Source organism: Urocitellus parryii, chromosome Y (assembly GCF_045843805.1).
Source record: "Urocitellus parryii isolate mUroPar1 chromosome Y, mUroPar1.hap1, whole genome shotgun sequence".
Taxonomy (NCBI): domain Eukaryota; kingdom Metazoa; phylum Chordata; class Mammalia; order Rodentia; family Sciuridae; genus Urocitellus; species Urocitellus parryii.
Window position 1 is genome coordinate 18,492,093 of NC_135548.1, and position 144,179 is coordinate 18,636,271.

General features: G+C 38.6%; 1 protein-coding gene and 1 non-coding gene across 2 annotated transcripts; both read right to left on the reverse strand.

Annotated features, from left to right (window-relative positions):
- Positions 1–12,016: 12,016 nt before the first annotated feature.
- LOC144250958 (DNA polymerase alpha catalytic subunit-like) lies at positions 12,017–106,942 on the reverse strand. Its single transcript, XM_077794117.1, is given in 28 exon segments — positions 12,017–12,106; positions 13,166–13,288; positions 13,715–13,864; positions 16,202–16,326; positions 18,120–18,219; positions 20,298–20,417; positions 20,902–21,031; positions 23,842–24,017; positions 25,268–25,384; positions 28,417–28,506; positions 29,827–29,888; positions 30,806–30,890; positions 33,784–33,938; positions 34,810–34,957; positions 35,825–35,899; positions 37,514–37,630; positions 38,379–38,491; positions 42,881–43,057; positions 43,601–43,798; positions 44,054–44,141; positions 44,574–44,666; positions 45,498–45,560; positions 46,024–46,139; positions 52,123–52,203; positions 53,244–53,340; positions 57,391–57,506; positions 62,516–62,555; positions 106,844–106,942. Coding segments are annotated over 28 exon segments (3,144 nt in total).
- On the reverse strand, positions 17,044–17,176 carry LOC144251212 (small Cajal body-specific RNA 24). The gene has a single exon (XR_013342644.1).
- Positions 106,943–144,179: the final 37,237 nt, after the last annotated feature.

A 144,179-nucleotide genomic window follows, 5' to 3' on the forward strand; every position in this document is an offset into this window, starting at 1 on the left:
TCAGCAGTGATCAGTGGCATCAACACAAAGTCTAATAGTAGTTATATTCTCAGCCTTCGCCACATTTCCAATTGTTTCAGTAATTAAAAGGACAAAATGCCTCTGCCTTCTCAAATAAGAATGCCTAAGTCAAATGTTTAACTATCCTTTTCCTTATTCTGAGTATCCTGTCCATTCTTATAAACTAAAAATAGGTTTCCATACCAAGATTCTGTTAAAAATATTCATCACCTCACATACACCCATCTATAACTGCAAAAACATGTAGGTGAGTATCATCCCAGAGGTAAGGCAAATAAACATCTGTTGCATGGTGCACAGGCCAAGATCAAATACAAACATTTAAAGCATGATCCCTGAACCATTAAACAGAAGTGGAGATTAGAAAATATAGAAATAATTTGAAGTATAGGCTTTCCTTTTATTTTTATGTTTGTTAATTAAAAAAAGCAATTTAATTACTGATACTAATTTTGTGCAGATCCATTTTAAATATAATAATAAAAAAATCAACGTATAGGTGAAAAAAGAAGCCAAACTCCATTAGCACATAGTAGGTACTAAGTTTTGTTTGTTTTAATGAACAGTTGACTATTACATGTTCTCAGTATACCATATGCTATGTGAGATTGCTTTTGTTGATGGAATTACTAATTATAAACAATATGACTTTGTAATGTCTAGTCGCTGGACAAAACTGGGACTGTCTTCATCTTTGCACTGCCAGCAGCAATTACAGCATGGAGGGCATGCTGGAGACTTTCATTGAAGATTACTGAATCCATGGAAGAATGAAGTTTCTGATAATTAGTGTTTGGCTAAGTTCAATCATTTACTAACCTGAAGGGAAGGAAATCAGGAAAAAGACCCAAAGACAATCACAAAAGTAAGATATTTTACATATAAATGTTTGGTTAAGAACTGTCAAGAAGGTTACTACATTGATGGAGCAGCATACTTCCTAGCACTCAGCAGGTACATAAAGCTGATACATTATGTCCTCCAAAGCAATCCCAGGATAACTGATCACTCTATTTTACAATTCTAAAGAAATTTTATATTTATTATCCAACTGAAATACGTCTTAAAAAAGAGCATAAAAAGTACATTATGCTAATTGGAAAGTGGCATTATGAGAGCAATTGTATGGATCATATGCACACATTATAGGCATTGGAATGATTAACTTACATCTGTGTTTTAGGGGTAACAAGCCTCCACAGGGGTTCACTACTACTTAGTTGACTGACTTCAAAAAGCAGACAAACTGAATTATGTACACTCTATAGTTAACGCTTGTCAGTCTTTGAACAGCATCAATGAAAATCAATTTTCCACTTTCCTGCTCCACCAAAAAAATTTCCAACTTCTAAGATTAAAAATTCAGCTTCTAAGATTAATAGCCTGTGATGAAAAAGTACCTGTGTGGTCCAACATGGCATTCAAGCCACAAGACGACTGCCAGCTGGCCTGGTTACCTTCACAGCACATGCCAGAAAGCTGGTTGACAATGGATATATTTGATCGGAACAGGGCTTTGGTTGTAAATTTGTGCAGTGCTTACCCTCCACATTATGCCATGCAAATGTGCAAGTAATTGCCCTGGCTCTAAAATTCCATTAAGGCTCAAAAAAGCTCCTTTGGAGGAAAATAAGAATTAAAAATAGTTCAAGGAGGGACAAGAAGACTGAAGAAAGGGAAAGCAAGCCACAAGTACAGACTCTGACATTTACAACTTCACAAAAGCAAGTAAAACATTAAGCAGGGAATTAGATTATGTGTCTTTCTTGAAAGCTTTCCCCAAGTAAACAGACTTTCAGAAAATTGTTGCTACTACAAGGGTCCCCATTAATGAAAACACAGCCTGGGAAAGAAACAATCTGTCTCCAACACTTCTGATTGAAATGTTTAAATGAAGAGAACTAAACCCTCTACAGAGTCTGGAACAAAATCCTCAAATTTAAAATTAAATTTTGACATGGGTACTGCTATAGTTTAGATATGAGGTGTCACCCGAAAGTTGCTGTTAATGCAAGGATATTCAGAGCTGAAATGACTGGATTGAGAAAGTTCTAACCTAATCAGTCCATCCTACTTTGAAGGGATTGGCTAGATGCTAATTGCAGGCACATGGGGCATGACTGGAGAAGGTGAGTCACTGAAGATGTTCCACAAGGCTGCATCTTCCCTGTTATCATCCTTCCCTGCTTCCTGATACCACCATAAACTGAGCAGCTTTCCTCTGCTGGGCCCTTCCCTTGCGATGTGCTGCCTCATCTTGGGCCCAGAACAAAGGAGTTGGATATCTGTGGGTTGAGACCTCTAAAACCATCAGCACCAAATAAGCTTTTCTTCAGTTACTCTTTTCGGGTATTTTGGTTAAAGTGATTAAAAAACAAACAAACACTAAAACAGGTGCTCAGACAAAGGGGGTTGGGGGGATTAGAGAGACAGTCTTTTAAACCAAGGATGCTGGAACAATTTGATATCAAGAATGAAATCGGATGTGTACCTCATGCCCTATGTAAGAATTATTCAAAGAGGATCTAAATTTAAGAACTAAAACTAAAGACTTTTATAAGAAAATACAGGAGTAGAAATCAGGGATGTAATTAAAAAAATACTTAGAGGTAAATGAGAAAACTGATGCAACATATCAAAACCTCTCGGACAATATAAGGTAGCGCTAGGAGGAAAGTTCAATGCACTGAGCTCATTCATTAAAAGAACAGAAAGTCAACAAATAAATAACCTAATATTATACCTCAAAGCCCTAGAAAAAGAAGAACAAATCAACACCAAAAGCAAGAAAGACAGGAAAATAATTAAAATCATATCTGAAATCAATGAAACTAAAACAACAACAAAAAATCCAAAAAAATTGACAAAATAGTTGGTTTTTTGAAAAAATAAATTGATAAACCCTTAGCCAAGCTAACAAAGAGAAAGAAAGAAAACTCAAATTACTAAAATTTGTGATGAAAAAGAAAACACAGCAGTACATCTTGACCTTAGATTAAGAAATGGTTCCTTAGATATAATGAAAAGAAAAGGCACCAAAATAAAAATAGATAAACTTAAGTTCATCAAAATAAAAACTTTTGTGCTTCAAAGGACACTATCAAGATAGAGAAAGACAGCTTAAAGAAACAGTGAAAATATTTGCAAATCATATCTGATAAGAGTCTATAATCCAGAATACTTGAATATTGAGAAGTGACATCATAACAACATATATCCATGCGATGGAATGTTATTTGGCCAAAAAAACGGAATGAAATATTGATACATGCTACAATATGAATGAACTCTGAAAACTTGTAAAGTCAAAGAAGCCAGTCACAAAAGATCACACACTCTGATTCAATATAAAAATCCAGAACAACAACAACAACAAAAATCCAGAACAAACATATCTGCAGAGAAAAAAGGTAGTTTGGTCATTATCTAGGATTGGTGAGGCTCGGAGTAAGAAATGGAAAGTGACTGCTATTAATAATAGTGCTTCTTTTGAAAATGTTCTAAAATGGACTTTGGTAAAGATTGTAAAATTAATTATACTCAAAAGTGGTGAATGTCATACTTTATGAGAATTGTATGGCATACTTTATGTGAATCATATCTCAATAAAATTATTATATAATGTTTAAAAATTTTAAAAAAGATTTCACAGAAGTAATCTCAATTCCTTTAACATATAGCACTTCTGCATAGATGAGTAAAATAAAGCCCAGTAAAAGGTCCAGCATTAGCACTTCTTTCAATCATTCACTTGTTCATTTATTCATTCAGTAAATATTTAATAAATATTTCAGTAAACACTTAATCTCAGTAAATATTTAATAAGCACATATTATGATTCAGTTAATATTTAGTATTTATTAAGCCATGTATTATGACCAGGTGTTTTTCTAGGCATTAGAGAGAAAGACAAAAATCCCTGAGCATAGGAAGTATACCTCCAGCGGGAATATGGTGGAGAAAATACGCAATATTAGAAAGAAAAATATAGTGTGGTAGAAGAAGATAAGTATTTAAGGAAAATAAGGAGAGTGAGGAAATTAGGAGATGTTAAGAACTTACAATTTTAAGACTAGTGTTCAGGCTAGGCCTCATTTGAAAAGATGACGTCTGAATAAAACAAGAAAATAGGTGAGGAAGTGAGGTATGAGATACATGGAAGTGAAAATAAGTAGTGGATATCACAAAGGCCCAGGTGGAAGCATGCCCAGAAAGACCAGAGTGAAGATGGAGAAGACAAGAAAGAGACAAAGTCAGACAAGTAACAGGAAGCCAAATCTTATAAGGTCTTGGTATTAAAGACATTTTGCAGAAGGAGATGGGACTTTTCATTTTAATGAGATCACTCTAAACAGCGAATTGAGAGTAGACTGAAGGGAAAAGAGCAAAAACAAAGGTCACTAAGGATTTTACTGACATAATTGAGGCAAGAGTTGATGATACCTTGAACTAGAGAGACAGTAGTAGAGCTGTCCAGGTGAAGTTAGATTCTGATATACAGACACATTCATCTAGAGAGGCAGATGGCTATGAATTTGAGACAAACAGAAAAGTCAAAGAAAAATGGTAAGGTTTCTGAACTGAGCAACTTATAAGATGACTTTACACATTAAGTACTAAACACGTATAAAGCACCCAATTATGCCAAATCTACTTTACTGTGTCCTGTAATACTAGAAAATCAGTGATATATCTGTTCAAGATGTAGGTCAGCATGTAATTTACTACAGTTTTAACTATGAGCCTCTAGTAGAATTTTTTTGGGGGGAGGTCATTTTAGTCCAATACTTAATAAATACAAAAGACTGAGGCACATCTGTAATTACATAAAATACTAATATGGTACATTTCACTAGGGTCCTCTGGACAAAGAGATGCAGCAATATTAAGCAGAACGTCTGAAGCAGACAGGCACTCACTCTCTCCCTTGTTCAACCTAAAGGAAAATTAGCATCTGTAGAGTCCATTCCAGTCTTGACTGTAATCTAACCCAAAGGGAGAGTAGCCTATAAAAAGAACTTCTGACCTTCCCCTTCATCTGCTTTCCTTAACCATGCAAGAGGAAGCAAGTCTCAGATGTGACTGTGAAGGGAGGGTGGTGTGACTATGAGGAAGAGCACGAGAGAATTTAGATTGAGAGTGAGGAAATCCCATCTTCCTTAATGAAAGGAGGCCCTAGAACTTTGAAGGTTAGTACTGACAAAAGATTCTGAAAGATTGGAGAAGACAACCCATAACCCCAGGACCATCTCCTACTACCTCTGACATCTAGTGGTATAATGTGGGAGGGAGGGTTGCTCCTTTTCTGACAGAGACATGTATCACCATTGCAAATGGGCCCATGCCTGAATTTCCCCAAGCTCAGATGAGATAAATATATTCAAAAACTTCAGTAAATACAAGGGAAATAAGTCTAAATGGTCTTTGATGAAGCTTTCTTCTCTTATGCACACAGATCCCAGCCCATTTCACAGAGATCTAAGATAAGAATTGAGCCTATCTTTCTCTTCCCAGCTGTCTCTAACATCAACTGTTTTATGTCCACCTAAACTTAGACCTTTCAAAGTCCAAAACCCTAAAGGACACACAGAGGTCAATGTTACAGATATCTTGGAGGTGCTAGTTTCCAACTATTAAGACACGAGGATAAGGTCATGCTAAATTTGTCTCAAGTCTAAAGTTTTGGCTATTTTGAAAGAAATTGTTTCAAGTATAAAGAGTACTTCAAATCAGGTCTAAGTGTAATTCATTTACTTCTATAAATGTAATACAGTGTTATAATAAAAGACTATATGTTTATATAATAGACTATTATATATATATATATATATATATTATATGATTATGCATTATGACAATAAGTATATATAAAAATAAATATGTATGCATTATTTAATTTTTGGTCACTGCATTTCTCTCAAATTATTTAAAGTCTAAGTTATCATAACCTGGACTGGACTTCCATGGGGTGTTTCCCAAGTGGAGCTTCTTCTTCTCATCTTGATATTTAGCAACATCACTCTCATCAATTTTTAGAGAGGATAGAGACAAATGGACAAGAAAATGGAGATGTTCCTTAGTACAAGTTCATCAATATAAATGATCTGCAGTTAAAATGCCACTTACTTGACTGCAGAAGTTGCTTCTATAGAATTTAATGACATATGACAAGAACCAAGCCTCTAAAATAACTATTAATTTGTACTAAGTACTTCAACTTATTCCATCTGAATCACCACAAATTCTGAGCTATTAGAATACAAATTAATAAAACTGAATACTACTGCATTATCAGATCTGAAGAAATGCAAAGAATTGAGAATCTAAATGTTCCTGAAATATGACAATAAAAAGGGAATAGAGCTGGGGTTGTAGCTTAGTGGTAGAGCATTTGCCTAGCATGTCTGGGGCACTAGGTTCAGTTCTCAGCACCGCATATAAATAAATAAAGGTCCATTGACAAGTAAAAAAAAAAAAAATTAAAGGGAATAGAAGTTTCCTTGGTCTTGAATTTTATACTATAAACAACTTCAAAAGTGGTAAATTAAAAAAAATGATAAGTAATCTATGACCACTGAAAAAGGATATTACTTTTTCTTTTATAAAATATGTCTGCTAAAATATATTAAGCCCTCATTATATTCTTTAAAAAAAATCTCACATTAATCTTGTATTTAAAAAATCAAAATGTTAATAGGCCAGTTGAAATAAAAAATGGTCTTAATGGTGACTATTACAATTCTAGAAACAGAATGAGAACTTGCTTTCCTACCACTCATGTGGTTTCCATGGGTCCGGTCTGTGAATTCTTTATTTTAGGTGACAAAAGCATACATTTTTAAGGCATATATATATATATATATATATATATATATATATATATATATATATATATAAAGCAACAGTTCTTTACCAGTTTCACATCAAGTATGTGAGAATCTCTTAAATGCTTTGCACTTTCTTCCCCAAAAATGCACACATAGGCACGACATACAAAATGTTACATAAAATTTTCAGTATTCGCAGGTCTCCCCTTAGTGCTGTACTTGATTGATAAGATGTTCACATACAACAATCAAAGAATGAGTAAATTTCAAAATTTGTATTTTTTATGTCCAAAAGATGTTTTCATTCCTTCTTCCTACCTTTAATTTCCTCAATTTCACCAACTATGCCTGGCAATATTCAAAACCAGAGTTATTCTTCTGTTACACATGATTATCTTTTAGACCAGGACCAGCAAACTTTTTCTGAAGGGGTAGACAATATGCGTTTCAGGCCTTTCAGGTCACTCAATCTCTGTGGCAACTAAACTGCACACATACTCCTACCTTACAAAAAGGAAAAAAATAAGAAAAGAAAAACATAGGGAAGAACAACAAAATCAACCCTGAGAATGTAGTTACCTTAGAGGAAGACAAAAAATAAATGATAGAAGGTACGGAGAAAATGGTCTTTAGTTGTCTCTATAATATTTTACTACTTTTAATTTTAAAGGAAAAAGGCTAATTTTAAGAAAAAAAGATTGGAAAAGTAAAATCTCCACCTACATTCTAGGTTAAAATGGAGGACTCCCTTAACAATTATAAGATTCTATTTTACCACTGACATCAACAAAGGCTAGAGCCTTCTGTCCCAGTTCCATTCCCAAGGCTCCTGATAAGTACTCCCATATCACCAAGAGGATCCCAGAAAGCCTTAGTCAAGATTGTAATGTTTGCATGTAAGGATTTGGACACATTTTCTAGATGAACAAATTTCATTTCTGAGCACAACTGTAAGCTATAGTCAGTTGGCAAACAGGCTGGCAAGGACTCATTTCAGCTTACTGGGTGGGAAAATGAAAATGCATGGACTCTACGCCCAAATATTAGAGTACACACTCACTTGAAAATGCAATGAGAAATCCAAATCAAAAATAATTTTCTCAAGAGTGCAGAAATAACAGAATGCAGAAATAAAACAATACCAATGTCAGTAAGTACTAATTATTCCATAAAGACAAATACAACCATTATGCTAAGGATTATGCAATGAGTATGCTTATAAATATATAATAAGTTTTAAATCCCTTAATAAAAAAAAACAAATTCAAAGAAGCAAAATTATATATCAAAATCATTTCTTATTTTCTCTAGATCAGCTTCTAGTACTGTGACTGAGGGAATAGTATATTGTGCCTCCATGGTCAGAGACATATTAGTTACTTGGTAGAAGCATTAGCTTACTATAATAAGTTAAATAATTAGTCTCATGAATAAAACTTGCAATTCAAATATCATCATTATTTTAAACACTAAATAGACTAGACGATTATAATCTTTTGGACAATTTTAACCTTTTATTAATAGTTTCATGAATAATAAAAGTCTAAAATGTGGACAGATTTAAGTCACTAAATGGCCTTCGCTATTGTTCACAGAATAAAATACTTAATTGATTAATGATCTTAGGGTGTCTATAGCCATCTAGTGAACAATCACTTCAATTACCACACCAGACACTTGACAACTGATAAGTTTTCATTATAGTTTAAATATACATGCCCACTTAGTGCTGTAGGCTGACCCAATTTCTTTTTTATGTTCTACTCAATACACTGAGAACAAATACAGATACAGATGGCATTTGTAGTGATTCACTTTTGAGTGTCTATAAACAATGTTTCCATATTCTCTGGAAACACAAACTTCCGTTATTCTTAAATAACTTTTCACACTGTAAGGTCTATCATACAATTTCTTAATCATTAATCCTCTACCACTGAGCAATTAAAAATCATGGGAGAGTTTCAGGATGAAAGATCACACCTGTGAAAAGACAATATTGATACCCATTTGACACAACTATTAGCACTTTTATTATAAACCTATTTTTAAAGTACAATTTGCAATTACTGAGTACTCAAGTAGCCATAATATATTTGATTACAGAAATTATTAGTTCATCAGAGCCAAACATGCATGATTCCAACAAAACTGAACACACAAAAAATAGGCTTAAAAAATTAAAGGAAGGGGGAACTTCAAGGACTCCCAGACTATGCATTAATCCATCTCCAAATGCAAATTTTTATTTTTGCAAAGGTATGCCATCAGGTTTCCTTCTAATTAATTTCTGCTCTAACCTTAATTTAAGGAATTTAAAAGCAAACTACTAATAAGTTCTTCAAGTTATTATTTTTTGTCCATTTCATCTTATCACCAAAAAAAAAACATTTAATAAGTTATGAAAGTATTCCAAAATCTCCTTAAAAGGACTCTCATTTTACACTTTATCCTACCTATTGTTATCCCTTTAATAACTAAGAGATGCTTGAAAATCACAGCCTTAACAGTACATATGAAAAATTCTAGCAAACACAAAGAGAGATTATCACATAGACTATTTCCATCTGCTATTGCTAATAATTACCACCAATACTTTAACAATCATTTTTATCTTAGCAAATAATTTGTGTACAGGACTTTGAATCTTCTAGAATATTTCCAGGGAGGAGTTGTATAATTATTATTTCTCATTAACCTCATATTAAAGACCTACTTCCCATAGGTGCAATATTCATCATGATTTACTGAAAGGAATAAGGGCGGAAGGGACAGAAACAAAGAATTCAAATCACATGATTATTTATACATTTGTCTGAAATTCTTTGTTTTTTAGTGAGTCGAGTAGGGGTTTTTAAATGATTTATTTAGTAAAAATTTGTTGTTGGGGCTGGAGATATGGCTCAAGCGGTAGCGCGCTCGCCTGGCATGCGTGCGGCCCGGGTTCGATCCTCAGCACCACATACAAACAAAGATGTTGTGTCCGCCAAAAAAAAACTAAAAAATAAATAAAATTTAAAAAAAATTTGTTGTTATATTTTTGTATAACAGAAAAACAAAAATTGAGCTTAAGCTCCCTATTAAAAATCTAGCTAAACCAAAATATTGCCCTTAAAATACAATGGATTAGGGGAGTGGGGGAGATTATTGGACAAATTTGGGGCTTATCATTATCAACAGTGCCCTTTTAAGCTTGTGGATTTCTGAGCCAATGCAGAAAATGTAACAACAGGGATTTCCCAACAGCAAGAGGCACTCTCCAAGGGAGTAAATTGTCAACTATTGCCTCTCATGAGAAACTTAAGAGTAACCTGATCCAATCTCCATAGTCAACCCATGTATTATCACCCAGTTGGGGCATAGTGAGTGCATTTCCAAATATAAAAATAAGATGGTATTCTATCAGAAGCCACTGGATACATATACAGAAATAAAATTTAAATAATTTTGAAGTAAACTTAGCCTAAGAAACTGAAAACATCCTTCTCTCACTTCAACTAGTCCCTAAAACATCTATATCTTTCTAATGTAAAAAAAGGTCTATGTCTTATGATGAATATCAAAAACGATGACCTTCTAGAACTAAGAGGCAGAATATAAAGCAGAACCACAGTCATGAAAGATGTTCTGATATGGAGGAGATAGACCTAATTCCATAAAAGATAATCAGAAAGACATGATTCAAATTCAAAATAGCTACTTGTTATCCTTTACCTCTTTGGGGTTTTAGCTTCCTCTGCAAAAGGGGACATTAATACCCATGTCAAAAGACTCTTAGTGGTTTTTATAAAACAATGCAAATAGGTTCTAACATATCACTGGCATTCAATAAAAGCTTTGCCCTTCCTTGCTGTGCCCTAAGCCAAGACAGTGCTGCCAACAAAAGAATGACTCTAAACATCCTGATGTTTGTTTCATAATAATTAGATATGCACTATCCAATAAAGTAGTACTAGTCACATGCAGCTATTTAAGTTCATTTTAATTATAATTAAATAAATCTAAAAATTCCAGTTCTTCAGTCAGTTAGTGCTACAGGTTTCATGGCTAGAGACAATTGTATTGGATAGTACAGATAGACAACGTTTCATTACCTTCAAATCCTACTGGATAGAGCTGATATAGACTCTAAAGCAGGGGTCAGAAAACTTTTTTTTTTTTTCTGAAAGTGCCAAACAGCAAATTATTTAGGCTTTGCTGACCATGCAAGATTCTATCTTTTTTTTAATTGGTTGTTCAAAACATTACAAAGCTCTTGATGTATCATATTTCATACATTAGATTCAAGTGGGTTATGAAATCCCATTTTTACCCCAAATACAGATTGCAGAATCACATCGGTTACACATCCACATTTTTACATAATGTCATATTAGTGACTGTTGTATTCTGCTACCTTTCCTATCCTCAACTACCCCCCTCCCCTCCCCTCCCATCTTCTCTCTCTACGCCATCTTCTGTAATTCATTTCTCTCCTTGTTTATTTTTCCATTCCCCTCACAACCTCTTATATGTAATTTTGTATAACAATGAGGGTCTCCTTCCATTTCCATGCAATATCCCTTTTCTCTCTCTTTCCCTCCCACCTCATGTCTCTGTTTAATGTTAATCTTTTCCTCCTGCTCTCCCTCCCTACTCTGTTCTTAGTTGCTCTCATTATATCAAAGAAGACATTTGGCATTTGTTTTTTAGGGATTGGCTAGCTTCACTTAGCATAATCTGCTCTAGTGCCATCCATTTCCCTGCAAATTCCATGATTTTGTCATTTTTTAGTGCTGCATAATACTCCATGGTGTATGCAGAAAAAGCATTTGACAAAGTACAGCATCTCTTTATGTTCAAAACATTAGAAAAACTAGGGATAACAGGAACTTACCTCAACATTGTAAAAGCTGTCTATGCTAAGCCTCAAGATTCTATCTTAACTACTCAACTCTGCTATTACCACATAAAAGCAGTCACCGATGATACATAAATGAATGATCTTGGCTCTGTTTCAATAAAATCTCATTTACAAAAATAGACGGCAGGCTAGATTTGGCCCAGCAGGGCATAGTTTGCCAAACCCTGCTCTAGAGTATTCCATGCCCAGACCCCAATACAAGCATTCTACCCAGAACCACTATCTACCACCTTTAAGAATGAGTGGTCTTGGCTGGGGACTTTGCTCAAGCGGTAGTGCGCTTGTCTGGCATGCGTGCGGCCCGGGTTCGATCCTCAGCACCACATACCAACAAAGATGTTGTGTCTGCCGAGAACTAAAAAAATAAAAAAATAAATATTAAAAATTCTCTCTCTCTCTCTCTCTCTCTCTCTCTCTCTCTCTCTCTCTCTCTCTCTCTTTCTCTCTCTCTCTCCTCTCTCACTCTCTCTTTAAAAAAAAAAAAGAATGAGTAGTCTTACATTCACTGACAGGAAATAGCAGTTTAATGGAGTCAAATGAATTTAATATTTACCATAACTATTCTTTTACAAATCAAAAATAATCATGTACATATTACTAAACAGATGAAGTTTATAGTGTTCATAAAGTCATAGTACCTAAAATGTGTTTGGTATCTGGTCTATCATTGTAAAGCAGATACTCTCCATCCACATAAAGCCAGCCTGACATACTCCTGGAATTCTGAATTTACACACCCAATTAACTGCCTACTTAATATGCCTGGAGATCTATTACTCATCTCAAAGGCAACACATACAAGATGGAACTCTTAATCATTTAGTAAAAGGCTACATTGGCTTTCCTCCTGACTCCCACCTTTCCCTCACAAATACCGATAGTTAAACTCGGTACCAAAAACTAGCTCCCTTATGTTTCCTCTTCAAAAAAGGCCTAACCTGACCAATCTAAACTAGTCATATAAACATTCTCTAGGCCACTGCCCTGTTTTAATTATCTGCAGAGCATTTACTTCTGTCCTAATATCTTAGTTTTTTAATGTTTGTGTATTCATTTAATTACTGTTTGTTTAACCAAAGTATCTTCTTCATAATCGCCCAGGCCTCAAAAACATGTCTCCCTGCCCCCATCATCCTAGGAAGAATACAAGCTTTGCAATAACAGAGACCTATATTCTTGCTTAATTCTCTATCCCCAGTGACTAGAACAAAGTTTGGCACATAGATGTTCAATAATTACCCCCCACCCATGAATGAATAAATTTTTATTTAAATGCCTATGTCTTAAACTTTTTCTAAAAAGTGGGTATTTAAATCTAGATAACTAGGGAGCAAACTTGTCTCTCCCACACTACAAAATATATAGTTAAAAATACTCTAATATTTAGAGATGTGAATATGATTACGTGATTTACCTCTCTTCCTTTGTATGTCACCAAGGCAGCCAGTGGTTTGGCGTAAAATCTGCTGTAGGAAAATCCCAGGCAACCGTACATACTGTTCGCTGTGAGCTTCAAAGCCTTCTGTTGAATGTCATACTGCAGGCCACACAAGGACGAAAGACAAACAACAATATTTGCAGATGCTTAAGAATTACATTAGGTATCTTTCTAGATCACCAATGAGAAAAAGAACCCCTCAATATCCCTGAAATAAAAAGAGCCCTTAAAATACTCTGTCTTCCAAGGTCTATGATGCCCTAACCTCCTGGAAGCAAGCATATATAGACTCCAAAGTTTCCAGAATTCAGAAAGATCTTGCACAGATACATCCATTGCAGATAGAAGTACCTCCTATTCTGAGGCAGTCTAGTGTTTTTGAATGGCAACTTACCCACAAATAAAATAAGCACATGTGCTTGCCCATAGCATCTTGAGTGTTTGTACTATTATATACTATTCCTAAATAATCAAATTGTAAAAGCTGAAATTTTCATTCATACGTCTCTTAGTGAAAAAATATACCTGAAGAACAAGATCTGGGTTTAAATCTTGCTGTTTCATTAGCTGTTTGACTTGTTTTCTCCGTTCTACCAGTTTCCGGATTTCTCTGGGCAAAATGCCCATTTCTAAGCTTGGATCTGGCAACTCAGGGATCTGTTCTTGTTCTCCATCCTGATAAACACACAACAGAAATTTTCAGAGAGTAAAACTTCAGTAAAATAAAATTCTAAAATAATATTTGGTAGGCACTTTACCCCATGATCACATCTTTAAAAGCTTCTTTCTTATATGAGTAAAGATTAACGTTCCCTAAGAAAGAGTTGAACAGATTGCAGACCATGGCCCTTCCCACTACCACCTTCCTCCCACCCGTGTTCTATCAGCCTGTCATTCCCAATATCTCCCACCCCTGTAGTTACTCACAAATTTTGATTTCATTTAAAGGGATGGGTTTTTACACATGCTACCATCCTCTTCAACAAGATTGAGGAGCAACATGTTTGGGGAAATTGCTTTTAAAATACAAACGCTCAGACAGACTTCTAGGATTTTAAAAAAATAATCAGCAGCTAAACTACCATTTTAAAGCATTTGTACGACCAAACAAAATGCTATAGAAATTTAAAACTATGGAGAATCATAACAATTATTGTAAATGTTTTAGACTAAAAATAAAAAGCTAAATACTAAACTAGCAAATTTCTTTTAAGAATTTGAAGCACATTTAAATAGGCCATGACATTTCTAAAAATTAATACAAATATATTCCTTAGCACTGATGTTATACTTTTTACCTATAAATTGCTTTACAATTGGCAGAAGAATAGCAACATTTTCAAAAAGCAACCAGCAGTCTTCTTATATTAAAATTTACAGCAGGAAAAAGCAGGGAAAGAATTAGACCATTTTTCTCAAGTCTCCATTAATTCTATTAACAGGCTACAAAGAAAAGCCAGATGCATTTGCCCTTTCAAAGGTACAAAATTTAAAATAAACCTCTTAGCTTAAAGTATGTCAAGTCAATGCCATTTGATAAGCCAGCCTTTACAAAGTATCTAATTTTATAAAGATCAATATCTGTAAATGAACACTCTTAGAAAAGTAACAGGGACCTATTGTTTTCCAATATAGCACATGATGATAGCAGACCTATTAAAAAGATCTTGCTACACATTCCAATTTATTTACAGCAACTATGAAAGTCAAATGAAAAGTAAACTTGAAACAATCTGGAGTCAAAAAATTTGCAATCCACTCCCAGCTTCACCATCACTACCTATGTGACACTAACTGATCTGAAGATAAAATATAGTACATGAAAATGATACAGAATCCATTAATAGCTACATGTATACTTCTTAGGTGACTTCTAAAGTCCTTCTACTCTGAAAGGATTCTGTTATATATCCAAAATCCAAATTCAAAAGCTCAAATAAACAAAACACTGCTGGTCAGCAGTTGGGGAAAAGGGCTGGATAATGATAATTACCACGTGCTGGTACAGTAGTAGGACAAAGCCCAAAGAACATTAATCAAAGTCAGTCACTATTTGGGAGGTTGTCTACCCAATACCACCTCTGTAAGATTATCCTCTAGTTCCATAGAAAGATTCATCTTTAACAGCCAGATTTGTACTCTGTGAACCCACTCCTGCGGTCACAAGTGATAGGACCAGAGGTGCTCACTGACCTAGGCAAGCCTATTAGATTCTCTTTTTTGGGAATATGGAATTGGAAATGAAAAAACAGCTCCTGGGCAGGTGGCTGGAACTAAAAAACATGTAAATTAAGAAGCTAGAGGGCAAATAGGCATCTTCTGCTATGAAAAAAGAGAAGGAAGGAAGGAAAGGAGGACAAAGGAAAGAAGGAAGGAAAGCAAACAGGAGGTATAAAAGAAAAAATAGAAGTATCAATACATGTTACAACACAGATGGACCTTGAAAATAATGTGCAAAGTAAGATACAAAAGACCACATGTTGTATGATTCCATTCATATGAAATGTCCAGAATACACAAATCTATATAGGCAGGAAGATTAGTGATTCCCTAGAGCTGGGAGGAATGGGGGGAGGGATATGATAGTAAAATGTTTCCTTGGGAAATAATAAAAATGTCCTAAAGATGAACATAGTAATGATTACAAACTGAATAATCTAAACGCCAGGACTGCTATGTGGATTGTAATGTGTGTGAATTATACCTCAATAACACTACTTTTAAAAAGATACTGAACCAGTTTATCTCTTTCTGGACAACCTCTCTTTTTGATAACTAAGGACATAATTAATATATCCTTTAAGAAGAAATACTACAGGGACTGGGGTTGTGGCTCAGTGGTAGAGTGCTTGCCTAGCATGCGTGAGGCACTGGGTTTGATCCCTGGCACCACATAAAAATAAAGGCATAAAGAAGAAAAAGAAAAACTACAACACTAACTCCTTTGGTTCTCCTCCTCCTTTAAGCAATACTTTTAATCCTAATTTCAAGAGACCCCAGTTAAATACAAACCTCTGTAACTTTCTGTGTCTCTGAAGCAACGCTTTGCACTGTTGTAAAACAAATGTTAAATTCCTGAATGATGGAAGGGTATAAACTGTTGAAGTCCAGCAGCAAAATAAACTTATCATAAAAACCTGAAATAAAAAGGTCACATAATGTCAAAAAAGTCTAAAGAAAAACACTGTCAAAACATATTAGAAGTACTCTATTAAAAAGTGTAATAGAAACCATTTACTCTCCAGCACTATAAAGCAGACAAAAGAGACAGAAGTGGACTATCACACCATAAAATGATTGGATTAGAGTGAAAGCCCAGATCACAAAAGATTGATGAAAACATTCTGTCTCCCCATGAAACCAGCTTGAACCAGTCCTTCCCCAACAGTCCCCAAATATACCATTATTATGGGAAAACACCACTCAGGGCCAATTATTTTGGAGAGAGATCATATCTACTTCCAAAAGAATGTTGCTAAATTCTCCCTCAAGCAAGCATTCCTTCCCACCCAACACCAGGGGCTGGAGATGTGGCTCAAGCGGTAGTGCACTCGCCTGGCATGCACAGGGCGCTGGGTTGGATCCTCAGCACCACATAAAAATAAAAGATGTTGTGTCCACCGAAAACTAAAAAATAAATATTAAAAATTCTCTCTCTTAAAAAAAAAAAAACCACCAGAAAGTGTGTGGATATCCACTCCCAGCTTCACCATCATTATATATATATATATATATATATATATATATATATATATATATATATATATTTACAAACACACCTTCAAACAATAAAATGGGTAGCCCATTTACCTGTACATGAACTGTGCTGAAAACCAGATAAGAAATATTTATATGAATGTCAGTAGTGGAACGATCCACCCTTTTTGCTTACAAAAGGTGAACAGAAAGCTACTATATTTCTCTAGGACATTTACAAAGAGTTTCCTTCACTTTGAGAAGAAACTGAATAAAAATAATAAATGTCCAGTATTAAGACAATAACCATAAACATATATTATTGACAGCTTACCCTGTGTCAAACAATTCTATTTATTCCTTAAATCCCTCTATAGTAGATTATTCTTATATCCATTTTACAGAAGAAGAAAACGAGTCTTATAGATGTTCAACAGGCAACACAAGATCACATAGTCAGCATTCAAGTCCAAATGTAACACCAAAGTATTACTGTTCCATGTGACTCCAACCAATAATACATCCAATTTTGTCAAAAATGTCTCCTACTCAAGAGTGAATTACTTGATAAAATTCACATTATGTCCAACAATGTGAATATGTGTAACACTGCTATTGAACTGTACACTTAAAAATGGTCAAAACGGCTTAAAAATAAGATCCTTTCTAGCTCTACCACAAAACACTATCTTTGCCACTCTTGACAAGGAAAAGTTATTCTCCTGTTAAAATTCGATTTTGTGGCTATTATCTGTATTTAACTCTGTTGGCCAAATGAATTGGTCCTAGCATACTGGCAGAGGCAGAACCTACCCTCACAGAATGGAGGGAAGAAGGGAGAGGTACTCCCATTGCAGGACACATAGCTTCTACACCTGACCAGGGGTTGGCAAAGCATGCAGAAACCAAACACAGCTAACTGCCTATTTCTGTATCATTAATAAGCTAAGAAACATTTTTAAGTGGTTAGAAAAAGTTAAAAAAAAAAAAACAGTATTTCAAGATATGTAAAAATTATATAAATAAAAATTATATTAGAATAGCAGAAAAATCCACATTAATTCCATATTAGCTGACTGGCAAACAAGATTTGCACAACATACAAGATAAAAATAAGATCATTATGATCTTATTTTTATCTACTTGCTGACTTCTAAGATCCAATACAGGTCTAGCTATACCTGAAAAAAAACCCTTAACGCCCAGAGTAAACCAATCCAAGGTCTCATCTTACCAACTTTGGGGTCCAAAACCAAGCCTCCAGCATAAGCTGCTTTCTTCCGCCCTTTCTTGTATTTATTGGTATCTCCATCAATTTCTTCATCTTCATCTCTCTAATGTCAAATGAAAGATAACTTAATCAGCCAGCAATTAATTACTTAATTAGGAAGTCTTACCATTCTCTCTTTTTCAATAATAGTACTTAGTTTTAACCAACATTATTTTTAGTTAGTGGTCCTACCTATGGGAAAATGCAATTATTGTAATATGTTCATGAATCAAAATGAATGCCAAGCATGGTAGTTTCCTAAGCAATGCTATATCTCAGAATCTATGCAAGTTCTATTTTAAATATTTCTGAACTCATAGAAAGTTCATATTTTTAATTCATGATTATTAAAAATACAACTTTTCATATTATACAGAATTTGTAATTGTAAACGGGTCCTATTAAATTCATCACTCTAATATTCATGATGTAAAAAAAAAACTACAGTATTTCACATAGGTATTATTGTTCTCTCTCTCTTTTTTTTTTTGGAGGAGGGTAGGTGGTACCAGGGATTGAACTCAGGAGCACTCAACCACTGAGCCACACCCCCAGCCCTATTTTGTATTTTATTTAGAGACAGGGTCTCACTGAGTTGCTTAGTGCCTTGCCAATGCTGTCAAAGGCTGTCTTTGAATTCATGATTCTCCTGTCTCAGCCTCCTGAGCCACTGGGATTATAGGCATGCACCAATACACCCCAGCTTTTTTTTTAGATGGGATTTTGCTACGCTGCCTAGGGTGACTTCAAATGCCTAAGTTCAAGTGAATTCTCCTGTGTCCTCCCAAGTAGCACAGGGACTATAGGCACATGCCACGATGCCTGGCTCACTCTCATTGTTAATATGGACACTTTAAAATAACTATGTCCACATAATGAAAATCCATTCCTGTGTAGTTTACTAATGGCCCACATTTAATGCTTCTGGATAAATTAAATAGTTCTAAATTAATATTCACTATTAATTTTGGTAAGGTTCATAAAACAAGCAAATACAAGAACTTTAATCACACTTTTTTTTAAAGAGAGAGTGAGAGTGAGAGAGGATTTTAATATTTATTTTTTAGTTTTCGGCGGACACAACATTTCTGTTTGTATGTGGTACTGAGGATCGAACCCGGGCTGCATGCATGCCAGGCAAGCGTGCTATCACTTGAGCCACATCCCCAGCCACCTTAATCACACTTTCAACATTAAATTTCCATTCTGTATCATTTACCATCAATAGATAGAACAGTAGCTAAAGTTTTAGCCCCAATATGATGGAGGCCACTTCAGAAACCTGATTGTAGTGTTCATAATCATACTAGTTCAAACCGAGTATCCCCAATCTGAAAATCTAAAATCTGAAGTGCTCAAAAATATGAAACAGGGGCTGGGGTTGTGGCTCAGTGGTGGAGCGCTTGCCTCGCACGTGAGAGATCCTGGGTTCGATCATCAGCACCATATAAAAATAAACAAAATAAAGATATTGTGTCAATGTATAACTAAAATATATATTTAAAAAAATATGAAGCATTTTGAGTACCAACATGATGCCTTATTCAAGTACAAAATCCCCACTTCATGTAACAGGGTACAGTCAAAACACAGGTACACTAAAAATCTGGTATAAAATTACTACAGGATGTTATATAAGGCATAAAACAATTTTGTGTTTAGACTTCAATCACATCCCCAAGATACCTCATTACAAAAATGCAAATATTCCAAAATCTGGAAAAAAATCAAAATATGAAACGCTTCCCGTTTCAAACATTTTAGATTACAGATATTAAACCTGTACAGAAAAAATGCAACATAAAAATAAAAGCTCACTGGTTTAAGGAAATTAAAGGTTTAATTGACATTAAGCTTTGGATAGTGGTTAAGTGACAAAACATTTTCCATGTGTAGGTATCTACCAAAAAGGTCTAATTCCACCTTTAAGAATTTCATATTTCACAAATAATTTTTTCTGTACAGAAAAAAAGTAGAGAAGGAAACCACACAAACCCACTGGAACAAACTTGACATGATTTCCAGTACACAGGGGATTATTCTAGAGGCAGATGTTATTGCAGCAATTTTTTTAAAAAAGCTATCTAGGTAATTAAAAAGGAGGAATAAGAAAAGCAAAATACTACGTAATTTTGGACCCACCATTTTTTGCTGAGGCTTTCTGAAAATATGCTTGTCAGGCACGATATAGTTGTTTTTGTAAAATGCATGAAGCAACAAGAACTCATTACGCTCAGATCGTCCACCCATCAGTGTCCTGGACTATTAAATAGAAATTCTTTTTACAATTTGAGCTCCAAATCACAACAAACAAAAACAACTTTGAGTTAGTTAATTTTAATTTTATCAAGATACCTCCTTCAAAACTACTACTAAAATAAAGGCTGCTTTTTTGTGGGGGAAAGTAGTAAATTATTTCTAACATTTTCTTTAAGTATTATAAAAGAGACAGCTTAAATTATTAACAACTTGGCTATTTCCTTACTCCCAAAAGGACCATTCCACCAGACACATCCAGATGTTAGAGAGATGATCCTTATGTTCACCCAAATTTCAGCACACTACACCTGGCATTCCTCCCCTTCTCCCAACCAGTTTTTCCTTTTACAAAAGATGCCCAGCTTTCAGAATCCAAGTTACTCATTTTATAAGCATGCATTTAGACTCATAATCATATAACAACTACCCCAAGCAAGCACTGAATCCAACAGGAAATGCTCTTTCCCCCTTTCTAAGTTAGGTTTACCATAATGTTTCCAGCGATGTTAGTGATCTGCAGTGCTAATGGAAGAACATTTAGCTCACACATGATCTGCAAAATGAACCTGGCATCTTTCCAGGTGTGTTCCAACAGGTACAACAGATGAGAAGATTCACTGTACAGAAAAGTAAGAATGAAACAGAATCAAGTAATTAAAAGAAACAATAACTATAATCAGAACTTCATAAAATCTTCCAAGGAATTTTTGGTGTAAGTAACTTCAGAGCAACAGCACCTTGCCTTTGGAAACAATTTAAAAGAAGGTCGGTATATAATTAGGAATTCATTTATACCACTGATCCCAGTGCCCTTCTCTAAGCACAAAAAAATTCCACAAAAAAATTCATATGTGTTAATAACTGCATACCTGAAAATCACTGAATCCTTTCATTCATTCTATGAAACAAGCATATATTGCATGTTTACTATGCACTAGGCACTGGCTATACCCAAAATGGACAGGAAGTCCTATCCTCGTGGAGTTTAAATCCTCATGGGGAAGACAAGAGTTTAAAAAATAAAAATAAATTAAATATGTAGTATATTATATAATGCAAAGTGTTAAAGAGAAAAAGTTAAGCCCCAAAGACAGTATAAAATATCAAGAACAGAGATTGAACTTTTAGTTAGAGAACCAGAGAAAACTTCATTGAAAATAAAGACCTGGAAGTGGTGAACAAGTGTTATGATTTAGACCTGAAATGACCCCCAAAAGCTCATGTGTTGAAAGCTTAGTCCCCAGTACAGTACTGTTCAGAGGTGGGGCCTTTGGGAGGTAGCTGGATTATAACGATAATAGCATGATTCATCCATGATGGGTTTGGGAGGTGGCAGAAACATTTTAAGAAGTGGTCCTAGTGGGGGGATGCCCTTGAGGGTATACTTCTCTTTCTCTTTCACTCTCTCCTCCCCATGTGTTCCCCACCATGTTCTGCATTTAGACTCATTATCATATAACAACTACCCCAAGCAAGCACTGAATCCAACAGTGCTTAAACGCACAAGCCTAAATGCAACAACAGAGTCAACCAACTACAGATGAAACCTCTAAAATTGTGAGCCAAAATAAATCTTCCCTTGAGTTGCTCTTCTCAGGAAATTTTGTTACAGCATAGAAAGCTGACTAACACAGGAGCAAGCCTTATGGAAAGGTATCTGAGGGAAGAGCAATCCAGGTAGTCAGAAGAGCATTCCAATGCTCTGAGCTGGTTATAGACAGTGCCTAGTGCACAGTAAACATGCAATATATGCTTACTTCATATATGGTAGTTTCAGGACCTGGAAGTACATAAATATGGCTGAATGAGAGAGAATGATAGTGAGAGCAGAAGACAGTCAACAGCATAGAGATACAGTGCATAGGACCTCATAAGCCAAAATAAAATCCAGTTTTACTCCAAATGAACAGTCAATGGGAGATTTTGAGCTGACTTTAATTTCAGCAGGATAACCTTGATCCTGGATTAAAAATAAACCACGAAGGAGCAAGAGCAAAACCAAGGAGACTGGCAATATAAGACCCAGTGCTACAGTTTGAATATGGTTTATCGCTCTGAAACTCATGTTGGAATTTAATCCCCACTGTGAAATATTATGAAGGTAGAAACTTAAATACTAAAGTATTTAAAGTGGGGGCTTTGAGCCCCAGTGATTGAATGCAGGTAGCTTTATAAGAAGAGAAAAAAGAAAGCTAAGGATACACACATTCACTCTCTGCCTCTCACCAGGTGATACACTGTACCACCTCAGGTCTCTGACAATAAGAGGATCATCATTAGATGCAGCTCCTCAAGCTTAGACCTTCAGAACCATAAGTCAAAATAAATCTCCTTTCTTTATAATTTTCCCAGTCTGTGGTACTGCATTATAAACAACAGAAAACAGACTAAGACAGCTTCAATTCAGGGGGAAGGGGATGGTGGCCTAAACCAGGGTAGGGTCAATGGAGGTGAAAAGATGTTGTCAGATCTAGATATATTTAGAAGAGCTGATAGAATTACCTAATGGATCTACTGTAGGATATCAGAGAGAGGAACCAAGGAAGCCTCAGAGGTTTAGGGGAGAAGATGACTGAAGGCTTACAATGGTAATGAAAAAATACAGGTATCATTAATTTAGTAAGGGAAGACTACAGATAGACAATGGGAGAAGATCAGAGCTCAGTTCTGAACAAACTAAAGGTTCATATTAAACATCAAGTGAATACATGAATCTGAAATGTAGGGGAAAATTCAAAACTGAATAAACACAGAGAGGAGCATCAGCCCCCATATGGTATTTAAATTTTCAAGACAATGAGATTACTTGGAGAGGATACAAAGTCAAAAGAGAGCAGTAGTCCAAGAACTCTGGAGAAACAGGTAGGAAAACATGAAAAAATAGCTAGAGAAGTAGCAGAAACCTTACTTTAAAAACAAGCAAGTAATATCTCTAAATGGCTTAGTGATTGCTCAGTTTTTTTGTATTTACAAAATATCTCATTAATTATGTGAAAGAATGGGGCTGGGGTTGTGGCTCAGTGGCAGAGCACTTGCCTAGCATGTGTGAGGCACTGGGTTCGATCCTCAGCACCACATGTAAATAAATAAATAAATAATAAAGGTACATCAACAACTAAAAAATATTTAAAAATTAAGTGAAAGAAGTGTCAAACTCTAAATTCATATCAATTTCCAAATTACCAATAGGAAACATCAAGGTAGTGTTAAAAAATGTGAAGGAGATGGACATAAACAGATCAAATTAGAATAATTCAAGAAGTAAACTAGTTCAAATTATGAAGTAATGGACACGGTGGTGATGACATAAAGACAATGTTCTGTTCCATGGTACCATGGCACAGGTCCCTATAGCTTAAGGATAGTAGTGGCATCCTTCTATTGCTAATTTCAAGATAGACAGATTCTAAAGAATCTGGGATCATACCTGTACATATTTTGTACATTTTCCATTGGAATTGCAACCCTTTCCATTTTCAGAATCTGTTGAACAAGTTCAGACAAATGGTAGCTTTTGAAATGAATCAATTCCTTTGCTGAAATTTCCACATCACAGATCATTCGGCCACAGGTAGCATTTCTTTCAGCAAATCCACTCCGGCCCTACAAAGATGAGGACAAAAAGCAAGTCCCATGAATATTCCATGCTATCCTACTTTGAGGTTGACCTCAAAATTTGCAAAAATAAAATTCTCATTCTTCCATTTATCAATGAAAATTTTTGAACATTTACCATGTATCTGATTGACACTATTCTAAGGATATGGCAGTGAACAAAGTAAAAAAAAAAAAAAAAACAAACAAAAAACTAAGAATCCTGAGTTTATTTTTATTGTATATATTAAATGAATAACATAAATAAGAAAGTATATAGTTTTAGGAGTTAATAAGTTTCTGGCAAAGGGGAAAAGTAGAGTTGGGTAGGAGGGATAAGGAATTTGGGGGGACTATACCTACAGGTATAGACTGGTTGGGGTATACCTCACTGAGAAGATTCCATATTCAGAAAAGTCTGAAGGGAGTATGAAGGGAAAAAGGGGTGAGATAAGCAAATGTTTACAATAAGTAATAATAACTTCTTCACCTTAAAGATATGAACAGAAAAAGAAGAGTAAGAGTCCCAACTCTGATAGCAGAGAGCAGCAGCAGAATCCTCAAGAGATCATTATAAAAGGGACAGATTCCTAAGTTCTCTGATGAGATAGCATGCTGATTTTATTTGTAAGCTTTAGGTAAAATAAGACTTCAATCTCTGAACAGTATCAGGGTTAGGAAGAAGGTGCTTCATACAAAGACGACCAAAACCTCTCCACATGTGAAGCAAGCAAGCAGAATAAAAAGTACATAGGCTTTAAAAGAGTCAGACTGATCTGGGTTCAAATCTCAGTTCTTCCCCTACTAGACCTGTGTGAATGTCTACAAAATGAAATTGAAGTTGCTATGAGAGGCTAACTACATGAGAAAGCACATAGCTCACTGCTTTCTTATATTTCACATTAGCTCCCTTCCATTCATTCTTCCCATCTTCCTGAATGATAATACTCAATGAATTCTGAACCCTGCAACCCTACCCTAAGGCTTATCACTTTAGGAATGCTGAAGTAAAAGTAATATGTATGTGCTGTCTTTCTTTACTATTTCTAGATTCCAATCATTGATTTAAAAAATGACCAGTGGCTTTTTCAAGTAAAATGCTGGATTCCAAGGAAAAGACATTTGGTACCAAAGTTAAAATGTATTGAAGTTCCTATAAGACAATCAATTCCTATTCAAAAAAGTATAGTACTTTCTTGGTAAGTACCCAATAAAAAAATGGCAAATAAAAGAAATAAGATTTTCAAAACTACCATTACCCCAAGCTTCGGCATGGTGGATCGCTTCAGACGACCTATCTTGGACCAGTGAGGAACTTTGCACACATTAATTCGCTGCAGTAGCACTTCCAGTTCAATCCCATAAATATTATGACCCTAGGCAGAAAAAGGAGGCAGCCAATAACATTATAACAAATGCAAATTAGATGATTTACCTTCAAACACACAGAATTTCTTTGCCCTTTCTTTTTCTGGTCTCTAATTGAAGACATCACATCGTGAGCTTACCTCCGATTGGGGGTCCTTTCTTCTTCAGGAATTTATTCATCAGCAGCATTCATTAGCCTTGACATTAACAAGGCTGCTAAGCAGATTGCTTGAATTAAACTTTATTTCATACTAATTGATGCAAGGTTCATATGATCTCTTTTAATTTGCAGCGCATGCCTCACAATCTCAAAAGCAAATGTAAATTTTAACATCCCATACTTTTACATGATCACTAAAAGCTGTATTCGAACAATTCAATTTTGCTTCCTTAAAAACAGAAAACCTGCTTGTGTTGTAGGAGTTTGCAAAAAACTTCTTAGAAAATTCAGGAACTGCATTTGGCTTCTTTAAAACCTGAGTTCAACCCCTACTGATTTAGATACTTAATAAATATGCAACAAAATAAATATATAATACCAATGAATAGTTCAAGTAAAAAACTTAAAAAGAAGTAAACAAAATTGTATAGAATAGAAAATAACTCAAAATGCAACTAGATTTTTTCATTTCTATAATTCCCAATTTCTGTCACGTGAATAACATTACTCACTTAATTAAAAATTAGACGAGGTTCAAAATAATTGTTATCAATAAATAGATTTACTTGATACTAATTTTAATTAAAAACATATACTACCACTTGGAGTATACAAAATCATTGAGACAGAAGGCAGAATGATGGTTGCCAGGGGCTAGGGGAACGAGGAGGTAATTAGTACCATTTCAGTTTCAGAAGATGAAGAATTACAGAGATGGATGGTGTTAATGGCTGCACATTATGTATGTAGCTAATATCCCTGAATTGTAAACTTAAAAGCAGTCAAAATTGTTAATTTTATGTTATGTGTACTTTACCACCACATAAAAACAATATACCCCATTATATATTTATGGCAGTTTTGTCTATTAAATTAAAGTCCCAAAGGATTATAAGAATGTATCATTTTCAAATTATCATGCCTGGGATCAGGGACCCAAACTCATGTCAGGACTCTATCTTACATTCGAATTTCTCACTCAGACTTGGCTCTAACATCCTAAGTCAGGCCAGGTATCATAGTGCTCCAAGACATCACTCTGGGGACCAAATTACTGTTAGTCGAGACTAGGTGTGGGCCCAGTGCTAAGCCAGAGCATCAGAGGACTATGGACAGATTTTTTCACACTTTGAATATGGGTCCTGAAATAACAAAGGGATGTGGGTGCAGAGACATTTTTAACAATCCGCAGGCTTTCAGGACAGTAGCTATGCCACTACAAGATAAGATATCTGAGAATAAAAATGAACCTGAAGGATATGGCAAACATTTTTGCAAGGCCTCAATATAACCAGATTACTTTATGACTTTTGGCAGTAAATAGATGGATCTAGAGACTATCATACTAAGTTAAATAAGCCAATCCCAAAAAAACATGTTGAATGTTCTTTCTGATATGTGGATACTAACACACAACAAGGGGAGGAAAGAATAGAAATTAAGTGTATTAGACAAAGGGGATGAAGGGAAGGGAGAAGACTGGGAATAGATCGTAGAACAAATAGGACATAACTTTCTTATGTTCATATATGAATACATCACCAGTGAAACTCCACATCACGTACAACCACAAGAATGGGATCCCAATTAGACTAAGTTATACTACATGTACGTATAATATGTCAAAATACACTCTACTGCCAGATGCAGTGGCATATGCCTGTAATCCCAGCAGCTCAAAAGGCTGAGGCAGGAGGATTGTGAGTTCAAAGCCAGCCTCAACAACTTTGTGAGGCCCTAAGCAACTTAGCAAGACCCTATCTTAAAAAACAAACAAACAAAAATACCCTACACATGTATATCTAAAAAGAACACATTTTTAAAAGATCTTTTAAAAAGAAGCTGTAATATAAGAACAGTTTTTTATTAATTTTTCTAACACTAAAAAAAATATATATATATATAGGGGCGGGGGTGTGGCTCATTGGTAGAGCACTTGCCTGGCATGTGTGAGGCACAGGGTTTGATCCTCAGCACCACATATAAATAAACAAAATAAAGGTATTGTGTCCATCTACCACTAATATATATTATAACCATATTACTAATATCATATTTAAAATATAGGTGTTTATTATACTTTCTGTCAAAAAATAAAACAATAGAGTTTGACTGATCAATTGACCCAGAAAAAAAGACAAAAGGAAAAATTCCTATCAAGAAGCATATAAAGGAAGGCCAAAAAACACACAAAAGTAAATATCTTGCTTTATAACTTCTACGAACTGGGGCAAAACAATGAATTATTAGCTCTCACTATCTAGTCAGAACATGGGAAGTTGTCAAGAGAAAAAAAAATTGCTAGTATGAGCTCTCAAAGGTATGTCATAGAGATCCACTAGGCTCATAAAACTAAAATACTCAGTTTTCTGATTTGCACCCAATCAAGGGAATTAATTAACTCCTGTTGACACTATACATCTGGGTCACTAAGCAAAAATTTTAAAGATACTAATAGCTTATATACATTTACTAACTGATATGCTGGTCTCGTCAACTGTAAATAACTAGAGTATTTTAAACTTCAATAATAATTCAAGGGTTGCTTTAATATTAGAAAAAAAAAAGCCTAGGGGGCTGGGGATATAGCTCAGTTGGTAAAGTGCTTGCCTTGCATGCACAAAGCCCTGGATTCAATCCCGAGCAACACACACACCACACACACACACACACACACACACACACACACACAAAGCCTATCTTATAGTAGGCTAGGGTTTTTCCCCTTTCTATTTGTAATTAGTATAGCAATTCATTTCACTCTGAAAAGATTCTTTGGAGCTCAAAAGTAAATAAACAATAAAAATAACCAATAAAGTCACACTGAAAAGAACTAAGAAATGAAGAGTTTCCCCGCAACATGATCAAAAAGCTACTTACCACAATGATATCAGGATCAATTTTGTGAACTTTTGCAAGGAAAAAACCTAGCAGTGTTCTTTCTGTTGTAGCAACCTCAACCTTCACATTCTGTTAATAAAAACATACCAGTCACAAACTCTTTAAAGTATTATACCTTGGCTTCTTGTTTAACCAGGATTAAGATTTCTTAGGGTTAAAAGAAACTCCCCATTTCAAAACTAAATGCAGAAATGAAATTTTAGATTCTAGGTTTTGCAATAATAATTGCACAAAGTCTCTGAGGAGCTCATTCTAGTAATATGCATGAGAATAAAGCAAAATTTTAAGTGCTAAGCAACAGCAAGAGCAGAAATGTCCTTCCATAGAGACATGTTTGTACATTGGACACATTTCAAAGCATATAAATCAGAGTACCTTTCAAAAGCATTACTTAATTTCCTATATAATCCCTGGTAGACTTCACTGTTGATGTATTTATCAGGAAAAGAAATTCCAAGGGTTGTATAAACTATTCTCAAATAATGGTATAAGAACAGATAAATAAGAAACTAGACTAAAAACAAATATAAAAATTGTGAGTATTTTAAATATAAATAAAATCTATCTTTACACAAAAGCCTTCCACTTGGATTGCTGAATATAAATCAAGTATTCAATCTGCTCTTATTAAAAATCTCTTAAAATAGAAATTGAAAACTATATGTATTCCACAACTACATCACAAAAATGTCAGTTTGACTCTACAAGAATTCCTAGGTCACTGTACTTGGATAGGTAATTCAGGACATGTCACAAATGATAGCCTAACCTAAAAGTACCCTCAAACTGTTGGACTTCTCAAGTCAATTTAAAATAATATACATGAAACCTGACAAGGTTGCAGCATTTGATTTTGTCACGTGAAGACATTAACAAGTGAACTTTTAATCAAACATTATTACCCTATGTGTATATATGATTACACAACTAGTGTGATTCTACATCATGTACAACCAGAAGAATGAGAAGTTATACTCCATTTATGTATGATGTGTCAAAATGCATTCTGTCAGGCTGAGGTTGTGGCTCAGTGGCAGAACACTTGCCTAGCATGTATGAGGCACTGGGTTTGATTCTCAGCATCACGTATCAATAAATAAAGGTCCATTGACAACTAAAAAAATTCTTTAAAAAAACACATTCTGTCATGTATAACTAATTAGAACAAATTTTTAAAAAGGAGATGAAAGAAAAAAAATAAAAAATGTACACTCCAAAAAAATTATTTATATTGAATACATTTAGCTTTGTGAAAAGCTCACTACATTTTATTATTCCCCTGCCATTTTATTAAGGGCCCAGAAAAAAATTCATGGAGCATACTATCCTCCTATTTTCTTTCCAAACAAATAAATACTTCATATTTAAAAGGAATAATTAGCTATTTACCTTTTCCTTAATGACTTCAAGGAAAGCACATGGAAAAATACAGTCCTTCGGTTTAGACACAACTATAAGAAGGGGGAAAAAATTCCAAAACCCATTTTATTTTAATTTCAGGTAGACATCAATGCATGTTTCCAAATAGAAATTTGGAAATTAGATATAAATATTCCCCCATCCCTAAATGTTAAAAGGTTCAAGTATTTTCATTGATCATGTTGTGATTCAAATGACTCACCAAGCAAGAACTCTATCCCTACAATTGTTAAAACTTTGATCAAATTTTGCTATCCATCAAAGTCAAAATGAATGATTATAACATTCTCTCCCAGAGGAAATCCCACCACCACCAAAGCCTCAACCAGTTTACAATGAAGTAACTCAGTTCAAACTTCTCAAACTTGGAAAAGAGTTTCTCCTCTACAACATAAAAATAGCTGTTCTCACAGTAACATAGAGAGGAGGTGAACAAAGGCTTGTTGAAATGAGCTAATGACTAGTTTCATCCACATTTTCACCAAGCTATTACCAGGGTTTTCTTCTATGTATTCCCCCTACTTAAGTAATAAACTTCACAGTAATCATAAATTTTGTTTTATGTTTAGCAAAACTAATGTGTTGCTAAAACAAAATAAATTTGCTAAAACAAAATTTATTTAACTGGCTTTCAACATGGACTATATGAGTATCCTCCTTGGAGACTGACTCATTAAACACACAGAATTCTGTGGATGTTTCACACATTGAATTGTAGTACAACTCAATTTCAATTTGATATTACTATAACCTCTCCCGAATAGGTTAACATTAATTTATTCCTTGGCACCTGCCTCATTGCACAGAAAACTCTGGACAATAAAACTTAGTTTCCATAGCTAAAAACAACCTTAACAGTATGCACTATTTATTCTTGAACATAATTTTTGAAAGTCTAAGAAAAAACTCAAATCAAGTCTTTAACAAAGTATCTTTAAAAAATATATACCACAGAAGTGTGACTGAAAGGGAGGTTGTGGGGGTGCTTTATCTAATGCAAAATTGTGATGAACCAAAGCTGCTATAGCAATAACCTGCAAAGAAAGGAAGGAGGAAATCACTTATCAGACACCTAATATATATTCTGCATTCTTACTGATATGTAAAACTACAGGTACAACCCTACCCCACTTATCATCTCCCTGCAATTTACATTAGTTGAAGAAACTGAGTTGTTTATCCTATAGAATGCTCCGTAGTATGGATTCTGTTGCTTATATCCTAATAGGGTCACTTTCATTTAACACATTCTGTTTCTGTACTGCCTATAAATTCACAGTTAGATCAAATGACTTTATCAAAACCAGGTTCAACTATTTGGCAAAAATACTTTAGAGGTGCTACTGATTACTTCTATCAGAAAGCACAGACACATAATGTCTGTTTTTCTATATTTCAGTGAAATTAGCAGCCACTGTCAATTATTGCCTAGAGCCATTATTTCACTGGAGATTAGAAAGTGGTATTATTCCATTTTTCCTTCATTATTTATTAGCTGAAAACCTTCTAAGAACAGAAACTTCACTTCATCAATTATTTGGTTGCCTGAGGTACAGTATGTTTTCCAGAAAAGTCAGGATAATGCTTGATTTGATTCCCTCATTTATCAGTTTTAAGAATGAGTTAGTTCCCGAGTATCCTTCATAAATGAGCAATGTGGCAGTGGTATTGTTGTTAGTATCATCATGAACTGAGTGTTTCCATCTATTGCAATTATTCTTATCGTGCTCACATTGTCCCACCTTTGGTCAGTAGGATACTCTGCAAGTTGTTTCCTAGGTCCTTCTGACATATCTTCAGTAGATTTTAATATCATCCTTACTTTCTGATATAACACGATGTTCAAGATTTATCTTAAACATTCCCTGCCTTCATTAAGCCATTTCTCCACAGAGCCCTATTTACTTTATTAGGAAACAGTCTGTGAAAACCTAACTCTGGGCACAAGAGAATGGACACTTCTTTTTTAATTTTAACTAAGGACTTATTGAACCTTTCCCAAACACTTAACTATTAACTCCAATCATCTACAGAAATGATTATTTAAAGATCAGGGCTTGGGTTGTAGCTCAGTGGTAGAGCATGCACTCAGCATGCACAAGCGCTTGCATTCATTCAGTCTCCAGCACTACCAAAAATAAAGATGAAATCACATACTAAAAGAATGCAAATATTGTCCAAAATCCCCTTTTAAAAATACCCCCATTTATGTCAAAATGAAGCAAACATAAAGAAACTCCCATTGATCAGAGTAGGAAAACCATAAGGATCAAATGTAACAAGCTGACCACACTGGTGCTCGCCTATGGTTCCAGCTACTTGAGAGACTGAGGCAGGGGGCTCACTTGAGCCCAGAAGTTCAAGGCCAGCCTGGGCAACATAGTGAGACCCCATTTCAAAATAATAATGTCAAAAATAAAATAATAATGAATTCAACAGATAGGGAATACACATACGTGTGTGTGTGTGTGTGTGTGTGTGTGTGTGTGTAAAAACCACCATTTTAAAACTCTTAATGAAATAACTAATTGAGGTAAAATGACTAATTCATGGAGGCATTAGAACAGTAGTTCTCAACTGGGGATAACTGTACCCTCACATTTTCCTCTAAGGAATATTTGGCAATTGCTGGAGGCATTTTTAGACTGTTACACCTAGCAGGGAGAGGGGGTACACACATCTAGCAGGTAGAGGCCACGGACACTGCTCAACATCTCACAACGCAATAGACCACAACAGCACTCCACAACAGCCCAAAACACATGTAGTGGCAAGGTTAGATGAAAAGCTGATGGAGAAATATACAGTGGTTATCACCATTTGAGCCCACTGACCAATCTTAGCTTCAATAATAGCAGCTTAACCTGACATTATGTGTCTTCCAATATGAAGTACACTCTACTACCTATAAAGTATTTTGGCTAAGAAAGTTGAACTTGAATCTAATTCATCCTTTAGAGATAACTTATAGCATATGGATGTATGAAGGATGGAGTAAGAGTAGGCACTCTGTTTCTATAAAGGACCAAAAATAAGTATTTTAGTCTTTGCAGGCCTCATGGTCTCTGTCATGACTAACTGACTCTGCTGTTGTAGAGCAAAAACAGTTGAAGATATGCTGTGTTTCAAGGAAACTTTATTTACAAAAACAGGTAGTGGGATGAATTTGGCTCACAGACCACTGTTTGCCAACCACTGGTAGAGAGGAAGAAGTCCAATGATACCACAACAGAGCAAACAAATACAGACAGAAAATGGGACATTATATGAGACAACTATCAGTGATTCTTGTAATCATTCAATGTCATTGAAAAGAAAGTGGGGGGAATGGGTGGGAGTTATACCATTTAAAAAGAGAAGAAAGTGGCACAAAAATTAAACACCATCTGTGAATCTTGTGTAAATCCTGATTCAAACCATCTGTTAAAAGACATTGTGAGAAACAAAGTCATTTAAGTATGTGCTGGGGATTTCAGACTAAATCAAGGAATCACTGTTACTGTTATTGGGCTTGCTAATGATGGTATATAAGAAAATGTGCATATTTTAAGAGATGTATACAAAGGCACACAGGGTTAAAATGACATGCTGTTTGAAACTGACTTTAAAATACTTCAAGAGAAAAAAGAGAAGGGAGAAAAACAGGTGTCACAAAATTTGCTAACTGCTGAATATGTGATTGATATAGAGAGTTCATTGTATTATTCTCTGTGTACATTAAAAAAATATTTTCAGCAATTTAACTCCTTGAAAAAATCCACAACACCAGACAAAGAAACAAATTCAATTCCTTCTCCAAAATGAAGTTTTGTACTAAATTAGTATGCTTTCCCCTCCAAGAACAACTTTGTTGCAGTAAAGCTATACAAGTTCAGGCCAAGTATTACACCTAAGGAACAAATACAAAATATGTCCTTTTTTTTTTACCTCATGTTGATGGTTCTTTGCATTCTGCAATGTTTTCATGCTGAAAGACATCACCACAAGTGGAAGAGGACCAATATCCTTAATTACATTCACCAGGTCAGGTTTCAAAGCCATGGCCTCAAATTTACACCAACTGATTGGCTGGTTCAAGAGCTCTGAAAAAAATAGAAATAACACATCAATTGCTTTTGTTAACTTAAAAAGAAAAAAGTACCATAATTATGACAACTGTGATTAACTGAGATATTCTTCAGTCCTATCTTCTATTAAAAATGACATAATATCTAACTAAAAATAAGCCACATTACTGGATGTGTGTGTACCTATGTTCATTTTCTTGAGAAAAAAAAGTCCAAACAGTGGCTGAGGCTATGGCTCAGTGGCAGAGCACTTGCCTAGCATGTGTGAGGCACAGCATTTGATCCTTAGCACCACATACAAAAAATAAGCAAATAAAATAAAGGTATGCTGTCCATCTACAGTTACAATTTTTTTTTTAAAATCCAAACAAAGCTTTTTGTAAAATGATCTAAAGAATCCAGAACCCAAGATAGGTTTAAAAAACCCAAAGCACTACCATGGAGGAATCATAAAACATTTTTAAGAGATTCATGAAGATAAAAGAGTATCTCAGATACAAGTGCTAGAAAATATCAAGTAACAGGCAAAACAAGTACTATCCACATTAGGATGTGATTCTTCTCCCCTCCAAAGGTCAGCAGTTTACTATGGAGAACAGCTGGGCATTATCTGCCAGGTGGGAAGTACATGTAAACAACAGCATAATGGGACGCACCCTGAACGGCTGCCTGTGCTAAGGCCCCCTTCTAAACTAAACTGCCAGGCATTACAGAGATAAAGTGATTCCAAATATACCTACAATCATCCAAGGAAAATCTTGATGAAAAAACACAAAAGGAAATAAACACACTAAAATATATAAACCAATTCCTTAACTTCCCTTTAGGGGAAAAAAAGCACATTTATCAGCAACCTACTTAGCATTATGACTAAATTTTTCCTTACTTGGATTTTTTACTTCAAGCCAACAAGGTACTTTGATCTTTCTGTTCATCAAGAACAGTTCCAAGCTGGATGTGTTGGTTCCAAATACATGAGAAAATGTTTCTCCTTTTAAATACTGAGGAAGCTTCTGCCTAAAAGGAAAAAAAATCTTTTTTGTTTAAAACTATTACTTCACATTTTCCAAGTCTATATTTGAAATAAACAAAAGCCTCTCTATGAAGCAGCAGAAGAAACCCCTTTGATACTTGTGAAATGTAATTTGCTACAAATGAAATCCAAAACAATTCACAGTAGGAAACAAAAACAATTCACAATGACAAAATAATGCATCTTCATGACACCCATTAGAAGAAAATAGGCCAAGAAGCTCCCCCAAGAGAGAATTTGTGTCCAAAGCTGTACATGCCTCACTGATAAAGAATAGCCAAGTAAGTACCACTCCATTAGAAGAATGAAAGCAACAGAGTGGGACTCATTGAAAAAGCTTCCATGGTACTTTTCATCACCACTGCCAAAAACATTTTTTAAAAGTTTCCCTTTTCCAACATTGTGGGATCAAAACACTAGAACAAAGGTAAAAAGAGGTTAAGGTCTAGTTAATTAACACCCTACAGCAACGACCTTGCCTGTCACAGGAGCAAGAGCAAGAGCAGCACTATAATGATGCTACCGACACTCCTCTCTCACCTTTCCACTGCTTACAAGAGACACTTAACAGACTAATGATGTCCAACTCCATCATGTGGCATTCATTCCACTTGACAAACAATTGTGCTGTTTCAAGTTATTTGTTTAAAGATGCATACTTGAAAGCAGAGAAAGACAGTATAACCTGTAGACTATGTACTTAAAATTAATTTTATCCATTTCAGTTATTCATTACTATATGTCCACCTCAATGAACTGTGGGCTTGAGGAGTTCTGTCAGTACTACTAATTGAAAGCTAGTTGAAAGTTCAAAAGTAGAAAAAAATGCCATTCACCAAAACCAGGTAATTTTCTTTGTTTAACTTACCAAGTATCTAACTTCCAAGTACTGAGATTTTTCGGGAACATCAGGTATCTCAAAAGCATAATTCTTTTCCACTGTCTGGATAAGTAGATGTTTTAAAAAATCATTAAGACAAAAAAGTTTTCAAAACTCAAATTATCCAGCATTACATAAATAATACATTTTCCTATATTAAATCATCAGGAATCTAGCATCCTTGTGGGACACAAGAGTAATTAAAGCCAAAAAGGTATCCTTTCACCTTTCAACTAGGACTAAGACTCATAGTGACAATGTTAAAAAGACTTCTCTTAGACACTACAGAAATCAAAATATTTGCATTCAAATAGGAGCAATAAGAGATTTATTTTTACAATGTTAATGCATTAAATCATTTGTCAAGAGACAGGTTGTGGCACATGCCTATAATCCCAGCTACTCTCAGAAATCTGGGTAGGAGAATCGTGAGTTTAAGTCCAGAGCTATACATGCCTCACTGATAAACCATAGCAAAATATTGTCTCAAAAAATAAAAATTATTTGTTACTAAATGACATTAAGCAACTCCATCTTGCTAGAATAATCAACATTATAATTATAGTTCATATGTAGTAAGCATTGGCTATGTGTCAAGTACTATTCTAATCATTCAATATGAACCAAGAGATTTAACCCTTTTGACAATGCTTGCAATAGGGCCTCATTTGTCAAATAAAGAAACAGGCACAGGGAAGTCACTTGACACTTGTTCACAATCAGATACTAGTAAGCAGCAGGGCTAAGACTTAAATCACAAGCAACCTGACTCTAACATTCATATGCTTCACCATTACAACACATTGTCTCTGGAATTTTATGTTTTTAGTTTTTGTTTGCAGTGCTAGGAATCAAACCCAAGGCCTTGTGCATTATTACTTGTGGAAATTTAAAGAAGTGACTCAGCCACAATCCAAAACTTAAGTAGTTAAGACTGTTTGCTGTATCTTTTGCAACTCAATCCTCCCTTTCTTTCCATCACTACTAACTTCCCATATTTTTAGTGGGCTACAGACCCCACAATTATGGCCAAAGGCATCAATATCAATATCACTAAAATCAAAATATTGTTTCTTTTTTTAGGGGCATTCTCCACTGAGCTATATCCCCAGCTATTTTTATTTTTTGAGACAGGGTCTCACTAAGTTACTATGGTTGGTCTCAAACTTGTAACCCTTCTGCTTCAGCCTCCCAAGTCACTGGAATCAGAGGCATGTGCCACCAACACCAGTTTGGACAATTTGTCATACATATCATGAATATAAGACTTTCATTCTATCAGAAGTAACATCATAGTCCCTGATTTTTAAAACTAAAACTTACTTAACCTTCTAATCAAAATGCATTGGCAATAACTAATTATAAAATCAAAATGTTTTCTTTGCCATTTCAGAATAAAAACATGAAATGTAAGCATTTAAAGTAATTTGCTTTGAGTTATCTATATATTCAAATTCATGACCATTATTTTATAATCAGTTTAAAAAGAAAGCAAACTATTTTTAAAAATCTAACACAGTTTTTATATTCATGCCTATGAGATTGCCATTCTATGAATTAGAGATATGCAGAAGGAACTTTGTATGAAGTAGATATGCAATACCTATTTACAAAATCAAGACATTAACAAACAACAAATTAAGAAAGCTGGTCAAAAATTTACAACCAAATACAAACCTTGGACTTGAACTTCATAATTTTATATTTTGCTGCTATTCTTTCAACAAATTCATCGTAAACACCCTTCATTGTAACTGGAATTTCTGTTTCCTTCCCTGTATTTAGATCAATTTTCTGTTCTCCCGTGGGAAGGAGAAAAGGCAGAAAAAGTATCTGTACATAAGATCTTCTTAACCACCAGAAACCCAAGTTTAAAACAGTTTTCATCCTCCCCCATTTAAACACTTAATAGCACAGTCTCAACAATGAGTTCAAAGGCAAAACAATCCCTAAAAAATACTAAACCCAATGGCCAATTCCTCCCAAAGCACCATAAAGCAAGGCAAAGATGATCAATGCTAAGAAACAATGGGAAAATAAGTATTATATATCCTAACCAAGATGCTCCACAATTCAACAGAAATGGGGAGGGGCTGACACTGGGAGGGAGCTGGAGATATTAAAAGTCCTAATAAAGAAGAAGCAAATGGAACTGATCTTGTTAAATGGCCACAGGGGAAATATTACAGCTGCCTATGCAACAAGAGCAGGAAAACTGGGCCAAATGCCATGTCACGTTTTAGAGCCTTAGAGTCCCAAGCCCAATTATTATGGAAATGAAGAGTAAGGGAAATATAACATTCTGTATTAAAACTCAGACACTTTTACTCTAACAAGTTGAAAAACTGAGTTCAACTTCATTTCTCTAATTTTCCCAACGTCTTTTGGAATTACTGACAATCAGCGGTCATGAAGCAAGGAGTAAGAAAGAATTGGGGTTGTGAAGAACTGCTACCCTACTGAAGGACAGGGTTGACCTTGGAATAGAGAATGGGTGCCATATATAATTACTGAAATCTCAAAGCTAATCACTAATGCTTACCATTTCACGGGGAAGGAAGTACAGCATTCGCTCAATGTTTTTCACCATGACACAACAGCTCACATGGGTCTTGGCTGATTCAATAAAAACTTTTCCAAACAGAAATACCACACCTGAAAGAATAAGGGAAAACTTAATTGAAATTGAAAAGAAAACATTTCAATTACACCAAATCATAGGAACAACGTAAATGTTTACTGAACATGTCCACACATTTATACCTTTGTGATAACATTCTGACAGCAAACATATATAAAACCAGTTCTTTGTTTTTAAAATATTTATTTTTAGTTGTAGTTGTACACAATACCTTCATTTTATTTATTTACTTTTATGTGCTGAGGATCCAACCCAGGGCTGCACACGTGTAAGGCAAGCACTCTACTGCTGAGCCACAACTCCAGCCCCAAAACCAGTTCTTAACTCAGTACTTATGCCATAGTACACTATCACAGTGGTACAACCCCTGGGAGAAAGGGGATAGAATAATTCTCTAATTTAGTATAAACAGTTTCCCTATAACCAGTATTATCCAGATTAAGAAAAACAAAACAACTATTGTCCAACAAGTCTGCTATTACAACCTCTCATGAAAACATGCAAATATGAGAATATCATTCTAAATTTATTTTTTATTTACACTTACTGATAAAAAACAACCTTCATGTATTGGGATACATACATCAGTATTTTTCTGTATGTAAAGTTGTATTTGGGAAAAACAATTCATCTTGTATCTTATGGTTTGGAAATGAGGTACCCCTCAAAAGCTCCTGTTGATGCCAAAATATTCAGGAGTAAAATGATTTGATTATAAGAGCTGTAACCTTAACCTAACAGTCCATTCTAGCTTGAATGGACTAACTAAATGGTAACTATAGGGAGGTATAGCATGGTTGGAGGAATTGGGTCACTAGGAGCATGCCTTTGAGGTTTGTATTTTGTCCCTTGCACCTCAACTCCTCTCTCTGCTTCCTGCCTACCATATGCTAAGCAGCTTTCCTCACTGTACCCTTCTGCCATGTTCTGCCACACCTTGGGCCCAGAGCAGTAGTCAGTCAGTCGTTCATGGACTGAACCTCTGAAACCATAAGCCCCAAATGAACTTTTCCTCCTCTAAGTTGTTCTTGTCAGGTATTTGATCATAGTGATAAAAAGCTGCCTAACACATCTCTTATTCTATATAAACATATATATCTCATAACAGGGTTCTATTATAATCTATTTCACCCTTTCTATATGCATGCCTATAATCCCAGAGGTTTGGGAGGCTAAGGCAAGAGGATCACGAGTTCAAAGCCAGCCTCAGCAAAAAAGCAGGGCGCAAGAAACTCAGTGAGACCCTGTCTGTAATAAAATATCAAACAGGGGTGGGGATGTGGCTCAGTGGTCAAGTGCCCCCCAGTTCAATCCCCAGTACAAAAAAAAAAAAAAAAAAAAAAAAAAAAAAAAAAAACAAAAAAACCTATCCATGACACTGGCCTGATATCAGAAATTAATTACTTTGAAAATTTAGTTGTGCCTCCATGTTTCAATCTTAGCCTCCAATATCCCTTACTACAAACCATCACTAATTAAGAAAAATGTCTGTGATGATATATATTTGTTTGGTAACTGACCCATCCAATATAGTAGCTACTTTTCACATGTGGCCATTAAGCACTTAAAAGGTGGCTACTGGTTGAGAAACTGAATTTTAAATTTTACTTCCTTTTAAACAGTATAAATTAAAAGAACTACAAATGGCCATTATATTGGACATTATGGTACCTTAGTAGATCCCTGCCCTGTGAAACAATGGTATTTACTAATAAGAGTATAAACCAAAAAACAAATGATAAAAATAACAAACTCTCTTTCACAAAGAGTTTAGTTGTGGATGGACACAATATCTTATTTTTATGTGGTGCTGAAGATCAAACTCGGTGCCCCATACATAATAGGCCAACACTTTTCCACTAAGCAATGGCAATGATGCTTTATAGGCACTTACTTGGGAGGTGATCACCATCCACTTTTGTTTTAATCATTCTTATTTCACACTGCTACAAGAATTTAGGAAGAAAAATAAATAATGGCAGCAAATTCAACTCTGGTGCTCTGTAACTCTCCATGTGCATCCACCAGACTGTCAATCACTATGTAGTTTATTTCAGAGACCATTCACTGAATGCCTACTATGGACCTGGCATTATACTGAATACTGGAAATGAAAGATTTGTAGCAGCTTAAAGGCTTTGGAATAGAGAAAAAAACTGATTCAGATCATTTCAAAATCAGATGACAAAACTACAATGAGAAAGGGTATGATGGGGTCATAGGACTCTAAGGTCCATCTAGAGGTTTAGGAAAACTTTCAGGAAATGACATCTGAGCTGAATCTTGAAGAATGTGTCAGATAAGGGCATCCCAGTCAGACAAATACTATGAGTAAAGGGACACGCAGCAGCAATTTCTAGGGCAAAAATTCATAGATAGCAGGCATCAGAAACCTTGCTAAGGAGCTTGGACTCTGTGTTATAAGCAATAGCTACTGAGGATTTTTTTAAAATGAGGAAATGATATAGTCAATGTTACTCTTCTGATCAATCACTCTGGCAGTAATGTGGAAGACAACAGTTTAGAGATCAATTAGGAGGCTGGTACAATGAATTCAGTAGGCAAGAAGGGTTCAGGGCACCAGTTATGAGGAGATAGATTATCTACTTTAGAAGGAGTAAACTAACAAGTGAGGAAAAGGAGGGAATCAAAGATGGCTTCCAGGTTTCTGGTTTTGATGGAACCATTAACCTATGGGTTAATAATTAATCAAATCTATAAGGTCCCTTTTACCATGCAAGGAAACATCACAAGCTCCAAATGTTAGTACATAGACATCTTTAGGGAGAGGGGTCATTATGCTACCTATTACACCTCTCAGTTCCATGAAGTTGAGAAGTTCTCTCAGAGGTCTTAGAAAACAGGAAGAAGGTTAAAAAAAAAAAGGACTTAAAAAAAATCCCAGAATTAACAGGCAGCTACTCAAATTCAGAGATGAGAAACAAATGAGATATGTCAAAATTATTTTGCCTCCTATCTTTTAGGCAAAGGGTAAAGATTAAAAACAGAGAATCTCCACTATTTCTGTTTAATGAAAAAACATTCATTTGGAGGTGATTTTTAAATTTTTTAAAAAAGTTATCCTGAAGAACTGAAATAATACATATTCAATTTGGTTAAAAAGAAACAGGCCCAGAAGCACCACCAGAAACATATTTGTTCAATTTGAGGAGGGTCTTTTCTAACAGTTACTGTTATTAAAAATGGAATGACCCTCCTCTGTCATCTTAAGGGCATTCTTGGCTCCTGTAAGATGATTTTTTTTCCTCTACAAAGAGGGAGTTAGTAAGGCCCCCCTCATCAGAAGGTCAGGCCTGTGAATTCTAAAAGAGAATAAACTTTTTGTTTCATTTGTTGTGTGGCCCTCTTCTTCAATTTATCCCTAGCATTTTGTGAATCAAGAATTCACAATACTAGTTCATTAGGATGACCTGGGAATCAGTCTTGATTTCTTCTTTCCATCAATGCTCAGATTCAATCCATCAACAAGTTTGTATCAAAATACTTGTTAAATGCGTTCATTTCTCTCCTTCCCAGCCTCCAGGGTCCAAGTAACTAGTACCTCTGCCCTGGAATGACTGATCTCCAGGGCTTCTATAATTTCCTACCACCCCACTCTAGCTCACCCTTCTACAGCTATATATACAAGCATGCACACACAGAATAACATGTCTGTTATTCTCTTCACAGACAAGAGAATTCCTGTTGAAATGCAAAGTCAATTATGGGACCATCCATCATTATATGGCCTTTTACCTTTATCTCCAACTTCACTGCATACCAATCTTATCACTTAATAACTATGCTACTATCACACAGGCCACCTTCTTCGTGTCAGTCCTTCCCACTTACTGGATGCTTAAGCTGAAATGTCCTTTCCTCGACTCTGTATGTGCCTCACATCTTAGCCCAGGGATCATCACTTAAGACAGGCCTTCACTGAGCATCCTACAACAAACTCCCTTTTACATCAGTTTCTTTTATTTATAGCCAATTTCTCCCCACCCACTCCCACCCTATTAAAATATAAGCAACATTATAGCATAGGGAATTTGTGCAGTTTGTTCACCCCCTCTCAGTGCCTTAAACATAACATGTGTCCAATTTGCTAAATAAAGAGACAAATTACTGACTGATTCCATTTGCAGAATAATCCTGCAACTTCAGATACATCGATGGCAACGTACAAGCTCATTCAAAAATCACAAAAAACTGATTTTTGGAATAAGCATTTTAAGGACTATTCACACCACACGGTGGCTCACGAACTTTACAATGAACAAGTCCTACTCTCCTATAACACACTTACATGAGGGCAGAGCCTGTGCCAATGTTCATCACTAAATATTCAAGAGAAAACTTGCTACTCCATCAAGACATATGGTTACTTTATCTTTGATTACCTGGTTGGTTGTACTGATCTTCATAAGCATCCAACCAATAAAACTGGAACACTTGTTCTTCATCTGTCCCTTTTACCAATGGGAGTTGACTGGAATCCACTTGAATTTCTTGTGCTGAGAAACTATCATCTTCCTGATCAATGCCCCAACAAGAGTCATCTGGGAGAAAACTTCCCCCTGCAGAAATCAAATTTTCCAAAACTTTTCAAAATCTAACAGAGTAGGGCTGGTGCTACTGCTCAGTGGCAGAGCACTTGCCTAACGTGTGAGGCACTGGGTTCAATCCTTAACACTGCATAAAGACCTAAACAAATAAAGGCATGCTGTCCATCTATAACTATGAAAACTTTTTTTTTTTTTTTTTAAATCTTGGCTGGGACTGTAGCTCAGTGGTAGAGCACTTGCCTAGCACATGTGAGGCACTGGGTTCAATCCTCAGCACCACATAAAAATAAATAAATAAAATAAAGGTATTGTGTCCATCTACAATGAAAAATTTTTTTTTTTAAATCTAACAGAGGGGCTGGGGATGTGGCTTAAGCGGTAGCATGCTCGCCTGGCATGCGTGCGGCCTGGGTTCAATCCTCAGCACCACATACAAAGATGTTATGTCCACCAAAAACTAAAAAATAAATATTAAAAAAATTCAAAAAAAATCTAACAGATTGATTAGAGTGCTATCTGCCAGGAAAAAAAATACCAGAAAATGCTCTTACAAGCAAGACGTGGTCTCTTTCCTAGGATCCGCCTTATGTTTCATCCTCTCTGCTGGCTCACTCTCTTGGTCCCAAGTCTTGGCAGTCACAGGCTTCATATCCACCTCCTCAGCTTCCATGGGCTCATCAAAGTCACCATCTTCAAACTCCATTTCCCCTGACTCATACTCATCTTCCGGACACTCTGGCTGCACCAGCTCTCCTATAGACATCAGCATATATTCCTGTCACATGCTAGTACCTGGGGCACAATGGATTACCCAACACTGAACATCAGCACATCCCTTTTCCTACACTTGTATTTCTCTTTAGTCTCCAAATTGGATGTTTTTAACTTTTAGTGCTACAAATCCAAATCTTTCACACTTAGACTTGCCATCACAATACCTCCACTTCTTCTACTGCTGTAAAAACAACTGCTCAACACCCTTGCACTTCTGCCTGACATCAGACTTACCAGCAAATTCAGCTCGTTTAAGAGGAACAGGAGTTAATGAAAGCTCCTTCCTGGTGACAGGGGAAGCAGTTTTTCCTGAAGGAATTGCCTGTAAACATTTTTAAATGTTTAGTCACTTAGACTTGCATACTAAAAATATGTAACTGCCCTACCCTGACCAAAGATAATGACAGTTCCCATTTATAAAAAGATTTTATGTATTATTAATGTAATAGCTTCAATTATTTTACTGTTACCTAGATTTACAGAAAAAAAAATACTTGTTTCCAGGAGGAAAATTATTGCATTTAGCACAGTTGTAATAGCTATAATAAACACATATTAGTTACTACAAAATTTACTATGAAAAAAGCAGGCACATGCTATTTTTGAAATACACAAAACTATATATTGAATGGCAGTCCTAATTTAAAAAAAATCAAAAATAAATTCAAAGGCATTTCCTTCACATAGAAAAGCAAACATACATAAATTTAAAACAATATCATAAATCAAGACAGGGTATCTCTATACACTTTACCTTGGGGGTGTACACAGCAAAAGGATTCAGAGAAGCTCCAGTAGATCTTTTCTTCTTAGGTATTATTATAGGTGGAAGAGTTATTTGAGGTTTCTAAAAGGAAGGGTAAGACAGATATTCACTGCCATGCTTGGTTTACCACGTAACAGATAAAGTGCATTTCGCTCACTGAAACTCAATAAGCATTTTTCCTTCCCTGCCCACCCCCCCCCCGCAGGATCTATGTTCATACACTGTGGTTACTATAGCAACAATACTACAGAAATCACTAGAAAACCTGAATAGATACGGGATCCACCCCTCACCAATTCTTTTCTTTTTAAAATTTAACGCAGTCTTTCACTTATCCTTCCAGAATATTACATTTAAAAACAATCAAGATACATATGACTGCATAGTGTTGATGCTAGATTATTTTGATGTATGGCCATTTAGAAAGAAATACACTTCTAAATAAGCATTTAGAATTTATGAGAAATGGCCAAATTTCAAATTCACAGTGTAGGTGAGCCTATTTGAGTTCTATCAGGAATAGGACACTAACTCTTTCTTCACTCCCACTCAGAATTAAAGACTGACAGGCTTCAATCTATTTAGGGAACATATGCTATAGCAACTGAACACAAGCAGTGAGCATTCACAGAACTGATTCCTGGGTGTATTCTTACTACTTCCAACATACATCCACACAGCCCCATCTACATAATCGCATAGCTGTAACAGCTAGAAACTACTCACCTAAAATGGTGAGAAGAAACTAACTGGAAGATTTTATTTTTCTTTTTATTTTTGTGGGATATTTCTTTTGGTGGTACTGTCCTTGCATTTTTTAAATTCTAGCAAAAGTCTATTCCATACAACTTCTGAATTATTTCTAGAACCTATGTTCCCTGCACATTTTATAACTCCCAAAGAATCACTTACCTCAGTGTTCAGATCTTGTAGAATGTCACCTAGCAGTTCATCCTTAGACAAATCTACAGCTTTCTAGAGATTATAAAGGAAGGCAAAATGAGACAGCCCTGCACATTAAATTTTCACCCAGACCACACACATGACTATGAAAGGAAGAACCTAACCAATCAGTCCTTACATCTTCATTTCAAATGAAGTGGTCAAATCTATTCAGATTTTAACTACCACCTGTGTATACGTAAATTCTAAATTTATAGCTCCCATCCTCTATTTTAATTCTCATTACATGATATTCCTTCTAGTCACTGAAATTAAACACACTTTCAATTCAGTTTTCCTGTTCAATCTTTCTTTTCTGTGTCCCAAATTCTAATCATTGAGGTGCTTAAATCATTTGAAAACTAAAGTCAACTTAGTGAGTGAAGCTGGGAAAATGTTATTTAAATATGTATTAAGTTTCTAATACCTGTATAATCATATTCTAAATTCATTTCACAAAGGAAAAGACAAAATATACAGAAACCATGAAACTCACATCTGTGGTTTTCTTTCCAGCACTGGCAATGAACATTGACTTGATATTGTTTGGTTTTGTCACTGCAAGTTTCTTTACATTCTTCTTGTCTCTGTTGCGTGCTTTAGCATCATTTCCTATTGGAACATATATTATTTAGAAACACAAAAGGTCCCAGTTCAAATTGGAAAACAAAAAGCCTAGTAGTCACTTGTTCTCCATATATGGGAATTTGGGAAGAAAATATTAAAACTTCAAAATACAAATATATAAGATTTTACATGAGGTACATAAAGAAGAAACTTTAAAATAAGCTAAATTCAAAAACCCGGGCTAAACGTTATTACAAAAACTGATAAAACACAAGTTAAATATCAGGATGAGTTAAGTGTGACTATTTAATTGCTAATGTTAGTGTTAATAAAAAGTCTTTTTTTTTTTTTTGAGTGAGACAGGAGGGCTGGGGTTGTAGCTCAATGGTAGAGCACTTGCCTGGCACGTGTGAGGCACTGGGTTCAATCGTCAGCATCACATAAAAATAAATAAAAGTATTGTGTAAAAAAAAGTGATATAGGAAAGATAAAGCCAAGCTGGAACCAAGATATTATCCTAGTAACCTTCATGAGATCATATCTTTGATTTTATATGTAATTTGACAGAACAACTTAACTGCAAAGAAATGGAATTACCAGTTATGATACTGTACCATCCTGATTTCCATTTTTATGAGAACAGCAACTAGACACATGCAAATATGTCACATTAACACTAAACAGCACAGAGGCATTTGCTCATTAAAAGAAAACTTTTGCCATTTAATCTCTTCTGACCATGTGTAAATCAACTTTCCTAATACTGTCGATTTTAATCTCACTTTCTGATTCATCCCCAAATAGTCTCAATCTCAAAAAAACTAAATGAATAATTAAAATAGTGTGGTAGTGGCATATACACAGAGAGACCAGAGGAGTAAAAAATACAATCTAGAAAAAAAGACCCCATCACATATGGAAATTTAGCATATAATAAAGGTGACAACTTACATCATTTGGGGAAAAATAGATTTATAAATAAATAGTGTCGGCTAGCCATTTGTAAGATCCATATAAACATCAAAAGGAAATTTTAAAAATAAAACTATGCAAGTACTTTAGAAAAGCAAATTCCTTTGTAACCTGGGTATAGTAAAAATCTAACACTAATTCAAAATCCACTTTCAAGGAAAAAACAGATTGATAAATTCAATTACACCAGAAAAGGAATTTAAAGAAAAACCTGGAGAAAATATTTACAATATGTATCACAGATAAAGTATCCATTACCCTGACAAACATTTCCCTGATATAAAGACCTAAAACAACCAATTGAAACTCAAAAGGAATGTGAGCAATAAATACAAAGTTTTATGAGAAGATCCACAACTTTCTGTATAAAAGAAATGCAAATGAACACCACACTGAGATGCCATTTCTCGAATATCAGACTCGCAAAAATTCAGCTTAACAACATACTATCAGCAGGGCTTTGGGGAAACACACACCCAGACACTGTTCATAGGAGGGTACAAAAGAAAAACTCCTAGAAGAACTTGAGAACTTGGCAATATCTTGTCAACGCCTAAAAAAAATTTTGTGAGCATTTACTCTCTGAGCCAACAATTTCACTTCTAGGAATTTTCCAAGGAAAACATAATATGCACAAGAGATACTGGATGTGTGGCACTATTTGTAATAATAAATTATTGAAAATAAATGTCTACCCGAAATAATTATTTTAATAAATGACAGCATATCAATATAATGGAGTACTATGCAGCCATAAAGACATAAATAAGAAAAATCTGTTAAGTACTAATATGAAGTGATTTTCAGAATATCTTAAATGAAAAAAGCAAACTACAAAACTATCTATAGATGATATCTTTTGTCTAAGAAAGAAAATAGAAATACGTACACACAATTCCATTCCTAGGTATATATCCAAAAGAATTGAAATCAGGTATTCAAACAAAAGCTTCAACATACATGTTCATAGCAGCATTAAAAAAGGTAGATAACTCAGTGCCCATCAACTGATTAATGGGTAAACAAAATGGGCAACACATATCCAGATAATATTATTCAGCCACAAAAAAGAATAAAGCACTAATACATGCTATAGCATGGAAGGAACTTTAAAACATTATGCTAAGTGAAAGATGCCAGACAAAAATGTTACATATTGTATGATCCCAGTTATATAAAACATCCACAACAGGCAAAACCATAGAAACAGAAAGCAGATTAATGGTTGCCAGGTGCTGAGGGAAGGAAGACTAGAGAGTTACTGTTTAATGAGTATGGGGTTTCCATCTGGGGCAATGAAAATATTCTGAAATTAGATAATGGTGATGGCTGCAAACACTGCAAATGTACTAAATGTCATGGTAAATTCTGTGATATGTATTCTACCATAATAAAAACAGGCATTTTTCACATGGCAAGGCTATGAAAAGGTTTACAGGACATTTGTAAAATATGTGAGACCAGAGAATTGCATTAAGGAACTTGTATCTTTATTGAGACCAACTGGAGCAGTTTGAAGACAGAATATACTTAATGGTTAAAATGTTTAGTATGCAAGGGGGATGGGGATATGGGGATATAGGTCAGTTGGTAGAGTGCTTGCCTTGCATGCACAAGGCCCTGGGTTCAATCCCCAGCAACCGCCCCCCCACACACAGTTTAGTATGCAGAAATCCACAATTAGTGTTTGTTTTATTGTACTTTTCCAGTTATTTTTCTTCATTTGGACTTGACCAATATTTTTCTCTATTTGAAAACAGCATGCCAGGGACTGGATTCACACCATAAGGAGCTGACTTTATACTCAAAACTACAATTTCTTGTAAATTTTTAAAATGGATTTCAGAATTCTGTTTGCCTTCATAATATCTTGTGACCTTACGTGGGCTCTTAGTGAGGTTCACTGAAACAATGGGGATTTGTGGGTGAATGACATTGGCAAAGCATGAAATAAAAATTTCTAAGACTAGCTGTCTTCCAGAATATCAACTCATTCTCTTTACTAATGTATTGCCAAAACAGATAACAATATGAAAAGAAACAGTGGTGGCTCATTTATTCAACAAATACTGCATACTTCTTTCATGTCTGCTGCTGTGATCAGCCCTGGAGTGAGTGGGACATGGGTCCTTTCTTTGAGAAGCTCCTTAACCAGTCCAACATCCTAATTTGCAGCTGACCAAAACTAAAATCTACATAGGTGTTCGGGACTATGTCAAGTTGATATAATTAACAATATAGCCATAACACAGGTCTCCTTGATTCTGGGACATAATACAGTAAATGGGTTCATTCTATCTTCCAGGACGCATATAAACTACAAATACACAATTCGCAACAATTCTACAAAAGGGTCCCAGTGTATAGAGTTTCTACACTACAGTTTGGCAGAAATTAGTCCATTCATACTCTAATGGATGGATGAATGAATAAATAACATCCCCTCTGAGGGAAAACCAAACATATGTTTTTTTTTTAATAACTGTGAATAAAGGAAAGATAAACAAGAAATTAATTAAAATGGTTATTTATAGAGATGGGTAGAAATAAGTCAGAAGGCATAGGAATAAGAGCAAGACTTTTCTGCATATATCTCTTGATATCATTTTGATTTTGACATTATGTAGTTATTTTATTATATTGTAAAAAGTTAAAGACTTTTAAAAATTTGAATACAAAAACAAATGAACCTATAAACTCTCACAATAAATCTTTAGAGGGATATACGCCAAGAACAAGTAAAATTGCAAAGAAATCATAAACTTTACTTAGAAAGGTTGTTAATAGAGGGCTGGGGTTGTGGCTCAGAGGTAGAGTGCTTGCCTAGCATGCATAAGGCACTGGGTTCGATCCTCAAAATAAAATATATTGTGTCCACCTATAACTAAAAAAAAATGTACCTTAAAATAAACAGAAAGGTTGTTGGTTTAGTAATTCTAAATCAACTGTGTATATTTCAGAAAACAAAGATTTTCATTGAAAGTGTAAAAATATGAATTGGAAGATGAATTCAGTAGTATTGGACTGGGATAAAATTTATCAGTATGAATTCAAAACATACATAATGTCCTAGTTCTGTTCACCAAAAGGGCCTAGAAGCTAGAAACCACCATACCCCAAGAGCAATAAACACATCCTTCTCCCAGATCTGAATAATATTCCCCATGAAAGGAACCAGATAGTGGCTAGAAACAGTTGATTCCAAGTCTGGTATAGGAGGAGTACAAGGTAAACTTTGAACATCTTCTCAGCCCTGATAGCTAGGAAATGCTCAGACTGATTGGATAACATCAAAACGATGCAGGCACCAACTAAAAGGGGTTTCACTCCTACCAGCTAAATCTGGGATAATTTGAACACTGAAAGGAGAAATGGTAGCACTGAATTATAACAGTAAATTTTCTAGAAACCCATGAGTTTGAATTGATAATTTTAAAAAGGAAAGAAGCTGAGTGCAGTGGCATGCACCTGTAGACCCAGCCACTAAGGAGGCTTAAGCACGAAGATCACCTGACCCTAGAAGTTCAAGGCCAGCCTGGGCAACGTAGCAAGACTCTATCTCAAAAATAATAGAAAAAATTTAAAAGGAGAGAATCATCAACAGATGCTGAAAGCACTGGGTGAAAATTCATGGGAAAATGGGATATACACATGGTCTCAAATTATCACCACTTATTTGCATTAATCATAAAGGGGGAAAGGTAGCTTTAGAAGGAATCTGACATATCATCTTAACCAGGAGATCAAATTTATTATCAACACTAAGGGAATGGTATGCTCTTTACAGAGGGCATGAATTCAGGGCCTTGTGTATGCGAAGCAAGCCCAGGGTCAATTTCCAATACTGCAAAAAAAAAAAAAAAAAAAAAAAAAAAGATGCAAAACACCTTACTCAGCAAACTGGACACATATTACTATAGACAATGATAAATGATAATGTTACTGTGGTTAAGCAGATGAGAGCCTTTATTCTTAGAAAGGGACTTCTGAAGTTCAAAAATTTCACCAACAACTAGTCTGTGTCAGTGGTTGGAAAGGGGAGAGGAAACAAATGTTGCAAAACATTAATGTGCAAATGAGAGTCCACTCCCTCTGTAAGAGCATGATAGCAGAGACGTAAGGCTTTGTGGCCAAATAGGATTCTGTAACATGATTATGTATTCTTTATATTTATCGTTTTTTCAAAAACCACACTTTGGGAGCTGGGGATATAGTTCAGTTAGTAGAGTGTATGCCTCCCATGCACAAGGCCCTGGGTTCAATCTCCAGCACCAAACACACACACGCACTTTGGAAACATAAAAACCTTTCCTTAGCTCAATGGCTGTATAAAAACCGATATGATTTGATGATATGGGGGGGGCTGTTAATGGAGAATGTTCTAAAATAACCTATGGTGATAGTTGCACAATTCTGTGATGAATTTTATACTTTAAATGAGTGAATTACACAGCATGTGAGTTATATCTCAATGAAGTGTTTTTTTTCCCAAAAAAATTAAGCCATAGTTTGCTGACCCCTTATCTATCACTTGGTGGTAGAAGACCAATTAACAAACTAAACAAACAAAAAAAAAACAAGGAGTATTTCCCATTCTCATTTTACAGAACTAAATCTGGCTTGTTTACCTGAAAAAAAAATGCCAAGATTGTACAGTTAAGAAAATTTAACACATTCATTCATTTCATTTTAAATTTCAATTAAACAAAGCAAGCTGATTACACTAGTTCTAAACTTTATTATTGTACTGTACAATTACTGAAGAGTTCATCATTTCAGTAGGAATTAAAACACATCACTTACTATGGCAGTCCTCAATATCAACAACTCTAAATTGACGATAGGACTAAAAATTTCATACTTTCTGGTACTGTTTTTGTTTCTTACATTTAATTTTCTACACAACTGTGATTCTCTCACTGTCAGAACATATACTCTATCTAAAAATAATTGTGTAGGTTCTTCTCCCTCAAAAGGAGACTGTTTCAGAATACCAAGTCATCTTAAAAGTTTAGACAATTCTTCAAATCTCAAAATGACATTCTCTTGTAGGTACCTTTCTCACTGGTATCAAGAGCATTATCTTCAAGATCATCATCAAAAATCTCTCGGCCGTCTTCCACATAACCAATACCATCTGCAGGAACAAAATTTAATATTGGGATCAAGTTTTCACAAGTCACCAACAATATTTTAGCCTTGGCAAAAAGAATACTTTTGTACCCACTCAGATGTTCTCCTAGTCTGTTCCATTTATAAGTGCATCAGAATCCTATTCAAACAGGTCTCAGACAAGGCAGGTCATCCACACAGCAGATGTGGCATCAAAACCAAATATATACTATACCTAGCTAGGTGAAACAGGGAATTGATCTGGTCCCACAGGATCAAAAACTTAGCCACAAAAGCTTGCTTCACAGGTATTTTACTCTACCAGAAGAATTTTTTAAAAGCCTAGAAAGGCACCCTAGTCTGCATGGGAAAATTAGAATATAGCTGAGCTCTATTACAGAAATAGAAACATAATCACAGACACAGTCTATATCTCCTTCCTGTGGTCAGCAATCACATAAGCAGGAAACTTTATACAAGGGACAGAAGAACAGTAGAAAAGAACCAGCTTTTACAGTACTTTCCATTGCTCATATTACCTCTCATACCTAAAACTTCATGTGCTCCTTGCAGCAATCAGGGAGATAGTTTTCTTATCTCCATTTATAGAATAAAAACTTGTGGCTCAATGCATTAAGTAACTTGGCCACAGTCACACAGTTGCAAAGGAGAAAAGAGAACCTCAATCTCTGTCCCTTAATTCAGATGCTGTGTTTTGGCCCCACAGAAACAATTCACTCCAATTCACCCTCCTCCCAATTCACCCTTTCCCACTTTGGTATTGGGGGTTGAATGCAGGGTCGCATGCATCTTCACAATTCCCACAGAGTCGTTTCCTGGATGATTTTTACTATATCTTGAGGTATGTGCCTTGATTCTCCAAAATGTTGCCAAATCAACTTCTTATTGTTCTGCTTCCTCATCCTCAAATAACTAAAAATGATCCAAACCAAAGGTATGATTCTAACAATGCCTTCCCTCCACCCAGGCAAAGTAGAAACTCCACATGAAAACCTACAAAAAGCAACAAACACAGTGCCTGGCAGGTAATTTCCTCCTACATACCATCATCCACAATCCAGTCATCATCCTTCCGTGCCTGAACCAGCTTCGAATACTGATCTTCATCAACTTCTTCATAAACACTTGTGAAGTCCTCGATCTGCCATTATACAAGTTTGAGAAAAAGCTTCAAATGGAGTGAAAGTGTTAAACAGTTCTTATGAAAAAAAAAATTGTCAAATTGAAACTGGAATGGCAGCCTGATGGAGAAGCTGCAACCAAATCATGAGTTCTGACATTCAATATCACTACAGGGTTTTCCTTAAATAGACATCAATTAACTTAGTATTCCTTTTAGGTGGGTGTTAACATAAGATATTAAATGATTCCATTAGCATAATATACTTGTCACACCATCAATTACTCATCTACTTCATAAAAAACAAACTGAATTATAGCCAATTCTTCATTAGCTGCTTTGGGGATTATTCACTTGTAATTTCTAGACTGGTTGCTCCTATACTTAGCAAACCTGTAAGGCATACCACCTCTTTCTCCACTACTGATGGATGCTCTACAAATAGACAGCAATTTTAATGCCTGTTTGACTAAATAAAATGCAAAAGGAAAATCTAACTCATCCAGCCCCCTACAAAAATTTGGCAAAACAAGCATATTCTTCTATAAGCCAACAAGAAAAGGCTTTTGAGTGTTCGCTCTTTGCTTCACCACTGATCCTCCACCACTCTCAGGTTTTGAAACTGCACAGGGATTTATATGCTGAGCTGTTTGAAAGGCAAGTCCAGAGAAAGTAGCCACACTAGCTGCCTGTCAAAGGGTCATAGTACCATGAGCTACTGGTACAACTAAAGCAGAATGCCTCTGCACAAAATAACAGAAGTGCACCATTGCTGCCACTGCCCATGGTAATGGGCCACATACACCCCAAATGAGAATCTGGTGAGCTGGTTAGGAAGATTTCATAGATATCTCATGAAAAATATCCACCTTCTCTCAAGAGTTCTGCATTTTTCAAATAGGATATCAGGGGAGATGACTAACTCTACCTGAAGAGCTAAGACTCTAGGAAAAACCTGGGACACAGAGATTTGAGAGCTTGATGAACAGAGCTGACTGATTTCTGCCACACCTATAAAGCATATAATGATTACAGGTCTAGGCTTTGTTTCACCTCTTTTTTAACTTACTCTCTAGGGATCACTGGCAGGTACTGATTTGGCCTTTTACCATTTGATAAAAAACGACCTACTCTACCAAACTTATTAACAAGCCAAATGTAAACTAGTCCAATTAATATTATCATATTAACCAATTTTCTTTTTCGGGAGGGGAGGCTGGCATAATTATTATTGTTGGTTGAAGGCATACTGTTGTTTTTTATTTAAATAGTTGATTTATATGCTATTTTGGGGGGGTACCGGGGATTGAACTGAGGGGCACTTGACCACTGAGCCATATCCCCAACCCTTTTTTATATTTTATTTAGAGACAGGGTCTCACTGGATTGATTTGCACCTTGCCATTGTTGAGGTTGGCTTTGAACTCGTGATCCTACTGCCTCAGCCTCCCAAGCCACTGGGATTATAGGCATGTGCCATCAAGTCCAACTGATTTATCTACTATTTTTGAGGGGATGGTACTGGGGATTGAACCCAGGGGCACTTTACCACTGAGCTACATCCCCAAACCCTTTTACTTTTTATATTGAGATAGAGTCTTGCTAAGTTTCTGAGGTTGGCCTTGAATTTGTGATCCTCCTACCTCAGCCTCCTGAGCCATTGAGACCATAGGCAGGTGCCACTGTGCCCAGTTGATTTATATAATATTAAGAAGATCCTAGAAAACTTTCTCTTTTTGATACTGAGGATTGAATTCACGGGTGCTTTACCATTGAGCTAAATCCCCAGTCCTTTTTGTTTTTCTTTGTGGTTGTAGATGGACAGCATGACTTTATTTTATTTTTGTATGCAGTGCTAAGGATAAAATCTAGTGCCTCACACATGCTAGGCAAGTGCTCTGCCACTGAGCCCCAGCCCCAGCCTTTTTATTTTTTGAGATAGTGTCTCACTAAGTTGCTTAGGCTGGCCTCAACCTTGTGATCCTCCTGCCTCAACCTCCCAAGTTGCTGGGATTATAGGCATGCACCACTGCACCTGGCTAAGAAAACTATTTTTAAAAATCATTTTGGGGGCTGGGGTGTGGCTCAGAGGTATAGCACTCTCCTGGCATGTGTGGAGCACTGGGTTTGATCCTCAGCACCACATAAAAATAAAATAAAGATATGGTGTCCACCTACAACTAAGAAATAAATATTTAAAAAAATCATTTTGAATAAAAAGTTCTTTTGACTCTTTATTTTTTCAATATTTTTTAGTTGCAGTGGACACAATACCTTTGTTTTATTTATTATTTATTTATTTTATAAGTGGTGCTAAGGGTCAAACCCAGGGCCCCACACGCACTAAGCAAGCGCTCTACCACTGAGCCACAATCCCAGGCCCTGACTCTTTATTTATTAGTGCTGGGGAGCCATACAATTAATATCACAGAGTTTAAAGAGAAATCAGCCAAATTGTGCCAACATCAGAAAAGCCCCACAAAACCTACATTAAAAATGCTTTACTTTTGCTTCACTCTAATTCTTTTAGCAACCTTTTTATTATCTGATTGCCTCCCTTAACTGAACAAATGGTGCCAGCCACATGGCAAAAAATCCTCTTCTATTTGCTTAATTGCCCAGTACAGTAAAGGCCATAGTGAAATGTGCATATTCCAAACCCAGACTGCCTGGGTCTAAATAAAGGATCTGCCATGTGATCTCACTGAATTTCTGTGCCCTCACCTCAAACTGTTGTTAGTCATAATATCTAATTTATATATGGTTACTAGATGGATTAAATGAATAAATATATTAGTAAAATCACTTATAATAGTGTCAGCTGAAAAATAAAGTTAGGTATTATTATTTTCTAGCATTAATCACTTTCTAGCCTTGGCAGTTAAGATACTCAGAAAGAGTGCTGAAGGTAAAGCTAAACCATGATATATAGATGGTAATCACTTTACTTTTTGCATACAGGGCAAAAATAATGAGCAGAGGAAAACCACCAAAAGTGTATTACATTCAATCTTACAAGCAGGACATTGCAGAAGTAAGGTCCAAGTCTCCATTCCCTTGCAAATTAAAACAATACTGTCCAAGGAGAAGGTACTTAACTAGGCTGCTAAAGACTTTAAAGTTAAAGCATCACTCAGTTCCCCCAGCGAAGCCAAGGGACCTAGCAGAGACACAGCACACCAAATAAGGAAAGTATAGATATAGCTACTTTAATTTTGGAATTTTAAACTCATCTGTAAAGTGCCTTACAGGAACTTTTAAGGAATGAGTACTCTCCATAATCTATAAATCTACCTCATAATTACTATTAAATTAAGTTAGTATTTAGAAATACACAAATATTTCTAAATCCATGTGATTTCTTCTTTGGTGGCTCAAATATGTGTGAAAATACTTTGTAAACCCTAAAACAACTTTATAAAAGTCAAAGGGTGTTTTGTAGTTTTGCTTTGTTACTAATGACTTGTATTCAGTCCTCAACTGAAGCTATTCTGGGAAAGTATTATTTCAAGCAGGTTACAGTTTAGGTATACAGTATGCCCCAAAAGCTCATGTGTGAGACAATGCAAGAATGTTCAGAGGTGAAATGATTAGGTTATAAAAGCCTTAACCTGATCGGTGGATCGATTTACTGGGCATTAACTATAGGCAGATAAGGTGTGGCTATAGGAGGTAGGTCACTGGGGTGTGCCTTTGGGGTTTATATTTTGTCCTTGGTGAGCAGAAATCAATCAATCAATCTCTCTCTCTCTCTCTCTCTCTCTCTCTCTCTCTCTCTCTCTCTCTCTCCCTCCTTCCCCCCATTGCCATATTCTGAGCTGCTTTTTCTCTGCCATGCCTTTATGCCACAATGTTCTGCCTCTCTCCATAGCCCAAGAGCTATGGAATTGGCCAACTATGAATTCAATCTCTGAAACAGAGAGCCAAAGCAAACTTTTCCTCCTCTATGTTGTTCCTGTCAGGTCTTTTGATCACTGGGACAAAAAGATGACTAATACAGTTACAGAGGTGACACACACTACCAGCAGGCTATAAATTAGATAAAGTACAGGAAGAAAAATGGTTACTTACTTCTTATTTATACTTCTCACCGGCTTTAGCCTTTTTCAGTCTTTCTAGAGCTTCTTGGCGACCTTTCTTTGACTTTTTTTCTCGACGAGCCCGAGAAGTTACAAAACTTCCTGAATCTGACACAGGTGATAAAAACAGAAAGGTATAGGAGATGTTACAAAATCACAGCCAGGCATGGTGGTGCATGCCTGTAATCCCAGTGACTAGAGAGGCTGAGACAGAAAAATTGCAAGCTCAAGGCCAGCCTCAGCAACTTAGTAAGGCTCTAAGCAACTTCATGAGACTCTGTCTCAAAATCAAAAGGGCTGGGGGATGTAGCTCAGTGGTAAAGTGCCCCTGAGTTCAATCCCCAGTACCCCCCCAAAAAAAATGAAGAACACTTCTAGTCAACAATAATATGCAATTTTATTATATGTAATATTAAATTAAATATTATAATGTAAAATAATTCACAAAGCTCATGGCCAAATATGCAGATCCTGTAGTTCTTCAAAAATCTTCTCTAAGATCCTGTTACAACTGAAGCCAATGTTAATTTTTTCCAGAAAAAAAAGGAAAGTCTCAAAGCCAACTGATACCCTACAGAAATATTAGCTGTTAGCTAGTCTACAGCCTTTCCATTGGAAATGACAGGCCACAAATAATCCAGTAGGTCATAAAAGAACAATTCATTTTGCTTCCTATTAATCAACATTTGAAAGTCTTTAAGAAGGATCTGTTCTTTGCAAAATACTAGGTGCTATGATGGACTAAAAGATCAAAAAATATGGTCTTTGTGTTTACCCTACCTACAATCTAATGTAGGAGATAAGTAGCAATTGGATCTTAAAGAATATGTAGAACACATGCCCTAATAGAAGTTCAGGTAAAGTACCTGGAATTTCAAAGAGAAATACATTAGAGACTGGGGGTATTTAACAAAGATGGTACCATAATTCTAATACAAGATGATACTATATAAAGATGCAAAAGTAAAAACATTAAAAGTGGAATTATTCTTGGGCTGGGGCTGTAGCTCAGTGGTAGAGCACTTGCCTAGCACGTGTGAAGCACTGGGTTTGATCCTCAGCACCACATAAAAAATAAATAAAGTGTCCATCTAAAACCAAAAAAAAAAAGTGGAATTATTTTTTTTTTTCAAGTTCATAGTGGTGAGCTGAGGTCATGGCTCAGTGGTAAAGCACTTGCCTAGCATGTGTCAGGTACAGGGTTGATTCTCAGCTCCACATATAAATAAAGAGCCATTGACAACTAAAAAAAAATATTTTAAAAAAAAGTTCATAGTGGTATTGAAAGATCATGACAGGATTAGAGGACAACAAAACAACAACAAAACAAAGATGGTTCTAAGGAACCATCTTATTAATTCTATCACTGACTTCAAGACCTCAGTGGACCATGATATTACAGGTTAATAATAACACATTACCAAGGTTAAAATATATTTTGTCAAAACTGATTGAAATACCAGAGGGCCTCAGCATTCACTCATTCAACTTTTTAACTCTTCATGCTTTTGGTCATTACAAACTGACCACCCCACACACATACTGAAATGAATTCATCCACAGATACCAGCTGATGAATAATCAAATCAAGATGACAGTGCTGCCTGCCAGCCATAAGTTTAGGCTCAGCAGCCATCTACTATATTCCATTCTAATTTATTAAAATGAGTAGGCACAAAAAGGGAGATGTATTGATAAAGAGGCATCTTAAAAGCTCCAACCCCAATGGCATATTCATAACAACACTAAGTTGTTTGACTGTTTGAAGTATAAGAAACAATCTAAAGAACATGTACCAAATACTGGCAATAAACTGTTGAAAATTATATCTTAAAGGTCAAGTATAATTAGAGAATCTTATTTTTTAGCTTCCTGTAAATGGAATCTCTATAACATCTTAGCCTATTGTTTGACTTTCACATTTGACTTTTAAATCCATTTTTGGAAAGGCATTAAGTAAAAATTAAGTAATGTGGGTACTTAATGATGACAGTCACAAAATCTTGGGTATAATTCAAATGATTTAAAAGTTTTGAGTAGGCTTACATGAAAAGGTTTCAGAGATTATTAAACACAATCAATAAGAGTGAAAAGCTAGCTGCAGTATATTCCCTTTAAGACTCCCTTGACATCTGACAAAATCTAAAGGTCTTCAAATGGACTTACTCCACAGGAAACACTGCTCCACTACACAGGGTTTGTGGTACAATTACAAATAAGACAGAGCTGCCTGTAGCCTCAAGACGTTCACAGTCAAGTAAAGCAAAAGACCCTGAGACTACCATCATAATATAAATATAGTGCCATAGAAGAGGTAAGAACAGCAGACAGGAAATGTAGAGAAGAGAACCATTAATTTTCCGTGAGAAATCAGGTCAGTTTTCATAGGGGAGGTCTCCAATACAAGCCTAGAAAGAATTTCACCAGCACAGAACAGGGTAAAAAGTGGAACAAACAGAGGAAGAGGTGTGAGACAAACTACAAAGGTATTCAAATCCAAGGTGTACTCAGGAATCAAGAGAAAATCAGTGCAGAAGGTAAGTTTGACATGAGTGTAAAGTGAGCAGTACAACTGAGAAATTAAGATGTAGCACATCCCAGCTCTGCCATTTAGTAGGTAATATGAGACTACAAGTTAACCAGTTCAGCAGTGGACAGCTGTTTTATTTGAAGCTGCCCAGCATCTGAAACAATCTGTGGAACCCCCCCCATGCCACACATACACACACACACACACACACACACACACACACACACACACACACTTTAAGTCCCATGGGTTCACAGAGCCTATGCCTATACAAGCTGAAAGTTCCCTTTCCCAAACACTCTTGCAGCTGGAGCTAGGGCATTAAAATAGGCTCTAATGATTAGAAAAACCTGTCCAGTGGCTAATGTCCCAATAAGAGATATATGGACTTAAAGAAGATTCTAGAAGTAGCAAGAGTTGCAGGAAGATTGAGAATGTGAAGCAACAGTGCCAGCAATGTCCCAAGGTACAAGATCTAGCATCAAGTATTTAGTCATGGTTGGTAATGACCTCCTCAGTGGCCCAGTTTTGTGGCACAATTTTAATCACTGTTTCTGGCTAAGCAACCTGCAGACCAGATTTCCAGTCCTTCAGGATTTGTGCAAATGCTATGGAATTCTAATAAATTCCTTTTCAGTTTAAATTAGCTAGAGTTGGTTCCTTCAGCTTATACCAAAGCACTCTGACTAATGCAGAACCTGAGGGTCCTGTGAAATGGAAATAAACCACATCTGTCTACTTCATAAAGCTGCAAGGATTACATGAGGATGGCTATCTTCATTTGTACTTAGCAACATAAACTAATTTAATGTTTATATTTGTTTCTCTTTGTGTAGATGCAGGGCAGTCAAATACACATATATATACTCCCACATACATAGTCTAGTTTCAGAGAGCAAAAATAAAGCAAAGCAGTTTCCTCAGGGAAGATTCAACACAGCACTGCATATAACTGGAAATTCATCTCAACTCATGAGGACAAAAACCATGCCTAGTCTACCCATCATCAGAGCCTGGCAGAATACCTATGCCTGGTATGTACATAACTTTTTGATCACTAAACTCCCCTTGATCTCTTTTCATCCATAAAAATAGTTATAGATATTTCAAATTTTCACTGCTATTGTCAAGGTGCTCCACCTGCTAACATTTAAAAGAAACAAAATCCAGATTTCCCTTTTTGGAACATGTCTCTAATGCTTCATGTAAGTAACTAGTAAATAAAGGAATAAGCATGAAAAAAATCCATTTACAAAGACTTAAATATTTGTTTTAAAATTACTATCTGGAGTACCTGCATCCTCCCCAAAAGCAGGCCAAGACACTAGCTTGCAAAAGAAGTCTTTCAGGTAACAATCTTTCAGTCTGCTCTAAAGGAAAAATTCCAGTCACAAGTTCTCAGCAAGTACTTAATCAACATCATGACTTAAGAGGGGTCTCAAGATTGCACAGTATCCTCCAGAGAGTGATTTCTTGATGTTCATGGATGGCATACAGTTTTTAGGGTGAAGAAAGGGCTTAGTGGCAAATCACTGATAGAAGGCTGCAAAGACTGTTCAGATACTCACATCCCATATCCCATTTGTAATCCAGGCTAGTCGACTCTCCAAAATAAATTGTCTTAAAAAACGAAAGGCTAAAGAACAAATTGAAATCTGTGATTTACAACTAGCTGAATGCAAAGGAAGCTGATTAGGAAGCAAGTTCTCATTAATGGTGATGTATTTGAGTGACAGGAGATGCTTGGGCTAAAAAAGTGAAGCATCTGATTTTATGTTAGAAGTTCACGGAAGTTAAGTCACAGTTTAGTTGAACACTGTTCAAAAATCAGAAATCAGATGAATCTATTTGCATTTTTGTATTCTATTTTTGGAAGTAAAAGATTACCACTGACAAACTGAGTGATATACAATGTACCCGAAATGCTGAATTGATGTATTTTTTAGGAACTTCGCCAAAATGATTAGATTTGAACGCTAAAAAATACCAGCACTTGAAGAACTTTCCATAGAATAATTTGAAAGAAAAAGTGTTAATGCATAAAATAGAAATCCATTACTAAAAAGACAAAACGCATCTGTATATGGTGTCAGCACTTGCAGCTTTCTCTCCTGCCTAGTTAGAAAGTGTAACAATTTTCTGGGAGTTTCTAGCAAGGGAGGGGCAAATATCTTCTGTCGTAGTCCTCAAGCAGGTGGGAGAAATGAAATACCCTTGATCAGGCCAGTGCCCCACGGACCCCAGTCTCGCTGAAGTTGTTCCCACACGTGGGTATGACTTACCAAAGGAATTTTTAAAAGGGGTCACTTGCTGACAGAGATGTGACAGTCTCCCAAACAGAAAACCCTGCAACGGGTGGCTCGGATTTACAAGCCGCCCTACTAGAATGCTGGTTCTGAACCCGAAAGGCCCCCGCCCTGAACCACAAGGTCTGAGCCAAAGCAGACCCGCACAGCGAACCCTGCGCACGCCTCCTTCGGAAGAAATATAGCAAAGACCCCACCACCACCACCACCACCACCACACGCAATCACGCTGCTGTCCCCACACTCCCAACCTGTGCTCTGAGTGTGGAGTCGTCCCTCACCGCTTGCCCCCAGTTCGCAGTCGTCGGCCTTGCACAGGCGCTATAGTCCTGCAGTCTCCAGATTCCGCGCCAACCAGCCCGAAACTGGCGCGGGGGCCGAGATAGGCGCCAGCCTGAAAGCCAAACAGAGGCTTGGGAGGTGGAGGACTTCCTCCAGGAAGGCCACTGACGTGCCACACCACGCCGCGCCCCGCCACGGGCCTTCCCGGGGGCGCGCATTTGTGATGACTCCTCAGGGAAAAACTGGAGCTGAGAAGAGACTGGAAGAGAGCTGGAGAAAGAAGCGGTCGGGCTCTGTAAAGGAGCTTGGCGGAGGATCTGCACAGTCGCACGCAAGCTACTGGGAAAAGATTTGGGCGTGTGGGAGTAGGGGCTCTCTGGTTCTGAGAAATGATTTTCTAAGCAAAGAGGAGCGGGCGGGCAGGAAGGTGGGCGTGGTAGGGCTGGCCCCCTTGTCCCCCTCCCCCAAACCCGGAAAACGACAGCCTCATGGTGTGCACTCTGAGTTTTGTCTGATCCTTTGCCTCAAGGAATGTGAACACTGTGTGTGTGTGTGTGTGTGTGTGTGTGTGTGTGTGTCCTAACTTAAAGGAATATGCACCGCTCAGAGCGGTGGCTCACACCTGTAATCCCAGCAACTTGGGAAACTGAGGCTGGAGAATCATGAGTTCAAAGCGACCCTCAGCAACTTAGCAAGGCCCCGAACAACTTAGCGAGACTCTATCTCAAAATTAATAATAAATTAAAAAAAAAAAAAACATGGAAAGGGCTTTGATGTGGCTCTGTGGTTAAGCACCCTTGGGTTCAATCCCTGGTACAAAAGAAAAAAAAAAGTATATGCATCATCTTAACCAAATGACCAAAAGAAGCATCACTAATAAGTGGCAGTCTAACCTCATCACATTTGACCTGATGTGATGCACTTGAGAAAAGAACAACATCGCCTACATGCTCTTCTTGCAAATACAACACACACTAGCCTGAATCTAAACATGAAGAAACAATCAGACTTTTTCAAAGTATAGGACCACTTATAGATGCACAGTGCAGGATGACTTACAAAGCATCTTGCCTGGACTCCTCCAAAATGTTAATGTTTTGAAAGACAAAAGGGCATTAGATTCTTGTGTATGGTACAATGCATGCAATGTAAGCATCTCATTTTTTCCTTTTTCCAAATAGGTATATTTTATTGAATAATGCTTACTGTACATTGGTAATATTTTCTCTACATTTTTGCCCACATGCTTGTTGACCCCTTCTTCGTGTGATGACCATTTTGTTTAAATAATGATTAGTAATATTACTTAATACCCAATAAACCTATGTTTACTCCCTGTTTCTCCTTCTGACACATATTCAGTCCATAACATAACCTACAATATATTTTTGAATGCCATTCAAAATTCTTATGTGCCTGGTCTTGATATTTTTCTACATTTTTTATTGTGCATTAGAGTTGTACATAGGAATGGGATTTTTTGTTACATATTCATACATGCATAACAATATAATTTTGCCTTTTTAACTCTCTATAGCTCTTTATATAAACACTATCCACTGCTGGTAACATGAAGTGTGCACTGCTCCTGTGTTAATGGTGGCAGTGTAAATTGGTACAATCTTTTGGAACATAACATTGCAATGTGAGTACAATAAGCATGGTTATATATTTTAAGCCATTATTTCCCTATGTAAAATTTTTCAGTAATGAGGATTGAATCCAAGTCTTATGCATGCTAGGCAAGCACTCTACCACTGAGCAACATTCCCAGCCCTTTTTATTTTATTTTGAAACCAGGTCTTTCTAAATTGCCCAGGCTGGCCTCCAATTTGCAATCCTCCTGTCTCAGCCTTCTGCAGAGCTGGGATTATAGGCATGTATCACCATGCCCAACTCACATATAAAAGTTTTGTAAGAATAAAGATGAAAAGAAATGCAAAGATGTTAATGTGTGCCATTTCTGTTAGCAAAAATTTGGGATCTAAATGTCCACTCCAGAGCAGCAGATTAATGATGTGATATCAAAAGGAAAATAATTAGGAAAATGCAAAACCTGGAAAGTGTTTATGATATTTCATAAAGTGAAAACAGCAGAGGGCAAAATGATGTATGCTCATTTAATTGCAACAATATATTGAATAGTTATGTGAATGCAATATGCAAAATGGACTGTATCTTCTGAGATGGTAGAATTATTGTTTTAAAATATTGTTTATAATTTGTTCTCTTTAATATTATATTGGAAGGATTAAAGCATCATGTAGGGTCAGATTTGGGAGTAGATTCTTAGAATTCTATTTCTGTTTAAACTTGTGCTGATTATTGAGATCTCAGGCTCTTCTTTTATAAAATGTTTATACTTACCTAAGAAGCTATTGTGAAATTTAATTGAAATAATACATGTATAGTGCCATTATGAAGTCCACACCTAAAAAGCATTTAATAAACAGCTATTCTTATCACTTTGTCAGTGTGTTGGTATCAACATAATCAAAGGGATATGATAGTTAAACTAATTATGTGTATCAACTGGCAGAAATTTCTTTCAGTCAACATATTTGGTTATGATCATTTTTTGGAGCATGTTGGTGCTTTTCCTATTATATTAAATTTCTATTCAAGAATTTTCAAGTTATTTATCCACACAGGCATTTCTCCCCATTTTTTTCTAGTAATAGAATGTGGATTTTCAACTGGGCTCATTGGCAGAAGGATGAAAAGACCACATTTCCCAGCCTTCTTTGCAACAAGGTTTAGCTATATGACAGATTTCTGGCCCACAAAATATAAGTGGTAGTGTTGTGAGGGGATTTGAGGGAAGGCTATTTAAAGAAATCTGGCATGTCTGAAAGGGGATTCTGTTTTGCCATTTTGCGTTTTCCATGTTTTTCTTCTTGCAATGCAGATGTGATGGCTGAAGCTCAGAAACCATCTTGGGTCATGATATAACTGTAAAAATGAAAGTCACACACTGAGATGGTGGAATAGAGTGGTAACAATGTGAGTCCATAAACATTGTGTAGCCTTTACACCATCCCTGAGCTGCCCTCCTCCAGTCTTTTCCATGATGGAGAACTAAACATTGAACATATTCAAAGAAGCTGTTTGGGGGGGTTATATATAATCAAACCTAATTATATAAATTATACTTATTTTACTTTCACTTTACTTACTTTACTAATTGAAACAGTAAAGTAAGTTTCAGATGGGGGAATCTAGCCTCTTATTTGTCTAACACCAAAACTGACCCATTTTTTACATTGTGTAACTTCTCTGTTTCTGGTGAACTGGTGTCTATCTCATCTCAATGGCAGTAGCAGTTAAGACCCTATGAACAACCTTCATAGCACTCATTCATTCATCAAATGTTGATTGAGTGCCTGTTCTCTTTCTGGCACTACTCAAGACCCTAGGGATAAGATGGTAAGCAAAATCAAATATTTTCTTTCTTTTTTAAAAATATTTAATTTTTAGTTGTAGTTGGACACAATACCTTTATTTGATTTATTTTTATTGGTACTGAGGATGGAACCCAGGGCCTCCCACATACTAGATGAGTGCTGTACTGCTGAACCATAACCTCAGCCCCCAAATCAAATATTTTCTACTCCTCAAGCAATCTTTCTTTTGTAAACTAGATTTTTTTTTCTTCAGAGGGAAACAAAAATCCAGGCATGGTGGCACATATCTGTAATCCCAGTGGCCTGGGAGGCTGAGGCAGGAGGATGGCAACCTCAAAGCCAGCCTCAGCAACTTAGTAAGACCCAGTCTCAAAATTAATAAAAAAACAGAAAGGACTGGGGATGTGGCTCAGTGGTTAAGCACCCTGAGTTCAATCCCTACTACCAAAAAAAAAAAAAAAAAAAAAAAGCAGGGAAAGAAACAGTCAACCAGATTATACTCTGTCAGGTTTATTTCTCATTGTAAATTAATAAATTAGCACTCTGGTGTCAATCAATATCTGTGTGAGTTGGTTAGTATGAGTCTGGGCCCCGAGTCTGATTTTCTTTGTATTGTCAAAACCAGCTTTGTGGATATACAAAGATTCTTAGTTCAATTAGGATATTCTTTTTAAAAAATTTTTATTTTTTATTAGTTGTTCAAGACAATACAATGATCTTGACATATCATACATTTGATTCAAATAGGGTATGAATTCTCATTTTTCCACGTGTACAGATTGCAGAATCACATTGGTTATACATCCATGTGTGTACATACAGCAATCCTAGTGTCAGTTGTATTCTGCTGCCCTCCCTATCTCCCCTCCCTCCCCTCCTCTCCCATCCCTATTGTCTACCCATACTACTGTGACACTTATCTATTTTTTTTCCTTCCCTTCCCCCTCACACCATCGTATATGTATTTTGTGAACCCATGAGGGTCTCCTTCCGTCTTCCATGCATTTTCCCTTCTCCCTCCCTTTCCCTCCCTCCTCTTTTCCTTATTTCGTGGTAATCTTCTTCTCATGCTCTTCCTTCCCACTCTGTTTTGAGTCACCTCCCTTATATCAGTGAAGACATTGGGCATTTGTTTTTTAGGGATTAGCTAATTTCGCTTAGCATAATTTGATCTAGTGCCATCCATTTCCCTGCAAATGCCATGATTTTGTTATTTTTTACTGGTAATATTCCATTGTGTACAAATGCCACATTTTTTAATCCATTCATCTGTTGAAGGGCATCTGGGTTGGTTCCACAGTCTAGCTATTGTGAATTGTGCTGCTATGAACATTGATGTAGCTGTGTCCCTGTAGTATGCTCTTTTTAGGTCTTTTGGGTACAGTCCGAGAAGGGCAATAGCTGGGTCAAATGGTGGTTCCATTCCTAGATTTCCAAGGAATCTCCATACTGTTCTCCAAATTGGCTGCACCAGTTTGCAGTCCCACCAGCAATGTACGTGTGTACCTTTTTCTCCACATCCTCACCAGCACTTGTTATTGTTTGACTTCATAATGGCTGCCTTTCTCACTGGAGTGAGATGGTATCTTAGAGTGGTTTAATTTGCATTTCTCTGATAGCTAGAGATGGTGAGCATTTTTTTGTGTGTATTTGTTGATTGCTTGTATATCTTCCTCTGTGAAGTGTCTGTTTAGATATTTGGCCCATTTGTTGATTGGGTTATTTTGTTGTTGTTGTTGTTTAACTTTTTGAGTTCTTTGTATACTCTGGAGATTAGCACTCTATCTGAAGTGTGAGGGATAAAACTTTGTTCCCAGGATGTAGGCTCCCTATTTACCTCACTTATTATTTCTCTTGCTGAGAAAAAAGCTTTAGTTTGAATATGTCCCATTTGTTGATTCCTGATTTTAACTCTCATGCTATAGGTGTCCTATTAAGGAATTTGGAGCCCTATCCCACGAGATGGAGATTAGGGACAACTTTTTCTTCTATTAGATGCAAAGTCTCTGGTTTGATTCCTAGTTCTTTTATCCATTTTGAGTTAATTTTTGTGCATGGTGAGAGAGAGGGATTCAATTTCATTTTGTTGCATATGGAAATAGAAAAGGCAATCATGAAATTCATCTGGAGAAACAAGTCCCAGAATAGCTAAAGTAATCCTAAGCAGGAAGAGTGAAACAGGTGGTATAACCATACCAGATTTCAAACTATACTATAGAGCAATAGTAACAAAACAGCATGGTACTGGTACCAAAACAGGCTGGTAGACCAGTGGTACAGATTAGAGGACAGAGAGATCAATCCACAAAATTACAACTAGGATGTTCTTTACATAGATATGGTGAGAGAATTGTCTACCAGCTGGAAATAGGCAAGCAGTGACAGGGGCTACATATGCTCTCAACATCCCACAAAGAGTCCTATTGATAGGAAAATGTATACAGCTCCCCTGGACAGCTAGCAGTGCCCAAGCTCAAACAATTTCCCCTTCCACCTAAGTTGCAAGTTCCCTTTTCTTACCTTACTTTACTATTAAAAAAAGTGTAATGACAGTGTGTAGGCCCCCTCACTAGCACAACCCTTGACGCATCCCACTGTTCATAGATAAAACACACCTCTCTGGATGGTATTTGCCATCCTGTATCCATGTGGTCATGTGGTGCCTATGCTGTGTAATCTTCAAGGTGGTTGTTTAAGTCATTTGCTTAAAACAACAATGATTCTGAGGCTGATACTAAGTGAATCAACACACAATTGAAGAGAAACTTTGACTTAAGAATGGACTTTATATAATCACCTGTAAAGTAAAACAGGATAACTTCCTGAAAATCAAATGGATCTAACATTGCACAAGTGAAAGAGACACTGGGGAAGAAAAGCAAACTACTTGTTCCTTAGATATGATCTCTAAATAGATATAAATACATAAATACACACATTAGGTTTTCCTGATGTTGATAACAACCCCTTAATTAATTCATGATGGACACCTGTCATTGTTTTAGCTACCTAATACCTAATGCCCCTTTTCTGTGTCTGGGGAATTTTCCACATTCTAAGTTTTGAGGGAAGCCAACCTAACTATAACTACACATTGAAAATGTTTTTGTCCCAGCAACCCTGCCAGTTACAGCATAAGCATGTCTATTGGCCATTTCCACAAGAGATTTTAATTTTGGAGCTACTGGCACAAAAATAAGAAAAATTCTTTGTGTTGGCAGTAGCAGTTTTTTGCTTCCTTCTGGGCAGCAAACTCTTCAGAGTCACTGCAAAGGTCAGCCAGCATCTAGGCCACCTTCAATGGCAGAAATGGTCAGGATGCTATTTGTCAAGTGCCTCAGAAACGTGATTTTTATCCATGATTTCAACTTAGAGTCTCCCTTTGTGTCTGTCCACTTGAGCCTGGTTCTTCTGGATGCTTAGTGATTGTGTGAATTACCTGCTATTCTCTCACAAACTTCTTTTCATCCTCCTCTACACACTCCTTTTCCTCTCTCTCTTCCTCTTCTCTTCCTCCTCTTTTCTCAAATAAGCCAGAAGTTAATTTCTGTTGCTTGCAAATAATATCCCTGGCTGATACACCATTCTATTCATCTGCTTTATTCTCATGCCAGGCTCATCAAGAAATCTTCTGGTTAGTATTTCAAAAGCTTAAAACTAGGGCAGAAGAATGATAAAAAAAGGGTGGATAAAAATATTGCAGTTTCAGCATTTAGAACATGATGGTCCCCACAATCAATCGATAGGTGCCTATTCTAGTTAAAATGTCTATTATGGCTGGGCACAGTGATGAACACCTGTAATCCCAGCAGCTCAGGAGGTTGAGACAGGAGTATTGAAAGTTCAAGGCCAGCCTCAGCAACTTAGCAAGGTTCTCAGCAACTCAGCTAGACCCTGTCTCAAAATATAAAATAAAAAGGGCTGGAAATGTCACTCAGTTGTTAAGCACCCCTGCATTCAATCTCCAGTATAAAAAATAAAAATAAAATAACCTGTTATGAGTTTAATTCAAGTGTCGAGTAGAAATGTCCCTAAAAGACCATATATAGGTGCTCTAAAGGAATCTGGTCAATACCCACAACACTAAGGACAGGACCCTGGAGACTGTGAAGACCAAGAAAGGTGACCCTAAGAAGGCTTTCCTACAACAATGAGAACTTGGCACTTCCAGACCACAATCCTCTCTAACCAGGGAACCTTCTTACGGGGCTTCACCTTCATGAGTACATCTCTGTCTTGTCTCTCACAGTATTAATTCATTGAAAAATGACTTTGACATTTGTATTCATTCATCCTTTTCAGACAAAAAATCATTTTGTAAGGTGTGGTTTTCTAGATCTATAAAATTGAGAGAAGTGAGAAGACTTACTAGAATTATCCATTAATTATTCCACTTCATATCCATTCCATCTCATATCTGCTAGTAATAATTTACCTATTACCTGATTCCAGAAAAACCAGCAGCAATTTACTGTTTCCTGGTCATGTAGATGTGTGCTGCATATTATACCCTCTGATATTTAATCCTAGAGACTAGAATACAAAACATTGAATCTAGAAACTATATTCTTGAATGACTTGAATCCTAACCCCCACAGCCCTAGTGGCTTCTGGACAGAAAATTTCATTTTCTTAGGACAGCCATGAAAATAAATTAATTAGAAAACAATAAAAAACAAAGACATCTACATGTATATCTTAACTTAAGAGTATCAATTAAGCCAAGAACTCAGTGAGAATTAACCATCTTTGAGTCCCACATTTATATAGCTAATTTTAGCCATCCAGATCAATACATCTGTATCCTTTCCTCAGACCCACTAGTGCATAATGTCTTTAGTCCTTCCCTCCTAGAGAGCAATGTTAGATCCCTGCTCTCAAGTGATCTAACATGAATTATTGACCTGGCAGATTCTTTGTGACAACTTAGGCATGACTCACAGTATAAACATGCATTGTCATTGTACTAAAACCTGCTATATACTTCAGAACCCTCTAAACTAGCATTTTTAATTAATAGGAATAGAAAACTAGAACTCGTCTAGGAGGTATTAAATTTATTAGAAGAATTGTTGTTAAAGTATGAATCATATAAATTGGTCAATAGTGAATTTCAGCAGAGGATGGCAGCATGAGGATTTTGTGATTTATATCTAGCCAATGTTCTATAAAGCAGTGTTTCTCAGCACTTGGATGTAAATTAGAATCATCTGAGTAATTCTTTAAAGTTCTAATTCCCAGTAGTTCCCCAGACCTATTAAATGAGAATTTTTGAGGATGAGATTTCAATTTGCAAACAAAGTTAAAAACATGTAGTCTAGATGAGGCATTGCTAAACTTTCAACATGATGGCTAACTTGGACAGACATATTAAATTATATATTGTCAAAATTGCCTGGACACACCTCTTCCCATGAGGAATGAGGGCTCGTCTCCTACCTCTACCTTATAGGATTTGGTATTGTGGCTTTGTGTGAATTGAATGCTATCTGGGTTATCTAAAAGTTTTTATTTCAGGTCAGCACTAGCTTTACAAGAAATAATGCAAAAGATTCCACTCTTCTTGTTAAGCATCATTCACCAGTAGAAATCATAGTCTGACAGCATCTCTGTGGTTTGGGTTTGGGAAATTTGAAAATTATATTTAATTCAAGCAGTCATTACTTGTTGCTTTATCATATTATCCCCTGTTCCTTCAACAGCAAAGACAACTTATATTTCATTTTCCTTAGTTTTAACTACATATTAAATAATTTCACCAGTGAAACAAATTTGCCCAAACACTCATTAATAGTTCAGGAATAGCCAAGTGAGAGAGAGGGGTGAATGACCCCTCAGTCAAAAGTTCTTAGTAAGGTAAATCTGCTGAAAAGTTATGCTTGTATGTGTGAATCTGATGCCCTCCAGAGACATGAATAAATTATCCTTAGAGCTACAATAACATTCTATCTTGATTGATCTTTCATTTTCCTCCACTGGCATCAATAATCAATGGTTAAGCTATACTTGATAACTTACTTTTATAAATGTACCTTTTTTTATACAATGGGCCCATTCTTAAGCATTTTTGTCCAAATTATATTTTATATGTATACTTTGTATCTTACATTTTAAAATGTTATTTTTAGATAATTGTAAATTTGTATACAGTTCCAGGATATAATACAGAAAAACCCCATGTATCCTTTACTTGGTACATAAATATTCAGTCACAAAATGTGTGGTCACAAATATGTATACTCTTTACCCAGGGTCTTCCAATGGTTGCATCTTGCACAACTATAGTATTGCATCACAACTAGGATATTTATGTTGGTAATAGTCAAGATATAGGACATTTTTATCACTAAGGATTCCTCATGTTGCCTTTATTCAGGCCTGCTTACTTCCCTCTTGTTTCTTATCCCTATCCTTAGCCACTGAAAACCACTTACATTATTTTCCACCCCCCCCTTTTTTGTACTGGGTATTGAACCCAGGGATGCTTTACTACTAAGCCACATCCACAGCCCTTTTTATTTTTTATTTTGAGATATGGTCTCCCTAAATTTCTAGGGCTGGTCTCAAGCTTGCAATCCTCCTGCCTCAGCCTATTGAATTGCTGTGAAAACAGGGTGTGCCACTGCATCAGGCTTAACCTGTTTTCCATTTCTATAATTTTGTGCACATATCTTCAGAAAAACAGGTTCCAGTTCTCCTGGGTAAATAAGACTGAAATTGCTGAGTCATATAATAAGTGTATGTTTCATTTTAAAATAAACTGTGAAACGTTACATTTCCACCAGCAATCCTCATAGATTTCTCAGCAGAACTGTCAAATTATATTTTATTTGTTTGCTTTGTTTATTTGCAGTACTAAGGATTAAGGATCTCACCAATGCTAGGTGACCACTCTACCACTGAGGTACATCCCCAGGCAATCAGTTTTTATTTTAATTTTCATCTTAGAGGGTATATAGTAGTGTCTCATTGTGAGTATTAACTTGCCCTTCTCTGATGACTAATGATGTTGAGGATCTTTTAGTGTGATTTTTGACCATGTGCAACTGTTTTCTATTTGGTGGATTTATTCTTTTTTCTTCTTTTTGGCTTCAGTGGAACAGTTCATATGGTTCCATTTTATCTCCTCTCTTGACATATCACTTATATATATTTTTTAAATTTTTTAGTGTTTGCCATAGGGTTTACAATATACATTTAAAAACAATCTAAGTCCACTGCCAAATAACACTGTAGTGCAGGTACCTTTGAAGTGAATACTCCCCATTCCTCCCACCCTTCCCTATTTACACAGCTGTCATTCATTTCACTTTTCCATTTGCTATTATCAACCAATACGTAGTTACTATTTTGCTTTAAACAATTATATTTTAGAGCAACAAAAATAGTAATAGAGTTAGTTTTACCTTCAGTTATTCTTTCTCTAATATGCTTTTTAAAATGTAGACCTCAAATTCTGACGTATCTAATTTTCCTTCTGCTTGAACAACTGCTTTTAACATTTCTTACAGGGGAAGTCTGTTGATGATGAATCTCCCAGGTTTTATCTAAGAAAGTCTGTATTCCTCCTTCACTTTTTTTTTTGGTGCTTCAGCAGCATTATTTTTTTAAGACCATGCATGTAATGAGAAAATTTCAAAGCAGCATTTTAAAAGAAAACAACCATGAATTCACTGTGAACAGCATTTAATTTCCTAAGGGAGGATAATCACTCAAACATGATAATTACCTAAAACATTGAAAAAAAAAATTAGCAATCACTAAAGGTCTCAAATAGATGGACAGGATCTAAATAGCATTAGAAATAATGAAAAACTTTCATAGTTGACATAACATTTTTATTATATAAATATTTCAAAATTCCACAAAAGTTTATAAAAATCAAAATGACAAATTATAAATAAATAAACCTTAAAAGCATAAAAATACTTATCCATAATAATGATAATGGGAATGAAAAAATTTACACAATTTTTCACTCAATATTTTTTTTTGTTTTCTGGTCTATGTATATTATCAAAATCAGAATAAATGAAGTCAAAAGCATTTCTGACCATTACCAAGAATCACATTAGGATTTCCACTTATTGCTTTCATTTCAAGTAAAAAGAATCTTGTATTTCTTCAATTCTACAGATCATTCTCAATCACATATTCTTTCTTCCCTTTGGAAGTTTAATTTCACTGGATGTAGAACTCAAGGATGATGGGTTTTGTTTTTTTCCAACACTTTAGAGATTTCACTTGGCACTCTCTTGCTTGCATGGTTTCTAATAAATCCACTATAATTCTTTTTAAAATTAGTTTTTAGATGTTGATGGACCATTATTTTATTCATTTTATTTTTATGTGGTGCTGAGAATTAAACCCAGTGCCTCATACATGCTAGGCAAGCGCTCTACCTATCACTGAGGCACAACCACAGCCCCAAGTCCAATAATATTCTTATTTTTGTTCTTCTATAAAGTTTTTCTCCCACCACCCCTGGGCTTCCTTCAAGATCTTCACTTTGTCTTTGATTTTCTTCAGTTGGAATATGGCATTACTAGGTGTATTTTTGTTTTGTTTTGTTTTGGTTTGTTTGGGTTAGGTATTTATCTTGCTTGGTATTGTTGGAGATTCCTGGATCTGTGGTTTTGTGACTGTTATATCAATGATAAAATATTTGAAAAATTCATGACCATTATTACTTAAATATTTCTTCTGCCTATAACAGGTATGTAGAGAAGCTGTCTTTGCCCAAAGCAGTGTCTCTTTACTTAGGCCTGCAGATTCCCCTTGGGTAACAAACTATAGGATAAAGCTTTGCATCTCTGCCTTCATTTTGTATCTGTCTCCTCTATTACCTCAAACTCTGTGACCTGCTCAGCCCTGCATATACACATGTTAGTCATTTAAGGAGTATTCATCTAAAAGTGGGTAATACGAGGTTTATTAGCCCAAAATTTACCTAACCTATCTTGGCCCTCTTCAAGTCTGAGGCAAAATTTGCAGGGATATTTACAACATCCTGTTTCAGCCCCCTGAAGTGGTACTTAGAAATTTCTAGTCATTGCTCTACTCCTTCAAGGAACAGCAAAGCCTTGCAGGCACATTACCACATACTGAGACTGCCCCTTTAAGCAGGAGCATATAGATTGTTCTTGCATCACTATTTTCTTTTTATATTTAGTTCTGGTAAAGTATACATTAAAAATTACCATTATGTCCATTTTTTATTTTATTTTGAGACAGGTCTTGCTAAGTTGCTTAGGTACTCACTAAATTGCTGAGGTTGGCCTTGAACTTGCAATCTTTCTGCCTCAGTCTCCCAAGTTGTTGGGATTACAGGTCTGCAACACTGTGCCAGGCTCCTCATGACCAATTTTAAGTGCAAAGTTCAATGGCATTAAGTAAGTTCACATTGTTATGCAACCAATCTCCAGAACTCTTTTCCTCTTACAAAACAGAAATTGTATACCCATTAAACCACAATTCCCCATTCCTCCTCTTCCCAAACCCTGGCAATTACCAGTCTACCTTCTATGTATAAATGTGGTTATTCTAGGAACCCTATGTATTTATCTTTTCAGTTAGCCTTATATTCTGAAGGTTGATTCATGTTGTAGCATATGTCAGAATTTTCTATCCTTTTTAAGGTTGAATAATATTCCATTGAATGTATACACCACATTGTTTATCCATTAATCCATCAATAGACACTTCAGTTGCTCTTGGTTAATATGAATAATGCTGCTATTAATAGCACCATTCTTCAAAAAGGCAATATTTTTACCCTGGAATTACTTTGACACTTTAGTTGAAAATGACAACACCACATACACATATGAGTCTATGTCTGGATTTTCTATTTTATTCAACTTATCTCTGTTTATACTAATGGCAATACCACACTGTCTACTGAAGCTTTACATAAGTTTTAAAATCAGAGAGTCTGAGTTTTCAACACTGTTCTTCTTGTCAAAATTATTTTGGCTAATCTAGGGTTTTACATTTTCATATAATTATTGGAATAAGCCCATTTATCCCAAAACGCTTTCAGGGATTTTGACTGGGATTATATTAAATTTGTAGACTAATTTGGGGATGCCTCAGTCAATTGGGGCTGCTTATGACAAAATTCCTTAGACTGAGTAATCAATTTATAAACAGAATTTTATGTCTCATAGTACCAGAGACTGGGAAGTCTAAGATCAAGGCACATGTAGATTTGATATCTGGTAAGGGTCTGTCCCTCATAGATGGCATAGGACATCTGAGTGTGTTCCTCTTATCACAAATGGATGCAGTTGCATTGTCCGGAGACAGGGACATTCAGAGGTAGAGAAGTTCTTAGAAATTCTTTAATTGGTAGCCTCTCCCACAAAACAACTTCGGGAATTACAATTAAAGTTAAAGACTCTCTTTTGCCTTGGCAAGTCAGAGAATGGAGAAAAGGGGAGGAAGGGGAGAAAGATATGAGCCAGCCTCTTGGATAAAGCACAGAAACCTTGCATCACACAAGAGCTAACTGAAAAATAGCAAAAAGCCATGAGAAAGATGTGGAGGCCATCCCAAAATGTATCATGTCCAGTTTTTCTCCAAATAAGTCCCACATTAAGTAGACAACTTTTCTAATGGTGAAAAATGTCTGCAAAACCTAAGTGATCCATTAAAATAATTGTTATTATGTGAGGAAAGGGGAAAAAATTCTGAATTACTTTGATTATCCCTCTAACAGCTAGAGAAATATTGTTAATGGCCTAATGGATCAACAAACTTGGAAAACATCCATTTGCTTGGAGTTGAGTTGTTTTACCTAGTTGCTATACTGAAACTACTGTGTCCCTAAAATGAAAGTTAATAAATTTCACAGGTCTTTTAACTGTACAATTTCTCAATATTTATGTTTTTCTTTGACATCAATGATTTTCCAGAACCTAACACCATTCCTCAGCATTATTAATATACCTCCAGTTCTTTCAGGAGAAGAAATGACTGACACTGTCAAATCAGATTGCTTTTCCCTTGCCCTGTTCTCCTATCCACCTAAAGCCATATTGAACCAGAGGAAAATAATATCAACACCAAATTATGTTCATTAAAAAATGATTATTGAGCACTTAATACATATAAGAAACTGGTCTAGGCCCAGGAGATGTCATCATTGAAGCAAAGTTTCTGTGCTTCAATTCTGCTGGAAAATAAAAAAAAAAAAAACAATAAACATAATATATGCCTTGATGGTGGGTATTATGAAGTAAACCAAAGCAGGGTAAAGGGAAACAGAGTGATGACTTGAGGGTTATAAAATTGATTGTTTAAGTCAGGGGACTATTATTAGTATTATTACTATTATTAGTAGCATTCATATACTAATTAATAATTCCATGAAAGCTGGTACTGTCACAATTATCTTCATTTTCATAAATATAGAGAGAAGATCAGTGAAGTAGAAGTAGGAGAACAAGAGGGATGGAGGGAAGGAAAGGGAAAGAAATATGGAATGACTCTAACAAAATCATGTTATATATGCATATAAATGTACCAAAGTAAAGTTCACCTTTTTGTATATGTAGAAAGTACCAATCAAAAATGAAAAGTAAAGGAGTGAAAGGAAGATCAGCAGAGGAGGGAGAAAATGGGGAAGGGAGAAAAGGGGAAGGAAGAAGGGAAGAAAGCAGGGGATGGGGATCCAAATCAGATTCCTTGTATATATAAATTTATCAAAAGGAACCCAAATATTATGTATGATTATAATGCTCTAATTAAAAAATAAATTGAAAAATAGTTGTCTTCAATTTTCACCTTGTTTCTGGCTTAGCACAAGATTCACAATGAATTCAACAGAAACAGTAATATGCAAATATACTTACCTTCTACTCTTAAAAAAATTGTAGTTGTAAATAGACAGAATGCCTTTATTTTATTTGTTTATTTTTATGTGGTGCTAAGGATCAAACCCAGTGCCTCACACATGCTAGGCAAGTGCTCTGCCACTGAGCTCCAGTTCCAGCCATTACCTTCTACTCTTGAATTTGGACATATGTTGACATCATGAGGATAGATTATGATTCTAGTCCAGATTTTGGAAGTGCAAAGTCCATACTTCACATTCCTTATTCAGAACTATTGATAGCTAATTATACATCAGGTAAAGCAAAGAGTTAGGGGTGATGATCACAGGCAATCACTTTTCTTTAGGACCAAGCAGGCTACCATCTCCTCATCTGTTCCCTGGATTCATCTCAGGATTACATCAATCCAAAGCAACCCTGGATGTAGTCATCAATCACAGGGTTTCCACACCCAAGTTAACCAACAAATGCATGGCAAATGATGAGGGGCACGTACAAAATATTGCAGGGGCTCATGTATTTTTAATTATCATTTTAAAGCAACTACTATTGTACCAAGAACTATTCAAGGGGTGGATTATTTCCCCTCAGTTCAAAATTCCTCAGCTATTTAAGATTTGGACAATCATATTGCTTACATATTTAGAGATAATCAGACTTTCGATGACAAACCACTTCACTACAGCAGAATCACACATCCCTAGGCACAAGGGGTCGTTGAGCAGGGACTTTTAGCAGAGGGATTGAACAACAACAACAAAAATCCTGGCTATCCAGGCTGGCGCTATCCTGTGGTATAGGATAGATAAAGGGTTCTGTCTCCTCCCATCCCTACTTTTCCAGCAAGGAATTCCAAGTCACTTGCCCTCCTAAGTCAATTACAAGGTATATTTGCTGAGTTATGAAGATGGAATACACATACACACACATGTACAATCTGTTAGCATGATTTTGAAGTTTTAAATATCTAGACCCAGGATATATCAGCCTCCATTTATATTTTGCTTTGACCTCACAAATGTCAGATGTAGGCCCAGATAGAGACATTCTGAATCATTGTAGAAATGAATGAATTGGCATTTTTCTGCCCGCATTCCATTTTCTTTATAGTCATAATTAATCAGAATCTATCTCCTCACCTCTCTCATGCTCCCAAGGAAAAAAAAATCACCTACTATAACCAGGAATTAACCAAGAGAATAGATTGGCCAGGATTCTTCTTTTGGATGTGAGACAAGAAACTTGGAAATATGATCAAACACACTGTGATTTTAAGAGATGACAACAGGAGGCAATTTCAAAACAAGCCTCTGTTGTTGAACCTTTGGGCCTCGATGACACAAGAGTGTTTTCAATTACTGAGAAGAGAAAACCAATGCAAATACAGTTGGCTCCCTATATTCACTTGTTCTGCATTCATGGATTCAACCAGCTGTGGATGGAAAATGTAATTATACCTACAAGGCTTGTGTCTGTACTCAACATGTACAGATATTTTAGTTGTCATTATTCCCTAAACAATACAATAGTTGTTATAACAACTATTTATATATCATTTACATTGTATTAGAAATTATAAGTCATCTAGAGATGGTTTAAAGTGAATTGGAGATTGTACATAGGTCATGTGCAAATACTACACCATTTTACTTGAAGGACTTGAGCATCTGTAGATTTTGGAATCTGAGGAGGTCCCGGAACAATCCCCCATAGACACTGAAGGACAACTTAAAGGTGGATGATTTTTCCTGATGACTGAACCAGGCTTCGGTTAGTTTTGGAGAAACTTAATTTGAGTTGATTTATCTTTGCTGTGTGGAGCTGGTTTATCATTTGAATGGATCCAGTAGATCACTCTGGAGAAAATAATGTACCTAGGAGTTAGGCCTTTTTAGTTGACTATCTAGGATCCACCCTGGTATGTGGCTTACCTCTAATCCTACCTCTCTAGGGGATAAGAATGAGGATGAAAAGCCACAGGAGGGAAGAAGGAAAAAATTATCTGCTTATATCTGAAAATGGGGAAGAGCTATAGAGAACTGTGAGGAGAGATTTCATTCAAATAGAACATCCATTTCCTTGGACTACTCCATGTTTTTAAATTCAAGTTCCATCAGGTTTCCTTCCTATTGCTCTCTCTACTCTCCGTCCTAGCCCCTGCTTAAGGATTATCTCCTAATAGTCCTTGTATTATTTGGAAGACTATGCGTATCAGTCCAAGTTCCAACATGGAAGCACAATGAACTGTGGAAGAAGGGATTTACCATAGGAATTAGTCCTGGAAAGAGGGGTGGGGGAATGGAGGCCCAGAAGGGAGTTGGAGGATAGGAGAGGCCACCCACCATTGGAAGCTCACAGCATCCAGCTACCCAAGTGGAAGAGGAAACCTGTAGGGAGACCTGTGGAGAGTTGCTCCTACTTCTAAGCCTGCAGTTAACTGTACAGTGGTGGGCCTATGGCTGCTATTGGTCAAGAGGATCAGCAACTGGAAAGAAAACATCTGGACACAGAATAAGAATGAGGACAAGCTGGGACTCAGTGTCACTTAGACCTCTGTTTGTCACCACACCTTACTACATAAACCTTGGGGAAGTAAGGACTCCTGCTTTCCCCTTCAGTACATGCAACTAACACAGGGCTTTAAGGTAAGGGGAGCCTGGGAAATGTGATTCCAGCTTACCAAGTTGGCACACTATGTTCTACCACACTAGGAAACTCACAATATATCTGCTAACAGAACTACCCTAGCAACTGGCATGGCACCTAGACAAAGATGGCACATGATGAATGGATAGACAGAAAGCCTAAAAAGTATCCATCAACTGATCAGAGCATATTTTATTATCCTGGATATTAGAATATAGGAGATAATTACTAATAGTTTTCCCACTGGGATGAGGCCAAGGAAATCTTCACTTAGCTAAGATGAAATTAGATAGGTAGATGTCTTCATTCTCAGCTGAGGTAACAGTCAGCAACCAAAGTTCCCATAGCACTTTGGTGCAGCTAGATTTTTTTTTTAACCATCTTCATTTGGCTTTATTTTATAACTCTAGAACCAGGCAACACTTCATTTCATCAAATAGAATATGTGTTCTATGGGTTGAGCAGTGGAGGTTGGTTTTATAGACAAGGAACTAGTATGCACAAAGTCCTCAGCACTGAAAAAAGAATAACCAAACTGGGTTGGGTGGCATGTAATCCAAACTACTCTGGAATCTGTGGTAGGAGAATCACAAGTTCAAGGCCAGCCTGAGCAATACAGGGAGGTCGGGTTCAGAGGTCGACAGAGGGCTCCATTCCTTTGGGCTCGAGGTGAGGCAGGATATCATGGCTGGACAGTGTGGCAGAGGAAAGTAGATCATATCATGGTGAATAGGAGGCAGAGAGTGGTAGAGCTAGATTTTAAAAGAATCTTTTTCTCAGAAAGGCTGCAGCACATGCATATTTAAAGAGTTCTTTTTCACATACCCAGAGTTATCTGAGGGGACATTACCTTAACAGAAATTATGAAGATTCCACATTGTTAAAATGCACAAATTCATTATCAATGGTGCTTAGAATAACTCCTTGGAAGGAATAAAAATGTTTATTAGAATCAAAGTACATTTGAGTGATTTATTTTCTCCATCTTTATTTTCCTATTTAAAGAAAGTGCTGATTTGTATATTAACACTTCAAGGTTTTGACTACTTTCTTATCTTGGAAAAAAAAGCAAATGTTTGTCATTCCGAGAGCATAATCAGTTGAGCCGGCACACAATGACATAGTTAATTCACCAACGAAATTTGTTGCCACAGCTCCAGCGAGGGACAGGGTAGATTAAACAATGGCCTTTTTCACAACTGCAGCTTTCACCACAACCTGCCTGTCCCCACACAACAGGCCATCATAGCGCCAGTCCAGAGCACAGCAATTGTCAATGAACAACAGTCCAGAGAGGACAAGAGGAGGCTTTTGGTAAATAAAGCAAGAGTGTCGGGCAACTTGAATCTCTGCTTATTCAATAACTGGACACTCCTAGTTCCTCCGAGCTCATCTTTAAGCACTGGGCATAGAGAGCTGGCTTGACCTTTGGTCAAGTGTTCCGGTCTAGAACAACAAAAATTTCACTCAGGGATTCATAAGAACTTGAAAGGGAAGAGGATCCTAGTGAAAAAGGAGAGAGACCAGAGGTAGACATGGTGGGCCACCAGGAATGCACCATGGAGGAGGACACCAAGAACAATTGCACTCCCAAACTCTGGAGCAAGGTAATATGTAACCAATTTCTTATTGATTTTTGCCTTTGACATCAAAGTTAGTTCAAAGAGTAAAGTCTTCTGTATCTGCTAATATAACAGACCTGTACTAATTAATAGAGTCCTACTAAACATGGAAATATATCCATCTTATTAAGGTGATAAAAAAGAAAAACAAAATGTGGCTAATATTTCTTTATCCCCTTACGGAATGTGTAAGCTCCTTGTATAGAGTTAGGCAACAGGAGCTGACTCACTGTCTTAAAAAAATCAGGGGCTGGGAGTGTAGCTCAGTGGTAGAGTGCATGCTTAGCATATATGAGACCCTGGGTTTAATCCCAGCGCCAAAGCCAAAAGTAAAGTTAATTTATCAATTAAATATGAAGAAATATAGGTAGCCCAAGGCAAATAATGATGATGTGGGAGCCTGAGGACATTGGAGAAAAGTTTTAACAAAATGTCCATTGTCTTATAAAATGAGGAATTCTCCTAATAAAAATGTTCCAATTTTTTTTAAATTTTATTTATTCTTTTTAATTATACATGACAGTTCCATGCTGTGTGACTATCACATAAATGAGTTTATCTTATGTGGTCTTTAATTTTGGGGATTGTCCAGAGGAATGCGGGTTTGAAGGGTAGCTTTGTTAAATGAAATAAGTTCTAGATGGAGAAAGTTTGGGCAGTGGGACAGAGTTTTAAGGAGAATCTAGATAATGTGAAGAAGAAATTTAAGATCAGAGGCAATCTTCCCAAAAACAGCATGATTTCTCTGGTGTTATAATGGTGAAACGACTTTTACTCCATTAACCTGAAAGGGGTTTCTCAGGCCTTAGGACATGGTCCTATCTTTTCTGTCCCAGAACTCCTTCAAAATCTTCCTGTGTACCTTGGAATGGATATGAATAGCTGCGTTAAGCACCATAGGCTTCAGAAAGTAATCTGGGTCCACATCCACTGGACACCTAAGCTGATGACTGGTAGACCATTTTCCCTAGTTGGTCCCTTTTCAGATAGCCATCATGTTATCTTGGCTTTAGAGAAATTTGCATATTGAAGGTATATGGGTTTATTTTTAATGTTTTTATTAGTGCATTATAGTTATAATATTGGAGTTCATTTTGACATAATCATACATGCATGGAATATAATCTGCTTCATTTCAGTCCCCAGGACTTCCTCTTTCCCTAATCTCTTCCCTTCTCCTCTTCCCTTTCCTCCACTCTCCTGGTCTTCCTTCTAGTTATTGTTATTTTAATTAGTGATATATAAATACACATAAAGGTGAAATTCACTATGGTATACTCATATATGTATACAGCATAATTTGGTCAATTTTATCCCACCATTTTATCATTTGTTTTATTCAGTTAATGGGATAATCAGGAGGCATTTAACCATTGATTCATTCTTCATTTAAAAAATAGATTTGAAATGGTATCAAAACAACTAAATTCAGTTCTTGACTAGTGCAGATATAATCAATATGCTCTTTCCATGTTGGAGTCATGTAGAATCAAATCTGTGCAAATACCACTTTGTACTCTCATACTGTTTATGAACTCAAAAATAGACAAAGGCCTCCAATTTCATGGTCACCCAATAGCATCACGTATCATAATAATGACTGGCATTTTTGGTCCTTAGGTGGCATACCCTGTTCTAAGTACATTCTATGCCTTGCTTCATGTGATTACGTTCACTGAAAGGGCTCAAGCTCCTAGCCACTAGTCTATTTTGCTAATTTGTGCCTGAGTTCCTCCCTGATAAATGGAATGGGTTTATTTATCCTCCATGGGCAATCAAAATGGATTACATTGTTAATTGTAACAATATTAAAGAAGGGATTATATTAGCATTTTTATCATGTTTCTCAGTTCTCAATGTACTGCACTTTTCTCACACAGGTGATATCAACTTTTATAAAGTTAACTTTCTGTCAGGGTTTCTGTACACCATGCACTGTTATCCCACACTAACACATGACCATTTCTGGTTATTGCTAACGGTGCGGCTTATCAGCCAATAGTTACAAGCATCATTAAATATTATATCTGAAAAGTGAGGATAACTATGAATTTAATAGTATTTTAGAGCTTTCTGAGAATGGAAACTCCCTTTAAGTGATAAAGTTGGTTATTTACTTTCCACATATTTAAATTTGGTTAGCACTTATTTGGAAATAGGAGAATGCCCAAACATTATTCCAATTCCTCTTGCCCCAAATCCTGTGAAGTTGATATTATTCATAATCTCATTTTCAAGTGACAAAATTGGAGCTCGTAGAAGTTAATTGTCCAAGGTAGTGCTGAAATTCAGGTTCCTCAAATTCAATTTCAATTTTTCTTTAAACCTGTGTTGTCAAATAAGGTGGGCACTACCACATATGGCTATTGGGCACTACCACATATGGCAATTGGGCACTAGGCACATATGGCTATTTAAATTTAAATTTAAACAAAATTTGAAATTCTTTTCCTGAGTCACACTAGCCACATTTCAAGTGCTCAACAGCTACACATGACTAGTAACTACCTCATTTGGACAGTGCAATTACAGAATATTCCATAATCGTGGAAATTTCTTTTAAACAATATTGCTCAAAATCATAATGTCTCTTTTAGATATGTTGACAAATGTCCTCAAAATATATTTAAGTTTTGTAACAAATAATATAGATTTAAAATCTTACATTAAAATCTCATTCATTTAAAATCTCTTAATTTGCATAGTACAAGTTAACTTTGGTCTGCAAATTAATAATAAACATAAGAGTCAAGGAGACTGTTAAATGCACTTCAGAGACCAAAGATTTTTAAGCACCATCAAATAACTCCAGAAGCACTCACTTAGATGCAAGCAATTGATATGATAATTACACATCATTTTTATTTATTCATTAAAACAGGGATCCCCTAAGGTGCCCTTGTAGGAAATAATGTGGCTAGCCTACTTATTTCTAGTAACCCTTTTGCTATTTCTAAATTCTCTGTAAGATCACTTTATGCTTTATGCTATGACTTACCTTCCTCTCTTCCTTTGGATCATACAGTAAATTGGTAGCACAACATACTTCCACACTGAAATTTTGACTAGCTCAAGATCTAATTCCAAAACCCTCACTTCTCCCCCTATATTCTGTGATTCCTTGGAAGAGGTGCTCCTGTGGACCCAGGATAGTGCCTGGAACATAGTAGGAATTGGCTAAATATCTGTTGATTGACAGTTCTTCCAAGATACCATTTACTGAAGTGGACTTGGATTTTCTACAGAGAATACATGAATCAAATGGAAAAATATCTTCTGTTTTTTTTTTCTTCCTCCTTTACCAGTCTTTGTTCCCAAGTATTCATGGTAAGATAAGGACTTCCTATCTGTGAGAAAGAGATGACTTCTGGGCATTCAGGTGGGAAGGGAGGGGCATGTGATCTGGCCTATGGATTTGGAAACTACATCTGCCAGCTTTTTCAGAGGGGAGAGCTGGGCATCAAATATGTTGCTTTCCCAAGGCACCAGTCATCAGTTAGCTCCATTAGTCCTAAAACACCATGTTGAGTGCATTTGCTGGTACTGTGCTGGTTCTAGGTAATGAACATGATAGAAGAGAGAATTTAGACTTGTTTAGAGAAGAATGAAAGTGGGGCATGTAGCTCAGTTGGTAGAGTGCTTGCCTCAAGTGTACAAGGCCCTGGATTCAATCCCCAGCACCAAAATCAAAAAAAAAAGATAGGAATGATACTTGTGATTTTATTTGTTTGCAGTGCTGGGATCAAACCCAGGATCTTGGGTATCGTAGGTAAGCACTTTACCACTGAGCTACACCTCCAGACTGAAACTTACTTGTATGTCTAAATCCTTAGCTGAGGTGATTTCTTACAGCCTATTGAGATCCATCATACCAAACATTAATGCATTTTTAGCAAAAGTATAACCCAATTCCTCAGTTTAGTTGTAAGTTTCAAAGAACATGATTTGTTGCTTTCTTGTCTTCCATAAGGAAAATTTCTAGCCTACAGGCCATAATCAGAGAAAGAAAAATTCTTAGAAACAATGTAAATACACATTAGATATTTAAGATTTTATTTGAACAACTTAGAATGCTCAGATTTATGAAGCTGAGCATTTTTAAGCCACCTAAAGGAAAAGTAGTTGCATTTTTACTTTTTGTTCCAAAACATCATTAAACCTTCTTTCCTCTCATCTCTAATTCCTGACCATGAACCCTAATATTACAGGAGCAGGCTTCTATTTGTACAGCCTTCACCTAACTCAACATAGTCTTTGTGTCCTTCTAAAGGGTCACAAATCCTCTTAATTCAATTAGCAAATATATGATCACTGCCAGAGGTTTCTCTTCTGACACTTCTCCCCTCTGAATATGGACAGGTGGAACACAACCTGCCCCAGGTTTTAGAACATTTTAAAATTCTGTGTCTTTCCATGAATGACAAATCACCCCACCCCCATATACCTGAGAGAGAAAGAGATAAAGAATTTTAAAAATTGGAAAGTATGGTCCAGGACCAAGAGAAACATAATATCTGTTTCAAATATGTTTTCCTTAGTTCCATTGATTCAAGTCATAAATAAAAGCACAGAGTAATTTACATGATAATTTCTTTTGAAAACAATGACCAACATACCTCGCATATATTTTTTATTTAATTTTTTTTCATTGGTGTATACTTTGTTTTTGTTTTGAGGATGGAACTCAAGCCTTCCTGGATGCTAAACATGTGTTGTACCACTGAGCTACATCTGCTACCCTAAAGCAATCTTTTAAAAGTTTGTTCTACATATATATTCTTGTTCTAGATGTTCTTTTTTGAGAGAGAGAGAGAGAGAGAGAGAGAGAGAGAGAGAGAGAGAGAGAGAATATGAATCTTTTTTGTAGATGGACACAACACAATGCCTTTATTTTTATGTGGTGCTGAGAATTGAACCCAGGTCCCGCCCGTCCTAGGGGAGCACTATACCTCTGAGCCACAATTCCAGGCCCTCTAGATGTTCTTAAGAGTGGAAACTATCTCATTCATCTTGGATGCATGGCTCCTGGGGACGCTTAGTAAATGTTTTTTGAGTGAGTGAAAGGAATTTAAATCACTATTTATTCTGTATCTTTCTTGTCCAGGGAATCCTGATTTTGTCCATCTAGGATTACCTCCACGTCATCTAGGAGAATGAATGAGTTTCAGTCTAGTGTTTGAAGCATGATTCAATGTTAGGTGGACCAACTTCAACTTGACTCCAGACTCTAAATTGATTAACATTGCCATTAGCACTATAACAAAGATGTTATGGTCACCATTTACAAGGCTGTCTTATTCAATCCCTGCCAGTCTTCTAGGATTGCTATAGGTTTGTGATATTTAATGACTGGGAAGGACTGGCTCAGAGATACAATAGATGGCAGGTTCACCTTTTACAACTCTTTCTCAGCTTATCCAGAGGGGCAGGAGCTGGACCCATCAAAGAGAGATGGTAAGGACTTATACATATTATCTAAATTCTTTCTCATGTGGCTACTACACCTTTATCTAAGGGTAAATTTAAGTACTAAGAGTGTCAATTTAATTACTTTCTTAAATATTACAAATAATTCAAGATAAAAAATGGAGAACTGGGCACAATAGTGCACACCTGTGATCCCAACAGCCTGGAAGGCTGAGTCAGGAGGATCACAAGTTCAAAGTCAGCCTCAGCAATTTAGTGAGACTTCATCTTAAAATAATAAATAAAAAAGGGCTGATGATGTGGCTCAGTGGTTGAGTGCCTGTAGGTTCAATCCCTAATACCAAAAATGGAGAATTAATAAAAGCTTTGTAATATTTTCTCTGTTATTCATTGAAAAATAGAATGATTATAATAGAGATTCATTTAAAAATGATAAATACTACATTAAACATCTTATTTAAATATAAAATATATTACTAATTTGACAGTCCTTTGATTGGGGGCTGCTGATTAGAGCTCTGTGTTATCTCTTTTCCTTTTCTTTTTTTTTTTTCTAGTACTGGGGATTGAACCCCGGACCTTGTGCATGATAGGCAAACATTCTACCACTGAGCTACACCCCTAACTTTATTCATTAGGCATACAGAAACATATTGCCTATTAGTTCTGGTTTTATTCTAATTGGAATGAAAACTTAAGATACTTTCAAAACACTCTGCCTATAGAAGCCTAGATTTTTTTTCCAGTTTAGTCTCCTAGCTTTTACAGTTGTCTTGACCTCAAAAAGCAATTCAACAGCAATTTTAAAGGTCACATAATTACATATTCTCTTTCTAAAACAATTTAGCTTCATAAAACAAAACACATTTGAAAGACACGATTCACATTTAAGGTATACAAGTCAATATTTTTAGTATATTCATGGGGTTATACAAATATCACCATGATTTTAGAATAGACTACTGTCATCATCCCATAGAAGAAACCTCATACCCACTACCAGTCACTCCCCACATACCTCCTCCTATGCTCCCAGCAGTAGGTAAACCACTAATCTACTTTCTGTTATAGGTATTTACCCATTCTGGATGTTTTGAAATCAAGGGAAAACCAGAATAAACCCTCTAGGCTAAACTTATTTGACCTGCTCTTTGTTAACTTCCAGTCACCTTTCATCATGCCTCAGAATATAAATATCCAAATCTTGGTGGGTAGATTTGAGACTTGGGTCTCTTGTCTCCTCACAATTAGTTGCCTTGTGAATTAACTTTCTTTTTTGCAAATCTCTTTTTTTCATAGATTGGTATATTTCATGGTGAGTAAAATGACCTGGTTCAGTAACAGTTTCATATAAGTATAATTATATAACATGTAGTCTTTTGTATTTGTCTTCTTTGACTTAGCATATGATTTTAAGATTCATACATGTTGAGGCATGTATCAGTACTTGGTTCCCATTTATGGCCAAATAACATTCCATTGTGTGGATATATCACAATTTGTTTCCCCATTCATTAGCTGATGGACATTTTCCACTATTTACTTATCGTGAATAATGCTTCTTACGATATTCACATACAAGTCTTGTTTGTGAACATATGTTCTTAATTCAATTGGTGTAAAGCTAGGAATGAAATTAGTAGGTCTAATGGTAAGTCTATTTTTTAACTTTTTGAGGAAGTGCCAAACTGCTTTCCAAAAAGGCTGCACTATTTTACATTCCCCTCCAGCAATCCATGAGAGTTCCAACTTTTCAATTCTCACCAATACTTGTTATTTTCCAGGGTTTGTTTGTTTTTGTACAGGGAATTGTACATAAGGGGTACTCTGCCACTGAGCTACATCTCCAGCCCTTTTTATTTTTTGAAACAGGATCTTTACAAGTTGCTTAGGGCCTTGCTAAATTGCTGAGGCTGACCTCGAACTTGTGATCCTCCTGCCTTAGCCTCATGAGTTGCTAGGATTGTGGGCATAAGCCATGGTGCCCAGCTACTTTCCAGATTTTAAAAATGTCCTAGTGGGGGCTGAGGTTGTAGCTCAGTGGTAAAGCACTTAAGCATGTATAAGGCATTGGGTTCAATCCTCTTCAATGCATAAAATTAAATTTAAAAATAAAGGTATGTGTCCACCTACAACTAATAAAATATTTTTTTAAATGTCCTAGTGGGTGTGAAGTGATGTGTTATTGTGGTTTTGATTTGCATTTCCCTAATGGCTAATGATGAGCATTTTCATGCGGTTGCTGGCCATTTGTACATCTTCTTTGGAGAAATGTCTACTTAAATCCTTTGCCTAGAGGGGTGCAATGGTACATGCCTGTAATCCCAGTCGCTCAGGAGGCAGATGAGTGCAGTGGTACATGCCTGTAATCTGAGTGGCTCAGGAGGCTGAGGCAGGGGGATCGCAAGTTCAAAGCCAGCCTCAGTAATGGCGAGGTGCTAAGCAATTCAGTGAGACCCTATCTCTAAATAGAAAGCAAAATAAAGCTATGGATGTGGCTCAGTGGCTGAGTGCCTCTGAGTTCAATCCCTGGTACCCCCTGCAAAAAAAAAAAAAATCCTTTAACTATTTTGACTTGTGTCATTTATGCCAAAGATCCATCTTGGTCCTAAAGCAGGATTTTTAAACCTCATCATGATTGATAATTTTTAGTTGGACAATTCCTTGTGGAGGCTGGCTTGAGCAATGTAGGATGTTAAGTAGCATCCCTGGCCTCTATTCACCAGATGCTAGTAGCAATACCCACATAGTAATCAAATTATCTCCAGACATTGCAAAATAACTCTTGTGGTGTTTGTAGGGAAAATCTCCTGTAATCAAGAACCACTGCTATAAATGATCCTTTTGAAAAACTTAGAAACATAACTCAGTTTTAGTGGAATAGTAGAGACAGAAGCCAGTCTGAGTGAGTTGGAGATGATTTAAAATGTAAAAAAGTGAATAGATCCTATGAATATGAACTGCCCTTCCCAAATCTGATTGCTCATGAGTTAACTAACCATATAAGAGATAAATATCAAGGCAAAAATGAGAATAAGTTGATATTATAAAATAAACAATAGTTTAACACAACAAAATAAAGGAGTTATAACACAATATATGAAACAATCTAGAATGATACGGTTTCTAAGAAGGAAAATTCACTGTGAGCTGGTCTTTGGGGGAGAACTTAACCCTCCCATGCATGAAGTACAAATAACTGTTAGGCAAGCTCTTGGTTTCATTTATCATGCTAGTCTCATCTCTTATTGGACACATCTGTATATCTATCTTAGACACAGATTTCATAGTTTCAAGGAATGGCACTCACTAAGTTAGCTCTTTCAGAAGGGTGATATCCAGGGTAGAGAATGCAAAGGATTATCTTATAAAATCCACAGAAAGCTGAAAAGCATGCCTCAGCAAAAACAAGAATCAGGGCAGCTTTGAGAAGCCCTCAGAAGGGACATTCACTCCATTTATTCTAATACTCTGCCTACAGCTCAGCTCTTGACCCATTTAGCGTCCATCTGTTCTTCTTATTCTTTTTGTGTGTATGTGTTACTGGGGACTAAACCCAGGAACATTCCACCTCCAAGCTATATCCCAGTCCATTTTTTTTAAAAAATTTATTTTGACATAGAGTCTTACTAAGTTGCCCAAGCTGGCCTCAAACTTGAGATCCTCTTGCTTCAGCTCCCTGAGTTGCTGGTATGCACCACTGCACCCCACTCTCATTCTTATTCATGAATGAAGAAATATGAAGATATGAGAAACCACTGAAAAAGCAATGACTTGGTGCTCTCCCTCTTTTGAGACCAGGTTTCACTATGTTGCCCAGGCTGGTCTTAAACTCCTAGACTCAAGCAATCTTTTGACCTCAACCTCCCAAGTAGCTGGGACTACAGGGACATGCCACAATGTCCAGGTTGACTCTTAATAAGGTGTCCCAACACAATTTTCCTGGGCTGTGGGGCAAAGCAGTTTTCATAAAAGGGGTAGGGTTTGATGACAGAGAAATAAAGAAATAGGGCCATATCATAGATCCTTAAGAAATTCTAATTCCATAGAGATTTTCTCCATTCCCCACCCCCACCACTATCTTCTAAAATATTTATTTTACTGCCCCCCAAAACACACAAAACACCTCACAAAACACCTATGGTTTGCCATCTGAATACACAGTTATCACCATCAATCTCTTTCCTTCAGTCCACGTAGCACTGTGGGTTTTTATGTTTGTTTTCTTTTGTTTTTGGATACTGGGAATTGAATCCAGGACTCTACACATCCTAGGTAGGTGTTCTGTCACTGAACTATATCCCAAGCCCAACAGCACTGTGTTTTTGACTTCAAGTTCCCTGACTTCAGAAACAGGATGGAGGACAAATTGCACATAGTTGTTTCTATTTAATACTGATAGTAGGCAGACATCATCTAAATGGAGATGGGCTATTTTAATAAGAGAAATATAATCCATATGGGGAGTAGTGTCTGAATCTGCTTTATCCTAATCATCCCCATAGTTGGGAACAAAGACTATATAGAGTTGTCAGGAGATGATACTTTTCACTAGTTAATAAAGAGATGCCCTGCCTTCGCAGTCTATTAATTAAGAAGATAATCAGTGCAAGCTTGGAGTTTTGTATTTGAAACTCAAAGGCAATAAGATCAGAACACTACTCAGATTTTTTTTTCTTCATAAAGAAATGAATAACAAATTAGGGCCTCAGAATTAGAGTAATCACATTTTTGAATGATTTCTCCTGAGCATGCTTTTAATAACCTGTATGTGTTGGGTAAGAAGAACAAAGAAGGGCAAAGTTAATTACTCAGAAAAAACTTCATCAAGGAATTTTGGTCACCTTACCCTAGGGTTTCTCAACCTTGCTACTACTGATATTTTGGATTAGACAATTTTTTGTTGTAGGATTGTCCTGTGCATGGTAGGATGCTTAACAGCATTCTGGTCTCTAACCATTAGATACCAGTAGTGCCCCTCCAAGTTGTGACAAGCAAAAATGTCTCCAGACACTTAAAAATGTCCCCTGTGGGGAAAAAAATCACCATTATTGTAAACTACTGAATTAAATTCTACCTTCCTTCTCACTCCCTAGCCTCTAGGGCCTTCTAGGTTTTGGTGTTTGAAACCCTCAGAACAAACCAGGTGAGATGGCACACACCTATAATCCCAGTAACTTGGGAGGCTGAGACAGGACAATTGCAAGTTTGAGACCAGCCTCAGCAAATTAGCAAGGCCCTCAGCATCTTAGTGAGACCCTGTCTCAACATTTAAAAAAAAAAAATAAAAAGGTGGCCGGGATGTAGCTCAGTGGCAAAGTGCCCCATGTTTAATCCCAGTACCTAAAATAAAATAAAATAAAATAAATCCTCAGAACAAAACATCTCATACTAAGCCCCCTATATTTTTCAGGGAATTATTTGAAAACAAATTGAGTGGATCAAAATGATTTATCTGGATAACAGAAGGGTCTCACTGCCTTTCTGTATTGAAAAGTAGTAGACAACAAAAACAAAGGAAGATCTAATGAAAGTATTTATTTGAGGCAAACCTTTGACTTATATTTAATGTCCACAAAATCCTTAGGTGCATTATTAGCCTTATTTTATTGTGGAGAAAACTGAGGCTAAAAGAGGTCAAAACATTTGCTCAAGAACACGTTTTTTTAATTTTGTGGTGGAGGTAGAAGCCTGACATCATGCATTTACACATATTGCCTGAGTTTAGGTACTTAAAGTGCCAGATGCCAAATAAACCAAGGTGACCACTTTTTAAAAAAAATATAATTTTGGGGGCTGGGGATGTAGCTCAGTGGCAGAGCATTTGCCTAACATGTGTGAGGCACTGGGTTCAATCCTTAGCACCACATAAAAACAAAACAAATAAAGTAAAAGCATGCTGTCCATCTACAACCACAAAGAATTATATATATGTGTGTGTGTGTGTGTGTGTGTGTATATATATATATATATATATATATATATATATATATATATATATATTTTTTTTTTTTTTCCCCAGGTGTTGGGGTTGTGGCTCAGTGGTAGAGCACCTGCCTGGCATGTGTGAAGCATTGGGTTCAATCCTCAGCACTACACAAAAATAAATAAAGGTATTGTGATTATATACAACTAAAATAAATTTTTTTAAATATATAATTTTTCTTTTTTTAATATAATTTTTCTTATGGAGAGTTTCAGACTGATACAAAATTAGACAAAAACATACATTGCCATTTGAACTACTCACATACTCCCCACCTTGCCTCAACAGTGATCAACTCATGACCAATGTTGCCTCAACATTACTGACATTTGGGGTGGGATAATTTTTTGTTGTGACATGCACACACACAAGGCCAGGCCAGGCCAGGCCAAGGTCTGACTGATTCGACTGGCAAAAGTACAAGTCACTTTTAGATTCAGACAGTTTATTACTTACATAGACAGCAAAAGAAACAGTAGCTAATGCTGCCAGTTTCTCATAGTCTTATCTTCACTCACTGAAAAAGATAACACTGAAACAAAATGGGCCAGATGAGTCCCACACCCATTGCTCAGGGGCCCACTATAGGCCACAAGTAAGTGGATTTCTATCTATAACTGTATACTGAGAGGAGCAGGGTAGGTACACGCCTCTCCCAACAGAATAGAAGGGGTGATTAGAAACTACCTCATAACAGCATTTCAAGGGAGATAAGGAAGGGTGTGAGAGATGGCCCTGAAACAACTCCTCACAGGCCTCCCATTCTTTCCTGTGCCAGGAGGATCACATTCTCCAGTACTCATATGAACTGTACCTGAAGCCTCTGCCTGCATGACCCAAAGTTGTCAGAGGACCAGGCAGGGCCATCCCCCTCTAGTGGAGGAGTGCCTTGTGCATTATAGGATGCTTAGCTGTGGCCTTCACTCAATAGATGCCTGCAGCACCATCCTCCAAGTTGTAAAAAACAAAAATGTCTCCAGATATTACTAAATTTATTTTGAGGAAAAGTTGTACCCAATTGAGAATCACTGATCTAGAGCTATATCCACTGCCCACATCCAAACAATATACTTTTTTTTCCAGTACTGGGGATTGAACCAAGGGATAGTCTACCAATGAGCTACATCCATGGTCATTTTAGTTTTTATTTATTTATTTATTTTGGTATGGGCTTGAATCTAGGGGTGCTTAACCACTGAGCCAAATCCCTAACCTTTTTATTTTTTTAGTTTGAGACAGAGTCTCACTAAGTTACTGAGGCTGGTCCTGAACTTGAAATCCTTCTGCCTCTATCTCCCGAGTCACTGGGATTACAGGTTTGTACCACTGTGCCTAACTACAGTATATACTTCTAAAAATTGGAAAATATAAACATAATAGCATTATTACACCCCCAAATTAACAATTTCTTCATGTATTCAGAAATTGTTCAGATTCTAATTGCCTCACAAATGATGTTTTTATACTGTTTGAAATGGGATACTAATAACATACCCACACATTATGACTAATTGATGGTTTTTAAATCTCAATCCATAGGTTTATTGCACATTTTTTTTTTTTGGTTGAAGAAACAAAGTTTTTCCTATGGAGCTTCTCACAACTTTGATTTTACTGATTGCTTCCCCATTGTGTTAAAATATGTTTTATTCCTTCTGTATTTTTTTGTAATTTAGTCTCAGATCAAGAGGTGGGATCAAAGCCAGGTTCTATTTACTTGAAAGGCATATTTCATATATAGTACAGAAGTCCAAAATATTTAGGGTGGTCTTTTTGTCATCTTATCAGTGGTTAATGCTCAGAGCATAGATCTAATCATTCATTGGGGGGTTAGGAAGCAGGGATAATTCATTGCATTCTTCATTATTTTCTTATCTTCTTCATTACTCATTCTGAGATACTCCTATTTAGACAATTTGTATAGGAAAGGTAAGATGAATGTCTGATTCCTTCTCTGTAGTTTCCAGTTTTCAAAGTAATGCATTTGTTTTCTAGAACCCACCAAAGTTTTAGGGGTTCTCCCCCACCCATAGTACTGTGAACTCATGGGCTTAAATATATCTAATGGGTTTCAGTCCATTGCAGTTCTTATCCTTATTGATACTTAAACTTTCCATCTTTCACAGGAATCTCTTCAAGATGTCTCATAATTTTGACAATTTCTATCATTTTTAAAAGTATATACACACACGCACACACACAAAGTATTGTTATATCCACAGTCTTACTTGGTAAATCCCTGTACTTACTATATTTTTATAATTTCTTTACAACGATATTAAAGCGTGAACCTCAGGCAACATCTGCCAACTTGATCAAAATTCAAATTGAGGGACCTTACTTGACCTACTGAGTTAGATCCTCTGGGCCCCAGAAAACTATGGTTAACAAATGCTACAGGTGGTTTCTATGAACATTAAAGCTCTAAAACCTTTGCTCTACAATAATTTACTTCTGAGCCTAATTTTGGGTATCTAATGCTTTCCATTTTAGACAGGGTCACAGGGATTATCTCATCACCTTTAAGAATCTCCCACCACAATAGGCCACTCTCTGTTCTTATTGGCTATCACTAGTAGCATAATCATCTTGGAAGGAAGTGTTTCTGATATTTTTGAAACAACTATAAGTCAATGAATGTTTGACATGTTTATGACAAATCTAAATTATACCTAAAATTTAGATATGAGTATATAATAACTGGTTCTCAGTTATTGATTAGTTGTCATGATGGAAATTTCAAAAGACTTATTCCAAATGGTTTTTTGTTTGTTTGTTTGGTGGGGGAGTACCTGGGATTGAACTCAAGGGCACTCGACCACTGAGACACATCCCCAGCCCTATTTTGTATTTAGAGACAAGGTGTCACTGAGTTGCTTAGCACCTTGCTTTTGCAGAGGCTGACTTTGAACTCTCAATTCTCCCATCTCAGCCTCCCGAGCCACTGGGATTACAGGCACCTGGCCCAAATGTGTTTTGAACAATGATGATATTACATGTGCTAGGGACTGCTATGGTTTACTGTCATGGTTTTACTCCTTTTGAGTTTCTATGGTTGAGTGGTAGTATAAGTTTATTCAAACCATTTTGAATAAAGTATTATTTTTATTTGAAGCTGTGCTTATCTCATGCTGTCTTGATTACTTAGGAGAATATTTTACTATAAAAGGATGGTTTCTGTGGAGGCCCATTGGCTACATTACTCTCAAGCACCTGTCGGTGAGCCATTTGACATAGTCTCTCACCTGACACTTTAGTAGTAGACTAGGTGTGTAAAAGGATTGTATTTGGACATATTGAAGGTTTTTACCTAGCCAGTTTCTTGGGACACATACACGAATAAGCCTTCTCTTGATGCAAACAAAGTTGTCTTGAAAAAAATCATTGTTTTGGGATCAAAATCCATATGTTAATAAAGCCTCTCATCTGTGATTTACCATAGTGGTTCTGAACTTTTAAAAGTCCTGATGCTGAACCCCAGGTCAATGAGACCAGAATCTGTAGGGTGTAGAAACCAGGACTCAGCGATATTCAACTCACCAGGTAATTCTAATATACAATCAAGGTTGAGAAACGTAAGGAGTGAAGACAATAAGATCCTTCATTAAGACATACCAGACCCCCAAAGTATTAGATTCTCTTTTTTTCTAAAATAGGATATTTAGGCTTGGCCCAGTGTGGCATGTGCCTATAATCCCAGCTAATTGGGGGAGCTGAGGCAGGAGGATCTCAAATTGAGACCAGTTTGGACAACTTATTGAGACACTGTCTCCAAACGAAATTTAAAAGGCTGGAGATATAGCTCAGTGATAGAGTGCTTGACTAGCATGTGCCAGGACCTGGGTTCAATCCCCAGCACCACATACAAAAATATGGTATTTGGTATACTTGTGGGCTTTTGGAAACATCATTTCTTGCCCACATCACCCATTATTATTCAGAGATGTACATGTCACTCACAGAGAAGTAAACACAGTGAATCCAGTTCTGGTTACATTGCAGAGGAAGAATCCATCAATGCTACTTTTTGAAAGATTAAAGAATGTGAAAGCATTTGTTTTCTTCTGTTAGGGATGGAACCCATGGCCTCAGGCATGCTAGATAAGCACTCCGCCAATGTTCTGCATCCCCAGCCGTGGCATCTTCTTAAGTGTGTTTTGTAATGACATTCTGCTTTGGCATCTACTGATTGAGTCAAATATTAAATTTATAGGGGCTTAATAAAAGCTTTTATCTAGCTAGGTTGTATCATTAAATGTCAAACAAACTAAATGAAAAGCTTTCAACATGAAGGCTATCCAGAAAGCAAAATGATTAGAGCATTGCAAATGTTGAGATACCAAAGCAGCAGGCAATGTACCTGGGCTTTGAAGTCCCACAGCCCTGAATTGGAAACTTGGCTGTTACTAACCATCTCTGTGACATTGGACAAATTATTTAACGTCTCTAAGTACCACTTGTTATCTGCAAATTGGGCATGATGCCTATATCTGACAAGGAGTAGGGATTCATAAATTACTATTAAAATCATAATCCACATTTTGTTCAGAATATCTGGAGGTCCAGCTCATGCTAAGAAAGGTGTGGTAGGTTGAATAAAAACCTCTCAAAGATGTCTGTTAATGGTCCCAAAGTTGTCTTTACATAGCTAAAGTGACTTTACAGACGTGATTCAGTTAAAGATCTTGAGGTGAGAGCAAGTGTCCTGGTGGGCCTAATGTAATCACAAGGGTCCTTTTAAGTGAAAAGAGGGAAACAGACAACTTAGAAGATGAGACTGTGAAAGATGGAAACAGACAACTTAGAAGATTAAGACTGTTATAGCAAAGGCTAGAATGATGCAATTGCTGGTTTTGAAAATGGAAGAAAGTGGGACATGAGCCAAGTAATGCAGGCAGCCTCTAGAAGCTGGAAGGGAAATGGATTCTCCCTTAGAGCCTCCAGAAGAAATGCAATTGTGCCAATACATTGATTTTAGCTCACTGAGACCCATTTCAGACTTCTGACCCTGGTCCACACTTATGATAATACACCTATGTTGCTTTTAGACACTGTTTGTAATAAATAGTTGCAGCAGCCATATGGACCTAATACAGAAGATTAAACCAAATCTTTCTGTGCATTCAAAGATTCTGAGTGCAGGTTTACAAGATGAAGAGTCACTTTGGAGACCAAATCTTCAAAATCTATTAGTACAAATCTAAGGATTATAATAATAGTTTAATTGTGAATAAATGTATCCATCCTGGCATTAGATAGTCTTCATTATTCAACTAGCCAGTTGAACTCATTGGTGTCACATTTGAAGGCTACAGGCAAAATCCTTAGGATCCTGCAGTATTAGCTACAGTGCTAGGAAAGTGAGCCTAGTGGTTCAGTAAGAAGGAATAAAAGTGGATATGGCAGATCAATAACCAAGAAAGACAACTCTTTAACAGTATATGAACAGGTGTAAATGTGGTTAACCATTCTGGAAGACATATGATAATAGTATCAAAAAGCATGTACCAAAAGCTTTAAAAAGGCAAGTACTCTGAGTTAGCAACTCATAAGAAAATTCATCCTAGGGGAAAAACCTGGATTAATATGCATATCATTCACTTACTTAAAAAATCCTTTCATGGTTCCTATAATTGCTTATAGATTAACACCTGGGGATACTAAAGGGCAACAGCAGTATATCCATTTATGTTGAATAATTAAGACTGGCAGGTGTTCATACCCATCATAGCTTGGTATGGACTTGAACCTGGTTAGATTATTAACCTCTGAAGGTCCCTCAACCACTTTTGGTACATTTGGTCTTTTTCCATTAAAATCACCATAAGAGTGATTGTTACTATCTGTTTCAGTGTTAACTTGGTGCCTGGCCTTGTACTTTTATCACCCAATTTTGTGAGTTAAGTAAATTAATTTTTAATATATGTGTGAAATCAAGTCATTGTTAAAAATCACCTACAGTCTTACTTATCCACTGACATCAGATAGTATATTTGGCATGTTGTGAATTCAAAGAATGCTCAAAAACAAGTAAGAATCTTTATCCATTTTTTTTTCGGTTGCATTACGGGTTTGTCATATGTCTGGACCCAAACCCCAAGGAGGAGGAACCAAAATTTATACAGCATTCTTGAATATGATGGCAGCTGCATTTGGAGTTTTGATTAAACTGCACTACATGTGTGATTATTACTTGTAAACAGATGATTAGATATTAATTAGACAATAAGTGATTGTAAAGCACTTAGAAAATAAAAGTGTTTATAAATACCACCAAGTAATAGCAACAATAATTCTTTACTGACTACACAGCTGCTAATGTCAGTTAGACTGATTTATTCCAGCTAAGGGCAACTTTAATTTATGCCATCATATCTGTTTTGATACAGCAAAACAAAATATATTTATAACCATTTTATCATCAACATTTAGATAAATACATCTCATTTTGATTAGAAAAACATCTTTAAATACCTTTTCAAACACAGGTACAACCATCATAGTATGGTGTCCTTGAGTACTAAGAATTCGGGTCCTCCTTATTGCTTGTCTTTCTTACGTCAAATATTTTAAATATTAGATGTAAAAATTTATTTTCATTTATGCAGTAAGTTTTTCATCTTGGGTCTGTTCAGTTTCTCCCCAGAACATTACAACTGTGCTTGGAATTGATAAATTTTGGTCAAATGGATGAGTGAAGGTCACTTTTTTTGGCTATTATAAAAGTGGTAAAAGAATAAAATGCATTTAAGAATGAAACAAAAACAGTTTCCATTTTGTCATTTTTCCAAAAAAAAGTTTTGAAGCTCTATTATATCTCACCATTAATTTTTCTCCTAATGGCCATTATGGGTCATAGCCCTGTATACATCCAGTTCTTAATCCAGTGATGAATCCGGCAATGCTGCCTTGTTAATTTTTAAGTCATACGTAAATGCAGGCACCTACAATGAATCCAGATGCTTGTATGCATGCACAGATTTGAAATGAACTAAATGAATAAAAGTGAAGAGTTCTTAATGTTTCATGCATTCAGAAGAAAAGAGGGGAGGGGTTATACTGAATGATGAGAAGTATATGAGTTAATAACCATGTTAATAAAGCAAATCTAACTACATTAAACAGTAGGGAGTGTAATATGGTGGAAAACTGTTCAACTTTGATTCGGGAGGCCTGGATCAGGTGATACTTCTATCACTCACTGTATGACATTGCCTTGTCATTTTATATGAATTGGTTTATTCATCTGAAAATTTTTAGTATTAAAATTTGGCAATCTCAGTGTGCTAATCTGATATAATTTAATATGTAAAAGTGCCACATGAGAGGTGAAATTGTTTCCACTGCAAAATATTTTTTATTACCATGACTTTCCCACAGTGAATGGAAAAGACATATGCACAACTTTCATTACTTGGTATAATGGAGATTTTTCCAGACTGTCAGGATTTTTTTTTCTTTAGATGGGATCTTGCTATATTGCTCAGGCTGGTCTTTAACTCTTGGGCTCAAGTGATCTTCTTGCCTCAGCCTCCCAAGGAGCTGAACTACAGGTTACAGGTGCACATCATCATGTCCAGCACACATTGTCAGGTCTTAGGCCCTAACTTTAAGCCACATCTGGAGAATGGGAGATGTGGCTCAAAAAATAAAAATTTGGGGCTCAGTATGTGGTTCAAGTGGTAGCGTGCTCACCTAGCATGCATGAGGTACAGGGTTCAATTCTTTTTTTTTTAGGGGGGGGGAGAGAGAGAGAGAGAGAGAGAGAGAGAGAGAGAGAGAGAGAATTTTAATATTTATTTATTCTTTTTTTTTTTTTTTTTTTTAGTTTTCGGCAGACACAACATCTTTGTTTGTATGTGGTGCTGAGGATTGAACCCGGGCCGCACGCATGCCAGGTGAGCGTGCTACCGCTTGATCCACATCCCCAGCCCCAGGGTTCGATTCTTAGCACCACATAAAAATAAAGATATTGTATCCACCTAAAACTAAAAATTAAATATTTTTTTTAAAATAAAAAAAAATTTGGGGCTGGGTTTGTGGCTCAGTGGTAGAATGCTCACCAAGTATGTGTGAGGCCATGGGTTGGATCCTCAGCACCACATAAAGATAAATAAAGGTATTGTGTCCATCTATAACTAAAAAGTATTTAAAAAATAAAAAATTTAAAAGATGAAAAAATAATGAAATTCCATAAGAGGTAATACTGGTTTCTGGAAATCTTAAATTCTTCTGTCAATTTTACCCTCTATTTTCCATCTTCCTCCCTTCTTTGTAATAAATTCCTTGTTTGGTAAACTTGAGACTGTGAGAAAAAAATGAAAAGTGGAAGAATAGTGGAATCAGGAGTGATGGTATTAGGGAAAGATTTGGAATAAATGTTTTACATGTGGCCTTAGTGATAAATTTTAAGAGCAGTATGGCATCTGGAATGGCATAAAGATTATAGCTAAATAATTTTAAATATTTTGTAGAATTGTCCTAACATTTTAAAACAATGTAGGTAAAATCTCCAGCTGCACTACTAAAGATTGGAAAATAGAAAATAATTTAAAAAAACCTTAAAATTAATGCATTTTAAAAGGCTAAAATATATTTATTAATTACCTTATGATTTGCTTTTATCCACAAGTGATGAGGATGTGAAAGGTATTTTACCATTAAAAATATTAAAGCCAGGTGCTGTGGTGTACTGTTTCATGCCGGTAATCCCAGTGACTTAGGAGGCTGAGACAGGAGGATCATAAGTTCAAGGCCAGCCTCAACAATTTATCAAGATCCTAAGCAACTTAGTGAGACTCTGTCTCAAAAAATAAAGAGGGCCAGGGATGATAAAGCACCCCTGGGTTAAATCCTCAGAACCCACCCCCCCCAAAAAAAATTAGAACTTTACAATGGGGCACTGAAGTATCCTCTTAGTCTGAGAGGACCCAAAGGTAGACCCCAAGGGAAGGATTCAAGTTTACGTAGTTTATTTGGTAGGCAATCCCAGGAAACACCCACAGGAATGTGGGCAAGTGAGGCAAGGAAATACCCCTAAGAGGAGTCTTGTGTAAAGATGCTATCAGTCATTCACACCCTAGGATAAATTGCTGTATTCAGGCAATTAACATTTATCACAGGCCTTCTGAGGGTCTGTGCCAGGCCTAGTGACAGTAGACACGCCTCTGAAGAGAATTAGACCTTTGTCATCACTTCCCTGGGCAACGCTGGACATGTTGACTCCTTTGGGGCTCGAGCTCCTATCTGCAAAAGGAAGACAAAGTCAGAGGGATGCTGTTTGGTCTCAGGATTTCATTCAGTGGGAATCATTTTCCACTGTGCTCTGAAGAAGCCATAAATCATTAGATAAGCAACTGCAAGATACCTTTGTTAAAGTCATTGGTAGAAATTATTGACCTGAGAAGGGCCAAGGTTGTATGTTTTGTGTCACCTCAAAAATGACCCTCCTTGGCAAGAGACAGACAAGAACCACCCCACCACTTTGCATGCTGCGTTCAACCAGAATTGAAGGATTTTCAGCTTCCCCTCTGAAAGGAGAAAGGGCTCTACCTACAGCAGCTCTTGACTGACTTCCGTGTATATTTGGCTTTCTGTAATTTTGCTTTTGAAGAAAAGTTTTCCAGCTTGAATATTAAACCTGAACACTTCTGAAAGTGACCTGACGAGAAGATTTTAGAATATCTATGAACCTATCAGCTCTGATGGCTTTTAGTGTCTTGCAGTTTTCCCTGTTTTCTGTAGGTGCCTGGGCATGTTCCCAGGGACAGAGAGGTCTAGGCACAGGACTCTGGACCAAGGTGTTTCCATGAGCTGATCATCCAGGCCTTGGCTGCTGTGTCCCAGTATCGGTGTGGTAGTGGAGGAGGTTCTGCGGAAGCATAGGGGCTGTTCCTCCAGTTTTCCCAAGGCTACTCCTAGGCTGATCAGAGCCTGTCCTACCTACATGGTGGGAGAAAGCTTCCCCAGAAATGTAACCATCGTCGCTCCAGAATTATATTGTAAGAAGTGCATTCCTGGCCACTGTGCAGAAAGAGGTTTGGGGCTGCAGTAATTCCTCTGGTATCACAGTGAAGCAAGCAAAATGTAGTTGAAAAAAGAAACCTAAGAGGAAGGGCCCGTCTGCACAGTGATCTCATTGATGTGAAGAAACTCTGAATATAAAACATCTGATGCCCTGGCACTTGCCCCTAGCCCCGAGTTGGAGCTGTTTCTGTGGTTGTTCCAAAACAAGTCTCTTAACAACGTCGAAAGAAATGTTAGGGCACTCTCTCAACCTGCTTTCAGATACCAGGAAGTGCTAAAGTCACCAAGTGACTTGAGCTGACTGAGAGGGGGACAGCCTGCTGCTGGGCATCAGGGATGCTCAGACCCCACCTCCTCTTGGGGTGCATCAGAATGGAGGGTGGGAGGCCGGCTGGAATGGTTTATGGAAGGCCACAGGCTTGAGAGCAAACACCTGCCCAGTCCTTTAAGCTCCGCACACTTAGGATCCCAAGATCTGGCAGGCACTTTGCCAAAGGCCGCCAAGCAGCCACCACACAGGTGGGAAGCAGGGGTGGCCCTGGGCCTGGGACTCAGCATCTGCACGTGGTTCTGACTGCAGCAGAATATGGGCTTTGGGACTGAGACGTGACATGCTGGGAACACAGGGAGATCCGTAAAGCAGAAGGCATTTCCTCTCAGCCTGGAGGGATGGAGGCAAAGCAGAGGTCAGTGAGCAGTGAGGGTCATGGTGGCCACTAAGGGACAGTGCAGAGGGATTGGCCAGGGCCACACCTTAGTGAGCTTTAAGACATCCCAGCTTGTGTGAGACTCTGGCCAAGCACAAGCTCAAATCTGAGGCACATGGTAGGTATCAACCTCATTCACTGCCATTGTAACTGGGAGAAGAATACAAAGGAAATCAAGAGAATCCAGTGTCCAGGGAGTCCTAATTAGATAGATTTTGTTCCAACTGGGAGGATGAGGACAGACGTGGTGTGAGGGACTTGGTTGGAGTGGCAGGTGGGCAAGACCAAGAAAGTCTTGTGGTGGTGATCAGGCTACCCAGCCGAGGCCACTATGTCTCTTTGGTCTGTTATCCTGTGGCGGGATCTAAACAGGCTCAGGCATGGTCCTCTGCAGAGTCTAGGTGGTGTGTTTGCTGCTGCTTGGTGAGGAAGCTCAGAGGGTCTGCAGTGTGTAAGTGTTGGGGATTTATAATAGTTGCCATTCTGATCAGAGTGAGAGGAGATCTTAGAATGGTTTTGATTTGCATTTCTCTAATTGCTAGCGATGGTGAACATTTTTTTCATATATTTGTTGATTGATTGTACATCATCATCTGAGAAGTGTCTGTTCAGGTCCTTGGCCCATTTATTGACTGGGTTATTTGTTTTTTTGTGTGTGAGTTTAGCTTTTTGAGTTCTTTATATACCCTAGAGATTAGTGCTCTATCTGATGTGTGAGAGGTCAGAATGGCAGCTATTATGAATACAAACAACAATTAGTGTTGGCAAGGATGTGGGGGGAAAGGTACACTCATACATTGCTGGTGGGGCTGAAAACTGGTGCAGCCAATATGGAAAGCAGTATGGAGATTCCTTGGAAAACTGGGAATGGAACCACTATTTTTTTTTTTAAAGAGAGAGTGAGAGAGGGGAGAGAGAGAGAGAGAGAGAGAGAGAGAGAGAGAGAGAGAGAGAGAGAATTTTTTTAATATTTATTTTTTAGTTCTCGGCGGACACAACATCTTTGTTGGTATGTGGTGCTGAGGATCGAACCCGGGCCGCATGCACGCCGGGCAAGCGCACTACCGCTGAGCCACATCTCCAGCCCTGGAACCACTATTTGACCCAGCTATACCCAAAGGACTTAAACAGCATACTACAGGGACACAGCCACATCAATGTTTATAGCAGCATAATTCACAATAGGTAAACTGAGGAGCCAACCTAGTTGCCCTTCAATAGATGAATGGATAAAAAAATGTGGCATATGTATATAATGGAATATTACTTGGCAATAAAAGAGAATAAAATCATGGCATTTTCAGGTAAATGGATGGAGTTAGAGAAGATAATGCTAAGCAAAGTTAGCCAATCCCCCAAAACCAAATGCTGAATGTTTTCTCTGATATAAGGAAGCTGATTCATGGTGGGGTAGGGAGGAGGGAGGTAGCATGGGAGGAACAGATGAACTTTAGATAGGGCAGAGGGGTGGGAGGGGTTAGAAATGATGGTGGAATATGATGGACATTACTATCCAAAGTACATGTATAAAGACACAAATTGGTGTGAATATACTTTGTATACAACCAGAGATATGAAAAATTGTGCTGTATATGTGCAGTAAGAATTGTAATGCATTCTGCTGTCATGTATAAATAAATTTTTTTAAAGTGTTGGGAATTTCCCCCCAATGAGCCTACCAATTCTATCAGTTTAACTCTCTCTTTGTTGCTTGTTTCGAACAGGTAGAGCATGATGTTGCCTGGAAATTTTGGAATTTCTAAGGAAGCAGGCAATTCTATTATAGGAACAAAGACAAGATCATGTTTATATTTTTTAAAGAGAGAGAGAGAGAGAGAGAGAGAGAGAGAGAGAGAGTTTTTAATATTTATTTTTTAGTTTTCAGTGGACACAACATCTTTATTTTATTTTTATGTGGTGCTGAGGATCGAACCCAGAGCCCAGCGCATGCCATGTGAGTGTGCTACCACTTGAGCCACATCCCCAGCCCAATGTGTTTATGTTTTCTAAATAATGGAGCATTTCACGGGTAGTTGAGGCCTCTGGGCTGCCTCTGGTGGGGCTGTTTTAGATTCAGTTGCAGATGGTGAAGGAGCCCAGCCTGTGCCCTCCTGCAGAACAGGGAGGATGGCTGATCTCATGCCCTGTGGTTCCAGCACAGCTGCAGTGGGATCTCCCATCAAGGAAGCCTCAAGGGGAGCTCAGTTGGAACATTTTTTATTAACTTAGAAGATGCTAGATAAGAAAGATTTCAGAACACAGGACAGGTTTAATCAAAGCCAGAGAAGCCTGCACTGTGGGTTCAGAGGGAAGGAAGCATGGGGAGACTCTCGAATATCTGACCTGCTGCTCTGATGCTGGCCTCTGCTCAGGAAAACTGTGGGTCTCCAAAGTGAAGACAATCAAGCTGATCAGGGATCTGCCTGAGCAGGACGGACTCTGACCTGGGGAGAGCGTCCACCCTCTAGGGAGCCTAGCCATGTCCTCTGTGTACATTGCATGACTAATATTGATTATAGAGCCATGTGATGGAATGGTGAGCAAAGGTGGCCACTGGTTACCTTGTGCCCGTCGCCATGGGATCAGTCCTCCTGTAGAATGTGATAGGGCTGGTCACCCTCAGAAGCCTGGGCATGCAGAGCCACAGCTTGTTGCATACAGTACACACTTACCTGGGCAAAAGGAGTCTCCCAATACTCTGTGCCACTCTGACTGCCTTCAACGGCTTCCAGGGAGGCCATGCCACTGTTTGCTGCTGTGAGTGAGGTCATGCCTCTGTTTGTTGTTCCTGGCATAGGCAGGGACCCAGTGTGACACTGAGTGTCCACATTGAGTTGGGGTAACTGGAGGATCTCTACCCACAGATCTAGAGCTGTGTTGCCCCATTTACTAGGATGGGGCAACTCAGTTAAGCACAACATTAACCACATGTTCTTGGTTATTTACAACTTTTGCTATGTGTATCCTTGCTTCCTCTTGGATTATCTGTATAAGTTTAGTAATTTGAGCCCTACTGATAACAAGCTGGGTTTTTCCACAAACAGGACAATCTCCTGGGCACAACGGGAAAAGAAATTTGCAGACAAAAATTCTGCCTTGACAAAGTTCTAAGACAGGTAGGATTTGTTTACAATGGAAAGATGAATTGCCAGGTCTCTGTGGTTCATTTCCACGAAGCAGAAAATGGAAAGAAGATATGTGACTAGGCTGCCTTAGAGAAAGCATGAGCACATCCATGAGTTTAGAGCACATCACATGTCTTTCTGTGTTTCTAGAGAGGTGGAGAATGCCTACCACAGAGTCCACGGGTAGCCATTGGCATCACAGATAGAGCTGAATACATGCAATGATAGCTAGGTGCCATGGAATGGCCAAAAGCTTTTTAGGAGAGAGAACTTCTCCCAGAAGTTATTTTTAAGTTTTTGTTTTTCTTTTTAAAATGATTACCCACTGCTCTACATAAGACATATATTTCAGAAATTTTAGTTGCATAGTAAAATGAAAGCAATAATATTTTCACAATTATTTTTGGTATAATTTAGATATTGAATGTCCAATAAAAAGCTAGGGACTCCAGCTAAATAAAAGAACCCAAAGGGCATCCAGAGGCAACTGCATTTCAATTGTGGACACTCCATCCTTTCATTTCTCTGTGACCAGGCCAAGTGATAAGCTTTAAAAGTCTCACTGATGCTGCAAAGGGATGGTTCGTTCACATGGATGGAGTTCACTCATTACAAACATCGCCATATGAAAATATATCTCAAAGCCAATTCTTGTTTCATTGAAAATATTGGCTGGTTCTGTGGAGTTTTGATAAATAGCACTGTTCATTAAGGCATTTAGTGCAACTTGCTTACTTGAAACTGCTTTCCCAGGCAAAAATCAAAATATGTTATATTTTTAAAATGCCACACACATTTTCTAAAAGACAGCTTACAATAAATAGATAACCAATAGATTGGGAATCTCCTTAGAATAGATCTTTGTCTAGAATCTACTAAATATCTTTAGAAAAGTATTTGCACGTTTAACACAAGTTGATTTCTAGTGAGAAACACAAATTATATTTATCTACTTAAACTAACTCCAGGGGGGCTGGGGATGTGGCTCATGCGGTAGTGTGCTCGCCTGGCATGCATGCGGCCTGGGTTCGATCCTCAGCACCACATACAAACAAAGATGTTGTGTCCGCCGAAAACTAAATAATAAATATCTTTTAAAAATTCTCTCTCCTCCTCTCTCTCTCTCTCTCTCAAAAACAAAACAAAACAAAACAAAACAAAACAAAACAAAACAAAAACCTCCCGGTAGGGTCTTTAACATAACCCTTCCATCCTCCTGTGGCTTCAGGGGTGGGTCTGTGCCAAGGATTAAAGTTCCAGGACACACATTCTTCCTTTTTAAAGATGTTCACTGTCTAGTTTCCAATGTGGGTTAAGAAAAAAACAGCTCAATCGGTAGAAAAGCTGAAGAGCTGTAGGAAAACTGAAAAGCTGTAGAACACTGAAGAGCTGTGGGAACACTGAAGAGCTGTGGGAACACTGAAGAGCTGTGGGAACACTGAAGAGCTGTGGGAACACTGATGAGCTCCAGAACACTGAAGAGCTGTGGGAATCCTGAAAAGCTGTGGGAACACTGATAAGCTGTGGGAATACTGAAGAGCTGTGGGAATACTGATGAGCTGTGGGAACACTGAAGAGCTGTGGGAACACTGAAGAGCTCTGGAACACTGAAGAGCTCAGGAACACTGAAGAGCTCCAGAACACTGAAGAGCTGTGGGAACACTGAAGAGCTGTGGGAACACTGAGGAGCTGTGGGAACACTGAAGAGCTCCAGAACACTGAAGAGCTGTGGGAACCCTGAAAAGCTGTGGGAACACTGATAAGCTGTGGGAACACTGAAGAGCTGTGGGAACACTGATGAGCTGCGGGAACACTGAAGAGCTGCAGGAACACTGATGAGCTGCGGTAACACTGAATAGCTCTGGGAACACTGAAGAGCTCTGGGAACACTGAAGATCTGTGGGAACACTGAAGAGCTGTGGAACACTGAAGAGCTGTGGAACACTGAAGAGCTCTGGAACACTGATGAGCTGCGGTAACACTGAATAGCTCTGGGAACACTGAAGAGCTCTGGGAACACTGAGGAGCTGTGAGAACACTGGAGAGCTGTGGGAACACTGAAGAGCTCTGGAACACTGGAGAGCTGTGGGAACACTGGAGAGCTGTGGGAACACTGAAGAGCTGTGGGAACACTGAGGAGCTGTGAGAACACTGGAAAGCTCTGAAAACACTGAAGAGCTGTGGGAACCCTGAAAAGCTGTGGAAACACTGATAAGCTGTGGGAACACTGAAGAGCTGTGGGAAAACTGAAGAGCTCTGTAACACTGAAGAGCTCCAGAACACTGAAGAGCTGTGGGAACCCTGAAAGCCTGTGGGAACACTGGGGAGCTCTGGAACACTGAAGAGCTGTGGGAACCCTGAAAGCCTGTGGGAACACTGGGGAGCTCTGGAACACTGGAGAGCTGTGGGAACACTGAAGAGCTCAGGAACACTGAAGAGCTGTGGGATCACTGATAAGCTGTGGGAACACTGAAGAGCTGCAGGAACACTGATGAGCTGCAGGAACACTGAAGAGCTGTGGGATCACTGAGGAGCTGCGGGAACACTGAAGAGCTGTGGGAACACTGAAGAGCTGTGGGAACACTGAGATCTGTGGGAACACTGAAGAGCTGTGGAACACTGAAGAGCTGTGGAAACACTGAGGAGCTGTGAGAACACTGGAGAGCTCTGGGAACACTGAGATCTGTGGGAACACTGAAGAACTCTGGAACACTGAAGAGCTGTGGGAACACTGAAGAGCTGTGGGAACACTGAAGAGCTGTGGGAACACTGAGGAGCTGTGAGAACACTGGAGAGCTCTGGAACACTGAAGAGCTGTGGGAACACTGAGGAGCTGTGGGAACACTGAAGAGCTGTGGAACACTGAAGAGCTGTGGGATCACTGAAGAGCTGTGTAACACTGAGGAGCTGTGGGAACACTGAAGGGCTCTGGAACACTGGAGAGCTGTGGGAACACTGAAGAGCTCTAGAATATTTAGGACCTCTGGACCCTGAAGAGCTCTGGAATTCTTTTAATTGCTCCCCCCCTTCCCCTGTGACTCTTCTTCATCCAAGTTCAAGTTGTTTACTTACTTTAGGAACAGTGGCTTTCTCAGGACCTCTCTCCAGGGGCCTCTTGTTACTTCCTCATACTTCCCTACTTTGTAAACCTCCATGAAGGCAACCTCCATGTATCTTATTCATCCTTTCATCCAGATCCATGATCCCAGAATCTGAGACTCCCAGTTGATTTTCCTGGATTAATAAATAAGGGGGCCTATTTATTTACCATAAGTTAATAGGAAATACTTATTTACCATAAGGTAATAGGAAATACTAAAGTAAGTTAGGTCCATAGGGATAGCAGCTCTCCTTCACTTTAGAACTCCTGGAAATACCATCCTGGCCGCAGTGGAGGCCAGGTTGATGGGGCCTGGCAGCAAGCAGGCCATGTAGGAGGGTATGGTGCTAATCCAAGTCAGAAGGTTGAGGGGTCCGATAGGGTGACATGATGCTCACCTTGATGGCTAGCTAGGAATAGGCGGAGGGATAGGAGAAGCTGAGGGTCTCTTTCTGAGTCTGAGTTTGGATCTTTGATTAACATACAGCATATGAGAGGATGAACAGTTTTTCAAGGCAGACTTTGAGTTCGGCTAAGGTGACTGGGCAGTCAGATGGGAGAACCTCACTGGTGCTCATCAGACCAAGTCAGGGGCTGGTGGAGATGTGGCTGCTGACTCCACAGCACCTCTTCCTCTCCTCTCTGTGTGACTTGGGAAACTGACCTCATCTCAAGGTATGTCTGGTTGATTTTAAAGGAATAGGCATGTGCTCCTCTCCTAAAGGAGAGGCAATAAGATATTGGGGAGCCTTCTGGGAAAGGCAGGGTCCTCTTCTCTCCTTGAATTCAGGTGAAGAAGCCCCCAGTCACGGTGTGGAGGCCACAGGAGGAGGCCAACAGTGTGGCCTGCAGTGGAGAGCAAGAACCTGCTTCCTCGTGACACTGAGCTTGTGCATCACCATCACGGAAGCGAGGTACCTCTAGGCTGCCTCTTTTTTTTTTAAAGAGAGAGTGAGAGAGGAGAGAGAGAGAGAGAGAGAGAGAGAGAGAGAGAGAGAAAGAGACAGAGAATTTTTAATATTTATTTATTTTTTTAGTTCTCGGTGGACACAACATCTTTGTTGGTATGTGGTGCTGAGGATCGAACCCGGGCCCCACACATGCCTGGCGAGCGTGCTACCGCTTGAGCCACATCCCCAGCCCCTCTTTTTTTTTTTTTGAGAGAGAGAGAGAGAGAATTTTTTTTTAGTATTTATTTTTTTAGTTCTCGGCAGACACAACATCTTTTTATTGTATGTGGTGCTGAGGATCGAACCGGGCCGCACGCATGCCAGGACAGCGCTCTACCACTTGAGCCACATCCCAGCCCCAAGGCTGCCTCTTATGTGAGCATTTCTGCACCCCTTATCATCTCGGTTAAAGATCTTGCAATTGTTGAAAGCATCCTAACTAAGACAGCCAGGAGGTTGCCAACCCAAGGGTGACCGCTGAAGCCAGGAGGGAGAAGTTGCTTGGGAACAGAATTCTGGCAACTGTACACTTGTGATTGCTTCCAAGTCTGAAGCCTAAAGTATGACTCGGGATGTTTTTAGGTCAACCTGAATCTCTCCAAGTCTATCCTTCAAAAGCAGCCTCCCAGCTCTACATATTTACAAGGCACTTGGCTGTTCTGTTTCCATGGTCTCAGTGGTGTGTGGTGGTGCATATCAGGCAACCTACATACATTCAGGTTTGGTGAACCTATTTGTATATGCACAAGGCACATATAATTGTGGGAGATCCTCTTAAAAATTGGGGAGAGAAGAGATAAATAAAAGGCCCTACAACCTCAATGAACATCCCCCTTTGTTTAACTTGGAGATTACAGTGTGGAGTGAATGAGATAAAGCATGTAGTGTGCTCAGCACATAGTAACTCTTCAAGAAAGTTTTGTTGGCATGATGGTGAATAATTTAATTCATAAATTATGTATGAATAATAAATAATTTAACCATAATGTCATGTATCAAGACCTAATATCTGGTTGTGGAACTAGGCCAACCCTGTGCTGGTAAGTTCTTCCATCACTGGTGTTAGCTCAGCCCCTCCTTGATGAGACGAATGCTCTTCCCTCCTGTCCTCACTCTGCCAAGGCCACCAACCAAGGGGAACAGTGGGACCTGAGCCTTGGACTTGTAGCATGTCCAGGAGCATATGAAAATGTTTTCATTTCCTTTAAAATCAGGAGTAAAAATATATACTTGCAGAATGAAGGTGTGTTCATCTTGGTTTCAATGCAGTCATAAAATCCAATTTTTAATATTTTTAATGGATTAATTGACCCACAAGGCAAAGGTGGCTAAGGCCCAGAAGTCAGAACGCAGCCCGGCTGTTCTGTCTCCCCTTTGAGTTGCTTTTTTTCTTTTCCCATCATTTCTCCATCTCCTTCTTCTCCAGACGTCCCCTCACCCTGTGACTCGTTCTCACTAACGCACTTGCAGCCTTTACCAGCCTGTACCCATAGGACTCTCTCATGACACGAGAAAAGAAAAACAAACCCGGTAGCAAAACCCTGGCGTTTTCCTGTATGAGCATTTTTTCCTGCCCCAGCTGCTTGGATCCTGGGGGCTCCAGTTTTGAAGGGAGACCCACGATCCCCTTTAGAAGGCGACACTCAGAACAGAAAGCCTTCAACATTCCTCCTGAAACACAGCCTCTGGGGGACTCTCAGCAAAGAGCATTGCCACTCCGCATTTTCCACAGTGAAGGAAGGGGACATGAATCAGGATTACTGCGCACAGAGGCTGGCTGAGCTGTGAGCACTCAGAAGAACGCCGCTTCTCTTTTTGGATGCAATTCTGAGTGTCATGTGTGCATTGATTCTTGGGCTCAAGCCAAGTCACTTTGGATTGAGATGCAATCTATTCTTCTTAGGTCCTAGTAAGTAGGGGTATGGGCTATTATTTTAGGTTGGTGGTGGGTTTGGCTAATTTTAGATGATCAAGTTTCTTATTATGAACCTTCTTGAAAAACTAATGGGGAAACGTTATCATTTATAGCTGATGCTCATGGGACACTTAATGCTGAAGCACTGCTGGACCCAAGGAGACTGCATGCTTGGGTGATTTGGGGGGTTATATTGTTTTCCCATCTACTTGCCTGAGAATCCCTACTGCTTCTTAAATTTCACAAATAAACCAGTTAAAGGGAAAAAAAAGCACTCACACCAAAAGCAAACCAATACTAAACTTCCTCTTCCAGCAATCTCACTGTCCCCAGAGAGACGAACACAAAGTAAGAAATAAAATGGCAAGGTTCCTGCTTCACAAATGCCATGAATGCCAATGATTTCTTCAAGGTGGATTTAAAACAAAGACTCCTCTGAATAATGTACAGAGCATCAAGACTATGGTCTCTGAGCTCAAGCATGTAAGTCAGGCCTCTGACTTGCCATAAGAACTCACACTGACTCTCCAGGATGGTTTCCAGATGCTTACTCTCTGCATGTAATTAAATTTTGGTAGAAATTATAACTTATTCAGCTGTTTTTTTTTTTTTTTTTTTTTTTTTTTTTTTTTTTAGAATAGCTCTCAATAGATACTCTACGGTTTTCCCTGAGTTGTTTTGCTCTCATGGGAAGTGTGCCTCTCATGAAAGAAATCTCCTCCTTCCAAAATCTCGTCCTTACTCAAGCCCAGGCCAAAGTTGACTGGAGAGAGAGTGGAGGTGAGAGCTGTGATGGACTGGTCAGGTCAAACCCAGGATCTGGGAGGAAATTGCCGCAGAATTTGCACAACAGGGTAGAAAATTGATACAAGTCATATCATTGTGACTGAGTTCACAGGCCTGAAAAGGAACAAGAAAAAGACTACAACTGGTAGTAAATTAAATCTTCCGGGAGAAACAATATATCTCAGTAAAACAGGATCCGAGCATCGTCTTCTTATGTGTTATGAATTGAAATGATAAGTTTGTGAAAATATGTGTGTCCAACGTGCATCCACTGGGACACGGGAGCTGGAGAAGAGGCAGGTACCACAAGACGAGGAAGGGAACAAAGTCAGGGTCACGAGACCAGAGCACAGAGACGCCAACTGAGCAGAAATCATTAAAATACATTAGCAGAAGGAGATGGTAAAACAATCAAACACGGGGTGATAAAGCAGGGGGGAACCCAGAGGAGGGAGGAATGATTTGACAAAGGGGACGGGACGAGAGTTAGAAGGAGAGCAAGCGGTTCCACAGTGACCTGTTCCTCATGAAAAATGCATTGTCCTCAGAGGGGTTCTTTGATTTGTGTCTACAGCTCACTCAGCCCACTGGGACGCCTCGATGGGTTCAAAGCCTCCAGGATGATCAACCGGAGACTGGCATCTGGCAGACACCTAAGGCAGCACGTCATTAAGTTCCAGGGCAAGGCAACCTCCTCCTTGGGGGCACTCTCAGGTGACAAGTGTGTGGCATTCTTGCAGAAGTGGAGTTCTCAACAGAGAAGCAGAAACCCGAACTGAACCAGATGATGACCTGGGGAGATGGGCTCGGAAGGGACCAAGGCCACCAAGCCTGGAAGTCCTCCGTTTTTGGAACAATGGATTTTTTTTTTTTTTTTTGCAAATCTGATAGAAGCCTCAGATCTCTAAGGAGGAAACCAGATGTTGGTGTATACAAATGAAATTCTGCTTTAGTCAAGAGGTTTGTGGGTCCCCTGAGATTCAACTGTGGACCCTCAGTTTAAGACCTTAGATTGAGCATTGAATTGAACGGAGATGTGTTTTTTTTAATAGGCACAGTTACAACCTCATGAATTACTGGAACTATTGAATTTAACTCAAGAGTGGGGAATAGAAGTTTTCCTTCCGGGAAATCTTTAATAAACCTCCGATGGAGTATAAGTTTTTGGTTAGTTTACATATATACCTTGCAATGCTCTAGAAAAAATGCATATAATACAAAAATAAATATTTGAGGGAGTCAGACTGAAAAGAAAATATTGGTTAAAAAGCCCAAATCCAGAGACAAAACCGAGAAGACCCTATCGTGTCATGGTAGACAAGTCTCAACTTCGTAACTTGGCCACAGATAAGAAGGTGCCGGCTTAATTACAAGACTCATAACACTCCATAAAATAAAGATGAATTAAAATTTGGACTCCTGGCTAGGGCACCGTAGGCTGTGGGTAATGGACAGCCAGCAGGAGTGGGCTGTGTGGCTGGTGGTTGCTCCCACAGGGAGAAGCCCAGTGGTCAGGGGGTTGGCATGGCCAGGCCTTCTCCACCTGTATCCTGCGCTGTCTTCGGGGCCTGGCTCTCATCACATCTGCAGCTCTGTGGCCTCAGGTGAGTGACTGTGACTCCCAGCCTTGCATCTCTGGTGGAGGCTGGGGACAGAAGGCACTGGAGGCGCATCTCCATCTGTATCTTTACCAGGTTGTGGTCGCCAACCTAGAAGCTCCCTCATAGGATCCAAGGGCCACCTCTTGCTCAGGAGACCAGACAACTGAGTCTCTGCCTTTGGGGCCTTCTGAGAGAGGGGCGAAGGATAACCTTGGAAATGGCTGTGGCTGAGTGTCTTCCACTTATGAATGGCTCTTCCTCATGTCAAGTGACCGTACCTTTAGGTGTCCTCAAAATGAGGCTACTGTGCCCTGAATGTCAACCCTCCTGCACCCACAGAAGTGAGTTCCAGCTCACGTCCCCTCTGTAGGCAGATGGCTCGGGCCGAGATGCAGCTGTGGAAAAGAGAGGTCCACAAGAATGTAAGCAGTCCACTCAAGTCCACAGCCCCATCACAATCTGGTTTAATTTGAAGGTGACATTTAGCTTATCTAGAGTAATGTGTGGACAGCAATTCACAAGAACCACCCATCTGTACAGCTGTCCCTCACAACTGGAATGAGAATCTGGGAGAAGAATAGGACCACATAGAACTAGAGGCTGAACACATCTGGACCCTGCTGGTGTGGATAGACTATGCTTTGGCAGCCAGCCAGGGCTCCTGATAAAAATTCAAAAGCATAATCAAGACAAGTGCCCCATGGATGAACCTCTCTTGACTGGTGTTTGAGCCTCAAGAAATCATGGTTCTTTTTGCTCTAGTCCCCCCTACATTTCTTCTGTTTCAGTGACTGTGTGTATAGCCCACAGCTCCGTGGTTTCATTGCTGGATGAACCTGCTCATTTTGTGGCCTCAGATTCTCTTGGACAACAGACTTAGATCTGACTAGAAATCTTCAGAGAACATTTCTTCTTTAAAAAAATATTTATTTTTTAATTACAAATGGACACAATAACTTTTTTTTTATTTTATGTGGTAATAAGGATTGAACCCAGTGCCTCATGCACACCAGGTGAGCCCTCTGCCTCTGAGCCACAGCCCTATTCAGCGGTGGGTATAGAGGCTCAGGTGGTCTCTGGAGGGACAGCTTCACACAGTGAAATCAATGACAACTTCTTTCATGCTACTTTCAGTTGTAATTGCTTGGAATCAAGATATTAAGCTTTAGAGTCCCCGCTGCTTGAGGACCCGTGTAGTGGAGGCAATAGACTGAGCACTAGAGGACAAAGGCTCAAGGGAAGGAGGACAGGTGCACCCCACTGAAGAAGCTGGGGACCGGTGGGGAAGGGGCACAGGGAACACGGAGAAAGGAAAGCAGAGTGTTTTAAACATCCTGGTCTTAATAGGCTTAGATGGGGTAAAGCCCACATCTGCAAGGAAAGTTACAATTTAATTATAATTTTTTTTTGTCTAATTCTGTTTAAGGTCTTTTGCTTTGATGAAAAGAACTAAGGCCTAGGACTTGTTTTATAATGAAAAGTGTTAATAGATGAAGGATCTGGTGAATGCAAAATTTTAATATATACCTGAGTATATTCTCCATCACCTGTGAGTATATTCTCCATCACTGACCCAACTTCTATACTCATGGTTGGTTTAAATACAACTTACTAATTGTTGTTTTTATTGCTAGAGGCATAAGGAGGTTTCCCCATCTTATTTACAATTTAGTAACAAATGAAAATGAGTATGATACACATTACACACTTATTTGCAAGAATAACAGAAAATGAAAGTTTAACAAGATGTGGGGAGAACCACCCCCCAAAACTTACTGTCACAGAAAGTTAAAGAATTAAGAGATGGGATGTCAGTCATCTGGGTAGAATGAAATTCTGGACAAAGAATTCTAGATAGTCTATGCTAAGAAACAGAGAGTGAAGATGCTCCTTTTATTCCTGCTATTCAATTATAAATTCACTGAGGGTAAAAACTATTTTCCAATTTTACATCTATTCATTCAATCAACACTACAGGGGGTCAAAAGTAAGTAAAAATAATCTCCAGTTCTCTGTGGCCTGGAAAGGAGCCATTTTCTCTAGCTGTGCAGCTTTGGGGAAGATGTCACAGAGGAGGTGACATTTGAGCTGGCTGAGGGATTGGTGATGAAAAGAAGATGAAAAGAGATGAAAAGAACATTCCTGGGAGGAGACACAGAACCACTGTGGTGCTGATGGCCCAAGAGAGGGGCACATGTGTAGAGTGGAGAAGCACACAGGTTCCCAGCCTGAGAGCCCAGGAAGAAGAGAAATCAGAGCCAGTTTGGTCAGCCTGAGCAGAGGTCTGGTTCTGAGAGCCCATCAGGTTTGAGTTAAGGCACCCAACCTTATTGGACAGGTAATGAGGAGTCAGGGTGGACTTCTGAGTGCCTGATAGACTGGACTGTGCTTGGAGGGGAATGCACTCCCAGGCCCCCAGAGGGTGCCTGGAACTGCAGAGGACCAGCCCTCCAAGTCCAATTTATAAACCCTGGACAGTAAGATTAAAATAATGTAGAACAATTATAACAATATACTGTGATAAAAGCTATTTAAGATTTATGAACTATTTACTCCTGGAACTTTCCATTTGATGTCTTTAGACTAGAGTTGAACACAGACAACTGAAACCAGGGGAAAAAATAAAACAGTGATAGAGGGGGACCAAGTCGGTCACTGGGCCACTGAGCCACATCCCCAGCCCTTCTGTATATTTTATTTTTTGCAGTCCTGACTTTTCCCTCCTGTGTCACAGGACAACCTGAAGGTATAACACCGCTGTCCCTCAAACCAAGGCTTCGTGGCCCTTGGACAGCCACTGCGGCCCTGTCTCCAGGCAATGCCACTCCCTGGGAGCAAGGCCCTGGCCCCAGCTCCTTACCTAAACAGGTGGAGATTCTTTTCAGGGAAATCTTAAGCTTACCCTGGTTCAGTTTAACAGCTGATCTCTGTGAGTGCTCCAGTACACAGAGGGTCTTCTGGACCTGCAGTGGGTAGTGTGGGTCGCTGCAGCGAGCAACATTCAAATCTCAGTGGCTTCAAACCAAAAATGTTGATTTCTTGCCTCTGCTACTTGTCCCATGATGCAGTTGATGCCCCAGACCGAGTTAGGGTCCCATTTTAGTCATTTCCTGCATTGTTGTGGCCAAAATACCTGACGAGAACCACTTGGAGGAGGGAAAGTTTATCTGGGCCCATGATTTCAGACTGTTCAGTCCACAGAAGGCCACTCCACGGCTCTGAGCCACAGGGAGGCAGCACGTCATGAGCAAGGACCCACAGAACACAGCTGCTCAGCCCACAGGGGTATCGGACGCGGGGGTTGGTAGGGAGGTCTCCACTGGACAGGTGCACCAGTGACCCCTCTCCTCCAGCCACCCACACCCCTCCAATCACCACCCAGAGAGTCCATTCAACTGGACAGACTGAGTAGGTTCCATCTCACCATCTGAGCCTTTCGCCTCTCAACCTCTTTGTGCTTCAGAGGAAATGGCTTTCATTATGGTTTCGCTCCTAATTATTCTGGAATCCTCTCAAATTGTTCCTGCTTCAAAGTGAAATGTTCTGACAGCCCTGGTGCCAAGACCCAGGGGGCCTCCCTTCCTTGTGAACGTCTTCCTCTTAGCACTTGGTTGTCCTTGGGAGTCTGCCCCCGCCCTCTGCCAGCCCAGCCCCCATCTCCGGGGGAGGATGGCTTGCCTCACTTCTCAGTGGTGGCAGCGGCCGGACACCTGGTGGCTTGACAGGAATGGCTTCCGGCCTGCCAGAGGCACAGAGCAATGTCCAGCCAGACCTCCCCTCACAGGGAGCTGTGGCTCCCTGCCCCGTGCAGCCTGCTCAGGGCTCCGCAGGCCCAAGGGCCCCTGGTGTCCTTGCCAGCTGCTTTATGCACGGGACACTCCTGTTCTCTGACACCTGGTGCTCAGGGCACTCCACGTCTGGGCTCAACTCTTTGAACACAGCAGAAGGCCGAGTGCCTAAAACGTCAGTGATTAGGAAAATCCACAAGAAGCATTTGCTCTCAGCTCGATCTGAGTAAGAGGACAGATGCTGCACCTGCTCCAGATCCCTGAGAAGGCCCAGGAAAAAACACAAGGAGGAAAACTTACCCAGGAAGAGGGGACGGTGCGCAGGAGCAGCGGGGGACTTTGGCACTGTGGCTGTGATGGCCACTGGCTTCTGGGCGCTTCGAGTTCTGCCTCAGGATCAGCGTTGGGATTCGCATTCTGTGGCTTTAAGGAAGAGGAAACTTCTGCTTTGCAAGAAGGTGAGGAAAAGGTGGAATGGGGTCCGGCTGGGTGGATGGGTGGGGGGACGGGTATAGAAACTGGAGAAAACTGGTCAAGCTTCCGTTCAGACCCTGGAAAAGTGCCCGGGAAGGTAGGGCCAGCAGCACTGCAGCCTGTGGCTAGAGGGCAGGGTCAAGTGTGGGGAGGGCCAGGAGGGGCTCAGTCTCCCCAAGTCATTGTGTTAAGTTCAAGAGAATGGACAGTGAGGAGATGGCAGGGGCCTGGTCAAGCCGTGGCAGACCAGGTCTCGAGTGGGCTGTGGGGTCTGGCACCCTGCCAGGTGGGACCTGTGGGCAGGTGGGCAGCGTCCCCAAGCACTGCAGGAGCGGTGTGATGACTTCAGCCCTTTGACTGAGGTCTTCCACCGCAGCCAATCCTCTACACTTCCCAGCATGGGAGTGACCAGGGGAAGAGACCACAGGCCCCAGGCAAGGCAGAAGGCTCATGTTGGGGGACGGGGAACACTCGGTGACTTCTTGCTTTCCAAGCACATGGTGTGCTAAACCCAGGGCCAGTGGGGAGAGCTCAGGCATCCCAGAAGGGGGACACAGGACACCTATGTACTCTCACCGACCCTACGGCAAGGTTCACAGCACGTAGACTTTGTTGCTCGCAGAGCTGCAGGTTCCTGGACTGCACTGGCTATGGCAGAGGTCTGGAAATACCTTTGCCTTCATCACCGCTTGGCAGTGATGGTAGTTTTTAAGGTCTGTCCCTACACTTTGTTTTCTAGCTGTGTTCACAGTCTTCATAGGAGCACATGTTACTAGGCCACAGATTTTAATAGATGTTTTGAGAGCAATATGTTAATAATTGGATTTTATGATCCTATGCATTTTATTTTACAGTTAATGGCACTGCTCTGAGAAGGGTTTTGTAGACTTTATCTACTATCAATGGGGTCCCTGCAGCAGGAAAGGTCATGAGCATTGGGTTGCTGATGGCTTCCATGTCACCAGGTCCTGTGTCCCTGTCCCATGCCCTATGGGTTCAGATTGACAGAGCTGCTCACTGTCATTCTGGGTGAGACAGCTGCAAAATTTCTTGCCATAGTCTGTTCTGGTAATCCCAGGGTGTGTCAGCCTTTGAAAGCGGGCGATATTACAAAATGTGACAGGAAGGATCTGTCGCTTGGCTTCATTATTAAAATGCAGACTGATGGGGAGTTTGTGACATTTCTCTTAAGAGGGACATCTTCATGTGTCTCCTGCAACTTGACACTCCTCAGGGATCTGGCACTCCATGCAAAAGGAAATCAGTTTCTTCAAGCTGACTTGGCAAATAAATGTTCACACATACCATCAAGCAAAAAAAAAAAAAAATGTAGTTTGAAAACATGAAGGCACCAGACTGTACTTCTCCAATAAGCCAAAGCTTTTAAAGATGATCATGTCAAGATTGGTCAGATACAATGAAACAGATATTTTGTTTTTTCTTCTGTTGATTGTGTGTGTGTTTCTGGGGATTGAACCCAGGGGTACTCTACCACTGAGCTACATCCTCAGCTGCTTTTTGTTTTTTAATTTTGAGACAAGGTCTCACTAAGTTGCCCAGACTGCCCTTGAAGCCATGCTTCTTGCTTCAGCCTCCTCCGTTGCTGGGATTACAGGCGTGTGCCATTGTGCCTGGCTTAAGTAAATATTTTCATAAGCTTCCCACAAGGTCAAGACCTGGAACAACTTCTCTAGATGGAGATCTGGGCTTTAAGTTTTGAGTGTTTTTCACCCAGTAATTTCACTTCTAGGAATTTATCTCACAGGCAGAATTACAAGGGTATTATTTCCAGGATATTCTTCTAAAATTATTTGTAACAGTAAAAAAATTAGAGACAACACAGATGCCAAAAAATACCTGCAAAAGTTTGGTAAAATATGTTATGCTACCTCTTTTTGAATGAACTGTTATGTAGCTAATTAAAAAGAAAAAAGGTATTCTGAGAATATGTAATGATAAAGAAATGCATAATGTTGGAACTGAAACGCAGGGCATAAAACTACATGCTTAAAACCATTGTTTTTAGTTTTAAATTATTGGTTGCACTTCCTTGTAATCTTATCCACATACCATGCATGTCCAGGAAAGCAACTGGAAGGAGGTATGCAAGCATCAGTACTGGCAGTCTTTGGGTAGAGGTATTGTAATGGTTCTTAGTTACTGCTTTGAATGGGTTTGTTCTTCTAACATTAGATGAGCAATAAGACATTGCTTTAAAAAGATGAGCTGGAGCCACAGGAGCCCTTGCCTGTTCCTGTTGCTGTAGACAGAAATTCGTTTTTCTGGTTGCTACTGGGAATCACTTTTCTCCTGACCTTTGCTCTCCTCACTGCTCTTGGCTTCCAGATGTCTGGGTGAGCCAGGCCCAGGGTACTCAGCTCTCAGGCATTCTCCCCTCTGCTGGAACAGAAAACTCAGCATCAGCAGGAGGCTGTTCATGTGATGTCCAGCAACCTGGCTGTCCACCCAGCTTCTTGGCATCAGGAAAAAGAGCTCAGGGGGAATTTGAGGCTTTTGTAGTCAAAATTGGGGACTGAAATTGAATCAGGAGAAAATTTGAAAAGGCATCAGGCCCCCTTCTTTCTCCACCTGGGCTTCTGGTTGGCCTTTGTGGGTCCCCAGAGCAGATGGCAATGAGAACTCACTCTAGAACCACTTAACCTTCACTGACATTAGATTGAAAGTCATGAATTTCCGGGCTGGGGATGTGGCTCAGCGGTAGCGCGCTCGCCTGGCATGCGTGCGGCCCGGGTTCCATCCTCAGCACCACATACCAACAAAGATGTTGTGTCCGCCGAGAACTAAAACATAAATATTAAAAATTCTCTCTCTCTCTCTCTCTCCTCTCTCACTCTCTCTTTAAGAAAAAAAAAGAAAGTCATGAATTTCCAACTTTCAGCAATTATTCAGAATAGGGTATATAATTGGATGGGAAAAGAAGTCTGTTTGGATAGATTAAAACACATTTTCTATTGATTTTACCTTGAAAGTCACTACTAGGAAGGCAGCCTTTTCTGTTTGTGAATTTTGTTTTAAGGTTCTGTTACTCGTACTGCCATTTAGGATTTTGGAAACACTGGCATCTGTGTATCATTTCTGCTCCCTTTCTTAAACTTGGATCAATTTTCTCCTGGGTGAAGTTTAAAATAATAAAATCTGGGAAACCATTTTCTCAATGTCTCCTGTTGCATGGCAATCCAAACAAACAGGCCCCTTTCCTCTGTAATAACTTCCAATAAAACAAATAACAAGGTTATGTTTAAAAAATATGATTTCCAAACAACATTTATTTCCCTTTAACTTGCTAAAAAAAAAAAAAAAAAAAAAAAAAAAAAAAAAACTCAATGGACTTTTCGTGACTCACTTCTCAGCTGATGTAGGATTAGGAAATCTAACTTCTGGGGAGGCCCAAGGAGCAGATATGGAACACAAAGCCAGTCAGGGCCGGAGGACAGTGGACAAGAGTCACCAGCAAGCCCCGGGCTGCCCAGCATCTCCTCTCCCTGCATTTTCCCTTCTGGGAGACCTTCCCCTCACCCCAGCCCTCTGCCCTTTTCGGCCCTCTCCCTGCCCAGGGAAGGTTATCCCTGTGGACTGCAGACAACGGCTCCCTTGCCCAGGGGCACTGGCTGCAGAGCAGAGGGAAGGGGCTAGTCGGGTGTTCATCTTCCTGGCTCCCTCCCTGCTGGTCACTGGGAGGCCCCTGTGTCCCTTCACCAGCAGTTTCAGAGCTTCCCGCCCCTCCCCAGACAGCTGCCCTCCCTGGGCTCCAGAATTGCTCCTGTCCCTTCGGCCTGGGGGTGGAAACAGCACCCTGCTATCTCCCGCTGAACAGCCAAGTGAACTCCCACAGTCACGTCAGCTTGTTAGGAAACCTGACAACATGGCTTTGCCCCATGCCCACTCCTGTCTCGGAGACATTATTTATATTTTAACTTTTTTGTCTTTTCAGAATCATGGGCTTCAGCACTAAATAGTCTGGGTCTTGACTGCAAAATGTCAACATCGAAAACTTAGACAAATTATTAATTGGGCAGAAAATCCTTGTATCAAAACATGGAAGCCTGTATGCCAGCCTCCAGAGGAATCGTGACAACTCGGTTAATGCACATAAAGGCAAGGCCTCACAGAGGTGTGCCCACCTACTCCTCTCTCCTTTTTCCTTGTGCCAAGTGAACCCAGCTGACTTTACCTGTATGCTCATTATGCAGGTAAGTATTTTACATGTGCTTTTCTCTTTATACGAGCCTATTACTGTTATTCTCCTTGTTTTGCAGATGAAATAACTGCAGTATCCAGAGGGTGAGAGGGTTGCTGGGGTCTGCCAGACTGAAGCTGTGGCGCTCAGGACCAATGGGGATTGTCAAGGCAAAGACCCACCACATACCACATCCGTCCTGTTTTTCATAGGGCCTACCAAATTGTCAGCCATACAGTAGGTGTTCAGTAAATGCTGACTTGGTTCCCAGAGTGCAGCACTTCCACCGGTGTTGCAACAGGCAGGCGGCCAGGAGGTCCACGTGGTGCAGGCAACCTCTGCCCGTGAGCCTCAGTGACAAGGAGGAGGCTGCTGGAAGGGCAGCAGAGGGGCGAGGAGGGCAGCACGAGCTTGAGCTGGGAGGCCAGTGGCAGAGGACAGTTGGGCACAGAAGCCTGGACTCCTTCTCTGCCACCTGCTGGCCAGGAGGGTCTCCTCCAGCCTGCGGTGGAGCAGCCCCACATTTAGGTGCCCTTTCCTGGGGCCTTTCGCACCTGGCCAGGAACCTTGGTGTTTGCTGGGGTTTATGTTAAAACCCGAGGTCCCAGGGAACCCTTTCCCCCAACACAACCGTCACTCCGCCAAGCCAGGGACGTGTGACAAAGCATCTGGGAGGGCCCATTGGCCAGGAGGGCTGGCAGGTGGTAAGGGATCCATGATTTCACAGTGCCCTCCCATTCTCTTGGCGAAGGACAACACAGTACCTGCAGCACCTGAAGCAGCTTCAGTGGGCCAGAGCCCGCCCTGAGGTGCTCACTGCCATTCCCTGAAGGTCCCTCTAACACCCTGGCCCGTCAGGCACACGGATGGCGCTGCAGACTCAAACCAGTGCGCGGCTGTCCCTGTTCTTCACTGAAACTGAAGGTGACCTACCTTGACTGATGGCCTCCCACCCACCTGGGATTCCCAGGCTCCAGGAGAGCGAGAGGGCCGGGCAGCTCTGAGTCGGACTTGGCTCTGGAGGAGTAGTTTCTGGTAGACTCTTCAGAGGAGGGCCGCCTCGGTGTCAGCCTCTCTCCCAAGTCCCCTTGCTCCTGGAGCTCACCAACTCAGCAATTCCCCAGAGCCACTGGGAGTTTGCTGCTGTTTTTTTTAAAACATGAGTTTACCAAGATGTTACTGAAGAATCTAAAGCTTTCAACTTCTAAAAATTACGTTGACTTGGCCAGCTGGGATCAATCCAAGGGAATTATTCATAATTTTATTAGAAATCTTATTCCAGGGAAATTTTTTTGTATCTGATTATCACCATGATGGAAATTGAAAGTGTCTACCAAGAATTCAACCTCTGCATGTGACTTTTGCCCCCTGAAAAAATAGAATATGTAAAGCTGTTCCCAGCAGACACCATGGATGTCCACAGTTCCCAAAGTCCGCATTTACAACAGGAATTCCTCATCTAATTTAGGGTCCCAGTAGGAGGAAAACCCTGTCTAAGTGCCTGTAAATCAGATTTCATAGTGATACACGTCCACCACAACTGATATGGATCATAAATGTGACACCACTACACACAATCCAGTTTCTTTGAGGATGTATTTGAGGATTCTTTTATTAGCTTTGAGAAGTCACAGAACCTCCATCAGAAAAGTTTTTCATCGGCTGTTACAGTTTATTGCCTGTCTTTTCTGTAGTTTATACAAATGTCTATTTTTTCTCTTCTAACATTTGCCTGGGCTAGCCAAGTACAAGTCCATGCTCTCCCTGGGCTGGGGTATCACAACCCAGGTGAAGACTCAGGCTGCCTCCCCCCACTCCCCTCCACAGCCCAGACTTCTCATGCCACTGAAATTTCTTTCTTTCCTTTTTTTTTTTTTTTTGCCCACAAGTAAATTCCTCTCTCTCTCTAATTCTCTGAAAGTTACCCATTCCTGAATTTTACTCTTTACCACAGTAGAGGATAGGGGATAGCTGAGGTCAGGAAATATGGAGAGAATGTTAACAATTTACCACTAAAACATACATTAAGAATATTTTGGGTGAGTGTAATCTCCACGTTGAGCTTGTAAACCCAGGGTTCTCTCGTCATGTGACCACCTTCACATTACCCGAGCCCCTCTCAGACTCTCTCCTCCCTTCCTAAATGAGCTCTCTGTGAAAGGTCTGCCAGAGGAAACATTGACAATCAGGTTTCCTGCCCCCTTCACCTTCAGCCACACTGATAACAGACACTGAAGGCAAATCACAAGCCATTCCACCACACAGGTTCATTAACAAAAGAGAGCTTTACTCCAAGGTCTTCTTTCTTGTATTTAATAAATCACTTGGTTTTCGAAGCTTAATGCCCAAAGCTAAATAATATATAGAGAAAAGTTGAAGAAGACAGTGACCTTCAAGTTACTGTAGTAAGTCACTGAAAAAAGGGGCACAGAGAAAAGGGGAGGAAATAGGCCTAAGGAATGTTCACTGATGAAGAAATAATATATCGAGGTCATCATAACAAGAAGCCGGTGTGGGGCGTGGCCAAGGTCATCATTATCACCTTCCATGCCTCAACCCCAAGGTAGCTTCAGCTGCAGAGAGGGACCCAGAACTCCATGCCCGCCACAGTGAGTCTGCCCTGAGGTCTAAGCCTCAGTCTTGTCGCTGATTAGCCAAAGCAGAGCAGCTGAGAAGCACAGTGGCATGCAGCAGGCCATGGCTGGGATGGGCTGCCATACAGCAGGCCACAGCCAAGCAGGGCCACCAGGGGGGTTCTGAGAGGCAGCCACACAGCAGGCCAGGCTGGGCAGGGCAGCCACACAGCAGGCCACAGCCAAGCAGGGCCACCAGGGGGGCTCTGAGAGGTGGCCACACAACAGGCCATCACTGGGCAGGGCCGCCAGGGGGGGCTCTCGAGGGATAGACATCTGGAAATCCCACTGGTGGCAGATTCAGCCCAGTGTGTGCATCTGGGAGGCACAGGCCTGAGCCCTGGGAGACGTGCATCCATCTTGGACCATGACGGCCACTTTATGCCAACTTGAGACACGACAAAGGAAGAATGGACAAAGACAGGCGGTTACCAGCTGTCCCCCTGCCCCAGGGTGGGGGGCAAAGAGGTAGGACATTTGCCAGAAGACACAAACTTAGTCCTTGGAGGGGCTCTAATTTGATGTTTGGATTGGGAACCTAGTGCCTACATTTGAATCCTGCCTTTACCACTTTACTTCAGGCAAGTTACTTCCTCTCTGTGCCTCAGTTTATTATCTATCTGCAAATGGGAATGACACATCCCTGCATTGGTGCAAGATCTTAACAAGGTAATGTATATACACTGGCGTAGCAATTATTGTGTGTCCATAGGAAGTGAGGCAACTGGGTAAAGGACCCAGGCCCCTTTAAGTGCACCAGCCCATTCTCCATTGCTGTAATAAAGTGCCTGAGGCTGGGTAATTTACAGAGAAAAATTTATTCAACTCCAGAGTTTGGAAGCTGAAAGTCTTAAGTCAGACTGCCATGTTGGTTCGGCCTCCAGAAAAACCCTCCTGGCAGATGTGACCACAACAACGGTGGGGGGTGTCCAAGAGAGAGAGGTCCTGGGGGCAGAGAGAGTGGAGAGGCCACTCTTACTTTTCATACCAACCCTCTGTGAGATCTAACCAGAGCCCCTCAGAGCTACCTCAGTCCCCTTGCCAGGGCAGAGTCTCCAGTGACCTAGCCACCTCCATGATGCCCACTTCTTCCAGCTCCCGCTACCCTCTTTTCTTCTCAGATGCTGTATTCTTGTTTATCTTTAAGAGCATATAGTCCCTGCTCCTGCTTGTGGGAGTCCATGTGGTATTGCCACGCATGCCTGCAGAACACAGCAGCCACACCCGTGCACGCTGGTGCCCTCAAGACCCCACCCTGCCCAGCCCCTTTCGGTATCTCGTGCTCACCACTCTGCTCTCAGGCTGACTTTTCCTCCCATGTGACAGAGAACATGGTATCTGTCTTGCTGTGTCTGGCTTTCTTCACATATCACCATGTCCTTGGGTCCCCATGGTGCCCACTTAGGACCACGTCTCAGCACACGAACCCTGGGGACACACGCACAACACATGCAAACTGTGGCACTGATGCCCACCTTGTGTGACGGTCTTTAATCACAGCTCCAAGGTAGGGTCCTTCTATTCCTATTGTTCTTACACCATCTAGACGTTTAGCCCTTAGGTTGCTATTGGCAGATCGAAGGCATCACCTGTGCATGGACCTGCTCATCTGTTTGCCTGCCTGTTAAAATCCCTGGTGGTATTATGTGCTGGCCTGTGGGAAGGAGAGGATTCTAACCTCACCCTTCAGTGTTTGTCATCAGTGTGGCCAAAGGTGATGTGACAGGGACAGGAAACCTGACTGTCAACGTTTCTTCAGGGCAACCTTTCACAGAGAGTTCATTTAGGAAGGGAAGAGAGAGGCTGAGAGGGGTGTGGGTAATATGAAGGTGGTCACATGACCAGAGAACCCTGGGTTTAGAAGCTCAACGTGGAGATTACACTCACCCAAAATATTCTTAATGTATGTTTTAGAGGTAAATTGTTAACATTCTTTCCATATTTCCTGACCTCAGCTCCTCCCACCCTCCACTGTGGTAAAGGGATCCATTATACCCAGCTTCCTCCTGGATTTGCCCTCATGGTGTGAGATCTTAGAAGTAAGTCCAAATACCTCCTTCCCACTCCAGAAGCTGGGGGGAAAAGTCCTTGTCCCATGGGGTTGTCACGTACATACATTCACTGAGTTAATTCAGAAGCAGTACCTGGAGCTCATGGTGGCTGCTCGGATCACCTCTTCTACTTGCTCTTATCCTTCAACCAGTCCCTGTTTGCCTTCTGGTTTCATTATTGCTCTCAGTATTCCTCTCTGTTGACAGCCAGACACAGGGACATTTGGCTTGAACTTAGCCCCTCAGACTCTTTCTTCTGGTGTATCAAATGTTGTATGTTTGGTACAAGGACAGCAGTTTCTTTTTATTTATTTATTTATTTATTTATTTATTTATTTATTTTTTAAAATAACAAACATTTATTATCATAATTTTTTTTTCTCTTGACATTTTATTTTGACATTTCAAATTTCAGAAAAATTTACAAGAATAGCAAAACAAATTCCCATATGCCTAAACCCACCATATTCTAATATTTTGCCTCATTTGCTTTGCAGGCTCTCTCTCTGTCCCCCTCTTTCTGTCCTACTTGAGAGAAAGCTGAGGCTGACCTCACAGCCCTCTTTCCCGAAAAACTTTGGCATGCATCTCTTATAAATAGATCATTATCCTATTACCCTACTTAACCACAACATCACTATCACACAAAGAAATTTAATATTGATAAAATAACATTAAGTAATGTTATTTTAAATATTTAATGTTATTTAAATGTTAAATGTTTAAATGTTACTTAATTTTTTTTATTGGTCGTTCATAACATTACATAGTTCTTAATACATCATATTACACGGTTTGATTCAAGTGGATTATGAACTCCCGCTTTTACCCCGTATAAAAATTGCTGTATCACATCAGTTACCCTTCCATTGATTGACATATTGCCTTTCTAGTGTCTGATGTATTCTGCTGTCTGTCCTATTGTCTACTATCCCCCCTCCCCTCCCCTCCCCTCCCCTTTTCTCTCTCTACCCCTTCTACTGTAAATCATTTCTTCCATTTGTATTATCTTGTCTTACCCCTCCTTTCCTCTTATATGACATTTTGTATAACCCTGAGGATCGCCTTCCATTTCCATGCGATTTCCCTTCTCACTCCCTTTCCCTCCCACCTCTCATCCCTGTTTAATGTAAATATTCTTCTCAAGCTCTTCGTCCCTACCCTGTCCTTGTTTACTCCCCTTATATCAAAGGAGTCATTTGGTATTTGTTTTTTAAAGATTGACTAGCTTCACTTAGCATAATCTGCTCTAATGCCATCCATTTCCCTCCAAATTCTATGATTTTGTCATTTTTTAATGCAGAGTAATACTCCATAGTGTATAAATGCCACATTTTTTTTATCCATTCATCTATTGAAGGGCATCTAGGCTGGTTCCACAGTCTTGCTATCGTGAATTGAGCTGCTATGAACATCGATGTAGCAGTGTCCCTGTAGCATGCTCATGTTAGGGGTTTAGGGAATAGACCGAGAAGGGGAATAGCTGGGTCAAAAGGTGGTTCCATTCCCAGTTTTCCGAGAAATCTCCATACTGCTTTCCAAATTGGCTGCACCTATTTGCAGTCCCACCAGCAATGAACAAGAGTGCCCTTTTCCCCGCATCCTCTCCAGCACTTATTGTTGTTTGACTTCCTAATGGCTGCCAGTCTTACTGGAGTGAGATGGTATCTTAGGGTAGTTTTGATTTGCATTTCTCTGACTGCTAGCGATGGTGAGCAGTTTTTCATGTACTTGTTGATTGATTGTATGTCCTCCTCTGAGAAGTGTCTGTTCAGGTCCTTGGCCCATTTATTGATTGGGTTATTTGTTATCTTATTGTCTAATTTTTTGAGTTCTTTGTATATTCTGGTTATTAGGGCTCTATCTGAAGTGTGTGGAGTAAAGATTTGTTCCCAGGATGTAGGCTCCCTGTTTATCTCTCTTATTGTTTCTTTTGCTGAGAAAAAACTTTTTAGTTTGAGTAAGTCCCATTTGTTGATTCTATTTGTTAACTCTAGCGCTATGGGTGTCCTATTGAGGAATTTGGAGCCCGACCCCACAGCGTGTAGATCATAACCAACTTTTTCTTCTATCAGATGCCGTGTCTCTGATTTAATAACAAGCTCCTTGATCCATTTTGAGTTAACTTTTGTGCACGGCGAGAGATAGGGATTCAGATTCATTTTGGTGCAAATGGATTTCCAGTTTTCCCAGCACCATTTGTTGAAGATGCTATCTTTCCTCCATTGCATGCTTTTAGCCCCTTTATCAAATATAAGATAGTTGTAGTTTTGTGGATTGGTTACTGTGTCCTCTATTCTGTACCGTTGGTCCACCCGCCTGTTTTGATACCAGTACCATGCTGTTTTTGTTACTATTGCTCTGTAGTATAGTTTGAAGTCTGGTATCGCTATACCGCCTGATTCACACTTCCTGCTTAGTACTGTTTTTGCTATTCTGCGTCTTTTATTATTCCATATGAATTTCATGATTCTTTTATCTATTTCTACAAGATATGCTGTTGGGATTTTGATTGGCATTGCATTGAACTTATAGAGAACTTTTGGTAATATCGCCATTTTGATTATGTTAGTTCTGCCTATCCATGAGCAGGGTATATTTTTCCATCTTCTAAGGTCTTCTTCTATGTCTTTCTTTAGGGTTCTGTAATTTTCATTGTATAAATCTTTCACCTCTTTTGTTAGGTTGATTCCCAAGTATTTTATTTTTGGGGGGGATATTGTGAATGGAGTAGTTGTCCTCATTTCCGTTTCAGAGGATTTGTCGCTGATATACAGGAATGCCTTTGATTTATGCCTGTTGATCTTATATCCTGCCACTTTGCTGAATTCATTTATTACCTCTAATAGCTTCTTTGTAGACCCTTTTGGGTCTGCTAGGTATAGAATCATATCATCTGCAAATAGTGATAATTTAAGTTCTTCTTTTCCTATTTTTATGCCTTTAATTTATTTTGTCTGTCTAATTGCTCTGGCCAGTGTTTCGAGGACTATGTTGAACAGAAGTGGTGAGAGAGGGCATCCCTGTCTTGTACCAGATCTTAGAGGGAATGCCTTCAATTTTTCTCCATTCAGAATGATGCTGGCCTGTGGCTTATCATAGATTGCTTTTACAATGTTGAGGTATGATCCTGTTATCCCTAATTTTTCTAGCGTTTTGAACATAAAGGGATGCTGTACTTTGTTGAATGCTTTTTCTGCATCTATTGAGATGATCATATGGTTCTTATTTTTAAGTCTATTGATGTGGTGAATAACATTTATTGATTTCCGTATATTAAACCAGCCTTGCATCCCAGGGATGAATCCTACTTGATCATGATGTATAATTTTTTTGATATGTATTTGAATCCGATTCGCCAGAATTTTATTGAGGATTTTAGCGTCAAGGTTCATTAGAGATATTGGTCGGTAGTTTTCCTTCTTTGAAGTGTCTTTGTCTGGTTTCAGAATCAGGGTGATGTTGGCCTTGTAGAATGAATTTGGAAGTTCTCCCTCTTTTTCTATTTCCTGAAATAGCTTGAAAAGTATTGGTGTTAGTTCATCTTTAAAGGTTTTGTAAAACTCTGCTGTATACCCATCCGGTCCTGGGCTTTTCTTAGTTGGTAGTCTTTTGATGGTTTCTTCTATTTCCTCTATTGTTATTGGTCTGTTTAGGTTGTCTATATCCTCTTGGCTCAATCTGGGCAGATCATAGGACTCAAGGAATTTATCTATGCCTTCACTATCTTCTATTTTATTGGTGTATAAGGATTCAAAGTAATTTCTGATTATCTTCTGTATTTCTGAAGTGTCTGTTGTGATATTGCCTTTTTCATCCCGTATGCTAGTAATTTGGGTTCTCTCTCTTCTTCTCTTCGTTAGCATGGCTAAGGGTCTGTCAATTTTATTTATTTTTTCAAAGAACCAGCTTTTAGTTTTGTCAATTTTTTCAATTGTTTCTTTTGTTTCAATTTCATTAATTTCAGCTCTGATTTTAATTATTTCTTGCCTTCTACTTCTTTTGCTGTTGTTTTGATCTTCTTTTTCTAGGATTTTGAGATGAAGTATGAGATCATTTATTTGTTGGTTTTTTCTTTTTTTGAGGAATGAACTCCAAGCAATGAATTTTCCTCTTAGAACTGCTTTCAATGTGTCCCATAGATTCCGATATGTTGTGTCTGTGTTTTCATTTAACTCTAGGAATTTTTTAATTTCCTCCTTGATGTCTTCTAAAACCCATTGATCACTCAGCAAGCTATTGTTCATTCTCAGGTGATGCTTGATTTTTCCTTTCTTCTTTTATCATTGATTTTCAGTTTCATTCCATTATGATCAGATAAGATGCATGGTATTATCTCTACCCCTTTGTATTGTCTTAGAGTTGCCCTGTGACATAGTATATGGTCTATTTTTAGAAGGTTCCATGTGCTGCTGAGAAAAAAGTGTAGCTACTTGATGTTGGGTGGTATAGTCTATATATGTCAATTAAGTCTAGGTTGTTAATTGTGTTATTGAGTTCTATAGTTTCCTTATTTAACTTTTGTTTGGAAGATCTGTCCAGTGGTGAGAGAGGTGTGTTGAAGTCTCCCATGATTATTGTTTGGTGGTCTATTAGACTCTTGAACTTGAGAAGAGTTTGCTTGATGAACACAGCTGCACCATTATTTGGGGCATATATATTTATGATTGTTATGTCTTGTTGGTGTATGGTTCCCTTGAGCAGTATGAAGTGTCCTTCTATATCCCTTTTGATTAGCTGTGGCTTGAAATCTATTTTATTAGATATGAGTATGGACACTCCTGCTTGTTTTCGCGGTCCATATGAGTGATATGATTTTTCCCAACCTTTCACCTTCAGTCTATGTATATGTTTTCCTATCAAATGCGTCTCCTGTATACAGCATATTGTTGGGTCTTGTTTTTTGATCCATTCTACTAGCCTGTGTCTCTTAATTGGTGAGTTTAAGCCATTAACATTTAGGGTTATTATTGAGATATGGTTTGTTCTTCTATCCATATTTGTTTATTGATGTTACTAAACCTGATTTGTTATCCTCTTTGACTACTTTCCCCCTTTACTGTCCTACCTCCCATTGTTAGTTTTCAATGTTATTTTCCATTTCCTCTTCCTGTAATGTTTTGCCAAGGATTTTTTGAAGAGATGGTTTTCTAGCTGCGAATTCTTTTAACTTTTGTTTATTGTGGAAGGTTTTAATTTCATCTTCTAACCTGAAGCTTAATTTCGCCGGATACACGATTCTTGGTTGGAGCCCATTGTCTTTCAGTGTTTGAAATATGTTATTCCAGGATCTTCTAGCTTTCAGAGTCTGTGTTGAGAGATCAGCTGTTATCCTGATTGGTTTACCCCTGAATGTAATCTGCTTTCTTTCTCTTGCAGCTTTTAAAATTCTCTCCTTATTCTGTATGTTGGACATCTTCATTATAATGTGTCTAGGTGTGGATCTCTTATGATTTTGCACATTCGGCGTCCTGTAGGCTTCTAGGATTTGGGATTCTGTCTCATTCTTCAAGTCTGGGAAGTTTTCTCGTATTATTTCACTGAATAGACAGTTTATTCCTTTGGAATGGAGCTCTGTGCCTTCCTGTATCCCAATGACTCTTAAATTTGGTCTTTTGATATTGTCCCATAATTCTTGGATGTTCTGCTCATGGTTTCTTAGCAGACTTGCTGAGCTGTCTATGTTCTTTTCCAGTTGAAATACTTTGTCTTCATTGTCTGATGTTCTCTCTTCTAAGTGATCTACTCTGCTGGTAGTATTCTCAATTGAGTTTTTAAGTTGGTTTATTGTTTCCTGCATTTCTAGAATTTCTAATTGTTTGTTTTTTATTACCTCTATCTCCCTGTGAAATTGATCTTTTACTTCCTGGATTTGTTTGTCAATGTGATCTTTCATTGTCTGATTTTGCTGTCTCATGTCTTCCTTGAGACTCCAGATCATCTGAAGCATATATATCCTGAACTCTTTATCTGATATTCCATCTGTTGCAGCTATTACCTCTTCTAAAGTTGAGTTGACCTGCATTGCTTGTGGTCCTTTCTTTCCTTGTCTTTTCATACTGCTCGCATTTCTTTCTGCTTGGTGCAACTGTTGTGTTTTTGAAATTTACCCCCTATTTATTTATGTTGCTCTTGTATACTTGAAAAGTCTCCCTTGCAGGTGCAGGAGGCTGCTGTGCCCCTACTCCAATTGGGGTGACGTGTCTACCATGCTGGCGGCTCTCTGGGCCTGTTCAGGGAGTGGAAGGCGGCTCTGCTCTGTCCCTATTCCAATTGGGGTGTCGTGACTACCATGCTGGCAGGTCGCTGGGCCTGTTCCAGGCGTGGGCGGTGGGCTTGGCTGGCGGGATTCCACCTAATGGCAGTCCCTAACCTCCCTGCTTGCTAATTAATGGCTTCTCTGAGGCGCCACGCCTTCTGTATCTGCGGGGCAGGCCGCGCGAATCAGTTGGCCTGGATCTCCGGGGTCCTGCTGCTGGCTGTTTTGATGTTGCAAGCTGTTGGAGAGTGGTGGTGTATCCTTCAGCTTTCCCGGATGGTGGCCGCTGACTGCCTGGATGGAGTGTCCGCTGTTTTGATGTTGCACTCTGAAGGACAGTGGCAGTGTATCCTTCAGCTTTCCCAGATGGTGGCCGCTGACTGTCTCTGTGGAGTGTCCGCTGTTTTGATGTTGCACTCTGTAGGAGAGTGGCGGTGTATCCTTCAGCTTTCCCGGATGGTGGCCGCTGACTGCCTCGGTGGAGTGTCTGCTGTGGGGGATGGGACTGTACCGCTTCCTTCCCCTTCTGAGATCCTGTGCTCGACCCAAGGGTCCATGTGGGCTTGGCTGGCGGAATTCCACCTAATGGCAGTCCCTAACCTCCCTGCTTGCTAATTAATGGCTTCACTGAGGCGCCAGGCCTTCTGTAGCCGCAGGGCAGGCCGCGCGAATCAGTTGGCCTCGATCTCCCGGGTCCTGCTGCAGGTTGTTGGGATCCCTGGCACTCTATCACTTTGATTTTTTCTGCTTGCCCCTCCCCCAGCACTGGCTAGCCAGGTTTCCTTTTGGCTGTTATTGGGAGGAGGGGTTGGAGGTCAGGTGACTCTAGTTTCCCCCTAGTCTTTATGGAGGCTCAGCTTGATACTCCCTCTCCTGGCAAGCCTAGGAGAGATTTTATGCGAATTCCCGCTGTCTGGGGGGTGAGCTGAATGACACCGACCTGTTTTGATGTTGCACTCTGAAGGAGAGTGGCGGTGTATCCTTCAGCTTTACCGGATGGTGGCCGCTGACTGCCTCGGTGGAGTGTCCGCTGTGGGGGATGGGACTGTACCGCTTCCTTCCCCTTCTGAGATCCCGTGCTCGGCCCAAGGGTCCCTGTGGGCTTGGCTGGCGGGATTCCACCTAATGGCAGTCCCTAACCTCCCTGCTTGCTAATTAATGGCTTCACTGAGGCGCCACGCCTTCTGTAGCCACAGGGCAGGCCGCGCGAATCAGTTGGCCTGGATATCCGGGGCCCTGCTGCAGGCTGTTGGGAGCAGTTTCTTTTTAAAAAATTGTGAATTATAACCACACTAAGTGTGCATAAAACTACATGAAAGATTTATAAATAATTGAAAGCATGTGCCCATGTCGCACCATTGTTGAGATTATTACTGACCCCCTCCCCCTCCCCCCCACGTTTCCTGAGTCCCCTTCACCAGTAGAAACCCTCCCCAATCCTCAGAGACAGCATCATGGGCCTGTGACCTGTGCAGTTGCAATGGGGTTCTATCCTCAGAGGCCCCGTTTTGTTTAAGAGGCTGTAATCACCTTTTGGAACTCTTATAACTTTTGAATTAGTGGGCCTGCATTTCAATTTTGCTCTGAAGCCCACAAATTCTATAGCTAGTCCAACTTTCACTTTGAAGATGACCACCATCATGACTGTTCTGATTATGAGCTTCTTGCTTCTCTTTATAATTTTGCTGCTCATGCATGAATCTGGAGCTCTTTCTTCTCAATGGTGTGCTCTGACCTACTGTTCCTGCAATAAGTCCTCTCAGTCCCATGGTTCCTGCTTCATGGGTCCCATGCCCTGGACCCTATTGGCTTCCTTATGGTATTCTCCCAGTGTAGTCTATTTTGCTTACATTCGTCGGAATTGACTTCTGTTGCTTGCAACTAGAGAAGCATAGCTAGGATGATCTGCTACTAAAAGACTCTTGGCGGTGTTGGATAGCTCTTCTTTCTTTATTTCTTTCTGCACCTACTCCAAAGTATGATGAACATTCCATAGATGTAAGATAGTTAGAAATCAGCCAACCTGACAAACTCTTAATTTGCAGCAGAGAAAGTTGATGTGTGAAGCTGTGAAAGTAATTAAACGTATTTAAGAAAAGGTTACCTCCAAGACAGGCCATCAGGCTCAAAGTTCCTGCCAACGACCTTGTTTCTTCTTAGAAAAGTTGCTATAGGCTGCTAACAGATGGTCACTTTCTTGAAGAATTCCTCCTCATGACATGGGCTTGAGGTTGGACCCCAAGTCCCTACTTATATGTGTAACCCCATTCTCCTGACCTCAGTTATTAGTGCAGGGACAGGTAAAGTAACGCAATAGGACATTAACAATCTTCCTGTGTCACTCAGCTTTTCACTGCTGTGACCAAACTCAGAAATCAGCTTACAATTGGAAAAGGTCATTTTGGCTCACAGTTTCAGAGGTTCCAGTCCATAGTCAGCTGTCTCCATTGCTTTTAGGGTTAGAGAGGAAGAAACATCATGGCCAAGTAAATCTGGTCATCTCATGGTAGCCAGAAAGAGAGAGGATGAGCCGGGGACAGGAAAGAGTCCCCAAAGGTACTTTCCCAAGGACCCACTCCCTTCAACTAGGTTTTTGTCTCTTACAATTTCCATCACCTCCCAGTAGTCCTTTCAGCTATGAATGCTTTAATAGATTAATCCATTGATGAGGTCAGAACCCTTAAGATTCCAATCACTTCCCCAAATCCCCATCCCTGAATGTTGTTGGGGACCAAGCCCTTCACACATGGGTCTTTGGGGGAAACGATCATATTCAAACCGTAACACCTCCCTAAGAGGTGTATACTCACTCTATTAGGGAGGATGATCTCTGGGTTTGGGGACGAGGGCCTAGTGTTGCAACTGTGTAGGGAGACTCTTCCTACAACAGTGGAGACTGAAACTCTACAGCACACACACAAGGCAATAAGCAGGAGCCAGCAGGCAGCAGGAGCAATGAGCATCTCGGGATTTTGTACTCAATGGTGACACAAGAGCAAAGAGGAAAAGAACTGACAACTACCAACTGCTCGTGAGCCTCTGGGGACACTGTGGTGTCTTGAGGGACATTTCAGCACTCCAAGACACTTGACATTACCACTGTCCAAATGGTTTACTCTGCTTCATTCCCCCCTGTGCATCCTAAAATAAACTCCCAACACCTGTCTCAGTCTTTGCCACCAGAAGTGGAGCCTAAAAATGAAACATAATGTACTTACAAATCCTGGACTTATTAGTTCAATGGAAGATTCTAAACAAAACCCCTCTTTAGATGTGCACTGTACCTAACAAACCATTCTTCTTACTAACAATGTAGCTTCTCTGTCCTCAGTAACTGCATCTCAAAGGTAGGTGAAACAGCTCAAGGCAAGCAACGTGAAAATGGCAACCCAATGAAGGGGACCCAGTAGAACCTGCCTACCACACTCCACTAAGAAATCTGGAGGCTCTGGATTACGTTTTCTCTCCCTCTGCTCTCTTGATCATATTCAGGCCACCAGAATGCTTCCCTAGGATTGAGACTGTGTCCCTGCTTGTGACCTTGTTCCTCTCAATACTCCACAAATCAGCCAAAGTAATAATGACAAGATTGATCATAAAGTGACAGCCTATGGCTCTCGGCACATGGCCCAAGTTCTGCATACACATTTGAGATTGTTATGATGTGGCTCTTGCTTACTTTCCCAATCTTATTCTCCCTTTTCTTTCCCTATTCTCCCTTTTCTCCCCTATATGGCGCTACATTCTCTCCTTTGTCCACTTACTTTTTGCGTGAATTTTCTTCTGTCTCAAATACTCCCTCTAACCCTCTCTTTTGTTTTATCCCACTCCTCTTTAAGGTTTTAACTGAAATGTCTCTTCCTCCTGGAATTTTCTCCTGAAGACCAGGGTTCATAATCATGTACTTTGTGGAGTTCTCTCTTTAAATTAAAATTATCCTTTGGAATATAATGATAAGTGGATGAAGGAAATAGTCCAGGCAAATGGTCTTTGAGAAAGAAGAATGGGCCCTTGAAGAGTAAGTAGTGGTTGAAACTAAAGAAGAATCAAAACTGTGTATGGTAGAGCCATACTGAGAAGTCCGAAGTCCAGGGCATCTGGGAGATGGCTGACTAGAGGCACTTCCTCTCCCAAAGAAAAACCGAAACAGTCAGATAGAGTTTTTAAGGGAGCAAGAAGATGAATGGAGAAACTGGAAAACGAAGACTCAGGGTGGCCTTGTAATGAACAGCACAAAGCTCCCTACAGGGACCACCTCACTGATCCAGTCCAGGCCAGGGTGGACACGTGAGAGTCTTTCATTAAGAGAAAAATGGTAAACATTAGACCCACAGCAGCTTCTAGTGATGACACGAACACCTGAAAACTTTGCTGTTGGGAATTCTGCAGCCTTTTCAGACACCAAGCCCAGCTTGGGTGCTAAAGAGCGTGCACTCACGTGCTAAAGAGCATGCACCCAAGTGAGGGAGTGTGATCCAGGCCATGTCTTCCCTCACCAGGACCCTGCTGTGTAGCGTTTTGAGATCATATCCACTGAAACCCCACGGGGCCAGAAGGGCTCCCCATCCCCACAGCCTGTGCCAGGTATCTGGCCCCTACTGCACAAGTGTGTGCACTTGGGGCCCATTTAAGCTGTACACTCATGGAAGTTGATGGGTGCCGGGTTTCTGTTCTCATGACTAAAATGCTCAGGGGTTACTCCAGTTGAACTGGGCTAACTGGGCTGCACGAAACAACCACACAAGAGACACAAATACCTTTTTCATTGGGATCACTGTGACGGCTCCTCTGACCTTAAGGGTCCATAGGAAGAGAGAGAGCGAGAGCACATGTTGACCCCTTTCTACTGTTAGCAGGTTGACTAACATCTGGGTAGGCCACACCCAAAGGCACAGTAAGAGGAGGGGACACACACAAGGCACTTCCATGAAAGATTCTATCCTAATCAGGGCAGGGAGTTATATTACAAAGGAACAGGTGAGCATAGCTTCACCCATGGGGCTGTAGCAAGACACACCCATGCATGGGACACCGACCCTCAAAGCCAAGAAGGGTGGGGAAAGCTCTGCGACATTTCTGTGACTGAGCGCATCAGCATCCAGCTGGGGAATGTGACTCAGTCATGTGCAAGGTTGATCTCCCACAGATGGGCACCTCACTCTCACTATCAGGCACATCACATTATGCCCACAGCCAGGAGACAGCTGTATCTCAGCTGGCAGAGCAACACTGCAAACCCTGGCAAACTAGGCTACTGAAACACACACAACCCATCATTGATGTTGCTAAAGAAGCTACGTGGATACTACACAGCTGTGCCACCTGGAACCAAAGCCAAGGAAGTCTGCCCAGTCACCACCCAGGGACACATCTCCAGGAGAAAGTCTTTTACCATGAAATCCACCCTGTAAAGTTAGTAGTGGCAACTGATCCAACAGAATCAGTTGTGCAAACATCTACACAGTAACACAAGAAGTGTGAAAAATCAGAGTAACCTGATGCCCCCCAGAGGAAGACAATAACTCTCCAGCAACAGACTTCAAAGAAATAAAAACAGGGAATTTTCTGAAACAACAATATCAACAACAAAACACTAGAAAAACAACTTGAAGAAAACTCAGTGAGATACAAGAGAATACAGACATACAGTTCAACAAAATTAGGAAAACAATTTGCAGTCTGAGAAATTCAGCAAAGAAATAATATCATAAAAAAGAACCAAATGACAACTTAGAGCTGAAGAATACAATAAATGAAATAAGAAATATAGGTGAGAGTCTTGTCAATGGACTAGATCAAGCAGATGAAAGAATTTATGAGCTTAAAGACAGATCTTTGGAAATAACCAAGTCAAAAATAAAACAAAACAAAGGGAAATACACTAATTAATAACCAGAAAAAAGAATGAAGAAAGCCTACAAGACTTAAGTAACATCATTAAGCAAACAAATATTCACATCATGTGTATTTCAGAAAGAGAAGAGAGAAAAAATCCATAGAAAATGTGTCTAAGAAAATAAGAGATGAAAACTTCCCAAATCTTGGGAAAGATATGGACATCTATATCCAGGAAGCTCAAAGGGCCCAGTTAGATTTAACCAAAAAAGTCTCTTCAAGGTACAGTATTGTCAAACTGTCAAAAGATACAGACAGAGAATTCTAGAGATAGTAATAGGAAAGCATCATGTCACATACAAGGGACTCCCCATTAGACTAACAACACCTCCCTCCACAGCATCCTTGCAGGCTAACATAGAATAAGACATATTAAATGTGTGTTCTGGGGGAGGGACTGCCAAAAATACTATTCCCAGCAAAGCTGTCCTTAAGAAATTAAGAAAAAATGAAGTCTCTCAAAGACAGACAACACTGAGGAAATCCATGCCCCCCAGACCGGCCTTATGAGATGTGCTTAAGGGACGAACACACCTAGAAGTCAAAGGATGACTCAAAAAAGTACAGAACTCACAAGCAGAGCAGGTAAGAACAGAACCAAGCACTACCAATGCAGAAACTACCAAACCTCAAAGATAAGCAAGAAGAGAGGAAGAAAGAAACAAAGGATATACAAATCAACCAGAAAAAAGAAACTGACGGAAGTTCTTACCTACCAATGAAAACCTTGAATGCAAACGTATTGAACTTCTGAATTTAAAATCTTTAGACAGACTGAACAGTTTTTTTTAAGTAAACACAGCAATATGCTGCCTCACTTCACTGACAAAGGCACATATAGACTAAAAGTGCCCGGATGGAAGGAAGATTCCCAAGCAAACATGGACCAAAGTGAGCAGAAGCAGCTATACCTACCTCAGACACCTTAGATGTTATATCCCAGACTGTGAGGAGAGACAGAGGGTCACTACATAGTAAGAAAGGGATCAGTGTAACTGGAGGAAATAACAATTGTAAATATATATGCACCTAATGTCAGAGCACCTGATTATATAAAGAAAATATTCTTAGATTGAAAGGGAGAGCCAGGCTTCAATACGATAATATTTAGGGACTTCAGTACCCACTTTCATCAATAGACTGATCATCCAGAACAAAAAATAAAATAAAAATCCATCAAGTAACTTGGAGTTAAACTATAGTATAAACCAAATGGATTTAGCAGACATTTATAGATTGCTCCATCTAACAGCTACAGAGTACATATTCTTCTCATCGGTACATGGAACATTCTCTAGGATAGACCATGAATTAGGTCACAAAAAAGTCTCAACAAGTGGGTTTTTTAAAAAAATAATTGAAATCATATCATGCATCTTCTCTGACCACAGTGGAATAAAACTGGAAATAAACAAGATGAACATAAGAAATCGTAAAATACTTGAAGTGAAGCATCATGATCTTTAATGACCAAGGAGTCAATGAGAAGATCAAAAGATTTTCTTGAATTAAAACATTTCTTGAAAAAAATAAAAACAGAAATATAACACACCAAAATGCATTGGATGGACACAGCAAAATAGTACTAAGAGGACAATTTATAGCAAAAGCACTTACTTAAATAAACAGAGATTACAATTAAACAACCTAAGGGTATAACTAGAAAAACTAGAAAAGTAGAGCTAATCCCAAAATTAGTAGAAGGAAAAAAAAGATCAGAGCAGAGATAAGTGAAACAGTTCTTAAAACACATACAGGTGCACATGTATACACATGCACAAACTAACAAAACGAAGAGTTGTTTTTTGGAAAGAAAAACAAAGTCAACAAGCCTTTAACTAGGTTAGCCATGAAAAAGACCCAAGTACAATAAAATCATAAGTGAAAAAGGAGACATTACAACTGATACTACAAAAATACCATGGATCACTAGGGATTATTATGAATTACTGTATGCCAACAAATTGGGCAACCTAGAAGAATGGTTAAGTTTCTGGACATATATAACTGCCAAAACTGAACTTATAAGGATAAAGAAAAACTTAACAAACCAATAATGAAAAATGAGATTGAATCAATAATAAAAAGTCCTTCAACAAAGAAAATTCCAGAACTGAATTATTTTACTACTGAATTCTACCAAGAAATATTTACACCAATTATTCTCAAACTATGCCCCCAAAAGTTCCAAACTCATTCTGTGAGGCCTTACAGCATTACTCTAATGCCAAAACCAGAGGAGGATATAGTAAAAAAAAAAAAAAGGAAACTGCAAACTAGTACCCCTGATGAATATAGACGCAAAAATTCCAATCCAAAAAACTAGTGAGTTGAATGTATTAGCATATTAAAAAGGTAAGACAGCATGATCAAGTGGTATTTATCCCAGAGACACAAGGATGTTTCAACATATGCAAATCAACAAATGCAATAAGTCATATAAACAGAATGAAGGACAAAACACATATTATCATCTAAATAAATGCAGAAAAAAACACTTAATACAATTCACTATCCCTTCAAAAGTAAAAAGTCCTCATCAAATTAGAAAATATCTATCTCAGAACAATAAAGTCTATAGATATCAAACACATAGCCAACATCCTACATGTTCATGGATTCAGAGGATTAGTACTGTGAAAATGTCATATTGAGGAAAAGATGAAAGTGTTTTCCTCTAACATCTGGAATAAGAAAACCATGCCCACTTTCACCACTTTTATTCAACAGAATACTAAAAATTTTAGCTAGAGCAATTAGGAAACAGAAAAAAATAAAGACCATCTAAATAGGAACTGAGGAGGTCAAATGTAAATGATATGATTCACATGTAGAAAACCTAAAGATACACACACACACACACACACACATAACAAAAACTTGTTCAGGACTTAAAATGAATTTGGTGAAGTTCCAGGACATAAAACTCAAAATACAAAAATTAATTGCATTTTTACACATCAATAATAAACTTGCTGAGTAAGAAGTCAAGAAAGCAATATCATTCACAACACACACATAAACCCTGAAATTAATTTGACAAAGGAAATGAATTATTTCCACAATGAAAAATCACAAAGCACTGATGAAACAAATTAAAGAAGATGGAAAAACGTGAAAGATATTCCATATTCATGGATTGGGAGGATTAGTATTGTTAAAATGTCCAGATCACTCAAAGTGATTTATAAATTTAATAAATTCAATATAATCTCTGTCATGATCTATTTCTA